This window comes from Chiloscyllium punctatum, unplaced genomic scaffold (genome assembly GCF_047496795.1).
Source record: "Chiloscyllium punctatum isolate Juve2018m unplaced genomic scaffold, sChiPun1.3 scaffold_173, whole genome shotgun sequence".
NCBI lineage: Eukaryota > Metazoa > Chordata > Chondrichthyes > Orectolobiformes > Hemiscylliidae > Chiloscyllium > Chiloscyllium punctatum.
This window is the reverse complement of record NW_027309907.1, coordinates 253,268-397,446: the sequence shown is the minus strand read 5'-3', so window position 1 is coordinate 397,446 and position 144,179 is coordinate 253,268. Positions and strand designations below refer to the sequence as shown.

General features: G+C 42.8%; 1 long non-coding RNA gene across 5 annotated transcripts; it reads right to left on the bottom strand.

Annotated features, from left to right (window-relative positions):
- Positions 1 to 84,861: 84,861 nt before the first annotated feature.
- Positions 84,862 to 141,635, bottom strand: LOC140471861 (uncharacterized). Of its 5 annotated transcripts, XR_011957228.1 has the most exons (10): positions 141,570 to 141,635; positions 140,870 to 140,976; positions 138,032 to 138,114; positions 135,415 to 135,522; positions 132,205 to 132,313; positions 127,038 to 127,144; positions 94,147 to 94,271; positions 92,251 to 92,299; positions 91,008 to 91,107; positions 84,862 to 87,574 (listed from the first exon to the last, which is right to left on the bottom strand). It is a non-coding gene; the product is annotated as an uncharacterized lncRNA (long non-coding RNA). The 5 variants fall into 5 exon arrangements; XR_011957230.1 differs by lacking the exons at positions 84,862 to 87,574; positions 91,008 to 91,107 and adding an exon at positions 91,117 to 91,775; XR_011957229.1 differs by lacking the exons at positions 84,862 to 87,574; positions 91,008 to 91,107; positions 92,251 to 92,299; positions 94,147 to 94,271 and adding exons at positions 113,261 to 123,724; positions 127,285 to 131,022.
- Positions 141,636 to 144,179: the final 2,544 nt, after the last annotated feature.

Sequence of the window (144,179 nt, the reverse complement as noted above, 5' to 3'; positions counted from 1 at the left end):
GTTTTGCACAACAGGGATGCGGTAAATCTCTCTCGTGTCACGGCTCCTGATGCGCCCATTAAGTTCAGGAAGCTTCCGTTCATCTTTATTTGTGTCGACTCTCTGAACTGCCTTGATTTATGAACTGAATATGTTGCCCTTGTATCTTCCAAAAAAGTAAAAGGTACACCTTGCACATATAACATATATGTAAGCATTGACTTATATGCATCATCGTTGTACTGAAAATATAGTTCACGCTTCGCAAACTCAGTGCTCAGTATAGAGGTGGGACATGTTTCAGTGCCCATAAGGTTAGTAGTAGAGATGAGCATAAGCGAGTATTCGTTGCCAAGCATAAAGCAAAGAGGCTTACCTGTAACTTTGGGGCTGCCCACCTCCACCTCAGCCTTCCTCCATTAGTCACACTGCTGCCCAGCCTCCAGGGCCGATTGAGGCTGTCTGGGCGTGCACTGCCTCACTCAGTCGTCCATTGCTCTGCAAACAAAGCACCCGCCAGATTTTCCTCTGCCAGCCCTTCTTTTCATGCAGCACCTCCTTCCAATGGCTGGGCGACCATTTGCATCATAGTAAGCTGAGCTTTAAGTGTTTGCTTTTCCATCTTTCATTTCCGTTTATCCTTCTCTTGGTCCAGAAAGTTTTCAGCATGTAGCGCGTGGAATTCCATCAAATTCAGGTTTCCCGTGTCCCAGTTAATACATTGGCAAGACGCCTCATGTAATGGGCGGCTGATAGCTTTGACATATTCTCTTTAAAGTTCAATTCGCTTCTTCTTATCAACACTTCAAGGTCAGTGGCCTGAAACATTCAAGTTCCTTTCCAGATATGGAGTTGTTTTTTCTAATCCCTTGGCTGTTGATATGGTAGTTTTCTGGCCTTGTAATTCTGCTATTAGTTCGGTTTAAATATACATAGATTTTCTTTCTGTCTGCAACAATTGCCCTCTGCAAAGTCAGGCCCTTACTTTTTTTATTTCCCTGTGCATTTATTGGTTTCTAAAGAAATGTTAATTTTCCATTGCAATGGACATTGCATTATTTTCACAGGTCGATGCAACATCGAGGGCCGAAGTGCCTGTACTGCACTGTAACGTTCTATGTTGTAAGATATATTTCCTGCTGGTTTCCGATGTCTCTCCTCACAGTGGAAACTTCCAGACACATCTTCCAGTGATTTGTCTGCACTTCATTCAATCCAGAAAACTGTAGTTCCTGCTGAGAATGTGATCTCTCTACAATGGAGAGAAGAAAACAGAGTCGGTGACAAAGCTGAGATCACTTAAGTTCTGTCCAGAATCAACAAAAATTACCCCAGTCTTCCAGTGTCCTGCCACTTTAAGATTGCATTGTGTACCCAAGCCATCATACCAGTCTCTGGTCTGCTGCAGTTCTTCTTCAAGGCACAGCGCAAGCTGGAAGATCGGGCAACTCATTTTCTACTGAAAGACCATGCAGATTTCAGGACCCAACATCGAGTTCAATCATTTTGGATCCTGTCCGCCCTCTTCCACATTTTTCACCCGCCCATACATCCCATCAGTTCCGAACACGAATCATTGGACTTGAAGCGTTCACTGTCCTTTCTCATCATAGATGGACAAGAGCTGCTGATTTTGTTCAGACATTTTGGCATTTCTTCAAAGTGCATTTCTTTTTCCGTTGTAATCGCAAGACTGCAGGAACCGTCTGATTGCAGGAGGAGAAGTTCACAGGAGATGAAAATAATGCTAAGGGCTGGACCATTCCCATTGTGAAGGTAGATGAGCTAAGCTGGGGCTGTGTAACTAAGCACAGAGAAGTCTGAGTGAGAAACTGATTAACATGCACATATTATGAAGAGGATAGATATGTATGACAGGAATAAGGCTTTTCGGGAAGGAATAATAACCAGTGACATAGATGAAAAGCAGGAGAAAAGCAGTTTAGAGGAGATTTAGCAAGAACGCTTTCACCCATCGAGTGTTGTTCATCTGGAATTTCTTATTTGAACGTGTGGTAATGCTAAGTGTTATGAGGACATTTCAGCAGTATGTAGCCGAACACTTAAAGATCCAGAGCACACGTGGATAAGGACCAGATACTGGAAAGTGTGACGAGGTCAGACAGACATGAGATGGATGTCCCAAACGAAATCGTTCTAAGGCAAACTGTTGTGCTGAAAACTGGGTGAGGCCGCGACTCTGTGGTGCAAGGGAAAGCGCGTTGAATTTCTACGCCTTTCTTCAGACTGCCATTCAAAAGTTGTTGATGCAAATCTCATCAGATTCGAGTTTTAGTTTATGGTTTGAAAGGTGTTCAGACCAGACTCGGCTGCTCATCTGCAAAACCTATAACATTCATGCAGAAACCCAACTGTCTCGAAATGCAACATTTTCCTCACAGCGATGAATAACTTCGATGTCTATTTATGGTAGAGATCGATAAATATGTGTTAGCCACTTGGCAACACGATGACATGGATACGCTGGAAAAAGACATAAAAGTGCTGTGTGAGCTATGATGGTACAGAATGGCGTGACGGGGCAGGAGCGGTGTTAACAATGGTCTACTTCTGCACCTTTCTGCTTGAGTCTTTTCTGCCCCAGGTTTTTAAACAATACAATGAGAACAATGTGAATCTACACCAATTAATATTTTCTGTCTCACCTCCACCTCGCTACCCTCCAAGCTGGAATAGATAGCTTCGGTTTCAGCTTTAGGTCAGACAGTGGAGGATACTCACAAGTTCTCTGTCAAGCTGAACATCCCTTCATATAGGTTTCCAAGTGGACACATGGAGCAAGCGATTACATGGATGCTGGGGATTGAAGGACAGATTTCCCTCTTGCTGGGCTAGAATTCTGGTCAAGGTAATGAATGTGAATTTCTGACATTTTGAAACTTACTCTGGATTCTTGCGACTTTACTAATTAAACTAAAATTCAATTTGCCCTTGCATAACATGATTAATTTTTCATTATTTAAAAAAAACTATGCCACGTGCCCTTGGATGTAGTAATGCAGAAGATTGTTGACATTATGTACAGTGTGTGTCATTGTGCCGTATGAACATTCCAAAGGATGCTGGTGAAGTACCAGTGAATCGAATTCTCTGACGAATTGATACCGATAGAAGGAAAATCCCAGCATAGTAGCGACATAACATTGCCTGTGATCAACGCAGGAAGCCACAGTAAACGAACACAGAATTCAATTCTGCCTATTTTCACCAGATTTTACTATTCATTTTCCTGAACCTGATGCTCCATAATCGATGATCCATCATCAGTATAACCTCCTCTGCGCTGTGTTTCATTTCAGATCTTCAGCAAAAAAGGAGTAATTGGTTTGAGGGTCCCAGTGGTAAGATCAGTAGCCATTGGTCATCAGTACACGGCAGTTCCAGTGGTGCAATTCGTCAGTTTGATGTAATTGCACGACAGACTGGAAGTGCGTAAGGTGCCAAAGTTGCACATTCGATTCTCGCCAGGTGTTGGTTTTACTGATAGTGACCAGAGATGATTGCAACTTCAAGCTGAAGAACAGTTCAAACACCGAATATTACACCCCAATAAATTTCATTTTGGCCCTAACGTTGCATCGACCTGTGATACCAATCTGACCAGTATTTTACCATCATAATCCGCAAGTTTATACAATGACCATTTCATTGCCCTGAAAGTTGTTGAGTCGACGAGTGTTGAAGGCAAGGCGTTCAGCACCCTTACTACTCACTGATAAAGGAACCTACCTCAGTATCTATCACCCTCAATTTACATCGATGTGCCCTTGTGCCAAAATTACCATTTGAAGAAAAATACCTTCACTGTCCACCTTATGGCAACCTCTGATCATCTTCTATGTCTCTCTAAATTCACCCCTCAAACTTCTTGTCGCTATCAAAAACCGCCTCAAGTCCCTCAACCTTTTCTCGTAAGACCATCTCTCCATAGAAGGCAACATCCCAGAAAATGTCCTCTGCACCCTTTCCAATGATTTCACATCCATCGTATAATGTGGCGACCAGAAATGCATGCAACTCTATGAGTGCGGCCACACCAGTTAATTTCTGCAGCTGCAAAGTGACAATTTCACTCTGAACCTGAATCACTCTCCCATGAAAAACTAACACACCGAAATCCTTGCAAACAAACCTGTCAGCGTGGGTGGTAACTTTCCGAATTTGAGGTACATGGGCACCGAGATCGCTCTGCACATCTACACTTCCAAGAATATAACAATTCGCCAAGAACTCTTTATTCTGATCGCCATGATGTCGATTCGAGCTGAGATCGCTGCAATCACAACGCAGAATATGAAGTACTAAACGGTTACAGCATTCCACAGGCCACACTTGTAAACTACAATCTATATGGTAGCAGAGGGAATGTCAGGAAGAATGTACAATATCAGGACTTGGCGACAGGCATGTGGGAACGCAGAATGAACCGAATCTTTACCTTTAGCGTCCCCAGAGACTGTGGAGGTTCCATGATTGAGAGTACTGGAGAATGGGATTAATCAAACTCTCCAAACTCTTGGGAGAGTGCAGAACATTGTTGAAACGTATACTTCAATAACATTATAGTTGACAATCGGCTACTCCATCGCTGTGCCCACAGAAGGCAGTACCAACTGCTGCAGGCAATCACACATCATCCCAGTTCCAGACCCGGAATCAGAGAAACTGTAGTTCATATTCTGCGTTGTGATTGCAGCGACCTCGGCTCGAATCAACATCATGGCGGTCAGTTCATTCAAAGTTTTACTTTTGGTGAAACACGGTCAGAAATTAATAATTTTTACATGATAATATTTTCTGAGGTGATGATCTGTTTTCCATCGAATTCTTTTCTCTGATGTTTCTGTGTTTCATGTATCAGGATTTAAACCCAAAAGTTCTCGAAGATGTCTCTCCCTCGCACTCTCCCTAACTCTCTTTTCCGTCCCTCATCCCATTTGCCTGAGGCATTGCACAATCAAACATGCACGTTTACGTTGAAGCATTCACGAAGATCCAATTGGAAACTGGGATGGAATGATGGGAGAGAGGCGCGTGTATTTCCGAGGTTGGGACATCTCCTGGTCAAAAGTGGGGCGGAAGGGAATACTTGCCCCCATTATATTATTGTGACCATAAACAGTACATGTTGCTGAGACAGCCGATTGGCGCATCTAAAGCGCGTGGAGACTTTAACTTTGAGGTGGCAAGGTTCGAAATTTCATTTTCCTGTTTGGAGCAGTGGTTTGGACATTGGCATCTGCTTTTGTTTGCATCAGTTCAGAATCAGCTTCTTATTCCCAATAAATACTGCAACCTGGAGAAGGTAGTGTTGTGGTTATATAATAAACGAGTCATCCTTGGGGACACACACACGGAACTGGTAATGTTAAAGTTTGACGAATAAAACCAGGAATGGAAGCCTGACCTCAGGAACAGAGAACATGCCTTTAATTTCCTGCAATCCCATTCATGCATGTCCCTTCTGCAGGGACTGTTACCATCTTTACCCAATCCTGCCTACTTGTGACTCCAGGACCTGAACGACATAGCTGACCCTTAATCCGAGAATAACGACCGTGTGGGAAAGCAGGCCATTCGGCCCTTCCAGTCGACACCATCCCTCCGACGCACATCCTTGCAGACCCACACTCCATATCTATTCCGTTCCCCTTCATTTCCCATGGCTGATCCCAGTAACCTGCACACCTTCAGACTGTGGGATGAAACTCACACAATCAAAGAGAGTATGTGCAAACTGCAAACAGTCGCACGAGACTGGGATCGAATTCATGTCTCGAGTGCAGCGAGACAGCAGCGAATCAGAAAGAACAACATATGTAGTCCTGACCAGCGACATCCACACCCTATGGGGAGATCAGTAAGCATAAAAACACGTTCACAACATGGACAACGGGACTTGCGTCTGCGTGGACTTTATTTGAACCAATCGTTCATCCTGGGAAGATACAAGGACACCGATATCACAGAGAAACCAGCGTAATGCGGAATTCAATTACCTGCTGAATTGGAAACTCATCTACTCAGTCAAACTGGGGACAGACTATTCAACAACCCCGTGTGTGGGACGGGCTCAATGAGCAGAAGAACCTCGAGATTTACCAGCAAGATTACATATCCCAGAAGGAGATCAACTAAACTGTCAACGCTGCTGTTAATCCAAACCAGCTGCCAGTTTCATAGCGTCAAAGTCATAGACTCACACAGCATGAAAATAGGTCTTTCAGTCCTACCAGCTCATACTGTACATAATGTCAAACTAAACGAGTCGCATCTGATGGCTCTTGTAACTGCTGATGGTTAATAATGCCCTTGTGATATTATTACTGCATTGTTAATATGAATGTCCAGATATAATTCTGTGGACACGGGTTCAATCCCTGGCAAGGCAGATGCTGGAATTTTATTTAAACAAATACCTAGAGTCTAATGATGATGTTGAATCAGTTGTTCTAGGTCTGATTCACTAATGCCTGACAGGGAAGGAAACTGCCATACCTATCTGGTCTGTCTGGTATGTGACTCCAGATCCATAATATCGTGGTTGATTCTGATCTTCCCTCTGGGCAAAAAATTATGTGCTAGGCATGAATGAATAGCTTTTGTTAATCCCACTGATACTTTCCAACTCATTTATCAATCCAAATATCCTGTAAATATTGTAAATGTACTTTCATTTATCACTGCCTCAGGAAGTGAATTGCACATATAAACCATCCTCTGTTTTAAAAAGCCTCTAATGTTTTATTTTAAATCCCTCTTTTCACTTCGAACATTTGCCCTCTCGTCCTGAGGTGCCCCTCCTTGGAGAAAAGACAGTTACAGACAACTCTAGTCGAACTCTCAATAATTTATACATTTCTATCAGGTTGCCTTTCAAACTCCAGTGCTCAAGTGAAAGTAGTCTCAGCCTATCCAGCCTTTCGTTATAACACAAACCTTCCCCAGTAGCCATACGCTGGTATCCCTGTTCTAAACCTACTCCAGCTGAATAATTTCCCTGCTATTACTGGGCGACAAGAACTCGACACAGTTTTCCAGAAGACGCATCACCCCATGTCCGATTCAACATAACGTACCAACTCCTTCGCTCAAAGGACTGAGCAACGAAGGCAAGATGACATTTATTTTAACCATTCTGTCTAGATATGAAGCAACTTAAAATGAATTATTTACTTGCATTCCTGGCCTCCATGTTCCACCACACGATGCAATGCCCGATCACGAATTGTTTCCGCCCTACTAAAATTTGATGTAGCAAAATGCAATACCTTCCATTTATCCAGATTGAACTTCATGTGACATTTTTCAGCCCAAAGACGCAATGGATTAAGATCCTTCTGGAACCTTACATCACCTTCTTTAGAGTTCCAATTCTGCTGTCCTTTGCCAGCTTATGAACCATGGCTTCGATGAGTTCTATTGTTTTCTCATACAGGTCAACGATTTTTAATTATTTGTCGTGGCCATCATTTAGCTGTTTGCAAATCAGGTAACAATTAGTTATGTCGTTAACCACGAGGAAGAAAGCCATAGACTGCAGGGAGATTGGAAACAATTGGCAAGAAAATGTGCTGAAAGGAATTCAGTTCAGTGAAGTGGGTGATAATGAATTTGGGGAAAATCAATGATAAAAATGTGAATACTGAGTTGTTTAAAGTAATAAAAGAGAAATTGGAGTAGACATTCACGAATGTTTGAAGGTGATTGGACAAGGGATCAAGTGGTCTCGAGGGGTTGGAGATACTTTCTGTTCTTGACCGCAGGTGGGAATATAAGAGCAGGGAAATTATGCTGGGACTTTAGCAACGGCCTTTTCAAGATCAATAGACAGGGGAATCAGATGGACGGAAGTGTGTACTGTAGGTGCTGGAAATCAGAATCAAGATTAGAGTGGTGCTGAAGAAGCACAGCAGGTCAGGCAGCATACGAGTTGCAGAAAAAAATAACGTTTCAGCAAACGCCCTTCATCAGGAAAAAAGCTGGGAGCCTCGTGGGTGGAGCGATAAACGGGAGGACTGGGTCTGGGAAGAATTTACCTGAGAGTGCAAGAGGTGGATAGAGATGGGGTTAAAGGCGATAGGTCGGAGAAGAGGGTGGAGCAGATAGGTGGAAAGGAAGATAGACAAGTGGGACAGGTCAGTAGAATGGTGGCAAGTTAGAAAGTTGGAACTCGGATAAGGTGGCCGTGGAGTGATGAGGAAACTGGTGAAGACCACGTTGATGTCCTGGGGTTGAGGGTCCCGAGGTGGAAGATCTAGCGTCTGGTGGTGAGGGAATGGCGGTGGAGGAGATCCAGGAACTGCATGTCCTTGGGAGAGTCGGGGGACGTGGTAATTGATGGTTTTGGTCATGGGACGTTGGAGTTGAATGTTGCGGGTTCCCTGGAAATGTTCTCAGAAGCGCTCTCCGAGAATGTGTCTGTTGGCGCCAATGTAGAGGAGACTGCATCGCGAGCAACAGATGCAACAAATAACATGTGTGGAAGTGCACACGGACATTTGATGGATTTGGAAGGCTCATTGGAGCCTTGGAAGGATGTGAGAGGGAAGGTGTGGGTGCAGGTTTTGCAATTCCTGTGGTGGCAGGGGAAGGTGCCGTGAGGGGAGGGTGAGTTTTTGGAGGGCGAGGGCTTGACTAGGTAGTCGTGGAGGAAAGAGTCTTTGTGAAAAGTGGATAGGGGTGGGGAGGGAAATATAAACTTCCCTGTCACTGCAGGAATTGCAAAACCTGCACCCACATCTACCTCCTCACCTCTGTCCAAGGCTCTAATGGAGGCTTCCACATCCATCAAAGTTTCTCCTGCACTTCCACACATGCCATTTCTTTTATACGTTCTGCCCGATGCGGTCTCCTCTAAGTTGGAGAGAGGAGATGTGTTCTCATGCAACACTTCAGAGAATATCTCCAGGATACCCGCACGAATCAACCCCAGTGCCCCATGGCCAAACATTTCAACTCCTCCTCCCATTCTCCCGAAGACATGACGGTCCTGGGCCTCCTGTATCCCCACTGCCTCATGACCCGATGCATGGAGGAAGAAAGCCTCATCATCTGGCTCGGGACCCTTCAACCTCATGGCATCAATTAGGACTTCACCCATTGCCTCATTTGCCCTCCCCCTACCTTACCCCAGTTCCCACCTTCCAGCTCAACACTGTCCGCCTGACTTGTCCCACCTGTGCATCTTCATTCCCACCTATCCACTCCACCTACTTCTCTGACATATCATGTTCACCCCCCGCCTGCATCCACTTACAGCACTCTCAGCTACCTTCTCCCCAGCCCCACCCCCTTCCCATTTATCTCTCCATCCCATGTGCTCCCAGTCTCATTCCTGATGAAGGGCTTTTGGCTGAAACGTCCATTTTTCCTGCTGCTCAGATGCTGCCGGACCTGTTGTGCTTCTCCAACACCACTCTAATCTTGAGGGGATTCAGTTGATTGAGGGGATTTTGAGATATTTTCTATTGTTGACCACAGGCTGTGGATGATAGCAGAACTTTAGCAACCACCAGTTTAGGGAACCGCTAAAGGACTGAGCACAAGTCTGGTCACGGCATAAATCAACATTTTTCTTAAAAGTGTAAGATAAAAGATGGAAGGCTGAAGTAAGCAACTTTGCCCATCAACGCCGTTTCACCAATGAGTTTCTCACGGATTCCTTTCCAAGTCAGGGTGCTATGGGCCTTGGAGGGGAACTTGAAAATGGTGGCGTTTCATTGCATCTTCCAACCTTGTCCTTATAGTCAGTACAGCTGTTGAGCTTTGAAGGCTGTCAAAAATGCCCGAATTACTTACTCCTGTGCATCTTTTAGTTGGTGCACTCTGCTGCAATTGTGCCTTAGCGGTGAAGGGAATGAATATTGCAGGTGTTGAAGAGGGTACACTCAAGTGACTGCATTGTCATGGACGGTGTCCAGTTCCTTAAGTGTTATTGAAGTTACACCCATCTAGGCAAATGGAGAGAGTTATATTCCACGTCTCATTTGTGCCTTGCAAACGTTGTAGGATTCACAGAACAATGAGTTGAGTTTATAATTAAAAAATGTCTCAAGAACATGTTATTGTTGTCAAAGTGTTTATGTAGCCAGTTTCTATAAGCTTTTTCCCCGAAATAATAGCTCTGTGGACGATTACACGGGGTAATTTGTTTACAGTAAAGTTATTGAATGTCAATGAGATATGATTAAATTCTCATTTGTCAGAGTTATCATTACTCTATTTCGTCCTTGTGTAGACCAATCTGATTCCAGTCGCTGTCTGATTTCAAATCCAATTGCCGTCTGTTCTTGAAATTTCAACCGTTTCTTCGCATAAATGTCTCCTCCTGCTGTAATAATATGTAAGGACGCTACAGGGGACAGCAGAGATTAATGAACATGTTGTCAACACTGGAGAAAATGAAGCTTCTTGGAATGATTGGTTAGGCTGGGATTATTCTCCTTGAAACAAAGGAGAGGGAGGGGAGCTCTATAATCACATAATAATATTTATAAACGTTCAATATTCATGGGATCTTGACAGGGGATAGTTATGGGCAGGTGGTTCACCCTCTGGTATGAGGAGAGCACCAGAGGACATGAACTCAGAATTAGATATTGCCGATTTAATTCAGAAATGAGGAGTAATTTCTTTGCTCAGGATCCAGTGAATCGGTGGAACTCCGTGCCAAAATTGTTGTTGGGGCTGAGTTGTTGTGCATTTTCAAACTGTGCCAGACAGATATTTAACCAGAACGTCGATGAAGCTTTGTCGAGGCAATGCTGGAGAATGGAGTTGAGGATTATCAGATCAGCCATTAGTTCGTTGAATGGTGGATCAGACTCGAGGGGCTGAATGGCCGACTTCCAAACCTACATCATTTGGTCTAACGCCTTATTGTATTGATATCTTTAGAATTGTGAAAAGATGGGATGAAGTGATAGAGAAGGTTTTCAAACTGATCATACAGATCAGGAACTAGGCTCATAAGTTCATAAACAAGAAATGTGCTGTGGCCTGGAGACAACCAATGGCACTGAGCACACCGCAGATGGGTATGTGCAGATGTTGTGATTGCTGAAGAAAATTGGTGGATCGAATATTGTTGCCAACTTGGTGATCACGCTGGATGATGGATGGCGGTATGATTCACACAGCAAAAGGTTGTGAAAGAATGAAAGATGCGTTTCATTGGAAAAGTTTCCTGCGGTTTCAATTCAATTGACTGTTTAAAATACTGATCAGAACTTTGTGTGGAGTATTACATTAAAATTCACAATCCCACTGGATAACCTATTGCACCCGATCTCTCCTTATTTGTTTCACTTTCATTCGATGTAAATTCATAGAAAGGCAAGATGGAATGAAAGGAGAATAGAAACGTTTGCCCTCCTTTTCATTATCCCAATGTAACTTACAACAGAACCAAATTGCTCTACTTCGACTTTGATGAGGTATCGATTTATCACAAATCTCTGGTGCAATGAAGGGCAAGAGCAAGATTCTCCAACAAAGTATCCTAAAGATGCGAGGCACAAAGGGAAACCACAGCTTCTTGTGATGAAAGTAACAGCCAGAGAAGGATTCAAATCCACACATGCCCAATGGAAGAGCAACCCATCGCCTTACCCTCTGGGCCACTTCAGCCCATTGCAAAGATCACATATGGTGTACCTCGGGGATGAGAAATTCCCTGACAGGAATCGAATTCACACCATTATGTTTCTGCTTTCAGCGGAATAATAATACCAGCAAAATCCAAGGGATTGACCTCGTCCTTGGAAGGAATACCTTGTCCTTGATTTATTTCGAGTCGGAACTGTCTCAGAATGACCCAGCAAGCATGAAATTCCCGTCACATTCACACACACATTTAGTCTGGAAGCATAATTTCTTCAGACAGTTTCTCTCTCACGTGAAGAAGTATATATGGAGAGAGAAGTGAAGGTGATGTTTTAGCTCGATGGTCTTTCTCATATGGCTGAACCTGAACTGGGTAAAATTCCCGGAAATGCAGTTTTGTTCGTTTCATTGTATTAATTTTGCTGCAACTTCACTCTGTTCATTCCAATGATCGGAAATGAATTGGATTTATATGATTTGAACGCTTAATGTTGTGTTCAATTTTGCTCCGAGTTTATTTCAGCTTAAATAAAATGCTGAAGAGAAAAACAGAAGGTTGAACTACAAAACAAGATGCCAGTTTTGATGCTCAGTTACGTTGACAGATTTCAATGGGTGTCAAATGAACTCAACATCATGGCGATTGTCCTCCCATCTTTAAGGCATGGGATTAAAGCAGGAAATCGATCTCTAAGAGACGGGTCACTTCCTATTCATTATGGAATAGTGTTACTTGACAATATGCCAAATCTGCTCAGTTCCATTTATAATGCTTCATGTTGAATATTAATATAAATCTTTAAAAACTCTGAATTTTTATTGCTGAATCTTACTCAGCTGCATTCGTTTCAGATATTTATTTGCATCTGAAGTCGTCCAAATTAGATATTATTTCCTCGCACCTTCGACCCCCTACCCCCTCCTTTACACTTTTACCTGGTCACACTCAGGTGAAACTCACTGCTTGCGTGTCTCTAAATATTCCTTTCCAAATATTTTGGAAACGGATTCTCTGAGTGACAGAAATTCTGCTCCCATTATTTCTTTGTCCGACATCGATGGTTTTGAAATCTTGACTTTCAGAAATATATGAACTTGAAAGAGTGAATTTACCACCTATTTACTCTCTCCAAACGTCAAATAATCTGTAAAACTTCCATTCGGTTTTCCTTGGTTTAGTTTCAAATTTTCCAAATCATAAATAAATAAAATTCCATCCCCATTAAACGCCGTCAGCATCGTCTCTAATGTCAGCCGCCCAGTAAACGCTTGCAGTGTCCTCTCTGATAGAATCACAGATTCCTTACAAGGCAGAAAGTACAGTTCAGCCAATCGGGTCTGTAGGGAGACTCTGAACTGCATCTCAACCAGACCTAGCTCTCGTCTCTATCCCCACAGGCCTCTGGCTTGTGATTTCAAATAAACCTTTTGGAATAAAACCTGGCATCGTATGACTGCTGACCTTATCATTGCGTTCCCCATGGCTAATTCACTTAACTTCGTGAATTCACTCCCTGGACACATCAGCGCAATTTAACATGGCTAATCCACCTAACCTACAGACCTAAGAGCAGTGCGAACCACTGAGCAAATGTACCATCACATTGAACACTATCTGTATCATGTGTTATGGCTAAACACACTGGTAACTCCGCCTAGTGAAAGCAAGCTGCGCCCACCAACCCGAATTCAATGCGTACAAACGCGGTTCTGCGCTGTACAACCTCAGTAGTTCTGCTGGAAATGTTTCTGCACTCAGATCTGAATGAGTTTACTCTGTTTTCTTCCTCAGATTCCTGCTTTAAATAAACACATCAATCAGAAACAACTCTATATAATGGTTTTCATTGCAACACAAACACAATGTGCAGTTTGCAGAAGTTACGTGTTTGCACTTTCACTGACACTTTGTCTCCCCAGGAGCTGCAGTCCTTCCCCAGCTGATTCAGACAGCACTGTCCTTCCTGTGACATGTCCCATTGAGAATGGAAGGCCAGACATGAAAAACCTTCACTGGGAACAGAGCGACAGGATTAAAACCGTGACGAACCCCCAGCGGAGAATTGAACTCTGTGACAGGCGGGGACACTAACCACGATACAGTGGAGGACAACAACATCGAAGGATGCCCTTCAGCCTGTTGTGGCCGCAATTGGCCAACACAACTGCTGAACGACCTGAATCAAGTTTTCCATCGTTTAGTCCATAATCATACATGTTTTGGCATCACAATCTAACATCTCAATTTTTTTTAAGGTTATAATAATTTCTGCCCCTCTGACCCTTTCTGCAAATATACTCAAACCTATCTGCCTTTTCCCGAAGTCTCTTGGCCCCAGTGTTCGACCTCTCCATCAATAAGAAATAATTCTTTCAGTCTATCCTATCCATATCCCTCAGTATTTCGTACATCTCAGTCATGTATTCTCTAATCTCCTCTGCTCGGCGACAAACAACCCCAGTCTGTCCAATCTCTCCTCACAACTGGAACTCTTCAGCCCAGACAAAATCCCAGTGAATCTCTACTGCAACGTTCCCAGTGCGATCACATCCATGCAGTAATCTGAATTGCAGAACTGCACACAGTAATCTAGCTAGAATCGAATGAACTTTTTTCTATTCTGTTACAGTATGAGGGCGTCGCTGGCTCGGCAGTATTGATTGCTATCCCTAATTGCACAGCGGGTAATTGAGACTCGACCGTATTGTAGTGAATCTGGAGTCACATGGAGGCCCGAGCACGTACGAATGGCAGTTTCATTCCTTAAATGAAGTCAGATGGTTTTGTTTTTTTTCAACAATTGAACATGGATATATATATGAGTTATTAGATTCATAATTCCAGATATTTATTGAATCCCAATTCTACCACCTGGAATGGTCGGAGTCAAACCCAGTCCCTGGTGTCTGAATTAACAGTTCAGTGTTCAGTGGTAAGAGCGCTCGGCCATTCCAGAAGAGCAGTGAAACTTATCTTATCCAATTAAGTCGCTTTTCCCCGATACTGTTCTATGCCATTTTCTGAGCTTGACCCCCCCAATAATATCTGGTCCATATCAGTAAAAGCTGCTACATGAGTATTGATCTCACAACAGTGGTAACCAAATGGATCAACAGTTCTGCAGGTCCCGATGGTGGGGTTGGGGCACATTCACGCAGCAACAGTGGCCCCAGCCACACAGACTGATCAGTATCAATGGGAGAGTCTGTATTAGATTCTGCAATGCCTTAGTGAAATTGGAAATGACTCCGCAAACACATGATGAAAGAGCTGCGCTCCTAAAGCTAGCAATTAAACCTGTAAGACCATAACCTGGTGTTGGTTTATTTTTAACTTTGTACTCCATAGTCCAACACCGGCATCTCCAAATTAATGAAATGGGGGTATGGGAAGGAAAGTTCGGTTAGTGATCGTAGGAGGGAAGAAATCTCTGAGAACGGGTGGATTTGAATTCTGACATATGAAACACAGAGATGTGAGCGAGCAGAGCTTGAAGGAAAAAAATCACCTTGGAGAAAATAAAAACTTTAAAACAACTGATTCCTTTGTGTTTCACACAAGACTGGGGCACATAAGAGCAATTATTACCATGACTCGGATTCGAACCGAGGTTGCTGCGGCCACAACGCAGCATACTAACCACTGTACGATCACGGCAATCACAGACAAACGCACTAAGCACATGAAATAAGTAGAGTATTATAAGGAATGTTAGGCAGAGCACCAAATGCACAATATCATTGCTGAGTGAACAATAGCAGATATGTGGGAACTCAGAATGGGCTGACCGTTTAACATCGGTTCCCCCAGTGGCTGTGTTGATTCCATCATTAATGTGTTGAGGGCTGAGATAAATAGATTTCTCCAAAACATCAAAGACTCCGGGGAGAGTGCAGCTTTTGTTACCTGCACATCCACCAATATCATTTATTGTATCCGTTGCTCCCGGTGCAGTCTCCTGTACATTGGGAAGACTGGGCGCCTCTGAGCAGAGCGCTTTAGGGAACATCTCTGGGACACCCGCATCAATCAACCACACAGGTCAATGGCCCAAAATTTCAACTGTCCCTCCAACTCTGCCGAAGACATGGAGGTCCTGGACATCCTTCACCGCCGCTCCCTCACCACCAGACACCTGGAGGAAGAACGCCTCATCTTCCGCCTCGGAACACTTCAACCCCAGGGCATCAATGTGAACTTCGACAGTTTCCTCTTTTCCTCTTCCCCACCTCACCCCAGTTCCAAACTTCCAGCTCAGCCCTGTCCCCATGACTTGTCCTGACTTGTCCTACCTGCCTATCTTCTATTCCACCTATCCATTCCACCCTCCCCCCGACGTATCACCTTCATCCCCTCCACCACTTAACTATTGTACTCTATGCTACTTTTTCCCCACCCCCACCCTCCTCTCACTTATCTCTCCACCTTTCAGGCTCTCTGCCTGTATTCCTGATGAAGGGCTTTTGCCCGAAACGTCGATTTTACTGCTCCTCGGATGCTACCTGAACTGCTGTGCTTTTCCAGCACCACTAATCCAGAATCTGCTTTCCAGCATCTCCAGTCATTGTTTTTTCCAAGCTTTTGTTGAAATGTATACTTCAATAGCAATGCAGTTTAACATCGGTTACTTCACGAGTTTCCCCACACAAGGCAGTAACCACTGCTGCCACATAGTCCCAGTTCCCAGCCCCAGAATCAGAGGAAATGAGTGGCGGAGTTGCGAATAACCAACTTGAAATCAAGATGGGAATGAGGTCGCAGAGATACTCGCTGGCTCAAGTGACTCATCCGGAGAATGCACGGTGTTTCTATGATGGTTTAGAGGCGCAAGCAATGCCGAGGTTGCGAGTGCTTCTGGTCAAAGGCGGGGCAGAATGGAAAATTTGTTCCCGTTTATAATAACAGCAATCTACAGTGCATCTGGCTGAGACAGCTGAGTGCCACGAACTGGAGCGTGAGCAGCTGGTTTGAAGTTTAATTTTGCTTCACTATCACCCACTTCCCTGGAATGAATTGCTTTCACCATTTTTATTTCCAATTGTTTGATATCTCCCTGCAGTCTGCGGCTTTCTTCCTCATGGTTAATTGCACGACTAACTGTTGTATGATTTGCACAATGCTCTAACACGGCAACTACAAGTAAATATGAATCATTGATCTATATGAGAAAACAGTGGAACTAACAGCAGGCATGCTTCGTAGGTTTGCAGGCGATACCAGAATTGTAGACAGTGGAGAAGATTATCTAAGTTTCAAAAGGGTCTTAATCCAATGAGTCGTTGTACTGAAAAATGTAACATGGAGTTCAATCTGGATAAATGGAAGGTATTGCATTTTGGTACAACAAAAAGTGTATGGCTTTGCGTATGTTGCAGAGTACGGAAGATCGGTGTGCAGGTACTTAATTCCTTGTAATTTGCATTACCAACAGACAAGATGGTTCAAAGGCATTTAACCTACTTCCCTTCATTGCTATGTCCTTTGTGTATAGCAGTTGGGACGTTATGTCGAAGTTTTGCAGGACATTGATGAGGCATCTTCTGGAATATTATGGCCAGTTCTGGTCGCCCAGTCTTAGGAATGATATTATTCAGCGGGAGTAGGTTCACAAAACGTATACACGCTTGTTGCCTGTGGACGGTTTGAGTTATAATGAAAGGCTAGATAGGCTGAGACTATTTTCAGATTCGAGATCGGGGTGCTGGAAAACCACAACAGGTAAGGCAGCATCCCAGGAGCAGGAGAATATATATTTTTTCACGCAAATGTCCTTCACCAGGCTCTTCCCAGAAACGTCGATTCTCCTGCTCCTCATATGCTGCCTGATCTGCTGTGCTTTCCCAGCACAACACTCTCGACTCTGATCTCTCATCTGCAGTTCTCACTTTCTTCTAGTTGAGACTGTTTTCACTCTAGGCTCGGGGTTTGAGCGGTGACCTAACAGAAGTTTATGAATTATTGAGAGGCAAGTTTAGAGTTAACGATGGGCGGCCTTTTCGCAGGAGGGGAATGTCAAGACGAGAGGGCATATGTTTAAGATGAAAAGAGAGAGATTTTTTTTAAAAAAAGACATGTGCGGCATTTTTTTGGGGACGGTGATTTATGTGTGTAATTAACTTGCTGAGGAAGTGATGGATGAGGGTATGGTTGCAACATTTAATGGACAATACATTCCAAACATGAATGGGAAAGTGGGATTTTTAAAATAAATTTATTCATGCCGAGTACGTCAGTTATTTCCCAGAGGGCATTTAAGAGTCAACCACGGTATTATCCATCTGGAGTCTCCTGTGGGACAGAGCAGATGAATATGGCCGGTTGCTTTCTGAACTGGCATGAGTGAATCAGATGGGATTTTCCACACAACTGATTCAGGGCATCACGAGACTCTTCAATTCCAGGTGCTTATTGAATTCAAACTCCACTATCTGTCATGCCAGGGCCTGAACTTTGTCCCCAAAATATTACCTTTTTTTGGATTTACAAAACAGTAATAAAACTACAAGGGCATTATAACCACTCAATGGGTGGAGGAGGCGGCGGATGGGACTAGATTGTTTTGGCAGTATGTTCAGCATGGATTGGTTGCACTGACGGGCCTATTTTCATGCTGTACGTCTCTATGATTGACGCTATGGAGCAAATAGCTGGTTGGGATTAACAGCCGCATTGACAGCATAATCGAACTCCTGATGGGATATGTAATCCTGCTGGAGTCTCCGGAGGTTGTTTTGCTCAGTGATCCCTTCCCACACACGGGACTGGTGAACGGTCTGTCCACAGTGTTACTGATTAAATTAGTTCCCATTTCTGTGGTTAATTGAATCCCTTCCAGCAGTTCCCGAATTGCCCTGCTTTCTCTGTGATATCAGTGTCCTTTTTTCTACACAGGGTGAACGATTCTTTCAACTTTTGTCCACACAGATACAAATCCTGTTTTCCATGTTGTGAATGTGTTTTCATTCTTCCTCATTCACCCACAGGACAACATTTATTCTTCGCCTCTCGTTCAATGCTGTCTGGCTACACCACACACCCGGGTGGGATCTCAGCCTCGGGTGTCTGTCTGTGGGCAGTCTACACATTCTCTGTGTGTTTGCATTTTTATTTCTCCCTCTGACCAAAGATGTGCGGGTTACAGGGATCAACAATGGGAAATACAGGCTTATGGGACAGGGAATACCCTGGGGGTCTGGTGGGATGCGCTTCGGATGTACCCTGTGGACTGGAAGGGCCGATTTGACTGCTTCCCCACGCGGTGCAGATTCTTGAATTAAGGGTCAGCTCATGCTTTTCTGGTCCTGGAGTCTCTCATAGGTAGGACTGGGTGAAGATAGTGGAATCCCCTGCATAGGGGACATGAATGAATGGGATTGCAGGAAATTCAAGTCATGATCTCTGTTCCTGAGGTCAGGCTTGTATTTCAAGTTTTATTTGTCGAATGTAAACATCACCGTTTCAATGACCCAACCACCAAGGATAACTAGTTTAAAATTTCACCCCAACACCACCCTCTCCAGGTTGAATTCTTGACTGTGTGGAAGAAACTGATACTGAGCTTATGCGAGCAAATGTAGCTGCCACGGCCAGTGTCGGAAACACAGATCCAAATAGCAAAATCATCTTTTAAACCCACCACTGCAAAGTTAAGGGCTCAACACGCTCCACTTGTGCCACTCAGCTATCTTAGAAAAATGCACCAGAAATCCCCATGATAGTATAAACGGGGAAAATCATTCCTTTGAGCATGAGCACATTCAACCGAGGAATTTCTTGAGCCTCTATACCATCACACGCTCATCTATTGCATCACTGTAAACTCTGCGCACTGATTCCCATCCCTATTTCCGGTTGGATCTGGGCAGCTGTGCCGATGTTAAGCTAAAATGCTATTGAAGCATACATTTCAACAATATCCTGTCCTGTCCCCCGAGTCTTTGATGTTTTGTCGAAATCGATCAATCTCGTCTTTCAACATTCTTATTCAAGTGATCTCTACAGCCTCTGAGGACATCGAACTGAAAGATTTAGCTCATTCTCAGTTCCCACAAATCTGTCACTGTTCGCTGAGTACTGATATTGTACATTTGCTGTTCTTCCGAACATTTCCTCTGCTAGTATACTTACTGCTGCTTGCAAGCATCCTGTACTGTGGTTACTGTGATCGTGGTTGTCGGTATTTTGCATTGTGACCACAGCAACCTCGATTTGAAACCAAATCACGGCACGAAGTGTTCTCTCCGTTGTCCTTTTTGTGACACATGCTAAGAAATTAGTTATTTTACCTTCAAATTCCGCTCTCTTACATCTCAGCGTGTCTTATATCAGGATTGAAACACACCCGTTGTCGGAGATTTCTCTCCTTCCCACGATCATTAAACCTCCTTTCCGTCCCTCCTCCCATTTCTCTGGGGCAATGCCCAATCTATCACTCTCTTTCACATTCATACTCTTCTGTCTGTGCTGCTGCTGCGGTCACTATTGTTGGGTGAACGTGCCCCAATTCCACCATCGGGACCTTCAAACAAATCGATCCATTTGGATACCGTGATTGTGAAATCAATCCCCATGTAGCAGCTTTTACTGACATAGGCCAGAGACAATTGTAGCGTCAGGCTCATGGAAAATACCCAGGGCAGTTTCGGTGAAAATACATTTTATTGGAAAAGATCAGCTTTTGTGGTTTTCTGTGTTGGTCTTGTGGTAATTTCATAGGACTGATAATCCAGAGACCGAGGTCATAGTCTGGGTATTCGGGCTTGAATCCCACCATGCCAGATTGTAAAATTTGGATTCAGTAAATGTCTGCAATGAAGAATCGAATGATTAGTATAGATCCATTGACAATTGTTGAATAAAAAAACCATTTGGTTCACTGATGTCATTTCAGGATGGAATCTGCTGTCCTTACTTGGTCTGGCCTGCATGTGACTTCAGACTCAGAACAATATGGTTGAGTCTCAATTGCCCTCTGAGCAATTCAGAATGGGTAATAAATTCGGCTTAGCCAGAATCGCCCTCATACTAATCCAGAAATTTTAAAACAAATGCTCATTAGGCTCAAGCAAGAGTGTTGATTGCAGTTTTGCAAGTCGCAGGGATGTGATCACACTGAGAAAATCGCAGGAGATATTTACCGGGACATTGTTTGGGATGAAGAGTTTCAGTTGTGAAGAAAGACAGGACAGAGTGGAATGTTTGTCGCAGTGTAAAGGAGATGTAGAGGAGACATGATTGGGTTAGGGTATGGACAGGGTTGACTGAACGAGTTTCCCATTAATGGAGGATTAGCAGGCGGCAGAGAATTAAGAAGAAAGTCAGAATGGTTTGAGAAGATGTGCAAAAGTGCTTTATAAGCCAGTGGATGGTTGGAATTTGGAATACACTGTCTGCATTGTTCAGAATGGCAGAAACCCTTAGAACCTGAATAAACATTCAGATGTGAACTTGTGATGCCATGACATATAAGGCTGTGGGATAAACATTGTGAAATGGGATTCAGTTCATTAGGCAGTTGTTTTTGACAAGTGTCGCCACAATTGGTTGAAGGGCCTCCTTTGAGACTCTTGGTCTCGGTAGTATAGTGGTTCGTGTCCCCGTCTGTCACAGGACTCAATTCTCCACTGGGGACAGTGTAAATATTTTTAAACTGTCACACCATTCCCAAATGCGGCTATTGATACCTGTCCTTCCATTCTCGATGGGGCATGTCACAGGAAGGACAGTGCTGCCTGAATCAAGGTGGGAAAGGGCTGCAGCTCTCAGGGAGGCAGAGTGTCAGTGAAAGTGCAAACATGTGACTTCTGCAAACTGCACCTTGTTACAGTGTTGGAAAGAAAAAAAACATTTGGCAGACTTGTTCCGGATTGAAGTGTTGAATTTGGGTTGATTTGCTTTGATGTGGCTGAGTTACCAGTGTATAAAACCATTAAAAATGATTCAGGTTTTGCTCACTATAATGGAACATTGGCTCAGTAATTCGCACTGCTGTTCGGTCTGAGGGCTATGTTGATTGGTCAAGTTAAATTGCCCTGTCGTATTCAGGGAATGATTTCAGTAAATTAAGTGAATTAAGTAAAGCGGGGACAAGGTCAGAAGTCACAGGACGCCAGGTTATAGCCCAACAGCTTTATTTGACATCATAATGGGGAGGGTTGCCCCTTCTTCTGGTGAAATATACAGGAATAGGGAGGAGAACTACGTCTTGGTGAGATGCTTTTCAGAGAGTCGACACTGGCTCGATTGACTGAAATGCCCTTTCTGCACTGTAGGATTCTGTGATTCTATCAGAGAGGGTAATGACGGTGTTTACTGGGGGTAAAGCCACTAGAGTCGATGCTGACGTGGTGTACTGAGGATGAGATTTTATTCACTTGTTGTCTTCGAAAATTTAGAACAGTTATCCCTGAACCAAGAAAGACCTAATCGGGGGTTTTCATATTATGAAAAGTTTGGACAGAGTAAATAGGTGGAAAATTCCCTATTTCAAGTGAGTAAACATCTAGAAGTCAGACATTCAAACCCTTTGATGAAACCTTTGAATGACAAAGAAATGATGAGAACAGAATCGCTGTCACTCAGAGAATCTGTTTTCCAAAATATTTGGAAAGGCACATTTGTTGACATACAAGGAATAAATTTCACAAGAGGGCGACAGCGTGTGTCTCGGTAAAGGTGTAGGGGTGGGGTGTAGTCGGTCGGAAGTTGCGGGGAAACAATGTCTAAGTGGGTTGACTTTAAATGTAAAGAAATTTTGTGAACGTGTGCAGCTGAATAAGATTCGGTTCCAAAAACTCTGGATTTTCAAAGATTTGGCATAATATTCTACCTGAAGCATTGTAAATGGAACTGAGTGGATTTTTCTTATTGTGAAGGGAAGATATTACATAATGAATAAGAAGTGACCAGTTGAGATCGACGTCCTGCTTTAATCACATGCGTTAAAGCTGTGAGGACAAACACCATGATGTTTGGTCCATTTAATACTCGGTGAAATCTGCCAAAGCAACGAGCAACAAAACTGGTGGGTTTTCTTTTGCATTTTAACACTCTGATTTTCGAAGTAGTATTTTCCTTAAGCTGAAATAAAGTCGGAGCAAGTTTGAATACAACATCAATCGTTCCAATGATATAAATCTAATTCCCTTCCGATTATTACAATGAACATTGTGAGGTTGCAGCAAAGTTAAAATGAAACGAACAAAACAGCGTTTCTAGCGATTGAATCCAATTCAGGTTCAGCCATATGAGAAAGGCCATTGAGCAACAACATCGCCTTTATTTCCCTCTCCATGGCTCCTTCTTCACGTGAGAGAGAAAATGATGTAAAGAAATTATGCGTCAAAGTAGGTGTGAATATGACGGAAAATTCTTGTTCTCAGATTCATCCTGACACAGTTCTGATCAGAATGTATCAATGACAGCTATTCATTGTGACGAACATGGCTATTTATTGGAATTTGCTGTTATTATAATTCTGATGCAAGCAGAAACACAATGGTGTGGATTTGATTCCGCTCTGCAAATTTCTCATCCTTTACTTTCACCACATGTACCCTGATGAGGTCACATGTCACCCCTTCACAAAATGTGCAGAGGAGACTGAACGATTATGGTGTTGTGTTATTATACCGCTGTGCTCCACATTCACAAGTTCGAGTCATACTCTGGTTGCTAACTTCACAAACCGCTCCAGCAGATTTTCTTTGCACCTCACACCTCTGGTATACACTGGATCGAGAATATTGTTCTTGCCCTTCACTGCACGGGAGATTCGGGAATAATCGACACCACATTAAAGTCGAAATGAAGAGTGAGAGCAGTCATTCTATTCAATTGTACATTAAATTCGTGTAATGAGAAGGAACACATTTTTCTTTCTGCCCCACATTCCATCTTGTCTTTCTATGAATTTGCATTGAATGAAAGAGAAACAAATAACAAGAGAACGGGAGCACAAGTTTATCCAGTGGGGTTGTTCATGAGTATTTTAACCTGACACTTCACACAAATATCTGATCAGTATTGCAAACAGTCACTCGGAATTGGAATCGCAGAAAACTTCTCCACTGAAACGAACCTTTCATTCTTTCACAAATTTCTGCTGTGTGTGAATCATACAACGATCCATCATCCAGCGTGATCACTGACTTGCCAACTGTCTAAGGTCTACCAACTTTCTTCAGCATTCACAGCTTCTGTAAACAGCCACCTGTGCTGTGCCCAGTGTCATTTGTTGTCCCCACGTCACAGCACATTTCGTCTTCCTGAGTTTATGAATCTTGTTCCTGATATGTCTAATCTGTTTAATAAACCTTTTCTATCACTTCATCCTATCCCCCCCACAATTCTGAACTTATGAATAAAATAAGGCGTTCGACCAAATGTTAAACAAATGGAAGTTTGCCATTCAGCCCATGGAGTCTGCCCCACCATTCAACGAACTCATGATTGATCTAGATTAGATTCTCTACAGCATGGAAACAGGCCCTTCGGCCCAACAAGTCCACATCAACCCTGTGAAGAGTAACCCACCCAGACCCATTCCCATCTGACTACGGGCAATTTAACACGGCCAATTCACATGAACGCGCATCTTTGGACTGTGGGAGGAAACCCACGGAAACGCGGGAATGATGTGCAAACTCCACAGTGACAGCTGCCCGAGGCTCGAGTTAAACCTGGGACCCTGGTGCTGTGAGGCAGCAGTGCTAACCATTGAACCACCGTGCCGCCCCAATAATCTGTAACTCCTTTCTGCTCACTTAACTCGACAAATTTTCATCATCTTTCTGATTAACTATCTAGCACAGTTTGGAAATACCGAACAGCTCAGATGGCACAGATTGTTTGGCCCCTGAGCAAAGAAATTACTCCTCAATTCTGAATTAAATGGGCAATATGTAATTCTGAGATTTTATCCTCTGGTGCTCTCCTCACAGCCTAAGGCAAACCACCCGCCCGTATCTACCCTGTCAAGATTCCACGAATATTGAACTTTTATAAATGTTATTATGTAATTATAGAGCTCCCCTCCACCTCCTTTGTTTCGAGGAGAATAATCCCAGCCTAACCAATCATTTCACGAAGCTCCATTTTATACAGAGTTGGCAACATCCTCGTAAATCTGTGCTGTCCTCTGCAGCGTCCTTACATTTAATGAAGGCATGTGGAAACATTTATGTGAGGAACGGGTTGAAATATCAGGTGCAGATGGGAATTGGAACTTGAAATCAGAAAGCGATTGTAATCGGATTGATCCACAGAAGGACCAAATACAGCAATGATTACTCTGACAAATGATAATCTTATCGTATTCGATTGACATTCAATGGCTTCATTGTAACTGAATTCCTATGTGTAATCGTCCTGAGAGCTAGTATTTAGGAGAATTGGAACCTGACCACCCATATTAAAAAAATTGATGACAAAAACATGTCTGTCGGTCGTTTTTGTTTGATTATTAACTCAACTCTTGTTTCCCTAAAGCCTACATCGTCCGCAACGCACACGTTAGATGTTTAACAGGACTCTCTGCATTTGCCTCGGTGGGTGCTGCTGCAATATCACTGAAGGACCAGGACACCCTCCACGACAATACAGTCACTTAACTGTACATTGTAAAACGCCTGAATATTTATTCCCTTAACTGCTGAGGCACAATTGCAGCAGAGTACGCCACCCAGAAGATTCACTGAAGTAAGTCAACCAGGCTTTGTTGACAGAACCTTCAAAGCTCAAAGACTGTACCAACTATAAGGACAAGGTTGAAGATGCACTGAAACGTCACCATTTATGAATTACCCTCCAAGGCACGTACCAGCATGACTTGGAGAGGAAGCAGTGGTAAATTCATTGAGTGGTGAAGCGGTCTTGATGGGCAAAGAGTTATACTTGAGCCCTCCGCCTTTTCTATTGCAATTTTAAAATATGTTGATTATTGCATTGACCAGACTTGTGCTCATTCCTTTTGGTGTTTCCTAAACTGGCATTTGCTAAAGATCGAATATCATTCTCAGACTGTGGTCAAGAAAGAACTTCTCGTACAATTGATCTCCCTGTCCAACAATCTTCAGAGATCAGTGAATATCTACTCCAAGATCTTTGTTCCTGTTCACCACTCAGAATCCTCACTGTTATTGTTTCCACTCCACAAATTCATTACCACTTACTGGTCTGGATTCAATTCCATTCTCCGTTTTTTCCTTTCCACCTGATTGATACATTCCTGCGACCCTGGTATTATTCATCACAGTCACCTACACGACCAATTGTTGCATCGTGTGTAAACTTCTAAACATGACTCCTACAACTAAGTTTGAATTATTGATCTACATCAGGAGACAGTGGTACTCCAGTGGAATCAGGCATCCAGTTCATTGCTGGATGGGATGAACACCTGCAATAACAGCAGAATCGTACTCTTGCTACCATTTTTAAACCTGATGGCAATTCTGCACGTTGGTCTCCTGAATGATTCTTTCTCATATGTGGGAGTGGTGAATGAACTGCCCACATTTCGACTGGGGAAGTGAGTTTCCATTTCAGCGGGTAATTGAATTCCTTCCTACAGACCCCGCCCCCATGGACCTGACTTCATGGAGGCGTGGGTATCCTTGTGTCTATTTAGTTTGGATAATCAGCTGAATTTGAGACCATGCTGAGACGACTCCCAATTTTCTCCGTCATCCATGTATCTTTTTTATCCTTCCTTGTTCTCCCCAGGAGTGTGGCCATCATAGTCTGAACAGAATTTGTTGTTCATCCTTAACTCTCCTTGAACTGAGTCAGAGGGAATTTAGGGGTGAACCGTACTATTGTGGGTCTGGAGTTATATTTTGGCAGGTCTCTTTAAGGAAGGCAGATTTCCCTTTTGAAGGGACATGAATGAATGGGTTTTCAGCAAGTTAAAACTTTTTGTCACTCTTCCTCTGAGCGGGTTTATATTCCAGATTTTATTCATCGATTTAATTACCAGCAGCTGCAATGTTCCATCTCCAAGGGTTGCTAGTCCAAATATCGCCATTACATTTGCAGATGACACGAAGATTGGTGGAGTAGCAGAAAGCATAGGGACTGTCAAAGACTGAAGGAGAATATAGATAGACAGGAGAGTTGAGTGGAGAAGTGGCAGATGGAGTTGAATCCAGGCAAATGTGAGGTGATGCATTTTGGGAAGTGTAAATCTAGAGACAAGCATACTGTAAACGGAAGAGCCTTGGGTAAAGTTGATGAGCAGAGAGATCTGGGAGTTCAGGTTCTTTGAACCCTGAAAGTGGCTGCACAGCTGGATCGAGTGGACAAGAAGGCAAATGGCATGCTTGCTTTCACCGGACGGGGCATTGATTGTAAGAGCTGACAGGTCATGCTAAAAAATACAAGATTTTGGTTCAACTGCATTTAGAATGCTTTGTACAGTTCTTGTCACCAAATTACCAAAACGATATCGACGTTTAGGAGAGGGTGCAGAGAAGTTTTATGAGGATGTTGCCTGGTATGGAAGATGCTAGCTCAGAAGAGAGGTTGAGTTGGTTACGTTTGTTTTCATTAAAAAAAAGAGATTGAGGGGGACCTGATCGACGTCTACAGAATCATGAAAGGTATAGTCAGGATGGATAGAGGTAAGCTTTTTCCCAAGGTGAGGGATTCAATACTGAGGGGTCACGCGTTCTAGGTGAAAGGTGAAAAGTTTAAGAGAGATAGACGTTGGAAGCATTTTACACCGAGGGTGATAGGTGCCTGGAACGTGTTGCCAGAAGAGGTCGTAGAGGCAATCACAGTAGATTCATTTCAGGTGCGTCTGCACAGATGCATGCGTAGGCGGGGTGCAGAAGGATACAGATGCTTAGCAATTGGGTGATAGGTTTAGACATTGGATTTGGATCAACTCAGCCTTCGACGTCCGAAGGGTCTGTTCCTGGGCTGTAAATTTTCTGTGTTCTTTGTTCTTCTTTGTTCACTAGTCTGCCAACTTCATCTCTCCCCCTCTGACTTATCACCTTCTCCCCAGCTCCATCCAGCATTTGCTTTCCCAGCTACCTTGCATCCAACCCCAACCCCCTCCCACTTATCTCTCAGTCCCCACCCACAAGACTCATTCCTGATTAAAGATTTATGCCAGAAACGTCGATTCTCCTGCTCCTCCTCCTGCTGCCTGACCTGCTATTCTTTTCTGGCACGACACTATCGCCATGGCGAAGATAGACGAGCTCTGCTCAGGCTGTTTATCTGGGAGCGGAGAAGGCTGAGTGAGGAAGTGATTAAGGGGCACATTAAGGGGACCGGTATGTGTGATAGGAACAAACTTCTTATGGGAAGAGTTAACAACCAGGGATCTCCGTTAAACGCAAGGGAGAGGGTGCTCAGAGGAGATATAGGAAGAACGTTTTCACTCTGAGAGTATTGTATAATTGGAACTCACTGTTTGAACGTGTGGTAAAGCTTTGAGTCATGAAAACATTTCATGAGTATTTAGCCAAATACTTGAGAAGCTAGAGCACACATGGATAAGGACCAGTACTGGAAAATGGGGTGAAGATAAACAGATGTCTGATGAAAGATCCGAACACCGTACAGAAAATACAGAGCATGAAAGCATGGGAAGGGTAAAGACACGGAAACTACATGCAATCTGCTACAAGGGGTCTGCGGAATGCTACACGCGTCAAAAGGTCACTGGGGCAGATGGGGCCGCTGTGGCAGGATGGGATAAGAATAGTGGAATGCTCCTACACCAATTAGCAGAGTCAGACCGAGGCTAAAAGGTTACAATGGCAGGCTGAGATAATAACAATTAGTCAATTCAGACTCCCTACAAAATATCATCATGGTCGGTTGGGACAAGTCGTGACAATAAATAGTAAATAGTAAATAATAAATAATAAATTGATAGTAGAGACAGCCTGCTTGAGACGCTTGTAGCAGGATATGACATTATATACATAATCAGCGGTTAGTCGAGTCAGCTTTGGATAGGAAATCATTGTGACAAATGGGGTAGCTGAATATCTTATGACAGGTTAGTCTGGGATGGAAGATCATTGTAGCACAGGTGGCAGTAGAATACCTAATAGTGACAGTAGAATAATATTAAGTAGAATTAGGTAAAATACATTGTGACAGAAGTAGAACAACAACGGGAACTAACACAATTGGTTTATTGTATAGCTGGAGTGAGGTAATTCTGACTAACACAGTTGGACATTCTGATAAGCTAACTAAACATGATTAAAGAAAAGTGATGGAGTTTAATTCAGATTAATGCGAGGTGCTGCATTTTGAGAAAGCAAACCTTAGCAGGACTTATACACTTAATGGTAAGGTCCAGGTTCTTAGCTCCTTGAAAGTGGAGTCGCAGGTGTCAAATCCCAGTCACATACTTGGCTGTTGTTCTTAAAGTAATTTCTTCTCTACGTGTGTAGAAGTAACACAGTGAGTGATCAATTACAATTGGCAGACGTACATAAGGGGGTGTGTGAAATGCTGAAGTTGTGAGATCAGAGCAGGTTGTATTGACATACATCATTCAATGTTCGAATCTGATACTCAGAAATGCGATTTTGAGCGAAATTTGAGCAGGAGAGCTTACCACATGATGTAACACCAGTTTGTGTGGTTACTCTGTTGTTTACCACATTTGTGTGTTTTGCCTCATTAAGGATTTTGAAGTTGTCCCCCTCTACAAAACTTTCGTGCTTTTGCACCATTATACAAAAGATGCAGTATAATAACACCCAAGGCTTATTCAGTCTACTTGTACAGATATTGACCCCTGGAAACATCACGATGCACTCTCCTCGAGTCTGGAAAATAATTTGCTACATTCCCGCTCTTATGGCTCTTTTCATTCCACCGGCTTCTGTTCTTCACCGAATCCAATTCAGCGGATCTTGTCACTGAGTCATTTATTTGTGTGTGTTCAGATCATGTGAGCAGAATATCACAGTGGAGGGCCCTGGGCCCATTACCCAAAACCAGACCATACTCAGGGAACCCTCCTCTGCTCTTGCTCATTTCATGAACACCAGGAAGAAATATCTAAGCTCTTCAAAATTTACTAACCGGTTTTTCAGAAGCAAGATAAACAATTCCAGGTTTCTGCTTTTGTTGTCACACGGACCAAGATTGTAAATGCTGGAACCAGTTGAGAATGTCCGCTCATCCACGTCCATGTTCTCCCCAGGAGGTGTTAAGATGATGGTCTCAATCGGATTCTTCGAAAAATAATAATCTTTTAATGCATTAATTTTTGGTTTATGGGTCCACCAGTTTCCCCTAGGCCTCTGTGTTAGCGCTGACCACAACAGTTTCCCGCAGTCTTCAGCTTTTTGTAGCATGTACCTTCGAGGATGACATCAAAAGATCTTCACTGTTAATGTGTGATAATTTACCAATGGAGACAGCTCAGTCCGCGGGGATGGGATAACCACCACCACCCCGCTACTGCTACTTAGTTCATGTGACCAATGCCTTTCCACTTGGTCACCGCGCCCTCCATCTGCATTGCATATAAATTGACAAATTTATGGTACTCTCTCGGATTGGTAATCAGGAGCGAGATTGTTTGAATTGTTGAAAAAGTAAGATAAACTGAGAAAATACAGGATATTAAATGGGGAACCGGAAGGGAAAGAGAGAACAGTGAATGATAGTGTTCTGACAAAATTTAAATATCATTGCTGAAGATTCAGAAAATGCTATCATTCACAAACATAGCACAATGTGGAATGTAAGTTTTAGTACAAGCAATGCAAGCAGATTGCAAAATCTTAGTCTGAAAATCTTAGTCTTTCTGCAACTGTTGTAGTTTTAATGAACGCACACATGGGATTCAGTGCTGTAATGATCTCCTAAACTGTAGAAGGAAATCCTTGCCTTCGAGGATACGGGGGAAAGTTCACTGATTCATCCCTGTAATGGCAGGACTGTCCTCTGCAAGCATATGAGTACAATTATTCAATGATCCATGGAGTTTCGAGTAAGAGGGGAAGGGAATGTCTCCATTCACAAATTAATCATTCAGTCGAACTCAATACAAGGACACATGTAGTGATGGACAAAATGGGCAAGAACACAGAAATACGATACACAATAGCTACGATAATTACTGTGTGAAAAGTATTGAATTCAGATCTATGGTGGCCTTTGGCAATGATATTTACTGTCCAGAACTAGTCCGCACTGGAATATCTATAGTCCTACTATGATGTATTTGAACTTCAGTTATCTTTAGAAATAGCTGAGACTCACTCAGGTCATGGAGATTTAGTGTAATCATATTTAAAAAGCAAAGAGTTCATCGCGTAACTGTGAAATCAGTCACCCTCAGTGTAATCCTTGACCTCGTTCTCCACCAAAGACATGTGAAGAGTTTATAAAGGGCACAAACGCTGCTTCCTGGATAGCAAGATATTAGGAATCCCAGGGACGGGGTTTACTGAGACATAAAATCATCAGCAAGGATATAAATGGTTTCATCGGTATGATAGAGAATGAAGGAGTTTATTCACGAGATGTAGAATTGCTGTACCAGAAACACGCAAGCTTAAACGGAAACAAAAGACTTTTTCACATAATGTGAGGTTTGCAGTGACTAAATCGGGGAAGGTCCCTCTTTCGAGTGAATTTACCAATTCAGTTAGGGCTTCAAAACCACTAGTGAATGATTAAGGAAAGATTGGATGAGAGTTTCTTCCATTCAATAAAGTTATTGAAATCCTGGATGACTTTCCAGAAATAAAACGTGGATTTCTGATTTCAGAGTGTTTTAAAAGACGCACGAACTAATATACAAGGAGGGAATTTATCATTGAAAGAAAGGAAAAGTGTGGGTGTGGATTAATTTCGAATTTGTTTTTTTTCAGACACAAAGGCATTTCACGAACACGCACAGCTGAATAAGATTGAGTATAAAAAGTTCATGGACTTGAAAGGTGCAGCGTATTATTCAAGGTGAAGCATTGGAAATGGGGCTGATGTCCTAAAATAACTGCAGACAGAAGTTACATCCAAATGAGTAGCAATTGAATCGTCACTTGGAGACGCAACACCTACTTTAAAGATTTGACCACATTCACATGATGTCAGGTGTATTTCATGCTTTCTTATCTCCACCAAAAACTTTTTGTGTTTTTCAACAGCACACCATTTCATCTGAAAGATGCTCAGACTAAAATTGAATACAATATTCAGACGGTCCTATGCGACCAATCTTTTTTTTTGATTATTACAGTGACCTTTGCGAGTTTGCAACAAACTGCATAACATGAAACCATCTCAAAGTCTATTTTCCCGGAATTTAACGCAGTGCACATGGGAAACGTCACCATCTGCTGAAAAATCACCTTCAGCTCTCTCTCCACACATGTCTCTTCACGTTTTAAATATTTGCAGTGTGTTTGTTGATCAAGAAGTCATTATCCAGAAAAGGTCGTTATTCAATCCACAAAAACTGGTAGTTTCCCATAAACTTGGCTTTGCTCAATATCACCTTCCATCCGTACCCCTCGACCCGACGACAAATTGAAGCTGCTCCATGTGAGGCTCAGACCTAAACCTTCGGCACAGCACAGCCCACTATACTGGCACAGAGATACCATGCATTGTTCATCTGCAGCACTTTGAGCAACACATTAATGCTTAACTCCACATTCCTGGTTGTACCTTAACGGTTGGGAAACCGAGTTTCTCTGATTCCATGGCTGATAACTGCGATTACGCGATCATCTTCACCAATGGTTTTGACCCCGAGTGAGGCAAGTGGTGAGCTTCTTATTGCAAAGATGGGTAGATTGTTAAAAATATACAACTTCAACATTTGCCTTCACGAACCCATGAGCTTTTTATTTTGTTTTTCAAATGTAGAAATCTTAAAATCTTCATCTTAAACACACTCAATGACAGGTCTCCATTGTGTCTCTGGCATCGAATTCCAAAGTTTAAACCCTTCTGAATTCTTCCACTGCAGTCCGCTGTTTGGGAAGTGTTCCTGTTGTGGGAAATACACTTCCCCGTGTGTCACGTGCTGCTCCCAGTATGCGCTCTGGCGCTGCACTCATTTTCCTTCTGACACTTGCTCACTGTGTTGCTGAGATCATACAGTGACTTGGTGTCGCACGGCCCAGGAAAATGATACAGCTCAAGGTTTTTGCATTGTTGAATTCAATTGTCAGTTTAGCCTTATTTCGGATTTTGAAATTGTCAGTTCTGTACACAAGTTCGTGTCAAATATATCTGAACGGAAGTAAGGTGTTCCGAATAATAACATTGAGCACTATGTGCTCACCTCCAGTCTGGAAAACAATTCCTCACAGACAATTTTACACCTTCTGCTGTCACGGGCTGTTCACCCTGTTGACTTCAAATCGCCACAGAATTCACAGAACTTGTTAAATAGTAATTTCTTCAATTTTGTTCAAATCATTGCGAGCAGAGTATCACAGTGAGAGTGCGCTTCCCCACAACCCAGAGGTCAGTCCATACACTTGGAACTGTACTGCGCTAATTTTCATTTCGCCAACACCACAGAAAAATATCTGCTGCGCTGCATAATTTAAGCAACTCAATTACTCATACGGTCACATGCCTCTAAGCATGTATGGCGATGTGGCAGCGAGGTTAAGGTGGTGGACTACTAACCCATTATGTTCTACACTAGGTGGTTCAAATCCCACTAACATTGGTGATTTTGTTGTTGCCATTTTTGGATGACCACAGCTGACTTTTTGAAATTGGAACTCCAATGGTCAGTTTCTATGCATTACGCCATTATAAAATCTCAAAGAATAATTTGAGCCTTTTGGCTAAACTGCATTGAAATGTGGATTTAATTGGGATAATAAAAAGGTGCGCGTTTCTCTTTTCCAAGTCAAGTTGCTGTGAAGTTTCATCGTATGAAAGAAATTCAGGAAAATGAAATAACGAGAGATGCGAAGTGCATGTTTATGCAATGCAATTCTTAATGAGTGTTTTGTCAGATGAAATCTGGAGCAGATTGGGTGGAAGTGAATCATCTTGGTGAGAAGAGCACAGTGAGACAGCACAAAATAATGGAGATATTTCAAAAAGGGCAGGGGATCTGTGTAGGGGCACAGAGAACTGGCTGCAAATGCACAGTCGAGAATTGCCGTTGTGGGTGCCGTGCATGGGCATAGACAGACTTAAACATTGGTCTCGCCCTTTCCCCTTGGTCGTGCCATTGATGAATGATGGACATAAGATACAGATAAAGGAAAGATGTGGTAAGCAAGGTCCCTCTCGTTATGCACACACTGGATGCATCACATTGAACTATGAACAACTGGAGAAGTCAGCATGTTAACTGCAGGGAATGGACCTAACCTGTGTATCAATAACTGCAGATTAATGCAGCATAAACTTAAAAATGATTTCAAGTGTCTTTATACGCATGTCATTAACAGATGTTTCATTCTAATACATGTGTGGTGGAAAAAACAAGACACCATATTTCAAGGTGGAGATTTTGTCTTGAAATTGACATCTATTTGATAATTTCACACAGTGAACAAGTTCAATTTAAATAATACAAGTCACATTCCCTCACCTGGAATAAAAGTGTGATTTCATTACAAACATTGTCCTTGTTAAGTAGCAGTTACTCAACATGAAAAATAGGATGCAATTTTTATTGCACATACGTCAATTAGCACCATTACCTTACTTCGGATTGACTGCAGTATGCACATGCTAACTAACGTTTAAGAAAGAAAGTCTTTTGGAGATAACGATTCGGTGGTGATTAAGAATAAGATTAGGTTCTCATGATGTGAATATTCCACCAATGGTTCCAGTAGTAGAAATATCAGTGGGCAGTATTTCTGCGATGGTGTGGAGGTGTGTGAGCTGCCAGAGATAAGAGCTCCCACCTCATCTGGAGCAGCGTCTGCTGACATAGACCAGGGAGCTTTGTGACATCAGTCTGGGAGTTCCAAGCACACCTGGACTAGTTTTTATTTCCATGAAGCAGCAGGGAGCATTGGGACATCAGACTGGTAGATCCAACCTCAACTGGACCGCTTCTATTGACATGGGGGTAGGGAGCATTGGGACATCAGACTGGGAGCTACAACGTCACCTAGAGCAGCTTCTATTGACATGGAGCAGCAAGGAGCAATGGAACGTCAGGTCAGGATCTCCAACCTAACCAGGAGCAGCTTGCATTTACATGGAAGAGGAGGGAATATTGGGAAATTAGGCTGGGGAAAGGATATTCAACTATTTTAATCTGAAGTAAAATAGGTTTCAACACCTCAGATGTTAATTGATTTATGAAGAATCTGTCCCGGGAAAATAATTAATTTTGTATATATAAAAGACAAGTCCTGCAAATGTTCAACTCAGAAAAATGCATTGCTACAGAGAGAAATGGGAATAATGTTTCAAGTCTTTGACTTCTTTTCTGGTCGACTCTGCATTGGATAACATCACTGGAATTACTTTTTCACTCATTTCATGTTATTCAGTTTTCTGCGAATACGGAAAGGTCATTAACGTAATATAAAGCTGAAAATTAATGGGAATATAAAATATTGTGATTAGGCTGGCGTTTACCTCTAATTATGGTGGAAACGCAGCAAAGTCAGTTGTAATTTCCTCGATCAGCAGTGACCTCACTAATTGGCTTATCAGATTGTGAATGGTAGTTTTTTATTAAGGACAATTTGAAGTGAATCAACGATGTTGATTTTCTTTGTTCTTTGTTCACCTTGTGAATGTTACTGCTATTGGCTCATGTCCTTGTTTACACCACAGCTCTGCAGCGTGTAAAATCTCAGCTGTGCAGCTGGCCAGTGATACAACCATTCGTATAGCTGGCGACTTATCAGTTGGTGTAGGTTCGACTTTTACTTGGCGCAGTCGCATTGTGGAGATTCATCACACATCCAAACTAATCTTTCTTGCTCCACTGAGATGGAGTATATTTGAAATTTTCATCTCTACGAACGAAAATGATTTCACTGTCTTCGATCAGTTAAACATTACCAAGAACAATCAGAGTTAAAGATTACACAGCACCAGATTGTTATCGAATAGGTGTATTTGGAAACACCAGTGTTCCATGCGCTGCTTCTTCATCAGGTGGTTGTCAACAGTGGGACTATAACCTGGCTTTGTGTGATTAATAAATTTGTCCACCCCAGTCCAACACCAACACCTCCAAGTCATGGGTAACATCGACACCACGAACGGTCAGTTTAAGTCCAGATGATCTTCCAAAAGATCGCGCATGTTGACACACACATCAATTTTCTGCAGAAAAACACCCAGTTGATGAAGGAGCGGCTCACCGAAAGCTAGTGTTTCCAAACAAACCTGCTGGACTATGCCCTGATGTTGTGTTTATTTTTACTTTGTCTACCCAACTCAAGCACTGGCAATTCCATATCATAGAGAACATCAGTCATGTCGCAGTACTGTCAGAGAAGGCAATCCTGGAAAAGCCCCACACATTGCTCATAGGTACGTTTCGTTTTCAGAAACCAACCCACTCAATAGCTGAGACTCAGTTTTGACAGTTTTTTGAAACTCTTTCGAAGTGGAATCAGATGAGAATGATGAACTGTCCCACTGTGCAGAGAGAGGGAAGACACTTTTCCATTCTTTCAAGGGCTGGGGTATTGACTAATCTAAGACATTAAACAGATTCCTGGTAGAGCTGCTTTCTCTGCCTCAGGAACAAGAAGTCCTGATTTAAGACGTCAAGAAGTTAAAAATCGCACAACACCAGGTCATAGTCCAACAGGTTTAATTGGAAGCATTAGCATTTGGAGGGCTGCTCCTTCATCAGGTGGTTGTGGACTACACAGTTGGAAGATACAGAATTTATTGCAAAAGGTTACAGTGTGACAGAACTGAAATTTTACATTGAAAAATAACTTGATTGTTTGTTAAATATTCCATCTGTTCGAATGACTACGTTAGGTTCACTTCTTTCTTATGTAAATCGCAAAACTTTCCTTTCATAGTTACATTCTCAGGTGAACTTTAACAATTAATGTCAACCCAGATAATATGCTGAAGGTGTTAGTCCCTGTGTGCTCTGTCCGTGCCATAATGTTTAGACTGACGCTAATCTAAAAAAAACAACACGCTGCAGGCAAGGATGCTTTGAGGCATGATACATTGGTGAAACCGAGCAGAGACTACAGAACGGATGAATGGCGAATGCAGATCAATCAACAGGCAGGTATGCCCCTTCGCAGTTGGGGAGCACTTCAGTGGTCCGGGACATTCGACCTCGGACCTTCGGGTGACCATCCTCCAAGGCGGACTTCGGAACAAGCAGCAGCTGAAAGTGCCTGAGCAGTGGCTGATAGCTCGGTTCGGTACCCATGGTGATGGCCTCAACCGGGACCTTGGGCTCATGTCAATGTACAGGTGATCCTATTACCCTATCTACACAAACAGACCCTCCTATACACACACACACACACACACTCTCTCACAAACACACACACCACAAACACATATACTTTTGTGGGGTGAATTTGTACTTGCAGAGTTACATTGTACTTTGCTCAAAAACTGCATGAATCCATGTAAGTCTCTGGTAACTCATTTTTAAAAATTAGAATCGGTCTAAACATTATGGAACAGACAGCACCACAGGGGGGCAGACACCAGTTGTTAAACTCCACCTGAGAATGAAACTTTAAAATAAAAAAGTTTTGCACTTTACATATGAAAGAAGTGAAGCTCACATGGTCATTCTAACAGATCGGAGACTAGCAAACAATCAAGGTATTTTTCAATGTATAATTTCAGTTACATCACACTGTAAACTTGTGCTATAAATTCTGTGTCTTACAACTGTGTACTCCACAACCACCTGATGAATGAACAGCAGTCCGAAAGCTAGTATTTCCAATTTAGCCTGTTGGAATATAACCTGGTGTTGTGTGATTTTCAAATCTGCACACCCCAGTGCAAAACCTGCATCTCCAAGTCTTTCAATCCGAGGCACTCTGGTCACAGATCCAAACTTTGTGCATTCAACTTATTAAATCCTTGAAAAAACCTGAATGTTTCAGTAATGATCATTTTTGTAGCACTGAGTCTGAGCAGGCAAAGGCAACTGCTTTCAACGTTTATTCCCATTTGAATTCTTCTCCAATATGAAATTCTCACTGACTCTGACAGCACTGATACCTTTGCTGTTTTGTAATGTCAGGAATTCATGTTCAATTTCCGACTTTCATAAGGAACAAAAAATATTTTTTCCCTGACTGGAAATCAACATTGGGAAATAGCAGTGAGAGATCTGATTTTTAACACTTTCGCAACAAGGAAGACAGGTGCAATGCTTGCAAATTTTCTTGATAACTTTGCTTTTACCTTATCGGTTCAGTTGCAAAATGACAGTCATTGAGTTTTTAAGAACATGGCGGGAGGCCTTTCAGCCTATTGCATTATCATCAGTCATCAAACATCTGGCTTGTAAACACAGTTTCCAGCACGTGACCCATTACCTGGTGTGTTCTAACATTTCAAGTCTTGGTTAAATTGTTATTCAATTTCTTAAGGGCTTAAGTGGAACAAAAACATCTCTGTGAACTAACAGTTGTGAAAGACACACTCTTTCTCGGAGCCATTTGTCAGTTTTCCTCACGGTGCTGCGGAAAATGTTTCTGCGCTCACATCTGAATTGGTGTACCCTGTTTCTTCCTCAGCTTCCTCCTTCTTTCTATTAAATGGTTTAGATTCCAGTACAGATACAAGGTGCAGGTTGCGGAAGTCACGTGTTTGTACTTTCACTGACACTCTGTCTCAGGGGAGCTGCAGACCTTCCCCACGCTGATTCAGAAAGCACTGTCCTTCCTGCGATATGTCCCATGGCGAATAGAAGGACAGGCATTAATAAACCGCACTTCGGAATGTTGCGACAGTTTTAAAACATTTGCGCTGCCCCAGCGAGGAATTGAGCTCCTATCTCCTGCATAACATGCAGCGACACTAACAACTATACTACCGAGGACAACAGTTTCAAAGGAGACCCTTCAGCCCGTTGTATCTCCATTTTTCAAAAACAACTGTTAAACGACTCGAATCGTTTCGCCCATAGCCTTATAGTTATTGGCAGAACATATTCATATCTGAATATTACTTCAGGTTAAAAGGGTCCCTGCCTCTCTGCCCCTTACCGACACAGTTTTGCAAATTTCAATACCCGCCGGCCTATAACGCCTTTTCACACATCTACTTAAACCTTTCTGCCTTTCTCATTAAATTTCTGGTACCCTGTGATCGATCTGTCCATCGATGGGAAACGTTACTTTCAGTCTACCTTATCCACACCCCTCATTATTTTGTATATCTGAACTATGCCTTCTCACAAATGCCCCTGCACCGTGACAAACAACTCCTGTCTTACCTGTCTCTCTTCCTGACTGAATCTCTTCAGCCCAGACACTATCCGAGTTAATCTCTCCTGCACCTTTCCCAGTGTGATCACATCCCTGGACTTAATGTGAATTGCAGTCAATTGTCTAGGTAGAGTCGAATGAACCTTTTTTTTACATTCTGCACCAGCATGCGGTGCGTCTCTGCAGCATATATTGCCAAGCGGTCTGGAGTCTCATGGAGTCCAGAGCAGTTAAGGACGGCAGATTCCTTCCCTCAAGGCCATCAGTGAAACAGATGGGATTTTCAGACAACGGATTAAGCGTATACTTAATCGGAAGTATTTCTTGCATTTATATTCTATCGTCGTCGTGGTGTGGTGAGAATCGAACCCGTCTCCCCAGAACATGACCTGGCCTTTTGTGTTAACAACTCAGCGATAATACCCGTAGGCTATCGCAGAAAACCATCATGGCTGATCTTTTCCAATAGAGTCTCTTAGCCCCAATTATTCTCTGTGTCCACTGATTGAGCCTCACGCTCCAATAATCTCTGGTCCATGTCAGTAAAAGCTGCTAAAAGAGAATTGATTGCACAGCCACAATATCCAAACGGATCGAATGATTTGAAGGTGCCAATGAAAATATTGAGGCATGGACACCCAGTAACAGTGAGTGCAACGGCACAGACTGGACGGTATCAACATGTAAGTGCATGTTCGATTGTGCAATGCCTCAGTCAAATAGGACGAGGGACAGGAAAGAGAGTTAGGGCGAGTGGGAGGAAGAGACATCTTCAAGAACTTTTGGGTATAAATGCTGATAAATGAAACGCAGAAATATCAGAGAACGAAATTCGATGGAAAACAAATCATCACCTCGGAGATTATTATCATGGAAAAACGAGTTATTTCTTACCGTATTTAAGCAAAAGTAAAACTTTGAGAGAACTGACCGCTATGAAGTGGATTTGGTACGAAGTCGCGGCAACCACAACGCAGAAAACAAAATACTAAATGGTTACAGCACTCCACAGACCACGCTTGTAAACTGCAGCCAGTATGGTAGCAGAGGAAATGTCAGGAAGAATACGCAATATCAGGACTTAATGACAGGCATGTGGGAACTCAGAATGGGCTGAATCTTTAACTTTAATGTCCCCAGAGTCTGTGGAGATTCCATGATTTATGAAACTCTCCAAACTCATGGGACAGTACAGGTTATGCTTCAATAGCATTATAGTTTAACATCGGCTACTTCATCACTTTGCCCATACAATCACACTTAATTCCAGTCCTCGACTGAAGCAGGCATGAAGATCCAATTGGAAGTTGGGATGGAATGACGGGAGAGTGGCGCGTGTATTTCCGAGGTTGGGACTGCTCCTGGTCCAAAACGAGGTGGAAGGGAATACTTGCCCCCATTTATAATATTATAGCCATAAGCAGTACATGTTGTTGACGCAACCAACTGGCGTATCTAAAGCGTGTTGAACCTTTAACTTTGGGGTGATAATGTTCGAAATTTCATTTTCCTATTTGGATCAGTATTCTTGACATTGGCAGTGGCAGCTCCTTATGATTGCATCAGCTCAGGATCAGTTTCTTCTTCCCAGTAAATACTGCAACATGGAGAAGGTTGTGTTGTGGTTATATAATAAATGAGTCATTCTTGGGGACTCAGACACGGATCTGGTAATGTTAACGTTCGACGAATAAAATCTGAAATGAAAGCCTGACCTCAGGAACAGAGAACATGCCTTTAATTTCCTGCAACCCCATTCATGCATGACCCTTATGCAGGGGATGCTACCAACTTTACCCAATCCTGCCTACTTGTGATTCCAGGTGCAGAACAACATAGCTGACCCTTAATCCAAGAATGCCGACACTGTAGGTAGGCTGGACATTCGGCCCATTCCAGTCAACACCATCCCTCCGAAGCACATCCTATCAGACCCACACTCCATACCGATTCCATTCCCCTTCATTTCCCATGGCTGATCCCAGTAACCTGCACACCTTCAGACTGTGGGAGGAAACTCACACAATCAAAGAGAGAATGTGCAAACTGCACACAGTCACACGAGACTGGGATCTAATCCATGTCTCTCGTGCAGCAAGGCAGCAGCAAATCAGGATGAACAACAAATGCTGTCCTGACCAGCGACATCCACACCCTATGGGTATATCAGGAAGAATAAAAACACGTACACAAATGGACAACGGGACTTAAGTCTGCGTGGGCATGATTTGAGCCAATCGTTCATCCTGGGTAGATACAAGGACACCGATATCACAGAGAAAGCAGGGCAATGCGGGATTCAATTACCTGCTGCAGTAAAAACTCATTTACTCAGTCAAACTCAGTCTGTTCAACAGTCCCGTGTGTGGGATGGTCTCTATGAGCAATAAAAACTCCAGAGTAACCAGCAAGATTACATATCCCAGAAGGAGATCAATTAAACTGTCAACGCTGCTGTTAATCCCAACCAGCTGCCAGTTTCATAGCGTCAAAGTCATAGACTCACACAGCATGAAAACAGGCCTTTCACTCCTACCAGCTCATACTGTACATAATGCCAAACTAAACGAGTCGCATCTGACGACTCCTGTAATTGCTGCGGGTTAATAATGCCCTTGTAATAATATTACTGCATTGTTAATATGAATGTCCAGATATACTTCTATGGACACCGGTTCAAATCCTGGCATGGCAGATGCTGGAATTTTATTTCAATAAATACCAAGAGTTGAAGAGTCTAATGATGATGTTGAATCAGTTGTTGTAGATCTGATTCACTAATGCCTGATAGGGAAGGAAACTGCCATACTTATCTGGTCTGGTATATGGCTCCAGATCCATAATATCGTGGTTGATCCTGAACTGCCCTCTGTGCAATAAATAATGGACTAGGCATAAATGATTGGCATTTTTCTAATCCCATGGAAACTTTCCAATGCATTTATCGATCCAAATATCCTGTAAATATTGTAAATGTACTTTCATTCATCACTGCCTCAGAAAGTGAATTGCACACATAAACCATCCTCTGTTAAAAACAACCTCTCATGTCTTATTTTAAATATCTCTCTTTTCACCTGAAATATTTACCCTCTCATCTTGAAGTCCCCCTCCTTGGAGAAAAGACAGTTAAAGTTAATTCTATTCGAACTCTCAATAATTTATAAATTTCTATCAGGTCGCCTTTCAAACTCCAGATCTCGTGTGAAAATATTCTCAGCCTATCCAGCCTTTCGTTGTAACTCAAACCTTCCCCACTACCAATATGCTGATACACGTCTTCTAAACCTACCCCAGCTGAATAATTTCCTTGCGATTACTGGGCGATAAGAACTGGACACAGTACTCCAGAAGAGGCCTCACACAATATCCTATTCCATTCAACATGACGTACCAACTCCTACGCTCAAAGGACTATGCAACGCAGGCAAGATGACAATTTTTTATTAACCATTCTGTCTATATGTGAAGCAAACTAAAAAGAAATATTTAACTGCATCCCTGGCCTCCGTTTTCCACAACATTATGCAATGCCCTAGCACTAATTGTATAAACCCTTCTCTTATTTGATGTAGCAAAACGCAATACCTTCCATTTATCCTGATTGAACGCCATGTAAAATATTTCAGCCCAAAGACGCATTGGATTAAGATCCTTCTGGAAACTTAGATCACCTTCTTTACAGTCTCCAATTCTGGTGTCCTCTACAAGCTTATGAACCATGGCTTCTATGAGTTCCATTGTTTTCTCATATAGGTCAATGATTTATACTTATTTGTCGTGGCCATCATTTCGCAATTTGAAAATCAGGTAACAATTAGTCAGGTCGTTAACCATGAGGAAGAAAGCCATAGACTGCAGGAGATTGTAAACAATTGGCAAGAAAATGTGCTGAATGGAATTCAATCCAGTGAAGTGGGTGATAATGAATTTGGGAAGGAACAATGATAAATGTGTGAATACTGAGTGGTTTGAAGTAATAAAAGAGAAATTGGAGGAGACATTCACGAATGTTTGAAGGTGATTGGGCAAGGGATCAAGTGGTCTCGAGGGGTTGGAGATACTTTCTGTTCTTGATCGCAGGTGGGAATATATGAGCAAGTAAACTTTAGCAACTGCCTATTCAATGGCCTATTCAAGATCAATGAACAAGGTAACCAGTTGGACGGAAGTGCGTACTGCAGGTGCTGGTAATCAGAATCAAGATTGGAGGGGTGCTGAAGAAGCACAACAGGTCAGGCAGCATCCGAGTTGCAGAAAAAAAAATAACGTTTCGGGAAAAAGCCCTTCATCAGGAATAAAGCTGGGAGCCTCGAGGGTGGAGAGATAAACGGGAGGATGGGTCTGGGACGAATTTAGCTGAGAGTGCAAGAGGTGGATGGAGATGGGGTGAAAGGTGATAGGTCGGAGAAGAGGGTGGAGCGGATAGTTATGATGGAAGACAGAGAGGTGGGACAGGTCAGTAGGATGGTGCCAAGTTAGAAAGTTGGAACTCGGATAAGGTGGGCGTGGGGAGATGAGGAAACTGGTGAAGACCAAGTTGATGCTCTGGTGTTGAAAGGTCCCGAGGTGGAAGATCTGGCGTCCAGTGGTGAGGGAATGGCGGTGGAGGAGACCCAGGAACTGCATGTCCTTGGGAGAGTCGGGGGGGGGTGGTTGATGTTTTTGGTCATGGGGCATTGGGGTGGAATGTTGTGGGTGCCCTGGAAATGTTCTCTGAAGCGCTCTGCGAGAAGATGTCTTTTGGCCCCAATGTAGAGGAGACCGCATCACGAGCAACTGATGCAATAAATGACACGTGTGGAAGTGCACATTTGATGGATGTGGAAGGCTCATTGGAGCCTTGGAAGGATGTGAGAGGGAAGATGTTGGTACATATTTTGCAATTCCTGTGGTGGCAGGGGAAGGTGCCACGAGGGGAGGATGGGTCATTGGAGGGCTTGGACTTGACTAGGTAGTCGTGGAGGAAACAGTTTTTGTGAAAAGTGGATAGGGGTGGGGCAGGAAATATATCCCTCGAGGTCAGTGTTGCTGACACTTTTTACAAACCCACTGATTCCCACAGCTATCTGGATTATGCCTCCTCCCACACCATCTCCTGAGCAAATGTTATCCTGTATTCCCAATTCCTCCACCTCAATCGCATCTGCTCCCAAAGGTCCAGCTTCACCACAGAACACACCAGATAGCCTCCTTTTTCAAAGACTGGAATTTCCCCTCCGATGTGGTTGAAGATGCCTTCAACGCATCTCATCCATATCCCGTACCTCCGCCCATGAACCCCACACCTCCAACCACAACAAGGACAGAACCACCCTGTTCCTCATCTTCTAGCCCTCCAACCTCTGCATAAATCACACCATCCACTGACAGTTTCGCCACCTCTAAACGGATTCCACCACCAGGTATATGTTCCCCTTCAAAGTTTGGGAGAAGATTTGTAGCTCGGGTGCTTGTTGTTGTGGTTCTGTTTGCCGAGCTGGGAATTTGTCTTGCAAACGTTTCGTCCCCTGTCTAGGTGACGACCTCAGTGCTTGGGAGCCTCCTATGAAGCGCTTCTGTGCTGTTTCCTCCGGCATTTATAGTGGCCTGTCTCTGCCGCTTCCCATTGTCAGTTCGAGCTGACCGCTGTAGTGACCGGTATATTGGGTCCAGGTCAATGAGTTTGTTGATAGAATCTGTGGATGAGTGCCATGCCTCTAGGAATTCCATGGCTGTTCTCTGTTTGGCTTGTCCTATAATGGTAGTGTTGTCCCAGTCGAATTTATGTTGCTTGTCGTCTGTGTGTGTTGCTAATAAGGATAGCTGGTCGTGTCGTTTCGTGGCTAGTTGGTGTTCATGTATACGGGTCGTTAACTGTCTTCCTGTTTGTCTGATGTAGTGTTTTGTGCAGTCCTTGCATGGGATTTTGTACACTACATTAGTTTTGATCATGTTGGGTATCGGGTCCTTCATTCTGGTGAGTTGTTGTCTGAGCGTGGCTGTTGGTTTGTGTGCTGTTATGAGTCCTAGTGGTCGTAGTAGTCTGGCCGTCAGTTCAGAAATGCTCCTGATGTATGGTAGTGTGGCTAGTCCTTTGGGTTGCGGCATGTCCTCGTTCCGTTGTCTCTCCCATTCCTAGACGTGATGGTACAGAGAACACCGAACGGAGAATTCACCACAAATGTATACAGGAAAGCCACACACACAGACCAAGTCCTAAACTATGAAAGCAACCACCCCAACACACACAAACGAAGTTGCATTAGGACACTATTCAAAAGGGCCACAACACACTGCAGCACACCAGAACTGCAAAAAGGGGAAGAGGAACACCTATACAAGGTATTCGCCAAAAACAGATACCGTCGCAATTTCATCAACAGATGCCTAAGGGAGAGACAACGGAACGAGGACATGCCGCAACCCAAAGGACTAGGCACACTACCATACATCAGGAGCATTTCTGAACTGACAGTCAGACTACTGCGACCACTAGGACTCATAACAGCACACAAACCAACAGCCACGCTCAGACAACAACTCACCAGAATGAAGGACCCGATACCCAACATGAGCAAAACTAATGTAGTGTACAAAATCCCATGCAAGGACTGCACAAAACACTACATCAGACAAACAGGAAGACAGTTAACGACCCGTATACATGAACACCAACTAGCCACGAAACGACACGACCAGCTATCCTTAGTAGCCACACAGATGACAAGCAACATGAATTCGACTGGGACAACACTACCATTATAGGGCAAGCCAAACAGAGAACAGCAAGGGAATTCCTAGAGGCATGGCACTCGTCCACAGACTCTATCAACAAACACATCGACCTGGACCCAATATACCGCCACTACAGCGGAGAACTTGAACTGACAACCAGAAGTGGCAGAGACAGGCCAGAAGAAATGCTGGAGGAAACATCACAGAAGCGCTTCACAGGAGGCTCCCAAGCACTGAGGATGTCACCTAGATAGAGGACGAAACGTTTGCAAGACAAATTCCCAGCTTGGCGAACAGAACCACAACATATGTTCCCCACCCCCACCCCTATCCACTTTCCGCCAAGACCATTCGCTCTGTGACTACCTAGTCAAGTCCACGCCCTCCAATGACCCACCCTTCCCGCTTGGCAACTTCCCCTGTCACTGCAGCAATTGCAAAACCTGCACCCACATCTACCTCCCCACCTCTGTCCAAGGCTCAAATGGAGGCTTCCACATCCATCAAGCTTTCTCCTGCACTTCCACACATGTCAGTTCTTGCATACGTTCCTCCCGGTGTGGTCTCCTCTTAGTTGGAGAGAGGAGATGTGTTCTCACAGAGCACTTCAGCGAAAATTTACAGGATACCCGCAAGAATCAACCCCAGTGCCCCATGGCCAAACAATTCAATTCCCCCTCCCACTCTCCCGAGGACATGCAGGTCCTGGCCTCCTGTATCGCCACTGCCTCATGACCCGATGCATGGAGGAAGAAAGCCTCATCATCCACCTCGGGACCCTTCAAACCTATGACATCAATTTGGACTTCACCTATTGCCTCATTTCCCCTCTCCCTACCTTACCCTAGTTGCCACCTTCCAGCTCAACACCGTCCGCCTGACTTGCCCCACCTGTGCATCTTTATTCCAACCTATCCACTCCACCTACTTCTCTGACATATCATGTTCACCCCCTGCCTGCATCCACTTACAGTACTCTCCGCTACCTTCTCCCCAATCCCACCCCCTTCCATTTATCTCTCCATCCCATGTGCTCCCAGTCTCATTCCTGATGAAGGGCTTTTGCCTGAAACGTCCATTTTTCCTGCTCCTCAGATGCTGCCGGACTTGCTGTGCCTCTCCAACACCACTCTATTCTGGAGGAGAGTCAGTTGATTGAGAGGGTTTTCGGATATTTTCTATTGTTGACCAGAGGCTGTGGACGATAGCAGAACTTTAGCAACTACCAGGTTAGGGAATAGTGAAAGGACTGAGCACAAGTCTGGTCACCGCATAAATCAACATTTTTCTTAAAATTGTAACATAAAAGATGGAAGGATGAAGTATGCAACTTTACCCATCAAGGCCGTTTCACCAATGAGTTTATCACTGATTCCTTTCCAAGTCAGAGTGCTATGGGCCTTGGAGGGAACTTGCAAATGGTGGCATTTAATTGCATCATCCAAACTTGTCCTCGTCGTCAGTACAGCTGTTGAGCTTTGAAGGTTCTGTCAAACATGCCCGAATGACTTCCTGCAGTGCATCTTGTAGTTGGTGCACTCTGCTGCAATTGTGCCTTAACGGTGAAGGGAATGAATATTGCAGGTGTTGAAGAGGGTACACACAAGTGACTGCATTGTCCTGGACGGTATCCAGTTCCTTAAATGTTATTGAAGTTACACCCATCTAGGCAAATGGAGAGAGTTATGCTCCTCTTCTCATTTGTGCCCTGCCAACGATGTAGGATTCACGGAGAAATGAGTTGAGTTTATAATCAAAAGAATGTCTCAAGAACATGTTGTTGTTGTCAAAGTGTTTATGTAGACAGATTCTATACGTTTCCCCCCGAAATAACAGCTCTGTGGACGATTACACTGCGTAATTTGTTTACAGTAAAGTTATTGAATGTCAATGAGATATGATTAGTTTCTCATTTGTGAGAGTGATCATTACACTATTTCGTCCTTGTGTGGACCAATCTGATTCCAGTCCCTGTCTGATTTCAAGATCCAATTCCCGTCTGTGCTTGAAATTTCAACCGTTTCTTCACATAAATGTCTCCACCTGCCTCAATAATATGTAAGGTCGCTAGAGGGGACAGCAGAGATTTACGGACATGTTGCCAACACTGGAGAAAATGTAGCTTCTTGGAATGATTGGTTAGGGTGTGATTATTCTCGTTGAAACAAAGGAGAGGGAGGGGAGCTCTATAATCACATAATAACATTTATAAACGTTCAATATTCATTGACAGGGTAGTTACGGGCTGGTGGTTCACCCTCTGGTCTGACGAGAGCACCAGAGGACATGAACTCAGATTTATGTATTGCCGATTTAATTCAAAAATGATGGGTAATTTCTTTGCTCAGGGGCCAAGGAATTGGTAGAACTCCTTGCAGAAATTGTTGTTGAGGCTGAGTTGTTGTGTATTTTCAAACTGTGCCAGACAGATATTTAATCAGAAAGATGATGAAGCTTTGTCCAGGCAATGCTGGAGAATGGAGTTGAGGATTATCAGATCAGCCATTAGTTCGTTGAATGGTGTAGCAGACTCGATGGGCTGAATGGCCGACTTCCAATCCTACATCATTTGGTCTAACGCCTTATTTTATTGATATCTTTAGAATTCTGAAAGAATGGGATGAAGTGACAGGAAAGGTTTTCAAACTGATCAGACAGATCAGGAACTAGGCTCATAAGTTCATAAACAAGAAATGTGCTGTGGCCTGGATACAACAAATGGCACTGGGCACACCGCAGATGGGTATGTGCAGATGTTGTGATTGCTGAAGAAAATTGGTGGATCGAATATTGTTGCCAACTTGGTGATCACGCTGGATGATGGATCGCGGTATGATTCACACAGCAAAAGGTTGTGAAAGAATGAAAGATTCGTTTCATTGGAAAAGTTTTCTGCGGTTCCAATTCAATTGACTGTTTAAAATACTGATCAGAACTTTGTGTGGAGTATTACATTAAAATTCACACGCCCACTGGACAACTATTGCACCCAATCTCTCCTTATTTGTTCCCCTTTCATTCGATATAAATTCATAGAAAGTCAAGATGGAATGAAAGGAGAATAGAATCGTTTGCCCTCCTTTTCATTATCCCAATGTAACTTACAACAGAACCAAATTGCTCTACTTCGACTTTGATGAGGTATCGATTTATCACAATTCTCCAGTGCAATAAAGGGCAAGAGGAAGATTCTCCATCCAAAGTATCCTAAAGATGCGAGGCACAAAGTGAAACCACAGCTGCGTTTCACAGAAGTAACAGCCAGAGTAGGATTCAAATCCACACCAGCACAATGGAAGAGCAAATCGTCGCCTGAATCCATGGGAGACTTCAGCCCATTGCAAAGGGGCTCAAATGTGACCCCGTCAAGATCACATGTGGTGCACCGAGGGGATAAGAAATTCCCTGAGCGGAATCGAATCCACACCATTGTGTTTCTGCTTTCAGCGGAGTAATAATACCAGCAAAATCCAAGGGATTGACCTCGTCCTTGGAAAGAATACCTTGTCCTTGATTTATTTCGAGTTGGAACTGTCTCAGAATGACCCAGCAAGCATGAAATCTCCGTCACATTCACACGCACATTTCGTCTTGACGCATAATTTCTTCAGACAGTTTCTCTCTCACGTGAAGAAGTATATATGGAGAGAGAAGTGAAGGTGATGTTTTAGCTCGATGGTCTTTCTCATATGGCTGAACATGAAATGGGTAAAATTCCCGGAAATGCAGTGTTGTTCGTTTCATTTTATTAATTTTGCTTCAACATCACTCTGTTCATTCCAATGATCGGAATTGAATTGAATTTATGTGATTGGAACGTTAAATGTTGCATTCAATTTTCTCCGAATTTATTTAAGCTTAAAGAAAATACTGATGAGATAAACAGATGGTTGAACTACAAAACAAGATGCCAGTTTTGATGCTCAGTTACTTTGGCAGATTTTAGTGGGTGTCAAATGAACCCAACATCATGGCGATTGCCCTCCCAACTTTAAGCCATGGGACTAAAGCAGGAAATCGATCTCTAAGAGACGGGTCACTTCCTATTCATTATGGAATACCTTTCCTTGACAATATACCAAATCTGCTCAGTTCCATTTATAATGCTTCATGTGGAAAATTAATAGAAATCTTTCAAAACTCTGTGGGTTTTTTTTGCTGAATCTTACTCAGCTGCAGACGTTTCCGATATGTATTTGCATCTGAAGTCGTCCAAATTAGATATTGTTTCCTCGCACCTTCTACCCCCCCCCACCCCCCACCCCACTTTTACACTTTTACCTGGCCACAGGCTGTCTCTCTCCTGGTGAAACTCAATGCTTGTGTGTCTCTAAATGTGCCTTTCCAAATATTTTGGAAACGGATTCTCTGAGTGACAGAAATTCTGCTCCCATCATTTATTTGTCCTACATCCATGGTTTTGAAAGCCTGACGTTCAGAAATGTACGAACTTGAAAGAGTGAATTTACCACCTATTTACTCTCTCCAAACCTCAAATACTCTGGAAATCTTCCATTCGTTTTGCCTTGGTTCAGTGTCAAATTTTACAAAAAAATAAGTAAAATTCCATCCCCACTAAACGCCGTCAGCATCGTCTCTAATGTCTTAACGGGCCAGTAAACGCTGGCAGTGTCCTCTCTGATAGAATCACAGATTCCCCTGCAATGCAGAAAGTGCAGTTCAGCCAATCGAGTCTGTAGGGAGACTCTGAACAGAATCTCAACCAGACCTAGCAACCGTCTCTATCCCCGCAGGCCTCTGGCTTGTGATTTCAAATAAACCTGTTGGAATAAAACCTGGCATCGTGTGACTCTTGACCTTATCACTGCGTTCCCCATGGCTAATTCACTTAACTTACTGAATTCACTCCCTGGACACATCAGCGCAATTTAACATGACCAATCTACCAAATCTACAGACTTAACAGCAGTTCAAACCACTGTGCAAATGTACCATCACATTGAACACTATCTGTATCATTTACACACTGGTAACTCAGCCGAGTGAAAGCAAGCTGCGCCCATCAACCTGAATTCAATGCATACAAACGCGGTTCTGCGCTGGACAACCTCAGTAGCTCTGCTAGAAACGTTTCTGCACTCAGGTCTGAATGGGTTTGCTCTTTTCTTCCTCAGATTCCTGCTTTAAATAAACATGTCAGTCAGGAACAACTCTATGTAATGGTTTTCTTTGCAACACAAACACAATGTGCAGTTGGCTGAAGTTACGAGTTTGCACTGTTACTGATTCTCTCTCCCCAGGAGCTGCAGACCTTCACCAAGCTGATTCAGACAGCACTGTCCTTCCTGTGACATGTCCCATCGAGAATGGAAGGCCAAGCATTAATACCTTTCACTGGGAACAGAGCGACAGATTTAAAACCTTTACGATGTCCCCAGCGGAGAATTGAGCCCTGTGACAGGAGGGGACACAAGCCACGATACTGTGGAGGACAACAACATCGAAGGATGCCCTTCAGCCTGTTGTGGCCGCACTTGTCCAACACAACTGCTTAACGACCTGAATCAAGTATTCCATCGTTTAGCCCATAATCTTACATGTTTTGGCATCACAAATTAACATCTTAAGTTTTTTTAAGGTTAGAATGATTTCCGCCTCTCTGACCCTTTCCGCAAATCTACTCAAACTTTTCTGCCTTTTCCCGAAATCTTCTGGCCCCAGTGTTCGATCTCTCCATCAATAAGAAATGCTTCTTTCAGTCTATCCTATCCATATCCCTCAGTATTTAGTACATCTCAGTCATGTCTTCTCCAATCTCCTCTGCTCCACGATAAACAACCCCAGTCTGTCCAATCTCTCCTCAAAACTGAAACTCTTCAGCCCAAACAATATCCCAGTGAATCTCTCCTGCAACGTTCCCAGTGCGATCACATCCATGCAGTACTCTGAATTGCAGAACTGCACACAGTAATCTAGCTAGTGCCAAATGAACTTTTTTTCTATTCTGTTCCAGTATGAGGGCGTCGCTGGCTCGGCAGTATTGATTGGTATCCCTAATTGCACAGCGGGCAGTTGAAACTCAGCCATATTGTAGTGAATCTGGAGTCACATGGAGCCCCGAACAGGTAAGAATAGCAGTTACATTCCTTAAATGACATCAGATGGTTTTGTTTTTTTCAACATTTGGCCGTGGGTTTATAGGAGTTATTAGATTTGTAATTCCAGATATTTATTGAATCCCAATTCTAGCACCTAGCATGGTCGGAGTCAAACCCCAGTCCGTGGTGTCTGAATACACAGACCAGTATTCCGTGGTAATCGTGCTCGGGCATGGCAGAAAAGCAGTGAATCTGATCTTATCCAATGAAGTCGCTTTTTCCCCGAGACTGTCCTGTGCCATTTTCCTGACCCTGATCCCACCCCCACCCCCCCACCCCCCGCCAATAATATCTGGTCCATATCAGTAAAAGCTACTACATGAGTTTTGATCGGTCAACAGTGGTAACCAAATGGATCAAATGGTCTGCAGGTCCCGATGGTGGGGTTGGGCACGTTCACCCAGCAACAGTGCTCCCAGCCACACAGACTCATCGGTATCAATGAGAGAGTCTGTATTAGATTCTGCAATGCCTTAGTGAAATTGGAAATGACTCCGCAAACACATGATGAAAGGGCTGCGCTCCAAAAGCTAGCAATTAAACCTGTAAGACCATAAACTGGTGTTGGGTCATTTTTAACTTTGTACTCCATAGTCCAACACCGGCATCTCCAAATTAATGAAATGGGGGTATGGGATGGAAAGTTTGGTTAGTGATCGTAGGTGGGAAGAAATCTCTGAGAACGGGTGGATTTGAATTCTGACATATGAAACACAGAGATGTGAGCGAGCAGAGCTTGAAGGAAAAAAAAATCACCTTGGAGAAAATCAAAACTTTAAAACAACTGATTCCTTTATGTTTCACAGAAGACTGGGGCACATAGAGCAATTACTGCCGTGACTCGGATGCGAACCGTGGTTGCTGCGGCCACAATGCAGAGTACTAACCACTATACGGTCACGGCATTACACAGACGAACACACTAAACTCACGCAATAAGTACAGTATCATAAGAAATGTTAGGCAGCGCATCAAATGCACAATATCAGTGCTTAGCAAACAGTGGCAGATATGTGGGAACTCAGAATGGGCTGACCGTTTAATATCGGTTCCCCCAGTGGCTGTGGTAATTCCATCATTCATGTGTTGAGGGCTGAGATAAATAGATTTCTCCAAAACATCAAAGACTGCGGGGACAGTGCAGCTTTTGTTACATGCATATCCACCAATATCATTTATTGTATCCGTTGCTCCCGGTTCAGTCTCCTGTACATTGGGGAGACTGGGCGCCTCCTGGCAGAGCGCTTTAGGGAACATCTCTGGGACACCCGCACCAATCAACCACACAGCCCTATGTTCCAACATTTCAACTCTCCCTCCCATTCTGCCGAAGACATGGAGGTCCTGGGCCTCCTTCACCGCCGCTCCCTTACCACCAGACACCTGGAGGAAGAACGCCTCATCTTCCGCCTCGGAACACTTTAACCCCAGGGCATCAATGTGGAATTCAACGGTTTCGTCATTTCCCCTTCCCCCTCCTCACCCCATTTCCAAACTTCCAGCTCAGCCCTGTCCCCTTGACTTGTCCTGACTTGTCCTACCTGCCTATCATCCATTCCACCTATCCATTCCATCCTCCCCCCCGACCTATCACCTTCATCCCATCCCCACTTAACTATTGTACTCTATGCTACTTTCTCCCCACCCCCACCCTCCACTCACTTAGCTCCCCACCCTTCAGGCTCTCTGCCTGAATTCTTGATGAAAAGCTTTTGCCCGAAACTTCGAATTTACTGCTCCTCGGTGCTGCCTGAACTGCTGTGCTCTTCCAGCACCACTAATCCAGAATCTGTTTTCCAGCATCTGCAGTCATTGTTTTTACCAAATTTTTGTTGAAATGTATACTTCAATAGCAATGCAGTTTAACATCGGTTACTTCACGAGTTTCCCCACACAAGGCAGTAACCACTGCTGCCACATAGTCTCAGTTCCCAGCCCCAGAATCAGTGGAACTGAGTGGCGCAGTCGCAAATAACCAACTTGAAATCAAGATGGGAATGAGGTCGCAGAGATACTCGATGGCTCAAGTGATTCAACCGGAGAATGCACGGTGCTTCTATGATGGTTTAGCGGTGCAAGCAATTCCGAGGTTGGGAGTGCTCCTGGTCAAAGGCGGGGCAGAAGGGAAAATCTGTTCCCGTTTATAATAACAGCAATCTACAGTGCATCTTGCTGAGACAGCTGAGTGCCACAACTGGAGCGGGGGCAGCTGGTTTGAAGTTTAATTTTGCTTCACTATCACCCAGGTCCCTGGAATGAATTGCTTTCACCATTTTTATTTCCAATTGTTTGATATCTCCCTGCAGTCTGCGACTTTCTTCCTCATGGTTCATTGCATGACTAACTGTTGTATGATCTGCACACTGCTAAATCACGGCCACTCCAAGTAAATATGAATCATTGATCTGTATGAGAAAACAGTGGAACTCACTGCAGGCATGCTTCGTAGGTTTGCAGACTACACCAGAATTGGAGACAGTGAGGAAGATTATCTCAGTTTCAAAGGATCTTAATCCAATGAGTCGTTGGACTGAAAAATATAACATGGAGTTCAATCTGGATAAATGGAAGATATTGCATTTGGTACAACAAAAAGAGTACGGCTTTGCGTATGTTGGAGAGCATGGGAGATTAGATTACTTACAGTGTGGAAACAGGCCCTTCGGCCCAACAAATCCACACCACCCCGCCGAAGCGCAACCCACCCATACCCCTACATCTACCCCTTAACTAACGCTCCGGGCAGTTTAGCATGGCCAATTCCCCTGACCTGCACATCTTTGGACTGTGGGAGAAAACCGGAGCACCCGGAGGAAACCCACGCAGACACGGGGAGAATGTGCAAACTCCACACAGTCAGTCGCCTGAGGCGGGAATTGAACCTTCCCTTCATTGCTCAGTCCTTTGTGTATCGGAGTTGGGACGTTACGTTGAAGCTTTGCAGGACATTCATGCGGCCTCTTCTGGAATATTATGTCCAGTTCTGGTCGCCCAGTTGTGGGAATGATAGTATTCTGCTGGAATAGGTTCACAAAAGGTATACACGCTTGTTGCCAGTGGAAGGTTTGAGTTATAATGAAAGGCTGGATAGGCTGAGACTATTTTCAGATTCGAGATTGGGGTGCTGGAAAACCACATCAGGTAAGGCAACATCTGAGGAGCAGGAGAATAATTTTTTTTCGCGCAAGTGTCGCTCATCAGGCTCTTGCCTGAAACGTTGATTCTCCTTCTCCTCAAATGAATCCTGACCTGCTGTGCTTTCCCAGCACAACACTCTCAACTCTGATCCCTCATCTGCAGTTCTCACTTTTTCCTAGTTGAGACTGTTTTCACTTTAGGTTAGGGGTTTGAACAGCGATCTGACAGAAGTTTATGAATTATTGAGAGGCAAGTTTAGAGTTAACGATAGCGGTCTTTTCCCAGGTGGGGGATTTCAAGACGAGAGAGCATATGTTTAAGATGAAAAGAGAGAGATTTTTTTTAAAAAACATGTGCGGTATTTTTTTAGGGACGGTGTTTTACGTGTGTAATTAACTTGCTGAGGAAGTGATGGATGAGGGTATCGTTGCAACATTTAATGGACAATTGATTCCAAACATGAATGGGAAAGTGGGATTTTCAAAATAAATTTATTCATGCCTAGTACGTCAGTTATTTCCAATTGGGCATTTAAAATTCAACCACGATATTATCCATCTGGAGTCTCATGTGGGACAGAGCAGATGAATATGACAGTTTGCTTCCCGAACTGGCATGAGTGAATCAGATGGGATTTTCCACACAACTGATTCAGGGCATCACGAGACTCTTCAATTCCAGGTGCTTATTGAATTCAAACTCCACTATCTGTCATGCAAGGACCAAAAATATGTCCCCAAAATATTACCTGGGTTTTGGATTAACAACACAGTAATAAAACTACAAGGGCATTATCACCACTCAGCGGGTACAGGAGGAGGCAGACGGGAATGGGTTAGTTTGGCAGTATGTTCAGCATGGATCATGTTGTATGACTCTGACTGACGCGATGGAGCAGGCAGCTGGTTGGGATTAACAGCCGCATTGACATCATAACCGAACACCTGATGGGATATGTAATCCTGCTGGAGTCTCCGGAGGTTGTTTTGCTCAGTGATCCCTTCCCACACACGGGACTGGTGAACGGTATCTCTCTAATGTTACTGATTACATGAGATTCCATTTCTGTGGTTAATTGAATCGCTTCCAGCAGTTCCCACATTGCCCTGCTTTCTCTGTGGTATCAGTGTCCTATTTTCTACACAGGGTTATTGATCTTTTCAAATTGTGTCCACACAGATACAGATCCTGTTTTCCATGTTGTTAATGTGTTTTCATTCTTCCTCATTCACCCACAGGGTGTGAGTATCACTGGTGAGGACAACATTTATTATTCGCCCTCGTTCGTTTCTGTCTGGATACACCACAAACCCGGGTGTGATCCCAGCCTCGGGTGTCTGTCTGTGGGCAGTCTACACATTCTCTGTGTGTTTGCGTTTTTATTTCTCCCTCTGACCAAAGATGTGCCATTTATAGGGATCAACAATGGGAAATGCAGTCTTATGAGATGGGGAATACCGTGGGGTCTGGTGGGATGCGCTTCGGATGTACGGTGTGGACTGGAAGGTCCGATTAGACTGCTTTCCCACGCGGTGGAGATTCTTGAATTCAGGGTCAGCTCATGTTTTTTCTGGTCCTGGAGTCTCTCGTAGGCAGGACTGGGTGAAGATGGTTGAATCCCCTGCATAAGGGACATGAATGAATGGGATTGCAGGAAATTAAAGTCATGATCTCTGTTTCTGAGATCAGGCTTGGATTTCAGGTTTTATTCGTCGAACATAAACATCGCCGTTTCCGTTTCCCAACCCCCAAGGATGAATGGTTTAAAATATCACCCCAACACCATCTTCTCCAGGTTGAAGTCTTGACTGTGTGGGAGAAACTGATACTGAGCTGATGCGAGCAAATGTAGCTGTCACCGCCAGTGTCGGAAACACAGATCCAAATAGTAAAATCATCTTTTAAACCCACCACTGCAAAGTTAAGAGCACAACACGCTCCACTTGTACCACTCAGCTGCCTTAGAAAGATGCTGCGGAAATGACTATGATAGTATAAACGGGGAAAATCATTCCCTTGAGCAGGAGCACATTCAACCGAGGAATTTCGTGCTCCTCTACACAGAAGCATCCTGTTCTGTGGTTACTGTGATCGTGGTTGTCGGTATTTTGCATTGTGACCACAGCAACCTCGATTTGAAACCAAATCACGGCACTAAGTGTTCTCTCCGTTGTCCTTTTTGTGAGACATGCTCAGAAATTAATTGTTTTACCTTCAAATTCCGCTCTCTTACATCTCTGCGTTTCATGTATCAGGATTCAAACACACCCGTTGTCGGAGATTTCCTTTCTACCCACGATCATTAAACCTCCTTTCCGTCCCTCCTCCCATTTCTCTCAGGCAATGCCCAATCTATCACTCTCTTTCACATTCATACTCTTCTGTCTGTGCTGCTGCTGCGGTCACTGTTGTTGGGTGAACGTGCCCCAATCCCACCATCGGGACCTTCAAACAAATCGATCCATTTGGATCCCGCGGTTGTGAAATCAATCCCCATGTAGCAGCTTTTACTGACATAGGCCAGAGACAATTGGAGCGTCAGGCTCATGGAAAATACCCAGGGCAGTTCTGGTGAAAAGACATTTTATTGTTAAAGATCAGCTTTTATGGCTTTCTGCCTTGCTCTTGTGATAATTTCATAGGACTGATAATCCAGAGACCGAGGTAATAGGCTGGGTACTCGGGATTGAATCCCACCATGTCATGATTGTCAAATTTGGATTCAAAAAAATATCTGCGAGGAAGAATCTAATGACTATTATACATCCATCGAGAATTGTTGAAAAAAAACTCTGTTTCACTGATGTCATTTCGGGATGGAATTTGCTATCCTTACTTGGTCTGGGCTGCATGTGACTTCAGACTCATAGCAATATGGTTGTGTCTCAACTGCCCTCTGAGCAATTAGGAATGGGTAATAAATTCTGCCTAGCCAGAATCGCCCTCATACTAATCCAGAAATTTTAAAAGAAATGCTCATTAGGCTCTAGCAAGAGTGTTGTGTGCAGTTTTGCAAGTCATATTATCGCATGGATGTGATCGCACTAAGAAAATTGCAGGAGTTATTTACCGGGATACTGTTTGGGCTGAAGAGTTTCAGTTGTGAAGAAAGACAGGACAGAGTGGAGTGTTTGTCGCAGTGCAAAGGAGATGTAGACAAGACATGATTGAGTTGGGGTATGGATAGGGTTGAGTGAACGAGTTTCCCATTGATGGAGGGATCGATCAGCAGGGGCCAGAGACTTAAGGAGAAAGGCAGAATGGTTTGAGAAGATGTGCGAAAAAGCATTATCAGCCAGTGGGTGTTTGGAATTTGGAATACACTGTCTGCATTTTTCAGAGCGGCAGAAACCTTTATAACTTAAATAAATATTCAGATGTGAACTTTTGATGCCAAGACATATAAGGCTGTGGGAAAAACATTGTGAAATGGAATTCAGTTTATTAGGCAGTTGCTTTTGACAAGTGCGCCACAATTGGTTGAAGGGCCTCCTTTGACACTCTTGTTCTCGGTAGTATGGTTAGTGTCCCCGCCTGTCACAGGGCTCAATTCTCCACTGGGGACAGTGTAAATATTTTAAAACTGTAGCTCCATTCCCAAGTGCGGGTATTGATACCTGTCCTTCCTATCACGATGGGGCATGTCACAGGAAGGACAGTGCTGCCTGAATCACGGTGGGGAATAACTGCAACACTCAGGGAGACAGAGTGTCAGTGAAAGCGCAAGCACGTGACTTCTGAAAACTGCACCTTGTTACTGTGTTGGAATGAAAAACATTCGGCAGACTTGTTCCCGAATTGAAGTGTCTATTGGATGCAGGAAAGTGAGGAAGAAACAGCGTAAAAGTATTCAAATATGAGTGCAGAAACATTTCCCGCAGCACGAATCAGATTGTAAAGCACAGAGTAGCGTTTCGATACATTGCATTTTGGGTTGATTTGCTTTGATGAGGCTGAGTTACCAGGGTATAAAGCCATTAAAAATTATTCAGGTTTTGCTCACTATGATGGAACACTGGCTCAGTAATTCGCATTGCTGTTCGGTCTGAGGGTTATGTTGATTGGCCAAGTTAAATTGCCCTCTCGTGTGCAGGGATGGAATTAAGTAAATTAAGTGAATTAGCCATCGGTAACGCGGGGACAATGTCAGAAGTCACAGGACGCCAGGTTATAGCCCAACAGCTTTATTTGACATCATAATGGGGAGCGTTGCCCCTTCTTCTGGTGAAATATAAGGGAATGGGGAGGAGAGATAGGTCTTGCTGAGATGCTCTTCAGAGAGTCGACACCGGCTCGATTGACTTAAATGCCCTTTCTGCACTGTAGGATTCTGTGATTCTATCGGAGAGGGTAATGACGGTGTTTACTGGGGTGTAAAGCCTTTAGAAACTATGCTGACGTGGTGTACTGAGGATGAGATTTTATTCACTTGTTGTCTTCGAAAATTGAGAACAGGTATCCCTGAACCAAGAAAGACTTAATTGGGGGTTTTTCAGGTTATGAAATGTTTGGACAGAGTAAATAGGTGGATAATTCCCTCTTTCAAGTAAGTAAACATCGAGACGCTAGACGTTCAAAACCTTTGATAAACCCTTTGAAGGACAAAGAAATGATGACAACGGAATCGCTGTCACTCCTAAAATCTATTTTTCAAAATATTTGTAAAGGCACATTTGGTGACATACAAGGAATAAATTTCACAAGGAGAGAGACAGCGTGCGGCTCGGTAAAAGTGTAGGGGTAGGGTGTAGTCGGTCGGAAGTTGCGGGGAAACAATGTCTAAGTTGGTTGACTTTAAATGTAAAGAAATCTCGTGAACGTGTGCAGATGAATAAGATTCGATTTCAAAAACTCTGGATTTTGAAAGATATGGCATAATATTCTACCTGAAGTGTTGTAAATGGAACTAAGTCGATTTTTATTTATTGTGAAGGGAAGATATTACATAATGAATAGGAACAAAACTGGTGGGTTTTCTTTTGCATTTTAACCCTCTGATTTTCTAAGCAATATTTTCCTTAAGCTGAAATAAAGTCGGAGCAAATTTGAATACAACATTTATCATTCCAATGAGATAAATCTAATTCACTTCCGATTATTACAATGAACATTGTGAGGTTGCAGCAAAATTAAAATGTAACAAACAAATCAGCATTTCTTGCGGTTTAATCCATTTGAGGTTCAGCCATGTCAGAAAGGCCATTGATCCACAACATCGCCTTTATTTCACTCACCATGGCTGCTTCTTCACGTGAGAGAAAAAGTGACTGAAAAATTATGAGTCAAATGTAGGTGTGAATATGACGGGAAATTCTTGTTCTCTGTTTCATTCTGACACAGTTCTGACTCAGAATGTATCAATGACAGCTATTCATTCTATCGAGCATGGCTATTTATTGGAATTTGCTGTTATTATAATTCTGGTGCATACAGAAACACAATGGCGTGGATTCGATTCCACTGCAAATTTCTCATCCTTTACTTTCACCACAAGTAACCTGATGACGTGACATGTCACCGCTCTACAAAATGTGCTGCGAAGACTGAACGATTATGGTGTTGGGTTATTATACCGCTGTGCTCCACATTCACGAGTTCGAGTCACACTCTGGTTGCTAACTTCACAAACCGCTCCAGAAGTTTTTCTTTGCACCTCACACTCTGGTATACACTGGATAAAGAATCTTATTCTTGCCCTTCAGTGCACGGGAGATTCACAAAGAATCGACACCACATTAAAGTTGAAATGAAGAGTGAGAGCAGTCATTCTATTCAATTGTACATTAACTTGCTGTAATGAGAAAGAACGCATTTTTCTTTCCACCCCACATTCTATCTTGTCTTTCTATTAATTTGCATCGAAAGAATGAGAAGCACAAGTTTATCCAGTGGGTTGCACATGAGTATCTTAACCTAACACTTCACACAATGATCTGATCAGTAATTCAAACAGTGACTCGGAATTGGAACGCAGTAAACTTCTCCAGTGAAACTAACCTTTCATTCTTTCACAAATTTCTGCTGTGTGTGAATCATACAACGATCCATCATCCAGCGTGATCACTGACTTGCCAATTGTATAAGATCTACCAACTTTCTTCAGTAATCACAGCTTCTGTACACAGCCACCTGTGCTGTGCCCAGTGTCATTTGTTGTCCTCAGGTCACAGTACATTTCGGCTTCCTGAGTTTATGAACCTTTTTCCTGATCTGTCTGATTTGTTTAATAAACCTTTTCTATCACTTCATCCCATCCCCCACAATTCTGAGCTTATGAATAAAATGAGACGTTAGACAAAATGTTAAACAAAAGGGAGTTTGCCATTCAGCCAATGGATCTGCTCCACCATTCAACGAACTCATGGTTGATCTGATAATCTTTAACTCCTTTCTGCTCACTTACCTCGACAAATTTTCATCATCTTTCTGATTAACTATCTGGCACAGTTTGAAAACACTCAACAACACTAATGGCACAGATTGTTTGGCCCCTGAGCAAAGAGATGACTCCTCATTTCTGAATTAATTGGGCAATACCTAATTCTGAGATTACGTCCTCTAGTGCTCCCCTCACAGCATAGGGCAAACCACCTGCCCGTATCTACCCTGTCAAGATTCCACGAATATTGAACGTGTATGATTGGTGTTATATGATTATAGAGCACCCCTCCACCTCCTTTGTTTCGAGGAGAATAATCTCAGCCTAACCAATTATTCCACGAAGGTCCATTTTATACAGAGTTGGCAACATCCTCGTAATCTCTGCTGTCCCCTAAAGCGTCCTTACATATTATTAGGACAGGTGGAGAAATTTTGGTGATGAAATGGGTTGTATTTTCAGGCGCTAACGTGGATTGGAACTTGAAATCAGAAAGCGATTGGAATCGGACTGATCCACAGAAGGACCAAATACAGTAATGATAACTCTGACAAATCAGAATCTAATCATATTCGATTGACATTCGATGGCTTCATTGTAACTGAATTCCTCCCTGTAATCGTTCTGACGGCTAGTATTTAGGAGAAATGGAACCTGATTGTGCATAAAAGAAGTTGACGACAAAAACATGCCCGTCGGTCGACATTGTTTGATTATTAACTCAACCCTTGTCTCCGTGAAGCCTTCATCGTCCGCAACGCACAAATTAGATGTTGAATCGAACTCTCTCCATTTGCCTAGGTGAGTGCAGCTTCAATATCACTGAAGGAACTGGACACCCTCCACGACAATGCAGTCACTTAACTGTACATTGTTCAACACCTGAATATGTATTCCAATAACTGCTGAGGCACAATTGCAGCAGAGTGCACCACATAGAATATTGACTGAAGTAAGTCATCCAGGCTTTGTTGACAGAACCTTCAAAGCTCAAAGACTGTACCGACTATAACAACAAGGTTGAAGATGCACTGAAACGTCACCATTTAAGAATTACCCTCCAAGTCACATACCAGCATGACTTGGAGAGGACGCAGTGGTAAATTCATTGAGTGGTGAAGCGGTCTTGCTGGGCAAAGAGTTATACTCGAGCTCTCTACATTTTATTTTACAATTTTGAAAAATTTTGATTATTGCATTGACCAGACTTGTGCTCATTCCTTTAGTTGTTTCCGAAACTGGCGTTTGCTAAAGATCGAATATCATTCTCAGACTGTGGTCAACAAAGAGCCTCTCGTGCAACTGATCTCCCTGTCCAACAATCTTCAGAGATCTGTGAATATCTACTCCAAAATCTCTTTGTTCCTGTACACCATTCAGAATTCTCACTGTTATTGTTTCAACTCTCCAAATTCATTATCACTTATTGGTTTGGATTCAATCGCCGTTTTTCCTTTCCACCTGATTGATCCCTGCGATCTCTGATATTATTCATACAGTCACCGACACGACAAATTGTTGCATCGTCTGTAAACATCTAAACGTGACTTCTACAACTAAGTTTGAATTATTGATCTACATCAGGAAACAGTGGTACTCCACTGGAAACAGGCATCCAAGCATTGTTCATTGCTGGATGGGATGAATACCTGCAATAGCAACAGAATCGGACCCTTGCTATCATTTGTAAACCTGATGGCAACTCTGCAGGTTGGTCTCCTGACTGATTCCTTCTCACATAGGGGAGTGGTGAATGACCTGCCCACATTGTGACTGAGTAGGTGAGTTTACATATCAGCGGGTAATTGAATCCCTTCCTACAGACCCCGCCCCCATGGACCTGACTTCATAGAAGCGTGGGTATCCTTATGTCTATTTAGTTTGGACAATCACTGAATTTGAGACCACGCTGAGATGATTCCCAATTTTCCCCGTCATCCACGCACCTTTTTTATCCTTCGTTATTCTCCCACGGAGTGTGGCCATCATGGTCTGAAAAACATTTGTTGTTCATCGTTAAATCTCCTGGAACTGCGTCAGAGGGAATTTATGGGTGAACCGTACTATTGTTAGTCTGGAGTTATATGTTGGTAGGTCTCTTTAAGGACGGCAGATTTCCCTTTTGAAGGGACATGAATGAATGGGTTTTCAGCAAAATAAAACATTATGTCACTCTTCCTCTGAGCGGGTTTATATTCCAGATTTTATTCATCAAATCTAATTACCAGCAGCTGCCATGCTCCAGTCTCCAAGGGTTGCTAACCCAAATATCGTCATTACATTTGCAGATGACACGAAGGTTGGTGGAGTAGCAGAAAGCATAGGGGACTGTCAAAGAAGGAAGGAGAATATAGATAGGGCCGTTGAGCGAAGAAGTGGCAGATGGAGTTGAATCCAGGCAAGTGTGAGTTGATGCATTTTGGGAAGTCTAATTCTAGAGCCAAGTTTACGGTAAACGGAAGAGCCGAGGGTAAAATTGCTGAGCAGAGAGATGTGTGAGTTCAGGTTCTTTGTACCCTGAAGGTGGCTGTACAGGTGGATCGAGTGGGCAAGAAGGCATATGCCATGCTTTCATCGGACCAGGCATTGATTATAAGAGCTGGAAGGTCATGCTAAAATTGTACAAGATTTTGGTTCAACCGCATTTAGAATGCTGTGTACAGTTCCAGTTGCCAAATTACCAAAATGATGTGGACGTTTAGGAGAGGGTGCAGAGAAGTATTATGTGGATGTTGCCTGGTATGGAAGATGCTAGCTCTGAAGAGATGTTGAGTAGGTTACGTTTGTTTTCATCAGAAAAAATGAGATTGAGGGGGACCTGATTGACGTCTACAAAATCACGAAGGGTATAGCCAGGATGGATAGAGATAAGCTTTTTCCCAAGGTGAGGGATTCGATAATGAGAGGTTACGCGTTCAAGGTGAAAGTTGAAAAGTTTAAGAGAGATAGTCATTGGGAGTATTTTACACCGAGGGTGATAGGTGCCTGGAACGTGTTGCCAGCAGAGGTATTAGACGCAGGCACGGTAGATTCATTTCAGGTGTGCCTGGACAGATGCTTGTGTAGGAAGAGTGCAGAGGGATACAGATGCTTTGGAATTGGGTGATAGGTTTGAACAATGGATTTGGATCAACTCAGGCTTCGACATCCAAAGGGCGTGTTCCTGGGCTGTAAATTTTCTCTGTTCTTTGTTCTTCTTTGTTCACTGCTCTGTCAACTTCATGCTATATTGCTGCATCTCAGAGAATGATATTGTCAATTCTAATTTTCACAGAGGGAATGAGAATATGACATGTGGCTGTGCCAGAATGAAAGTGATGTACGCTCGTCTGGAGTGTTTACTGGGAACAAGAGGCTGATGTGGAGACGATGTGATCAAAAACAGCTCTTACTGTCAACGTAACAAAACAGCGCATTGTTAAGGAAAATTTCAGAGAATGCTTTCAATTAATTAAATCCTCTCGCTGAAGGCTCCAGCACGCTTCAGCTGAGCCAATCTGTAATGCGGGTTAATTCTGGTGTTGTATCATAATACAACAATTATGCTCTTCGTCCCCGCCTTTGACCAGGAGTACTCCCAGCTTTTTTTCTTGCGCCTCTGTGCCGACATAGAAGAACCACGTGCTCACCTTCAAGCCAATCAATCCATTTCAATACCATGTTTGAGAGATCAATTCTCATGTAGCAGCTTTTACCACATGGACCAGAGATTATTAGAACATCAGGCTCTGGAAAAGGACACAGGGCAGCACTGAGGAAAAGAAAATTTATTCGAAAATACCTCTGTCTGTGGACTTCTACATCATTTATTTCACTTGCTCATTTATCTCTGTCTTGTCTACTGTGTGCAGTTCTGCAATTCGCATTATACCACGGATATGATAGCACTGGAAATGATGCAGGAGAGATTTACCAGGATATTATCGGGGTAGAAGAGTTTCTGTTATGAAGAGAAATTGGACAGACTGAGAGTCGAAGAGATTGAGAGGAAACATGATTGAAATGTATAAAATAATCAGGAATATGGATGGCGTACACTGAAATCAATGTTTCCCTTTGATGGTGAGATCGATCACGGTGGGAGGGGTAGGGTGGCATAGATTTAAGGATAGAAGAGGAAAGATTTGAGTGAATGTGCAGACAAATGTTTTGAAACAGCGGTTGGTTGAAATCTGGAACTCAGTTCATGCAAAGGTTGCACAGGCTGAAATCCTCAGAACTTTCAGAAGTTTTCAGATGTGAATTTGTGATGCCAAGACATACAAAGCTATAGGTGAAGTAATTTAAAAAAGTGTTTGAATAGTTGAGCGAATGTTAATTTCCAGATTAACAAATACGCTTCTTTTTGCATAGAATTCCTGGGTAGTACCACCGCCTGTCACTGCGTGAGATCGGGTTCAATTCGCTTCCAGGATGGACGCTTGCATATTGGGAGGGCTCAGTGGGTAGAACTGCACCTTTCAGCGCCAGAAACCCGCCTTCGACTCATATCTTCTTTGACTGACTGTGTGGAATTTTCACACTCCTTTCTCTCTCTCCCGTGTGAGTTTCCTCTGGCTGCTCCGATTCCTTCCCACAATGCAAAGGTGTGCAATTCTGGTCAATGGCAAACAAAATCTGAATGGACTGTAAGTGTAAATCAGAGACAAAATTCAGTATTGCAGCTCGGGGAAAACAGAATGACCATTTCGGATCAACAGACCCTTCTGTGGAACTGATTTTAATTCGCAATGTTAACTCTGATTTTTCTCCACTGATGCTGACTGACTCGCTGAGCTTTTGGAGTAATTTCTATTTTTGTAGGTGGATCACAAATGCGAGTTTAGAAAGATAGAGTGGGGGAGTGTGAATCTCTTCCATGGCACAGTGCAGATTCAACTGGCCAAATGGTTTCTGTCCGCATTGTGTCTAATTCCATTAACTCTGAATCTATAAGTTTTTGTCCTTCTTTTAGTCTTTGGTTTTCACATCTCTCCTGTCATGTGAATTGCAGAGCAGGACAATCGACGTTTCTGGCATAAGCCACCACCAAACCGTTACCACCTGACGCCTGGAAGATGAACGCCTCATATTCTGCCTTGGGACCATGCAAGCACACGGGATACATGTGGATTTCAGCGGCTTCCTCATTTCCCCTCCACCCACATTATTACAGTCTGAAACATCCAACTCAGCACCACTCTCCGGACCTATTCATCTCTACCCCTCTGACTTATCACCTTCTCCCCGCCTCCATCCACCATTTGCTTTCCCAGCTACCTTGCACCCAACCCCAACCCCCTCCCAATTATCTCTCAGTCCCCACCCTCAAGCCTCATTCCTGATGAAAGATTTATGCCAGAAACATCGATTCTCCCGCTCCATGGATGCTTCCTGACCTGCTGTACTTTTCCAGCACGACACTATCGCCATGGCGAAGATAGACAAGCTCAGTTCAGGCTCTTTATCTGGGAGTGGGGAAGGCTAAGTGAGGAAGTGATTAAGGTGCACAGTAAGGGGATCGGTATGTGTGATAGGAATGAGCTTCTTATGGGAAGAGTTAACATCCAGTGTTCTCTATTAAACGCAAGGGAGAGGATGTTCAGAGGAGATATAGGAAGAACGTTTTCACTTTGAGTGTATTGTATAATTGCAACTCATTGTTTGAACGTGTGGTAAAGCTATGAGTCATCAAAACATTTCAAGAGTATTTAGCCGAATACTTGAGAAGTGAGAGCACACTTGGATAAGGACCAGTTACTGGAAAGTGGGGTGAAGATGTCTGATGAAAGATCGCAACACTGCACAGAAAATACAGAGCATGAAAGCATGGGAAGGTTAAAGGCATGGAAACGACTGGCAATCTGTTACAAGGGGTCTCCGGAATGCTACATTCATCAAAAGGTCACTGGGGCAGGATGGGGCCACTGTGGCAGGATGGGATAAGTATAGTGGAATGCTCCTACACCAATTAGCAGAGTCAGACTGAGGCTGAAAGGTTACTATGGCAGGCTGAGATAATAACAATTAGTAAAGTCAGCCTCGCCTACTAAATATCATCTTGGCAGTTTGGGAAACGTCGTGACAGTACATACTTAGGACATGACTTTAAATAATTAATTGATAATAGAGTCGGCCTGCTCGAGACACTTGTAGCAGGATATGGCATTAAATATCTAATTAGTAGTTAGTCGAGTCAGCTTGGGACAGGAAAACATTGTGGTAGATAGGGTAGCTAAATATCTAATCATGACAGGTTAGTCTGGGATGGAGGTTCATTGTAGCACAGGTGGCAGTAGAATACTTAATAGTTACAGTAGAATAAATTAGGAAAAACAATAGTGGCAGAAGTAGAACGATAATGGGAATTAGCACCATTGGTTTATTGTATAGCTGGAGTGAGGTAATTCTGACTAACGCAGTTGGCATTCTGATAAGCTAACAAGACATGATTAAAGAAAAAGGTATAAAGTGATGGAGTTTAATTCGGATACATGTGAGGTGCTGAATTTTGGGAAAGGAAATCTTAGCAGGACTTATACACTTAATGGTAAGACCCTAGGGAGTGTTGCTGAACAAAGAGGCCTTGGAGTGGAGGTTCATAGCTCCTTGAAAGTGGAGTCGCAGGTAGATAAGATAGTGAAGAAGGCATCTGGTATGCTTTCCTTTTTTGATCAGAGTGTTGAGTACAGGAGTTGGGAGGGCATGTTGCGGCTGTACAGGACATTGGTTAGGCCACTGTTGCAATATTGTGTGCAATTCTGGTATCCTTCCTATCAGAAAGATGTTGTGAAACTTGTAAGGGTTCAGAAAAGATTCACAAGGATGCTGTCAGGGTTGGAGGATTTGAGCTATAGGGAGAGGCTGAACAGGCTGGGGCTGTTTTCCCTGGAGCTTCGGAAGCTGAGGAGTGACCTCATAGAGATTTACAAAATTATGAGGTGCATGGAAAGGATAAATAGACAAAATATTTTCCCTGGGGTTCGGGCAGTCCAGAACTAGAGGGCATAGGTTTAGTGTGAGAGGGTTAAGATATGAAAGAGACCTAAGGGGCAAACTTTTCACACAGAGGGTGGTACGTGAATGGAATGAGCTGCCAGAGGATGTGGTGGAGGCTTGTACAATTGTAACATTTGAGAGGCATGTGTATAGGAAGGGTTTGGAGGGATATGGTCTGGGTGATTGCAGGTGGGACTAGACTGAGTTGGGATATCTGGTCGGCATGGACAAGTTGGACAGCAGTGTCTGTTTTGATGCTGCACATCTCAATGACTCTATGACTCTATGCCATGGACCCTGAGGTTCGTGCGAGTCAAAAATTTGTTTTCTGAATGTCACTGTTTTTGTTTGCAAATAAAAGATCTACTCCTTGAAAAACTCCGCAACTCCTGGTGATTGTCGACATTTTTTCTACAACAACCGCAACCTTGGGTGCAGTAAAATTGTGGCGAGTGCAGCTCTGTAGCGCAATGAAAAGCACGTTAGATTTCTACAAATTTGGTAACTTTGCAATTCAATGTTTGTGGGTTTGAACCGCACTAGAATTGGAGTTTAGTTCAGTTTTCAGCTGAATCATTGAGTGTTGTGCTGATTCATCGCCAATTCCTGTTGTCTGGAGTTCTCGTCCCTGCTACTGACCAGAGGAAATTCATTACCTTCTTGGTTGTGAGTTTTTACAGAATCATATCGTTTGAAACATGATCAGACCAGAATCAGATGATCATCCGCAAAACCTGCAAATTTCGTGCAGTTACCCACTGTGCAACGTGTCCTTGGATGTCAGAATGGTGAAGAATATTGACGATTGCAATATGTTTCATGTTACCTGTATGAACAGAAATTTTCGATTGCTTAAATGTCATTATCCCATTGTATGACAGGTTGTTGTCGATGAGCTGGGCAAAGACATTGACGTGTTTGGTCGGCCATGATCATATCAAACGGCGGGTAGACAGTGAGAGAATTAATCCCACGCTGTTGGTCTCACTTTTCTCACAAACCAGTTAGTCAGCGAACTGAGCTAACCGACTTCCATTCAATGCAGAGCTAACCCAAACAGATCAGTGCATTTGAATTATATAATATTTCATGTAGAATGAGCTGCTGCACCTTCCAACCCCATTAGCTCTTCTTACACTTAACATTTCCAATTGCAGGTGTTATGCAATTTCTTCCCTATGAATATTAACCACTTCCAGAGTGCTTCCCTTTGGGCACCCCCATCCAGGCAGCCCAGAATCACTGTCGCTGTTTAATGTACTCCTTGCGTGCCTGCACGCGCTTTTCGAATATTCTGGAATCAGCTCCTAAAATGTTTTTATTTCTGAAAATTCATCTCCGAATGCAATAACTCTCAGAATATAAAATGCCAGACCAAAATTATTTATCGTGCCCTTCTGGGTTTGAAGTTCTAACGTCTAGTTTCCACTCACTGAAACGAGGAAATTTCCCTCATATTTACCTTAAGATCTTCACATCAGCTGGATAACCTCTAATAGGACACAACTAAGTCTTTCCTGATTTATCCCACATTATTCTTTATCTATGCCATCATCCCATTAAACCGCCTCTTTTCTTTTCTGGTGGCTTTATCTCCCACTAAACCTCATTTCCTTCATTTCGAACAACATGGTATCATGGGCGTGTCATTCCTAACGTCTTTGTGTTTCAGTAAACGGTGCCCGTGTCATTATTCATGTCCTTATATCCCTGCAAATTTCAACCTGAGAAAGAATGCTGGGTCTAATTCAACGCATGAAAACTCACCACTAAGCTGTGCAATCTTATTACCGAAACAGGAAAGGTGGAAGTAATTTCAATTGCAGCTGCAACAGAATCGGGTCAAATCGCAGTCACATACTTGACTGTTGTTCTTATAGATATTTCTTCTCTACGTGTGCTGAAGTTACACAGCGAGGGATCAATTACTATTACCAGACATACATAAGGGGGCGTATGAAATGCTGAAGTTGTGAGACCAGAGCAGTTTTTTTATTGACATAGACCATTCACTGTTCGAATATCAGTCTTAGGAATTAGACAGAGAGCGATTTTGAGCAAAATTTGAGCAGGGACGTTTACGCCATGACGTAATACCAAATTGTGTGGTTACTTTGTTGTTTACCTCATTTGTGTGTTTTGCCTCATTGAGGATTTTGAAGTTATCCTCTCTCTCCAAAAGTTTCGTGCTTTTGCACCATTATACAAAAGATGCAGTACAATAACACCCAACGCTGTTTCAGTCTACTTGTACAGATATTGACCCCTGGAAACAGCACTATGCACTCGCCTCGAGTCTGGAAAATAATTTGTTACATTCCCATTCTTATTGCCCTTTTCATTACATCAGCTTCTGTTCTTCACAGAATCCGATTCAGCAGATCTTGTCACTGAGTCATTACTTTGTATGTGTTCAGATCATGTGAGCAGAATATCACAGTCCATAACTCAGAAGTCAGACATTACTCAGAGAACCGTACTCTTCTCTAGATCATTACATGAACACCAGGAAGAAATATCTATGATCTTCAAAATTTACTCACCTGTTTTTCAGAAGCAAGATAAACAATCCCAGGTTTCTGCTTTTGTTGTCACACCGACAAGGTTATAATTGCTGGAACCAGTTGAGACTGTCCGCTCTTCCACATCAATTTTCTCCCCAGGAAGTGTTAAGATGATGGTCTGAATGGGATTCTTCTAAAAAGAAGAATCTTTTTATCGATTGATTTCTGGTTTAGGGCCGACCAGGCTCCCGCCGGGCCTCCACGCTAGCGCTGATCACAGCAGTTTCCCGCAGTCTTCAGCGTTTTTGTAGCAAGTACCTTCGAGGATGACATCAAAAGGTATTTGCTGTTACTCTATGATACTCTACCAATGGAGACAGCTCTATCAATGGAGGCAGCTCAGTCCGCTGGGATGGGATAATTTCTGCAGTGCATCCTGCGGATCAGATACAATGCACTTTATCATTTGGATCATACAGAGTGAGAGTGCTCGAAAAGGCCAAGCGAGATTTCCCCACAGGAGTTTATTGTAGGTGGAACAATACCAGTGGCACTACCCTAACCCAGGAAAGAACCGTCTCAGAAGTCCATTTGGCAAGTTTACTTTTCAGACTCTGGTCACCATGCTCCACGAGCCCTGCAGCCTGTGGGCAATAAGCACAATGAAGTTAGTGGTGGATCCCAAAATGAAAGTATAATTCTTCATTAATATGTCCAATAAAATGGGGGCGAGGGGATGGGCATTGTCAGAATGTAGACAATATCAAATACCAAAGCAGGTTATAATCTCCTTGAGTAAAATATTTACAACAGTTTTAGCAGTAGTGTTGGAAGTGGGGTAAGCTTCAACCCATCAAGGAAAAGCAAATCAACAATGACCAAAGCATAATTATAATGCTCACACCTTTGCAACTCACTGAAGTCTTTAAACATCTTTTGCAGTTGGCATTAGGTGGTCAGAGGTCGACTCACACTTGTCAGAGAACATAGAACATAGAAACTACAGCACAAAACAGGCCCTTTCATCCACGATGTTCTGCCGAGATTTGATCCTAATGTAAAATATAATAACAATCTACACACCCCTCAACTCACTGCTATCCATGTGCAAGTCTAGAAGTTGCTTAAATGTCCCCAATAACTCTGCTTCCACCACTACCACTGGTAACGTATTCCATGCATTCACAGCTCTCTGTGTTAAAACAAAAACTACTTCTGACATCTCCTTTATACCTTCCTCCTAATATCTTCAAACTACGAGTTCTCATACCAGTCCATCTTGTCCTGGAGAAAATACTCTAGCTATTGACTCTATCTATTCCTCTCATTATTTTGTACACCTCTATCAGGTCTCCTCTCTTCCTCCTTCTCTTCAGAGAGATATCCGAGCCTATTCAACATTTTTTTCATAAGCCAAGCCCCCCAGTTCAAGCAGAATCCTGGTCAACCTTCTTTGCACCCTCTCCCAAGCCTCTGTATCTTTCTTACAGTAGGGCCACCAGAACTGGACACAAAACTTCAAGTATTGCTTCACCAGGGACTTGTAGAGCTGCAGCAAAACCTCACGGCTCTTCAACTCTATCCCCCCGTTGATGAAAGCCAAAACTCCATATGCTTTCATAACAACCTTATCCACTTGTATTGCAACTTTGAGGGATCTATGTACTTTCACATCCAAATCCCTCTGTTCCTCCATACTGCCTTAAATCCTATCTTTAGTCCTATATTCAGCATTCGAGCTCCACCTTCGAACATGCATCATTTCGAATTTATCCAGGTTGAACACAATCTGCCATTTCTCAGCCCAGCTCTGCATTCTCTCTATGTCGCGCTGCAGCCTACAGTAGCCATTTATACTATCGCTGACACCTCCAAACTTTATGTCATCTGCAAATTTACTAACCCTCCCCTCAACCTACTCATCCAAGTCATTTAAAAAAAACTACAAAAAGCAGAGGCCCAAGTACAGAACCCTGGGAGACCACACTCAACACTGTCGTCTAGGCAGAATACTTTCTATCTACAGCCACTCTCTGCCTTCGGTCAGCCAGTCAATTCTGTGTATATCTGTTTAATGCCTGGAAACAGAGTGTTGATGGAGGGTTGTCTGTTTATGTCTGATTATTGGTCGGTGATAGTGGGTGGTGCAGGGTTGTGTGTGTTTTTCTGTATATATCTGCTTAATGACAGGAGACAGACTGGTGGTGGTCGAATGCTGTGTGTGTGTATTTATGTGCATATCTGCTCAATGGAAGGATAACAGGGCAGTGGTGGAGGGTTGTGTGTGTGTGTTTCTGTGTGTTTCTGTGTATATCTGTTTAATGGCACGAGATAGGGTTGTCCTGGAGGGGTGTGCCTGTGATTCTGTGTATGTCTATTTAAGGGCTGGAGACAGGGTGGTGGTGTGTGTGTTTCTGTGTATATCTGTTCAGTGGCAGGAGACAAGGTGGTCATGAAGGGTTGTGTGTGTGATCCTGCATAGACCTGCTCAATGGCAGGTGGCACGTTGTTCATGGAATGTTGTGCTTGTATGTGTGTTTCTGCGTGTATCTATTTAATTGCAGGAGATAGGGTGGTGGTGGAGGATTGTGTTTGCATGTGCGTGTTTGTGTATATCTGTTTAAGGGCAGTAGGCAGGGTGTTCGTAGAAGTTTGTGTGTGTATATTTCCGTGTATAACTGTTTGATGAGAGGAGACATGGTGGTCAAGGAGGTTTGACTGAGTGTGCGTGTGTGTTTCTGTGCATATGTGCTTAATGGCACGAGACAATTTGGTGTGTGTATGTTATTGTGTATATCTGTCCAATGGCAGGAGGCAGGGTGTTCATGGAGTGTTGTGCATGTGGGTTTTTCTGCGTATATCCTCTATAATAGCAGGAGACAGGGTGGAGGTGGAGGATATATGTATGTGTTTCTGTGTCTAAGTGCTTATTGGTAGGAGACACGTTGGTGGTGGAGGTTTGTGTGCCTGTGTTTCTCTGCATATCTGTAAAATGGCAGGAGACAGGGTGGTGGTGGTGGAGGGGTATGTGTGTGTTTCTGTGTATATCTGTTTAATACCAGGAGACAGAGTGTTGGTGGAGGGTTGTCTGTTTGTTTGTTTTTTCTGTGTCTGTCTGTTTAATGCTGGTGTTAGGGTGGTGGTGCAGGGATGTGTATGTTTTTCTGTAAGTATCTGCTTAATGACGGGAGACCGACTGGTGTTGGTGGAGGGTTGTGTGTGTCTGTTTCTTTGTATATCTGATTAATTGCAGGAAACAGTGTGGTGGTGGAGCGTTCTGTATGTATGCGTGTTTCTGTGTATATCTGTTTTATGGGCTGGAGAGAGTGTGGTGGTGGAGGGGTGTGCGTGTGTGTTTCTGTGTATATCTGATGAACGGCAGGAAACGGGGTGGTGGTCAAGAGATGTGTATATGTGTGTGTTTGTGTATATACCTGCTTAAAGGCAGGAGACAGGTGGTAGTGGAGAGTATAGTGTCTGTATTCCTGTATCTATGTGCTTACTGGCAGGAGACAGAGTGTTGGTGGACGGTTGTGTATGCTTGTGCGTTTTTGCGTATATCCATTTAAGGTCAGTAAGCAGGGTGTTCATAGAACATAGAATATAGATCATTATGGCGCAGTACAGGCCCTTCGGCCCTCAATGTTGCGCCGACCTGTCATTCCAATCTGAAGCCTATCTAACCTACACTATTCCATGTACGTCCACATGCTTATCCAATGACGACTTAAATTTACTTAAAGTTGGCGAATCTACCACCATTGCAGGCAAAGCATTCCATACCCTTACTACTCTCTGAGTAAAGACACTACCTCTGACATCTGTCCTATATCTGTCACCTCTCAATTTAAAGCTATGCCCCTCGTGCTCGCCGTCACCATACTTGGAAAAATGCTCTCCCTGTCCACCCTATCTAATTCTCTGATTATCTTATATGTCTCTATTGAGTCACGTCTCAAACTTCTCTCCAACGAAAACAGCCTCAAGTCCCTCAGACTTTCCTCAGACGACCTTCTCTCCATACCAGGCAACATCCTAGTAAATCTCTTCTGCACTCTTTCCAAAGCATACTTCTTATACTTCTTATATTGCGGTGACCAGAACTGTACACAATACTCCAAGTGCGACCGCACCAGAGTTTTGTACAGATGTAGCATAACCTCATGGTTTCAGAACTCGATCCCTCTATTAATGCCTTCTTAGCAACACAGTCAACCTGGGTGGCAACTTTCAAGGATCTGTGTACCTGGACACCGAGATCTCTCTGCTCATCTACACGACCAAGAATCTTATCATAAGCCCAGTACTTTGAATTGCTGTTCCTCCGACCAAAGTGCATCACCTCTCACTTGTCCACATTAAACTCCATTTGCCACCTCTTAGCCCAGCTCTGCAGCTTATCTATGTCTCTCTGTAACCTCTTTCGTCACTATCCACAACTCCACCGACCTTAGTGTTGTCTGCAAATTTACTAACCCACCCTTCTACTCCCTTATCCAGGTCGTTTATAAAAATGATGAACAGCAGTGGACCCAACACCGACCCTTGCGGCACATCTCTAGTAACTGAACTCCAGATGAACATTTCCCATCAACCACCACCCTCTGTCTTCTTTCAGCCAGCCAATTACTGATCCAACCTGCTATATCTCCTACAATCCCATTCCTCCGCATTTTGAACGATAGCCTACTGTGGAGAATCTTATCAAATGCGTTGCTGATATCCATATACACCACATCATCCAGTTTACTCTCATCTACCTGTTTAGTCACTTTCTCAAAGAACTCAATACGGTTTGTGAGGCACGACATAACCTTCACAAAACCGTGCTGACTCTCGATTATCAAATTATTCTTTTCTAGATGATTGTAAATCCTATCTGTTATAAACTTTTCCAACACTTTACCAATAACTGAAGTAAGGCTCACTGGTCTATAATTACCAGGGTTGTCTCTACTCCCCTGCTTGAAAAGGGGAACCACATTTGCTATCCTCCAGTCTTCTAGCACTATTCCTGTAGACAATGACGATTTAAAGATCAATGCCAAAGGCTCAGCAACCTCCTCCCTGGCTTCCCAGAGGATCCCAGGCTAAATCCTATCCGGCCCAGTGGACTTATCTATTTTCACACTCTGCAGGATTTCTAATACCTCTTCATTGTGAACCTCAATCCAACCTAGTCTAATAGTCTGTATCTCAGTATTCTTCTCGACAACATTGTCGTTTTCTAGAGTGAATACTGTCGAAAAATATTCATTTAGTGCTTTCTCCAGCTCCTCCGACTCTTCACACAACTTCCCATTAATATTCTTGATTGCCCCTAATTTTACTCTTGTCATTCTTTTATTCCTTAAATACCTATAGAAAGCTTTATGGTTTACCCTGATCCTATCGGCCAACAACTTCTCATGTCTCCTTCTGGCTCTTCTGAGCTCTCTCTTCAGGTCTTTCCTGGCTACCGTGTAACCCTCAAGTGCCCTAACTGAGCATTTACATCTCATCCGACCGTCAGCCTCCCTCTTCCTCTTGACCAGAGATTCCACCTCCTTCGTAAACCACGGCTCCTGCGCTCTACAGCTTCCTCCCTGCCTGACAGGTACATATTTATCTAGGACTCTCAGGAGCGTTTCCTTGAATAAGCTTCACATTTCTAATGTGCCCATTCCCTGCAGGTTCCTTCCCCATCCTATACTTCCTAAATCTTGCCTAATCGCATCGTAACTGCCGTTCCCTCAGCTGTAAATTTCGTGGAAGTTGAGTGTGTGTGTATTTCCGTGTATAACTGTTTGATGACAGGAGACAGGGTGGCCGAGGAGATTTGAGTGAGTGAGTGTGTGTTTCCGTGTATATGTGCTTACTGGCACGAGACAGTTTGGTGTGTGTGTTTTTTGTGTATATCTGTCCAATGGCAGGAGGCAGGGTGTTCATGGAGTTTTGTGTGTGCTTGTGTGTGCGTGTGCGTGTGTGTGTGTGTGTGTGTGTGTCTGTATGTGTGTGTGAGTTTCTGCATATATCTTTTTCATGGCAGGAAACAGGGTGGTGGTTGAGGGATGTGTGTGAGTTTGTGTGTATATCTGCTTAAAGGCAGGAAACAGGGTGGTGGTGGAGGGTTGTGCATTGGGTTCAGTGTCTACCTGTTTAATGTCAGGAGGCAGGATGGTCATATTGGGTTGTGTGCATGTGTGTCAATGTGTATATCTATTTAAGGGCTAGAGACAGGGTGGGAGTGGAGTGTGCTGTGTGTGTGTTTCTGTGTATAACTGTTTAATGGCAGGTGGCATGTTGGTGTGGAGGGTTGTGTGTGTGCTTCTGCGTATATATGCTAAATGGCAGGTGACATGATTGTGTGTGAGTGTTTCTCTGTATACCTGCTCAATGGCAGGAGACAGGATGGTCAGGGAGGGTTGTGTGTGTTTCTGCGTATCTCTATTCAATGTCAGGAGACAGTGGTGTTGAAGGGTAGAGTGTCTGTGTTTCTGTGTCTGTGTGCTTAGTGGGAGGGGACAGGGTGGTGGAGGATTGTGTATGTTTCTGTGTATACCTGTTTAAGGTCAATAGACAGGGTGTTCGTAGAAGGTTGTATGTGTGTTTCTGTGTATATCTGTTTAATGGCAGGTGACAGGGTGGTGGTCGAGGTTGGTGTGTGTGTGTTTCTGTGTATATATGTTTAATTGCAGGAGACGTGGTGGTGCTTGAGGGTTGTGCGTGCGTTTCTGTGTATATCTGCTTATGGCAGGCAACAAGATGTTGGTCGGGGGTATTGTGTGTGTTTGTGTGTGGGTGTTTCTGTGTATATCTGTTTAATGGCATAAAACAATGTGGTGGTTAACAATTGTGTGTTTGTGCATTTCTACGTATATCTGTTTAATCGCAGGGGACAGGGTTGTGGTGGAGGGTTGTGTGTGTGTGTTTCTGTGCATGTCTGTTTAATGGCAGGAGACAGGGTGATGGTGTCGAGATTAGTTTGTGTTTCTGTTTGTATCGGTTTAATCGCCAGAGACAGTGTGATGGTGGAGGGTTGTGTCTGTATGTGTTTATGTGTATATCTGATTAACGGCAGCAAACAGGGTGGTGGTGAAGGGTTCTGTATATGTGTGTGTTTCTGTGTATATCTGTTTCAGGGCAGGACACATGATGGTGGTCAAGGGTTGTGTGTGTGTACTTTTGAATATCTCTGCTAAATGGCAGCAGAACAGGGTTGTGGTGGACGGACGTGTGTGTGTTTGTGGGTATATCTGTTTAATGTCAGCAGACAGGGTGGCAGTCGAGGATTGTGTGTGTATGTGTTTTTCTATGTATATCTGTTTAGTGGCAGGAGAAATGGTTGTGGTTCAATTGTAGTGTGCGTGTTTGTGTGTATATCCACTTAGTAGCAGGAATGGGCGGCATGGTGGCACAGTGGTTAGCACTGCTGCCTCACAGCGCCAGAGACCCGGGTTCAATTCCCGCCTCAGGCGACTGACTGTGTGGAGTTTGCACGTTCTCCCCGTGTCTGCGTGGGTTTCCTCCGGGTGCTCCGGTTTCCTCCCACAGTCCAAAGATGTGCAGGTCAGGTGAATTGGCCATGCTAAATTGCACGTAGTGTTAGGTATGGGGTAGATGTAGATGTAGGGGTATGGGTGGGTTACGCTTCGGCGGGGCGGTGTGGACTTGTTGGGCCGAAGGGCCTGTTTCCACACTGTAAGTAATCTAATCTAAAAAAAAAGAAATAAGGTTGTGGTGGAGGACTGTGTGTGTGTTTCTGCATGTATCTATTTAATGGCTGCTGACAGGGAGGTAGTGGGGGGTTTGTGTGTTTCTGTATATATATATATTGAATTGCAAGAGACAGGCTGGCAATGGAGGGTTGTGTATGTGCTTCTGTGTATATCTGTTTTAGGGCAGGAGACAGGGTGATGGTTGAGGGTTGTGTGTGTGTATTTCTGTGTATATCTGCTCAATGGCATGAGAACAGTGTGGTGGTGGAGGGTTGTGTGTGTGTGTGTGTGTGTGTCTGTGTGTGTTCCTGTGTATATCAGTTTAATGCTAGGAGACAGAGTGTTGGTGTAGGGTTGTCTGTGCGGTTTTTTTTGTGCCAGTCTCTTTAATGGTCGTTGATAAGGTGGTGGTGCAGGGTTGTGTGCGTTTTTCTGTATATATCTGCTTAATAATAGGAGAACAAGGTGGTGTTGGAGGATTGTGTGTGTGTGTTTCTGTGTATAACTGTTTAATAGCCGGAGACAGGGTGGTGCTGGAGTTTTGTGTGTGTATTTCTGTACATATCTGTTTAATTAGAGGAGACAGGTGGAGGGTTGCGTGTGTGTTTCTGTGTATACCTGCTCAATGACAGGAGACAAATTGGGTGTCAAGGATTGTGTGTGCGTGTGTGTGTGTGTGTGTGTGTGTGTGTATGTGTGTGTTCCTGTGTATATCTGTTTAATGGCAGAAAACAATGTGGTGGTGAAGGGGTTTGTGTGTGTTTCTGTGGATATCTGTTTAATTGCAGGAGACAGCGTGGTGGTGAAGGGTTGTGTGTGTGTGTTTCTGTGTATGTCTATTTAATGACAAGAGACGGGGGATGGTGTCGAGATGTGTGTGTGTTTCTTTTTATACCTGTTTAATTGCCGGTGAGTGTGTGATGGTAGACCATTGTGTGTGTGAGTGTGTGTGCGTGTGTTTCTGTGTAGATCTGTGTAATGGCAGGAGACAGTGTGGTCGTGAATGATTGTGTGTGTGTTTCTGGGTATATTTGTTTAATGGCAGAAAACAATGTGGTAGTGAAGGGTTGTGTGTGTGTGTTTCTGTTATATTTGTTTAATGGCAGGAGACAGGAAGGTGTTTTAGAGATTTGTGTGTGTTTCTGTGTATATCTGCTTATTGTTCAGAGGGAAGGTGTTGGTGCAGGGTTGTGTGTGTATGTGCTTCTGTATATATCTGCTTGATAGTGTGAGACAACGTGGCGGTGGAGGCTTGTGTTTTGTGTTTTAGTGTATATCTGATTATTGGCAAGAAACAGGGTTTTGGTGGAGAGTTGTGTGTGTTTCTGTGTATATCTACTTAATGGAAGGAGACAGTGTGATGATGGAGGGTTGTGTGTGTTTCTGCATATATCTGCTTATTGGCAGGAGACAGGGTAGTGGTGGAAGGTTGTGTGCTGGTGTTTCTGTCAATAACAGTTTAATAACAGGAGACAGGCATTGGTGCAGGTTGATGTGCATGTTTTTCTGCATTTTACGTGAACCATGCAATTTGCTGCAGAGACATTCACACCTGGACACGAGCCACATTGATAATAAGTGAGTTGGAAACGTGTTGGAACTGAGTTGGAAGAGTGTCTTTTTTTTAACGTTTTCAAGATGTCAATTACAGCAACGCGCTGTTGGAAACAGAAAGGTGAAAGGTACAATGGCTTCAACTTTCAGTGCTGAATGCCACTGAGCCGCAGGAGGGGCGACTGTGGCTTGTTTCTGTAGTGTAGCAGTCATCACGTTCGCCTGACGCGCGAAACGTCCCCAGTTCGAAATTGGGCACAAACTGCTTTGTTCTACAACTGCAGCCTTTGACATAGACAAGAACCGAGCTTTCTTGCTTGCTTTCCCATCTGCAAACCTGCCTTCGAATTTGCTTGAACAAATCTGCTCTCGCATCCATTTGGTTTTCTTTAAATCACTGACGAGCAGGAAAATGTAAACGGGGAGGGCGAGTGGGGAAGTGAGGCAGTTGCAGCTCTGGCGAAACTCCTTCTTTGTGACTCACTCAGCAACCAGAGACGTGAAGGTGACTCAGGCGTGAGAGCTCTTCACATCGTGAACAAAAAGCAATCAAGGGCAGTTAGCACCTCTTCCGGCGTGGGGATGGGGTGAGGTAATTACCTTTTGACTTCTGTTACTATGTTCAGAAACTGCCTTTTGGATTGAGGTGAACAGAAACTGCATTTCTAAAAAGAACCGTGGAACTTGTTAAACTTTATTGAGTCGCTTTTTCTCATCGATTCCCGCACAGGTTTCCAACTCAGTTGGTATCCATGAGGCTCATGTCCAGGTGTGATAATCTCTGCAGCAAATTACACGGTTAAGGTAAAAGGCAAGGAAAGTGGCATCTCGAACCGGCCCCGAGGTCAGAGCATCCTCACGATGTAATCTGTCGTTCTCGGATTGTAATGCTACCTCCGGTTTTAGGGTGTCACATTCTTTGGGAACCTTACTCTGCAAAACAGACACAGTGACTGAAACTATGCTGCACGGTATGATGTGGAACACGGCCTGCTCAGCTTTGTGCATTTTCCCTGTAGTCCGGTGTGTTTCATGTTCCGTGTAAACGTGAAAGTTGTCCTGTTTCGAGCAATGGGTGAAATCATTTAGCAAAGCAAGAATCGAAATTGCAGTAATGTCAAGTAATTTGACCCAATCATAACCGATCGAATATTCTGACGCACTCACAGATACATTTGTAGCTGAATCCAGTCTGAGAAGATAGACTCAGTTTACCAGTGATTTTTGTCTGGATTGATGGGCTATCGTTAACTGCTGAGAAAGTGAACAATACGAAAAAAAAATTTCAAATGAACACTCTCCGACATTGTCAAAGCATGTCAATCTTACATTCAATAAGAATAGGTGTATGGAAAACAATAAAAAACAAAATCCCGGCAATTCATGAATAAAGTATAATTAAAAATTTAATTTGATCAAAGGTCATAACAATATTTAGACGAATTGCAATTTTTCATGACAAATGTAGGTAATTAGCTGACTAATGTATAATTGGAAGTGGCATATATTTACTTAATGCCGAAGAAAGCGACTTGTTTTTCCTCTTGTTACACAGCAGAATAACAGTGTGTGTGTGTGTGTGTGTATTCGAAATGTTTGAATCAAGCTCTTTCTAACAAAATAAATGATGACTTACGATCACTTCGCCTTGTCACCTTTAAAATCATAACATTCTCAAAAATTTTCCAGGAATTTACAACCAGAAGAACTAGTTAATTTCTTTTCATAGGAACCCAAAGAGAATAAGTAGCGGACACTGTGAAGTAGTGAGTCAATGCAAGAATTCAACTGAAGACAACATCCCTTCTTTCCAAAATGTTCAAAATTTTAAAAATCAAATTTTATTGCCATTGTTGAAAGAAAGAATAGAGATGCTAATTCTTTTTCATTTGATTTTGTTGCGTGAAACATCCGTAAGTCGTATTATGATTACAAACACAATAAATGTAGCATTGAAGTCAAATATAATTAATTGAATTCAACTATGTTTCAACAGGTAAAATAAAAATTGATATTTACAATGATTGAGAGATTGTGCACTGCAATATCTTTACAGTGGTTCATGTACTGTGCCGTAAATCCACATTTGCGCAATCTACGAGATTGAATAATAATTATTTTTTATTAAATAAATCAGCAACACTTGAATTATCAAAGTCTGTCAATGCATTCAAGAATAATGAAAAATCTCTTTTTGCAAGTGATTGAGCAATGTCTGGAAATGAACTGGAATTAATTCAGTGAAAAGTAATCCTATTTTCCTGAATTTTAAGGCTGACATTACCGTGATCATTCAAATGAGCAAACATCAGATATTTGCAATGACTTTGGATGGGAATTCATTGGTTCCTTTGTGGGGTAGGTGACCAGAAAAATAAAGGCAGTTTCATACTGTACTATTAGTACTCAGAAATAATGGATTAAACGTAAATGTGAATCTCACTATGCTTGTTCAAAAGACTTTTTTTATAAATAATTGTGCCATTATTATAATGACAATGACTTGATAATGAATGCTCTTTTGAAGAATTAACATGATTCAATATTTCAAAAGCACTTTGCTGTGATGTTGATTGGATATTTATTAAGATCAGTAAACTGAGGAATAAAACATAGTACCTAGCTTTATGGATTGAAGAAAAATGAGCCATTCTGTGATTATTGAGTGAAATCCTTCTTTTTTAAAGTAAAAAATGTACGTAATACAAGAATTGTGAATTTCCATACATCGGATTCCTTGAAGAGATATGTTTCATCAACTTATATGATCAATATTATGATCAATGTTTAAAGATTTGTGTCAGAATTAAGAAGAAAATTCGTAAGTCATGAAAGTGAGCTTGAAACTGAACAATGTAGTCAATGACATGTGGCCTATATGCGATTTTAATAATATTGTCATTTTTGGACAATGATGAAAAATGTTGGAATAGAAATGACAAAAAAATCAACATTGTCAAAGCAGTTCTTTTCTCACAATGAAATGAAAACAATAATCATTTTGTAGCACGCATGATTTGAAATAGCAGTTGTTTTTAATGTGACATATACTGTGAAGACTAACCCTTTTGCAAAAATGTCGGAACTTCACAAATTTAAATGCAGTATTTGTTCAATTTGTAATAAAAATGGTTATAATTTGAATTGTCTCTTGTACACACACAATAAAAAAGGAGCTTAAAGATTGTTAGATTGACAAAAATTTGCTTCCCAACGTTATTGTAGTATAATCAATATCTGTGATAAAGTAGAATTATTGGTTTAAACAATATAAATCAACATTAACGACTGAACTGAAATATAACACATCAATTGCATTAACTACATAGAATAGTAAATAAATGCTTACTGTTGTCATTTGTCCCACGAACAATAAGATACTTACTCAGGTTATTCCACTGAATAGTAATCAGCTGAATATCTTTGTGTCGCTTTATGTGCACTGTTTTGTGTGAACATTGATTTCAATAAACTTAGATATTTACATGAATTAGTAACTGACTGATAACTGGGTGTGAAAGATCATATTTAAGATTAGACAATTTTTAGGATTCACCAGGTTTGCTGAACAAAACACTTAAGTCATCATGCAATAAAATGGATTAGAGAGAAATATGAAAATTCAATTTCAAATGGATGCACTCGGATATTTTCACAACATTTCAATCTTACATTCAATATAAATAGATGAATGGAAAACTAAAAACAAATTTCAGATAGCTCATAAACAGATCAATAACTAAAAATTGATATATGTAGGAAGTGGCATTTGTTTATTTAACTGAAGAAGAACTTGATTTTTTCCTCATATTTATACCTCTGAAGCATCAAGTTCTATGTGCAGTCTGAATTCAGCTCTTCAGAACAAAAGAAAATCAAGGAATATCTATACTTTGCATATTTCAGCTTTGTGAGCGCAACATTATCAAATATTTTGCAAAGAATATTGATTGAGTGGAATTAGATACATTCTGTTATTCGCAGACTGAAGAAAATATATAGCAGATACTGTGATTATTGGAATGAACAACAAATGAAAACATATCTAATGTTGAATTGAAAGGCAGTTCATTCGATTCTTAGATATTTTCTTATCAACATTCAGAGCTGCTCTGGCACAGCTCTGTGCAAGGTGGGAATTGAACTTGTATCCTCTGGTCTGGTAACAGAGACACGATCAGAGTTGCACAAGATTCCTTCATAACATTCCCAACCAGGCTGGGCAGGGCTGAAAACTAATCAGATGTTTATTGTGATAATTGGATTGGAATTAAATGGTTGGATACTGTGTGTAATCTACTTAAAATTCAGTAGCAATTTACAATAATGATGAGAGTTAACAAATGTCTTAATTAAACATGAGTTTTATGATCACTTGGGGAACGACAGCTTGACAGGATGGTGTAATTAGTGTGCATTATATATAAAAAAATGAATTTAATTATTCTATATGGTCAGAAGTTTCTCATTTTCTGAAATGCAGATTAAAATGTTTTTGTTTGACACGTAAATTGGAACAAAATAATGAGTTGGTCAGTCAATGTGCCTATTCAGCTGAAGACAACTTTCATTCTTTCTGAAAATGTACGATTTCTAAGAAGTCACTATTTCCTGTGATTGTTTAATGAAATAAGATAGATACCAACCCTTTTTTGTATGCTTCAAAAAATTCATGGGGATTTGAATGATTTTGCACATGAAAAATATTCAATTGTTACTGTGATTAAAAACACAATAAATGTTAACATTAAAGTGATTTCCAATCAAATCAATTCAAAAGTGTTTCCAAGTTTAAACTGAAAAGCAATATTCAGAATGATTGAGTGATTGTACATTGCAATGTCCTTGCATTAGTTATTGTATGGAAACATAGTTCCACATGTCCACCCCTTACCGAATTGAACAATTATTAGGTATTGGCAACAAATCGATTTGAAAACTTTTATTAATGAATTTAAGAATAATGAGGCATCTCCTCTTCCTATTCCACTGAGTAATGTTCAGAAACGAAGAGAAATATTCCAGTGTAAAATAACTGGTGTTCTCTGAATTCCAATGGCTGAGAAGACTGTGATCTTCCAACTGAGCAAAAGTCATATATTTACAAATGATGTTGCAATGGCAATTATTGGTCTTTTGTGGGTATATTGGCCTGATCAAACAGGTTTTAATATTGTAGCACTCACACTAAGAAATATGGAAGGTATTAAAAGCACATTGTTCTTGTTATAAAGCCGAAGTTAAAGTATTGCGTAATTATTGTAATTGATCATTGTTTCTAAAATCCTGGTAAATAAATTGACTTAATATTTTGAATGCACTTTGCTCTGATGTCGATTGTATAATCATTAAGATTAATAAACTGAAAATTAAAATATAAAGTTTGGCTTTAATAATTAAAAAATCTGAGCAACAATTGAACATCGTTCAACTTTTTTTTGGTCGGTTCATGTCTATTTTATTAATGTAACTTTTATCATGATAAATGTTTAGATAAATGTCAGAACTAGGAAGAAAATAATGAGGATAGGAAAGTCAGTATTATTATGAACTAAACATCGAGTTAATGACATTTGGTACAGGAAGTCATTTTGTCGCAAAAAACTAATAATTCTGTGATTATTGATCATTGACAACTACTGTTAGAAGAAAATAAAACGATCTCAAAATGAAACCAAAAAATAAATATCATTTTGGAGGTCACATGATTTGAAAAACGGACATTGTCACTTAATGTGACATTTGAACTGAAGAATCGTTCTTCCCCCCTCTCCCCGCCACCCCCATGTGTAGTCCTTTCAATAATTTAAAATTTAGCTCAAGTTGAACTAAATAACAAATGGATATTCCTCCATTATTTTCTTGCACACAAAAATAAAAAAAACATGGAAATGATATAGCTCTGCAAGGAATAGTTTCACAGATAATAAGTGTTTATATTGAATTAAAATGTCACCATAGCTGTAGGAGTGATTTCCCCTGACAAGGAATGAAGACTGAGGAGATAGGCCGAACTCAGGCAAGTGGAAGATGTTTACTCATGCTGCAATCAGTTAATGCAGGGATCATCCCCCGAGGCAAATCTAGGAAGGGAGGTCCATGACACACTGTAACGTGTACAGTAAAAAACAGTATTTTTACACACCTTCTGTATTATAATGTCCACATGCAATGTAGTTACAGTCCTTCCCTCATTATACAGACACCCGATCCTGTAGAACAACTAATCTTGGATGAACATCGCGATGGATAGCCCGAGCTTCCTATTGCTTCATGGTGTTTTACAGGTGCTATAATCTCCAGGCCTTGGGATCTCTCTGTGCATTTTATTTCCTCAGATTACAAAATTAATTGTTGCAGTCCTTTGGGCCTCTCACTCTGCCTTATTTACGATTCTCAAGAATATGTAATTAGAAACTTTTTAAATGTTCTGAGCAACGTTAGTGGGCAGCATGGTGGCACAGTATTTAGCACTGCTGCATCACAACGCCAGAGACCCGGGTTCAATATCCCGCCTCAGGCGACTGACTGTGTGGAGTTTGCACATTCTCCCCGTGTCTGCGTGGGTCTCCTCCAGGTGCTCCGGTTTCCTCCCACATTCCAAAGATGTGCAGGCCAGGTGAATTGGCCATACTAAATTGCCCATAGTGTTACCTAAGGGATAGATGCAGGGGTATGGGTGGGTTGTGCTTCAGCGGGGCGGTGTGGGCTTGTTGGGCCGAAGGGCCTGTTTCCACACTGAAAGTTATCTATCTATTCTCCAAAAAAATAGTAACTATTTCTGGCAATCAAACCCTGTCTGTTTCCCTGATAGCCGCTGTGGAAGTTAGCTGGGCTCTATCCTGCAGCTGGTGTTTATTCATTCACTGGGAAAATTATTCTTTCATTAATGAAAGTCAGGGTTGGTCATTTTTCTGTGTGCCTGCATTCTCTTATCACTAACTGGTATATGACTGTCTGGAATGGCATACTTATGGACTTGGAGTAGGATTGTACAAAATGTTCTTTTTTAACTTAAGACTGAAACAGATTGTTCGTCTCATTTATCTCCCCTCCACCATTTTGTGTTTTAATTCCAAGGCAGGCTGCTCGGGGCTTCCCTACAGCAGCAAATCTACAAGGATTTCAGCACTAAAATAAAAATTAGCATTCGCTACCATTAGGAAACAGTACCATGCAAAATGCCTACGTCACTGAGACTTAATTCCACACTTAAAGCCGACTATACTGGATTTGATCAATGATTACATATTAGATATAAGTAACATTTAGTGTTAAAACTAGTCACGGTAAACTTAAAATGATTATAAATGTCATATTACAATCCGTCACATGTAGAATTGAACATTAATTATTGGAGTCTAAAACAATCAGACGTATCTTCATTTGTAAGGCGAATATGAATCCAATGATTTCTGTGAACATTCAAATGAGAAGGTATCAGATATTTCCTGTCAGTGTTGGATGAGGAATCATTGCTTGGTTTGTGGTTGTGTTGACCTGGAATAAAAGATAATTTTTTCTTTGTAAAATTGGCACTACAAAATAATGATTAAATTGAAATGTGAATCTCACGATATTTGTTACAAAACTTAAACTGAATTACTGTGTGATTGTTGGACTAACAATGAATTGGTAATCTATTTTAGAACACTGACACATTAAGTGATTCAATATTTCCAAACGGGTTTGCTGTGATATTGATTACATAATAATTAGTATCAGTGAACTGAGAGTTAGAATGCTGGCATGATGTTTTGGAAAATATTTTCGATATGCAGTGATTATTGATCATTCAACATTCTCAGATAAAACTGCAATCTGTAATTGCTGTCTCAGCTTTTCTTCTGTAGAAATACAATATATAATCCATGCAACTTTTCATGTCGTCAATATTCAGACATTTGTGTCGGCATTACAAAGAAAATAAATCGACAAGGAACATGGGTATCATAGCAAAAAACAGTCAACAGCATTTATAGAGGAAATTTTTAAACATTGTCTCTGAGTGAATACATAAAAAGGTTTAATGGGGATCTGTTACAATGTATTGAGCCGCATTTACATTTTTAGCACGATGATTGGGGGAACCTATCAGAAAACTCGCCTATATTTAGGAATTCCTTGATCTCAAAACATGTTACTATCAGCATCCTTAGTCGTAAGTGAAGTCTATTTAATGGTGTGGGAAAGATGTGTGTATATGATAAGAAGGAATCTCTTGCATATATTTGGGATGGTGTGAAAGCGTGATGTTTGTTGTGGTTATTCATCTTGAGAACAATACAATACTGACAAAAGGTTTTGCACTGAACAGTAATTAGGTGGCCTTGAATACCATCGTGTGGCTTTATATGCAGTGATTACTTTATTTCAAGAGCTTTTCAAGAGCAATCATATTTTCCATGATTTGTAAAATGATTAATAATTTTGTGACAAACATCCACATGTGGTCATGAGCTGGATTCAAAGAATCCAATGTGTTGGTGTGAAAACCCTTCATTATTGACATTTCCAAGCGAGGTGTATTATGCTCAGGCACTGACTGGAAGTCAAGATGTAAGAAAATCTGATTCACCCTGGAGCTGATTGATTCTAACTGCTTTTTGATTGAGGTTGATTGATTTTGTATTTGACCCGATTTCTCTGCCTGTAGGTGAATTTACAACGTCCAATTTCTGTCCAAGGGTCACTTCACATCACTGGAGAGTTAAAATATAATTCACATATTGTGATAACAATGACTTTTCAATTAAAGTTTGTGTGTTAACAAACAAAACGATTTGTTGTTTTCCGGGAATTTACACTGACATTGATTAGATATTTATTAAGGTAGATAAACTGAGAATTATAATCTAGTTGCAGGATTGTTGAATTGTTCAACCACAGACTTAAGGGTTTTATTTTTGGAATGATTTGGAGGCGCCAGTGTTGGACTGGGCTGTAGAAAGTTAAAAATCAAACACCAGCAGTTTATTAACCAATATGTTTATTTTGAAGAACTAGCTTTCAGAAGAACCAGCGTTCATCAGCTGTTTGAAGGAGCAGCGCTTCGAAAGCCAGTGCTTCCAAATAAACATGTTGGACTATAGCCTGGTGTTGCGCGATTTTTAACTTTGTTTTTTGGAAGGAATGTTTTCTTTATTCAAATATACAGGCTGTTCAAGAACTCTATCGCGCCTTTCGTGATTTTCTTTTAGATTTTCTCATGTATAATTCACACAATTTTCACTGTAATCAGTATTTCAAATTTCCATCAGATCTAAGATGAAACGAGGACCAATTAATGAGTACTTCCATGAATGGAAAGCACAATAAATTCACTTTACAGAGGCAAGATTCAAATTTGATCTGAATAAGCAAATAAACATTTTGAATGGAAAATATCTGAAAATGTTTACATTCAAATTTGAATGAAGTCAAATTACTTCTTTTTGAAATACATGGCCTGAAAACCTGTTTGAAAACATGAACAAATCAAGACTATCAACATGTCTTGCTGTCAGTGTCCTCGGCCAATTTTCATAAAGAATAAACACCACTTTCAGCAGCAAGTATCATGTGTAATTACTGAATTGAAAAATAAGGTGATAGCTCTTGTATTTATTGGCAAGAATGTTTACTGTGGTTATTGCATTCAGTAAAAATAAGATCAAGACCAATGGCTGTTAGAATAATTGTCCACTCGTAATGAAGAATAAACACTGCTTTGAGCAATAAGTATCATGGATAATTACTGAACAGAAATTTCAAAGGACACCCATTGTATTTATTGGCTGGAATAATGACAAGATGCTTACTGTGGTGATTAATCTCAGGAACAATAAGACAATTACTCAGATTATTTCCTGAACAGTAATTAGATGGTCATGAAGACCATTGTGTGGCTTCATGTATCGTGCTTTGTGTGAGCATTGATTTCAATAACATTGTGATATTATACAGTGTGCAGCTAAGGTTAGTTGGTCATGCTAAATTGCCAATAATGTTCATGGATGTTTCAGGTTAGGTGCATTAGATCTTGTTAGAGTGGTGCTGGAAAAGCACAGCAGTTCAGGCAGCATCCAAGGAGCAGTGAAATCGACATTTCGGGCAAAAGCCCTTCATTAGGAATACAGCCTGTATCCCGGATGAAGGGCTTTTTGCCCGAAACATTTATTTTCCTGCTCCTCAGATGCTGCCTGAACTGCTGGGCTTTTCCAGCACCACTCTAATCTAAACTCTGATTTCCAGTATCTGCAGTCATTGTTTTTACCGAGGTTAGGTGCACTAGTCAGGGGAAATGTCGAGTAATAGAGTAAGGGAGTGTCTGGGTGGGTTACTCTTTGGATGGGCAGTGTGGACTGTTGGGCCAAATGGCCTGTTTCAACACTGTAGGGATTCTATGAATCTATGATTCTATGATTTTGGATTAAATTGATATGAGTGCTGAAGATACTACTTAAAGTCAACAAAATATTTTAAGTTTAGCAAGGTACACTGAAGCCATCATGCATGAAGTGAGATAAGTGTGTGTGTGTGTGTGTGTGTGTGTGTGTGTGTGTGTGTGTGTGTGTGTGTGTGTGAGAGAGAGAGAGAGAAATTAAATGTTCAAATGAAAACACGCCAATAATTTCACAGCATATCAATCTGACATTCAATATGAATAGGTGAATGGAAAATAAAAATAAATTTCTGACAATTCATGAATAAGTAATAATTAGAAAATAAATTTGATCAAAGCACATACCGGTATTTAGATGAATTGCAATGTTTAGTTACAAATGTAGGTGATCAGCTGTCCAATGAATAACATGAAGTTGCATTTGGTATTTTGCTGAAGAGGAATTTCGACTGTTAATATTTTCATCTTTATACTACCGGAGAATAAGGATTTATGTGCTTGAAATGTTTGAACTAGGTTCCTTTAAACAGTAAAACAAATCATGATTACCATGTCTTAGACTCTTCCATCTTTAAGGTTGCAACATCGTCAACTATTTTTCCAAGGAATGTAGAACCAGCAGAGTTAGATGCATCATTTTATTAGTGAACTGAAGAAAATAAATAGGAAATATGGTGATGATTGAAATGAAAAACAGATTGAAGAATATCTAATGTTGTTTTGAAAAGCAGTTCAATCTATACTCAGATATGTTCTAATGAAATTTCCAAGCTGCTCTGACACATCTCCGCTGAATGTGGAAATTGAAATCATTCCTCCTGATCTTGACGTAATACACTGTCAGAGCTCCACAAGGACCGGTCATAATGTTACCATCCCGGAAGGGGAGATGTATAGTCACATGCTTACGGTGGCAACTCAAATGAAAATTAATCAGATGTTTCTTGTAATTATTTGAATGGGAATTAATTGCGTATTTCCTGTGTGTAATGAACTGACAAAGCGAATTAGTAATTTACAGTAATGATGTAACAAACCAATAAAGACTTTAATTATATATGAATCTCGTGATTATTCATTATAAGAAAAAAACTAATCATTTGATCAGTGTACACTGATGAACGAAACTCAATCAATCCAAAAGTTCCATATGTTCAATGCAGTTTGTCACAGAATGAAAAGAAAATTAATATGCAATTGCAACATAAATGATTAGGAAAATAAATTAATTGGTCACTCAATGCGGTTGCTCATCTGAAGACAACTTCCCTTCTTTCCAGAAATGTTCAACTTCCCAAAGTTCAAAATGTCCTGTGACTATTTCATGAAATAATAAAGAGATGTTAGTTCATTCTGTTGTACTTTAAACAGTTACAAAAATTTTAAATGATTTTGTTCCATGAAAAGTGATTAACTTGTATTGTGTTTATAAATACAGTAAATGTTAACATTGAAGTTAAACATAATTAAATCAATTCAACTGTTTCCACGGTAAAAATAAAAATTGGTATCCGCAATGCCCACTGCAAAATCTTTACATTATTTAATTTATGAGCCATAATTTCGTAGTCATACCGTGAACTATATTGAGCAACGATTAGATAATAGCAGCAATTGAATTGTCAAAATTATATCATTTCATTTAAGAATACTGAGAAATCTCAGTTAATTATTTCACTGAGCAATGTGGAGAAACAACCAGGAATTATTCTGATGAAAATAATTGCATTTCTCTGAACGCTTCAGCTGAGATTACTGTGATCATTCAAATGAGCAAGTATCAGATATTTACAATGAGGCATCGAATGGGAAGTCATTGGTTCCATTATGGGATCGTTCACCTGAAAAATAAATTGATTTATGCATTGTAGCGTTCGTACTAAGAAACAATTGATGCAATTAAAATGCGAATCGCACTATATGTGTTAGAAAGAATAACTCCAATAATTGTGCAATTATTGTCATGGCAGTGACTGGAAAATTACGTTGTAATCTAAAAAAAAAGATTCAATATTTTAAAAGCACTTTGTTGTGATGATGATTGGATATTCATTAAGATCGGTAAACTGAGAAAAAGAATATGGTAGCTAGCTTTATGGATTCACAAAAATGAACCATTCAGTGATTATTCAGCAGAATTGCTTTTGGTTCAAAAATGCAGGATTACAAGAATTACATGTTTCCATCCATTGGTTTGCTTATTGAGATGTAGCTTTAATTTACAACTTTTTGTTCATGACCAATGTTTAGACATTCATGTCAGACGTAGGAAGTAAATAAGTAGATACTGAAAGTACATATTGCAGTGAACATAAGATACAGGGATCTTCCATAATTCTGTGATTATTGTACATCGATAAATAACTCGGGAGTAAAAAATAATTAGAAATCAACATGTTCAAAGCATTTTTTTTCTTGTAACAAATTGAAAGAAATCCTTATGCATTGCACATGGTTTGAAAACACATCAGTCACCAAAACCCCAGTCAGAAATAAAATCAAGGTCATAATAAGCATCGGTTTAAGATAATAAGACCCTTATGAAGAGTATTCTGCTCAACAGTAATTAGAGGACCTTGAACATCTTCATGTCATTCTTGCAGAGAAAACTCTTTCATTATTCATAAAGAGTTAATATTGTAAATATTTTGACATTTGTATCAGAACTAGGAAGAAATTGAGAAGCAATTCACATGATTATTTTCGTGAAAGAAACTCAAAATAAATTAAATTTAGTGCCACCTTTCAGTATTTTCTCTCAATAAGCAGATAAAGGTTTTTAATGCGCAAAATCAACAGGTTTTCACCTACAGTTGTACTAAGCCGAAATAAAATAATTTTATTTTGCGAGACTTTAACTGGAACCCTGATTGACCAGCTGCTCCGTATGTTGATGTTACCATCCTCGGTCATTTGTAATAAAGCATGGTTATTGGTTTTAGCTAAATAATTTGTGTGCAATTACTGAACCGAAATGTAAGAAATCAAATGCATTTATTGGATGGAACTGGTCACCAAATGTTTATTGTGGCTCTTGTTCTCAGGAACGATAAGAGACTTACTCCGGTTTTTCTCCTGAGCAGTAATTAGATGACCAGGAAGACATTTGTGTGGCTGTATGTGCCCTATTGTGTGAGCATTGATTTCACTTCCATTGAGATATTTTACTAATATCGGAAGGGTTTAACAATCGCGTTTTAAAGTTCTTAATTAAAGTCATATTTTCTTTTTAAAAATTATGGGAATTCCTTTGCGAAACAATGATTTAGAGATGCTGGAGTTGGACTGGGGCGAGCAAAGTTAAAAATCACATGACACTGTTATAGTCCAACAGGTTTATTGGGAAGCCCTAACTTTCAAGGTACTGCCTCTTCATCAGGCGATCTTCATCTCTTCATCTGCTCGGACTAGAGAATAAGGATTGGTGTACGGGAGGAGTTGAAATGCACAAGAATGATGTGTTAAGTGTTTATTGAATCTCTTCTGCAGCATTAAGTTCACAGAATAAACAATATTTGAGTGCGAGCAGCAGCTAAGGTAAGACTGTTTGTTTTAAAAGTACTTACCGGTAGCGGGCAGCGGTGTTTTTTTTCACTCTCTCTTCACAGAAAGAGCGGGAGCAGCAGGGGAAAGTGACGACGACCAGACAGGCAGCCGAGACCCGGAAGCAGGTAGAGCGTAAGCTTACCTGGGTAGGTTTGTTTCCCCTTTAAAAGCGCGCAGCTGAAGCGCGCACCTGGCCGGAATGCTAAGTTGGGCTGAATGGTCTGTTTCTGTGCTGTGTCAGTCTAGCATTCTATAATTCAAACTTCACTATGATTGGTAAAGGAAAGAACAAACGGGTGTTAATTGTATTTTGTGTCCATAAAAAAGTGACATGAATTTTAAATAATTTTGTCACATGAAATATTTCGCTCTTATTGTGATTAGAAGTACAATGAACTATAATTAAATCAATTCAACTGGTTCCATGGCTAAGATAAAAATTGATATTCACAATCATTGTGAGTTTGTACATTGCAATATCTTCACATTACTTCATGTACTGAGCCATTATTACACATATATACCCCCGACTGAATTGAACAATACTTAGATATTAGCAATACTTAGATTTTCTAAAATCTATCAGTACACTTAGAAGGAGAAATCTAATTTTGCTGCATGACTGTGCAATGCGCAGACATGAACAGGAAGTATTGCAGAGAAAAGTAGTTACAGTTCTCTGAACTCATAAGGCTGAGATTCCTGTGATTATTCAAATGAGCAAAAGTCAGTTTTCGAAGCGTGTTGGATGCAAAATGATTGATTCCATTGTGGGATAGTTAACCTGAAAACAATAACATTGTTGCAATGGATTAAATTAAAATATGAAATAAAATAATATAGGGATCTGACGATACACGTTAGAAAGCCAAATAACTTATTCAGCAATTATTATAAGGATAATGAATTCCTAATAAATGTTGTATTCTGAACAATTAAATTGACTCAATATTTTAAAAACACTTTGCTCTAGTGTTGATTAGACGCCCATTAAGATCGGTAAACTGAAGACTGAAATATAAAATCTAGATTGATGGATTGAGGACAATAAATCAGCCATTCATTAGTTTTTGAAAAGAATTTATTTTTTTGTCAAAATGCAGACAATACAGAAGTAATGTATTTCATTCAATTAGTTTACTTGTAGAAACATGCGTTTCTTAATTTATGTAATTTTATTCTGATCGATGTTCAAACATTTGTGTCTGAATTAGGAAGCAAATAAAAACATAATGAAAGTGAATATGATAGTGACCACAAGATACAGTCCATGACATTTGATAGAAAAAGGAATTTTCATAATCTCATGACTATTTAATGTTCATAAATAATTAACTCCTCAGGTACTGAAGCAGTCCAAGGCCAACTACAACAAGATCTGGACAATATCCAGGCTTGGGCTGACAAGGGGTAAGTAACATACATGCCACCCAAATGCAGGCTATGACCATCACGTATAAGAAATAACCTAACCACCATCCCTTGACATTCGATGGTGTTACCATCACTGAACACCCACTATCAACACTATCCTGGGGATAATCGTTGATCAGGAACTGAATTGGTCTCACCACATAAACACAGTGGCTACAAGAGTAATCCAAATCCTGGCTCCTGAAATCCTGTCCAAACGCTACCAGGCACAAGTCAGGAGTATGATGGAATACTCCTCACTTGCCTGGTTGAGTGCAGCCCTTACAACACTCAAGAAACTTGATACCACCCGGAATAAAGCAGCCCGCTTGATTGGCACTGCGGCTACTGAGCATCAGTGGTGCAATCTCTACCTCTTCCTATAACAAGGATAAAAGAATTTTACATTGTTCAACTTTCTCATCAAAACTGAGTGCAGTATTCACCGCAGCGCTCTTTTATACTAACCAGCAGCATTTCCATCACCAATAGCAGCTCCTCTTAAAATATTTTCTCAGTAACTTGTAATTAACTGATTGCTACAATTACAACTGAAAAAGGGGTTGCTGGAAAAGCGCAGCAGGTCAGGCAGTATCTAAGGAGGAGGAGAATCGACGTTTCGGGCATGAGCCCTTCTTCACGAAGGTCTTGAAGAAGCAGTGAACCAAATTTTGAAATGATCTTTCTGAACATAATATAGATCAGGTTAAAACTGAAGTAGGTGTCTTACACAACCTGCTGCAAGGACACAGACAATAGAATCTGAGGTGATCATGAGTATGTGGAGGTGAATGTGGGAGACAAGCTGGGACTGTATTGGAGTAGTCACAGTGAGAGGGAACAAATGCTGGATGGAGGGTTTCAGCAGCTGATGGACTGACGCTCAGGTGAGCCATCGGAAACTGAGCAAGTGACCACCATCTAATAGGACAGAGAAACTGATCCATCAGTCTGAAACTGACTGACCACGTGGCTGTCAGTGACTCCAACACAAGTGAATGGAAACATTGCTCAGAGCCTGTTTCTGTAACATTCAACACAACCAGGAAATGGAAAGTGAATAATGAGCTGAAACCAAGGCCACTGCTCTGTTAGAGTCTAAACATTTCAATGTTCAGTTATTGAACATTATTGACTCTCAGAATATTCTAATCTGCAGAATCACAGTAAAAGGGGAAAGTAAACAACATTCTTGGCAAAGACATAATGAACCAACTGCTTATATAAAAACAACTCAGCAAAAAGGGCTGAATCCTCCACAAACTGACAAACACAGTTACTATCAGATTTATAGATAGACAATGAAATTCTTCAGAAAATCACTTCCCTACTTATGGTGTGTGGGAGAAACCATTCTCAGTGAGAACTGCCACTTATTTCCTTTGAAAAGAGTCTCATGTTCCCCTCAGAAAAGCAGGTGTGTTGCGCACTTACAGACTGACTTACAGACAAAGGAAACCTGATCAGGGACTCGCAGGTTAATTAAGCTATTAATGATAGTCCATTGCACACAACAAGAGCTTAGACCACAACAGATTCGAGTGAAACCAACAATGCAATGAAAAAGGTTTATTAGTCTTTATAATCATGCAGCCTCTCTCAATCAAATAATCCCAACTTCTCAACATTTTAAAACTATTAATACCAATGTATACATATTTATTTCCTTTCCTAATTTCCTCCAAAAAATATATCTGATTATTCTCTTCAAAGTATATTTTAAATGGTTAATTCATAATCACAATTCATTTCCAATTATTCTTAGAGCAAAACAACTTGCAAACTAAAATAGTTTTCACGTCAATAATGACACTGGAAACTTTGTTATGTAGTTTACCCATATTTCCAAATATTGTTTTGGTTCATTATTGCAGTGAAGCTAAAATTAAAGTCTATTTATTTTCTCTGATATCCTTCCATTACTTTATTCCCTAATAACAATGCCCATGGTGTAATGGGTGACAAACATTAAATAAAATTGAATTTTCAATGCAAGAACTGGTACAAATAATCACATGTTGTCGTTGATTATCATTTATTTTCATTGTATGATCACATTAAATTCACTTAAATAATCACAGTACAATTCTCACCTCGATAGATATGTCGAGTGAATGTCAAATTATTCTTATTTCAAGTAAAACCAAATTACATTTTGCTCTGTTTTATTCCAGGAATGATGGAATATGTTGCATTATTATGATAAACAGGAACAGGTGAAGGTGGTGGCTCTCAGACGTGAGGCCTTAAAGCCAAAGAACCAGGTGGTAGTTACAGTGGGGGAGGTATTTAGTGCCCCGCTCTCCTCAGAAGGCAGTGAGGATGGTGACACTGACTGGAACGGGTTAGATGACAAAGCGTCCACGTATGGACAGAGAGACGGCAATGAGTGGGATCACCCATTGCCCTATAAGGTCCAAAAGGCCCTCTCTATGGCACCACTGGGCATCTAAGCTCAACTTGGACAGACAGTAGGGAGCAACAAACGGAACTGACAGAAACCAAACCTGAACCGTTCACCTGCTGAATGACAGAAGTTGGTGAATGAACACCCAGCCTGATAGAGAAATGGTAATAATGGGCCTTATTGGGACAATATCGATGAATTAATTGAGGTACAGTCTCACCGATGATGGTGTCAGGCCAAAACCTTTCAGGCCAAGATTCCCCGACATGTACATCAGAACCTGTCTCTGCAATGAGAGGGTGCAGGTGCGAGCCGATTCCCCCCAGTGGACAGCTGATCAGTGGCTCCAGGCATTTACAGATATTACAGGGACACACTGGGGAGGGGACAGGCTGAATGGGCTAAAATAACCTTGGTGACTCAGGGGCCCAAGGTTAATATCGAGGATCATACAGAGAGGAAGCCTGAGGTGTGTAAGGGCCACGGGGGATTACCAAATCCCAATCTGTGATGATGATATCATTATGTTGTTTTTAAACTGGGACCCCATTTAACTATAATTATAAACATGTGACTCCCAGTGGGTGATCATTCTAACCACCTTCTGAATTGGACCATGAGTGCTGAGACAAGCTCAGAAACACAGGGGAATAGCTGCAGTACAGGGAGGGTAACCAGACTGGCAATTTTACAAGTGAAGCAGTAAAGGACATATTGCCAAGGAACGTAGGCAGAGAGAGGGAGATAGATATTCACATTGTGTGTGTGCATGTGTTCACCTAGGCACATGAATATTCTTTGATGCTGTGTTTGGGAACCAGCAGAGCATAATATTAATACAGGAGCATCTATATCAATAACCAATATGGATTTGCCCCATATCACCTCAATTGCTAAAATGAGAGCAGTCGGAGAGGGAATCGAGGAAGCTGGATGAAATAAACCTCTCCCGACGCAGATCACGGATGTGGCAAAATATATTCAGATATGGGAGTGGGAAACTGAGGAAGGGACCATTCTGGGAGTTGCCAGTTTAGAACAGTTAGGACCAACTATAGATGTAGAGACACAAACTGTAATATGGGAACAACCTGAACAGGCCTGGGACAGGAAGCAAAGGAAAGGCGACATCTGCAGAGTAGTTACCTTGCAGGGAGACTGGAACAGTCAGGGAATCTGGGGAGTTATAGCTGGGACCCAAACAGCAGTGTGGATAACTTAAACAGGAATGTGGGTTATTACCTGTAGATACTGTAAAGATCGAGGGCCCTCTCACACCCCACACAAACAGGATCTCATTAAAGCTGAGGAGGCAGTAATTGTGACAGTAACAGATTGACAGAAGCAGGGAATAGTCAGACGGACAGTATCCCAGACTAACTCACAGAAGCCGGACAGCTCATCCCACCTCACTATTTAGTATACCTCACTCAGTAAATCCGCCACTAAAGAGTTTCCTACATGAGCGAACCACACCACTGTATTTAATGGACTGAAATCGCAACAGTATATAGTCTCAGCCCTTGATATTGTGAATGGGTTCTGGTTCATACCTGTGGACCTGGAATCCCAGAATAAGCTGGTGTTTACTGGCTGAGGAAAACAGTACACCTGGATCCAGTTACCTCAGGGATCCCACAATATTCCACTATATCCCATGGCTGATGGAGTTAGTCACATTGATCTTACCAACACGTCATTACCTCAGTTGGTGAGAAAGAATATATCCAGATATTAAACAGAATATAGGGTCAGGTCAGGCAGGCTGGGCTTAAAATTAACCCACAGAGAGTGGGAAGGTAGGGAGAGATGTACCTGGGACATCACATCAGGGAGATCAAATCAGGAAGGGAGAGGGGACAATCCCAGCGGAACGACAGACCATGATTTTAAAACTATCCACCCCCACAGCGTGAAGGGGGTAAGGCAAACATTAGGATTGTTTAATTACTGTGGGAATTTTGTGGAGAATTCTCCAGAATTGGCAGAATCATCACAAACCCTGACAGAAGCACGGACATGAGCCAGGGGTCAGGGAGTCAACATCTACACACACAGTCAGCATGCCTTTGGTATTGTTCATGACCATGTGCTGGCCTGTGCTCAGTGAGGGTACATCACCCTGTCTGGGGGCCACATAGAGCACGAAGCACAGGTCAGAGAGTTTGTGGGAGCAGTTAACTATCCCAGTGAAGCAGCAATAATGAAGATTAGAGCTCACAGGGAAGTAGAAACCTCACACCAACGGGGCAGTAAGTATGTGGGGAATGCGAGTGAAATACTGACTGAAACAGGGCAGACATTTGGGGAAGTGGCAGTGGCAGTAACTGCAGAAGTGAGTAAAGAAAGTTTAAAGACCTTCGCAGATACAGCCCCACAACAGGAGAATGAGGAATGGGAAAAGGGTGGGGCAGTAATAGGACACGTCAGAGTCTGGATGATCCAGCAGTGCCACTACACTGCATAAGACAAACATTATTAAAAACATATCATGGGCTGGCCCATATTGGGGAGGATAAAATGCAATATCAGATGATCCACTACAATCCTTGCCTGGAACAGGGAGAAATACAGCAAGGTTTTGTCGAAGGTGTGTAGTCTGTTCACAGTGTGAGCCAGGGAAAGCAATCAGGATAAAATGGAGGCAGCAGCAGGGACCCAGGGGCCCATGGGAACAAGTACAGATGGGTTTTACACACACACCCATCCCAATCCCAGGGAAGGAGGTCTTGCTGGGTTTTAATAAATAGGTTTACTCAGTGGGTGGAATCATTCCCCTGCAGATTCTGACCAAGGGACACATGTTACAGGGAACATAGCTAAAGAGCTATGTGCCCTGTTTGATACTGAACAGAAATCCCATCACCATACCACCCCCAGAGCTCTGGGACAGTCGAAGGAATGACGCAGACACTTAAAGCTCGTCTGACTAAGGCTATCTCAGAGACAGTACAGCGATGGGTTAGAGTACTCCCCACCAGCCTAATGAAACTGAGGACAAGCCCAGAAAAGGGGATGGGGCTGTCCCCCTTTGACTTAATAACTGGATGGATGATGCAGATGGCACAGGGTATAGTAGTGGGAGAACCGGAGATGTGTGGTAGTGGGAGGGCTGGAGATGTGCAATGATAAGGTTAGGGTTAAACCATTTGTGAAAGAGCGAATAAAGCAGCTGCATGAGCTGAGAGAATCAGACTGTGAAAGGGAACGCGGAAATATCAGAGCTGACATTCCAAACCCTGGAGTTCAGGTCAGGGGGAATATATTACTGGAACGTATGAAGTAAACACATCAAAATGCTGGACTTATCTGGGGGAGCCAGAGAGGGACCTCTCCCAGCATGTATTAGTAAGGAGCTCTGAATAAACGTTGGTCGTGCTGTTCAACACAGAACCCAAGGCTCCTCTTTGATATTTCTCCCAGCAATAGTTGTGCAGGGGTATGTTGCTGGCTGGAGGCCTATGGCTAGTGCTGTTCCACAAGGATCAGAACTGGGACATCTGTTGTTTGTAATGTATATAAATGAAAAGTTTGAAAATGTAAATGATTTAATTAGCATGATTCGGAGATGCCGGTGTTGGACTGGGGTTTAATTCGCAAGTTTGGAGATGGCGCAAACTGTTGAAGTTGTGAATTGTGAAGAATGATGTCAAAGGATACAGCAAGAAAAAGATGAGTTGGAAAGTTTTGTGGAGAAATTGCAGATATATTTTAATTCAGACAAGTGTGAGGTGATGTGTTTTGGAAGACACAAAGCAAGAGGAATGTAGACAATAAACGGAAGGGCCCTGAGCAGCCCTGATATACAGAGGGATCTTCAGATGCAAGCTGAAAAATCCCTGAAAGTGGTGAAGGTGGTGAATGGCAGGCTTGCTTTCTTCTGTCAGGGGAGTGAATATAAAACTATAATCAGGCCACCTTTGGGGGATTGTGTGCCGTTTTGATCACCACATTATAGGTAAAATGTGAAGGCATTTGGGAAGGTGGAAGCAAGTTTTCCAGGAGGTTTCCTGGATTGGGAGAGGTTGGAAAATCTTGGATTGTTGTCTTTGGAAAGTCAATGGCTGTGGGGTGACACAACTGGCACAGACAGAGTTTGTAAACCATGGTTTACTACAGAAATTGCATCCCTTGTTAAGAAGAAGAAAGAGGCTTATGTGTTGATGAGGCAAAATGGTACAGATGAAGCAATAGAGATTACAGATCAGCTAGGAAGGATTTAAGGAGAGAGTTAAGGAAAGCAAAGGGAGGACACAAGCAGTCTTCAGCAAATAGAACAAAGGATAACCCTGAAATTTCCAATAGGTATGTGAAGAATAAAAGGATGTTTAGGGTAGGAATAGGGCTAATCAAAGACAGAAGTGGGAAGTTTTTATGCTTTTTATGTATTGTTATTTTTATGGGCGGCACGGTGGCACAGTGGTTCGCACTGTTGCCTCACAGCACCAGAGACCCGGGTTCAATTCCCCCCTCAGGCGACTGACTGTGTGGAGTTTGCACATTCTCCCCGTGTCTGCGTGGGTTTCCTACAGGTGCTCCGGTTTCCTCCCACAGTCCAAAAATGTGCAGGTTAGGTGAATTGGCTCTGCTAAATTGCCCGTCGTGGTCGGTGAAGGGGTGAAATGTAGGGGAATGAGTCTGGGTGAGTTGCACTTCAGCGGGGTCGGTGTGGGCTTGTTGGGACGAAGGGCCTGTTTCCACACTGTAAGCAATCTAATCTCAAAGTTGAGTGTGGACACTGCAGAGATCAGAAAAGTGCTAAATGAACATTTCTCATTGGTGCTTACACAGGAAAAGGAGAATATTGTAGAGGACAAAAATGAGGTACGCGATACTAGACTAGAAAGGATTGAGGTTAGTTATGCACAGGTGCTATCAATTCTAGAAGGAGTGAAAGTAGACAAGTCCCCAGGCCGGATGGGGTTTATCTGTGGATTCTCTGCAAAGCTAGGGAAGAGATAGCAGAGCCTTTGGCTTTGGTATTTGAGTCATCATTGTCAATGGGTTTTCGTACCCGAGGACAGGAGGATTGCAAGTGTTGTGTCCTTGTTCAAGAAGGGCAGCAGAGATGACCCAGGTAATTATAGACCAGTGAGCCTTACTTCCATTGTAGGAAATGTTTTGGGAAGGATTATAAGAGATAACAGTTATAATCATCTAACAAGCAACAATTTGATTTCAGATAGTCAACATAGTTTTGTCAAGGGTAGGTCATGTCTCACAAACCTCGTTGAGTTTTTTGAGAAGGTGACCAAGCATTTAGATGAGACTAGGACAGTTGACGTGGTATACATGGACTTCAGTAAAGCTTTTGATAAGGTTCCACATGGTAGGTTGTTAGAGAAAATGCACAGGTATGGAGTTGAGGGTGATTTAGCAGTTTGGATTAGAAACTGTCTTTCTGAAAGAAGGCAGCGAGTGGTGGTTGATGGAAAATATTCAGTCTGGAGCCCAGTTACTTGTGGTGTTCCACAAGGATCTGTTTTGGGACCACTGCTGTTTGTCATTTTTATAAATGACTTAGACGCAGGCATAGGTGGATGGATTAGTAAATTTGCAGACGACACTAAAGTCTGTGAAGTAGTAGACAGTTTGGAAGAATGTTACAGGTTGCGGGGGATTTAGATAAACTGCAGAATTGGGCTGAGAGGTGCAAGTGGAGTTCAATGCAGCTAAATGTGAGGTGATGCACTTTGGGAGGAATAACAGGAAGGCAGAGTACTGGGTCATTGGAAAAATTCTTGGTAGTGTGGGTGTGCAGAGGGATCTTGGTGTCCATGTACATAGATCCCTGAAAGTTGCCACCTAGATTGATAGTACTGTTAAGGCGGCATACGGCGTGTTAGGTTTCATTGGGAGAGGGATTGAGTTCTGGAACCACAATATCATGCTGCAACTATACAAAATGCTGGTGCGGCCACAGTTTTAATATTGTGTACAGTTCTGGTCGCCCCATTACAAAAAGGATGTGGAAGCATTGGAAAAGGTGCAGAGGAGATTTATCAGGATGGTACCTGGTGTGGAGGGAATGTCTTAAGAGGAAAGGCTGAGAGACATGGATCTGTTCTCATTGGAAAGAAGGCGGCTAACGGGGGATTTGGTAGAGACATGCAAGATGATCAGAGGATTAGATATGGTAGACAGTGAAAGTCTTTTTCTTAGGATGATGACGACAGCTTGTATGAGAGGGCATAACTACAAATTGAGGGGTGATAGATTTAAGTCAGAGACAAATTCTTTACACAAAGAGAATAGTAAGTGTGTGGAATGCCCTACCTGCTAAGGTAGTCAACTCAACCACATTAGGGAGATTTAAACAATCCTCAGATAAGCTCATGGATGATTTTAGGATAGTGTAGGGGGACGAGTTGAGAAAATTCCACAGGTCGGCGCAACATTGAGGGCCGAAGGGACTGTTCTGCACTGTATTGTTCTATGTTCTATGTTGTATAATCTGAATCTTTTTCCAAGGTAGAAATGACAAATTCTAGAGGCCATAGATTTCAGGGGACAGGGGGAAATTTAAAGAAAATAAAAACCGGGAGAACAGCAGATGCTGTAAATCAGAAACAAAAACAGAAGTGTCTGGAAATGCTCAACAAGTCTGGAAGCATCTGTAAAGAGAAATCAGAGGTCACATTTCTGAAGAAGGACCCGAAACATTAACGGATTTTTATTTTCACAGATGCTGCAAGACCTGCTGAGCATTTCCAACAACATGTGAAAGTTTAAAGGGAGTTATATCAGGCAAGTCTCGTATGCAAAAGGTGATAGATGACTGGAAATGTACTTTCCTGGGAGGTGGTAAATGCAGAAACAATCACAATGCTTAAGAGGCATTTGGGCAGGCACATAAGCGGACAGGGGTTGGCAGGGATATGGATCATGTCCAGGCCGGTGGAATTAGTTTTGAATGGCATCATGGTCTGCACAGACATAATGAGCTAATTATTCAGATGCTGTACTTTTCTGTTTTCCAGGGGGTACTGTGCATGGAGCGAGAGGTAATATTTTTTTCTAACACACAGTGAGTTGATACATTTTGAGAGAAGCAATGTAGAAAGGAAATATATATTTGGATAGCACAGACACGAAGAGTAGAGACTGAGGGAAGCGGGGGAATGTGTACAATTCTTTAAATGAGAGAAAACATAATCAGAGTGTTTTGATCAAAATATATGGGAACCTGGGTTTCATTAATAAAGGGAATGAGAACAAATTCATGGAAACAATTTCATTGACTGATTAGGTCACAATCAATCATTGTATCCAATTCAGGTCAACAAATTCCTGCTCAGGAAGGATCTGAGTGATCTTCAGAGTGTGCAGTACAGACTTACTGGTGTGGTGCACTGATGAAGAAAATGCAGTCACTGGATTGATTTGGAAAAAAGATTGTTATTTTCTTTGAAGAAATCAAGTTGAATATATCTTGATAGATTAAAATGGATAAGATTATAACACACCTAGATAGAGCAGACAATAAAATAAATTGCACTCAATAGGTGATGGCTCAAAATTTAAGATCAAATATAACGTTTTGAGAAAGTGGAAGATTGCAATGTTCCGCTGCCTGTATTGGCTGGAAATATGCAGAACGTGCTGCCTATTATGGTGTTGAAAGTGGAGATGATCAAAGATTAACAAATACGATTATATCAGATCTGAGGGAAATAAACTTTCAGGGTTTTGAGGACAGTTGGAGAATGAGAATAAGGGATTCTGCTGCAGAGAACCAGCTTGAATTTGATGGGCCCCTTTCTGTGCCATAACACTTTTTTTTTGTACTTGCTTACCTTGTTCTGATTATTTGTCTTCAGGGGTTAAATTATCATTAAGGTAAATTTGCTCTGTGTTCATGGTCAGACCAATACAGGTTGTCCCTCCACAGCAGGAGATAATGTTTACTGCTTTATAATTGGTTCTGGGGGAGTCCCCAGGTAGGGTAGCCAGAACCGAAAATCTGCTCCAGGGTGTTTTAACCAGGATTGTGAATATCTTGGAACATCTCTGAACATATAGTGGGCGGCACGGTGGCACAGTGGTTAGCACTGCTGCCCCACAGCGCCAGAGACCCGGGTTCAATTCCCACCTCAGGCGACTGACTGTGTGGAGTTTGCACGTTCTCCCCGTGTCTGCATGGGTTTCCTCCGGGTGCTCCAGTTTCCTCCCACACTCCAAAGATGTGCAGGTCAGGTGAATTGGCCATGCTAAATTGCCCGTAGTGTTAGGTAAGGTGTAGATGTAGGGGTATGGGTGGGTTGCGCTTCGGCGGGGCGGTGTGCACTTGTTGGGCCGAAGGGCCTGTTTCCACACTATAAGTAATCTATTCTATTCTATTCTACAATCTAATCTATTCTAATCTATTCACACCAACACCTGAAATACTTTCCGACTGACTGACTAAATGAAATATGTTCCTTCCACAACATGTTGCTGGCTGGAGTTCTATGGTCAGTGTTGTTCCACAAGGATCAGAATTGGAACATCAATTGTCTGCAACATACATCAATGCTTAGCATGGAAATGTAAACGATTTGATTAGCAGGTTTATAGATGGAAGAAATTGATGAAGTTGTGAATCGTGAAGAATGTTGTCAAAGGATACAGCAAGAAAGAGATCGGTTGGAAAACCTGTACGGAGATAGATTTTAATCCAGACAAGTGTGAGGTGATGTATTTTGTGAGGCTCATTGCAAGAGGAATGTATTCACTAAACTGAAGGGCTCTCAGCAGCATTGATGTACACAGGGATCTCCAGGGGCAAGTTCACAGCTCCCTGAAAGTGGTGAAGGAGGTGGATGGCATACTTGCCTTCTTGTGTCAGGGACTGAATATAAAACTGTCATTAGGCAACCTTTGGAGTATTGTGTGCTGTTTTGATCACCACATAAAAAGGAGGATGTTGAGGCTTTGGACAGCGTGAAAACAGGTTTACCAGGATGTTGCCTGGATTGGGAGAGGTTGGAAAGACTTGGATTTTTGCGTTGGGAAAGTCAGTGGCTATGGGTGATCCGAAAGGCTCAGACAGAGTGAATCATCTGAATCTTTTCCCAAGGTGAAAACGGCAAATTCTACAGGCCAGAGTTTTAAGGGGAGTGGGGGCAAGTTTAAAGGAAATGAAAACTGAACCAACTGCAGATGCTGTAAACCAGAAACAAAAACATTTTTCTGGAAAAGTTCAGCAGGTCTAGCAGCTTCTATGAAGATAAATTAAAGTCAACGTTTCTGAGGAGGGGTGACCAGACCCGAAATATTAACTGATTTTTCTTCACAGATGCTGCATGATCTGCTGAGCATTTCCAACAACAGCTGAGCAAGCTTAAAGGGAGTTGTGTCAGACAAGTTTCTTATGCAGAAGCTGGTAAGTGACAAGAATGTACTTTCCTGAGAGATGGGAAAAGCAGAAACAATCAGAATATTTAAGAGGCATTTGGACAGACAGATAAGCAGGCATGGATTTGCAGGGATATGGACAGGCAGATGGAATTAGTTTGGAATGGCATAATGGACCGCACAGACACGGTGGGCCAATTATTCCGGTGCTGTCCTGTTCTGTTTTCTAGCGGGTAGAATGTGTGGAGCGAGAGATAATATTTTGAGTGGAATATGTCTCTTCTTTAGAACACACAGTAAGTTGATACATTTTGAGAGAAGCAATGTAGAAAGGGAATATATATTTGAATGGCACAGACACAGAGAGCAGGACAGCAGGAATGGGGGACAATGTGTACCAATCCTTAAAGGAGAGAAAACATTATGTATTTTGGGTAAAACAAATGGGATGCTGGGCTTCATTAATGGAGGAATGATAACAAACTCACGGAAAAGATTCTGACCCTTGACAAAGCTTGAGTTAGGTCACAGTCAATCATTGCATTCAATTCTGGTCAACAGATTCCTGGTCAGAATAAGGAAGTTAAAATACCATAGAGGGACCAGTTCCATACCTTTTGCTTCTCTTTCAGGACACCGTGGGGTCTCAAGGGTTAAACATTACCTTGCAAAAGGCCTTATTTGATCAACTGAAGGCCTGTACTCTTAGAATAGATTAGATTAGATTACTTACAGTGTGGAAACAGGCCCTCCGGCCCAACAAGTCCACACCGCCCCGCCGAAGCGTAACCCACCCATACCCCTACATCTACATCTACATCTACATCTACATGTACCCCTTACCTAACACTATGGGCAATTTAGCATGGCCAATTCACCTGGCCTGCACATCTTTGGACTGTGGGAGGAAACCGGAGCACCCGGAGGAAACCCACGCAGACACGGGGAGAACGTGCAAACTCCACACAGTCAGTCGCCTGAGGCGGGAAATGAACCCGGGTCTCCAGCGCTGCGAGGCAGCAGTGCTAACCACTGTGCCACCGTGCCGCCCACTAATACAGACAGAACACCACAGAATGGTGGAGGCTGACAGTATCTCAAAATAGAACCTCTTGCAGCCAGACATGTGGATTGCCCCATAATCCCAGACAGAGGAATTTGCCCTTTCCAGACGAGACTGGTAGCCCTGGGCACAACTCTGTTAAACTGCCTCCCACTCCCATTGTCTTACCTCCCCTCCATATTAGCATAGGTAAGTGATTCCCTTATTTACTGAAGGAAGACCCATTCTGCCTTAATCTCCTCCCATCAACACATAATCATGAACAATACGATCATCAGTTTCTGTAATCCATCACACGTTATCACAGGACATCGCCATTCATCAAGTTTTGTAAGGTCATAATTACCTACTTTAAACTATGTAATGACAATCGTCCATGTGACTGATATGCCTTTGTCTAATTCCTATTAAATATACTGTCTCTGTGGGTAAGGCAGAGATTTGTGAAGAAGAGTGTCTACAAGTAGACACGACACTCAGCTACTTTAGAGACATTTTGAAACTCTCGCCGGCTGTCCAATAATAAAGTTACTGCTGTTGTGCAGAAAACTTGCATCGTCTGGATTTGTGGAACAAAATAGGCATCAACAATGAAGGATATGAGTGATCTTCAGAGTGTGGAGTACAGACTTACTGGAGTGGCTCACTGATGAAGAAAATGCAGTCACTGGATTGATTTGAAAAAATTGCGATTTTCTTTGAAGTGAAAAAGTTGGATATATTTTTGATAAAGCTGTATAAGATTATAACAGACCTAGATACAACAGACAAAAATATCTGCATTCGATAGGTGATGACACAAGAGTTAAGGTCAGATGTAAGGTTTTGAGACAGTGGGAGATGAGCAAGTGTTTCTGCTGACTGTATTGGCTGGAAATATGCAGAACATGTTGCCTATTATGGTGGTGCAAGTAGAGAAGATCAATGATTGATAAAAACAATTAGATCAGTTCTGAGGGAAATAAACTTGCAGAGTTTGGGGTACATATGGGGAATGAGAATATGGGATTCTGCTACAGAGAGCCAGCTTGGATTTGATGGGCCTCTTTCTGTGCTATAATGCATTTTATTTGGACTTACTTAACTTGTTCTGGTCACCGATTAAATTGTCATTTAGGTAAATCTGCTCAGTGTTCCTACTCAGACCAATACAGGCTGTCCCTCCACAGCAGGAGATAATGTTTACTGCTTTATACTGGGTCTTTGGGGGGGGGGGGGGGGGGTGGTGGTGGGGGTCATCTAACGGTGTGTGTGACCGTCTGTCAGCATTTATCTGAAATGGCACAACCCCAGTGCAGCCACACTAGGGACAGACCCTGGAAATGTGGGGAATGCCAGAAGGGAATTCTTTACCCATCCCACCTGGAAACTGGCCAAACCAGTCAGACTGGGGAGAAGCTGTTCACCTGCTCTGTGTGTGTGGGGGAAGGGATTCACTCAGGCATCCTAACCTGCTGAGACACCAGTCAATTTACTGATATCCACAGTTGAAGGATTTTTTTCTCTTTTTCACGCCAAGTAATGAACAATGGTTTTGGCAGCTCATAAAGTTGTGCACATTGAGATCTTAGCTTTGGAAATGTTAACATTGTTGAACATGTACAGATTCACACTGGGTACAGATTTTTATTTTCCTTTATTCATTTTTTTTTATTTCAAAAATATACTTTATTCATAAAAAGATTTGATGGTCTGTACATTGGATCATGCCATACATATGTCCATATTTACAAACACAGATTCGACTTTATCCTTGTCCTTTACAATCCTGTGGATTTTTCAATCTTGTACATATATTTGGCTGAGGCATCAGCAGAGCCCAAAAAAAAAACCATCTGTATGGGCCCCCTGTTCTTCTTTAGGCAGGCCGATCTTACACGGTGGTCTTTCCCCACCGCGCCTTGGCGGCAGCTGCCCCAAGCTTCAGCGCGTCCCTCAACACGTAGTCTTGGACCTTGGAATGTGCCAGTCTGCAACACTCGGTCGGGGTCAACTCCTTCAGCTGGAAGATCAACAGGTTTCGGACCGCCCAGAGAGCGTCCTTCACCGAGTTGATGATCCTCCAGGCGCAGTTAATGTTCGTCTCGGTGTGAGTCCCGGGGAACAGGCCGTAGAGCACGGAGTCCCGCGTCACGGCGCTGCTCGGGACGAACCTCGACAAGCACCACTGCATTCCTCTCCAGACTTCCTCTGCATAGGCACATTCCAGAAGGAGGTGTGTGACAGTCTCGTCCCCCCCGCAGCCACTTCGAGGGCAGCGTGCGGTGCGGCAGAGAGTCCGGGCGTGCATAAAGGATCTCACAGGCAGAGCCCTTCTCACCACCAGCCAAGCCACTTTTTTTTATTCATTCACAGGATGAGGGTGTCGCTGGACCGGCAGCATTTACTGCCCATCCCTAATTGTCCAGAGGGCAGGTAAGAGTCAACCACATTACTGTGAGTCAGAGGTCACAATGTTGGCCAGACCAGGTAAGGATGGCAGCTTCCTTCCTGAAAGGGCATTACTGAACCAGATGGGTTTTTCTGACAATCGATTAATGGTCATCATTAGACTCTAATTTCACAAGTTTTTTTTATGGAATTCAAATTCCCCCATCTGCTGCAATAGGCTTTGAACCCAGGTCTCCAGAACACTATCTGGGGTTTTAGATTAACTGTCTCACGACAATACCATGAGACCAATACTTCCCCACATCGCTGTCCATCTGCACAGAGTGAACAGTGATTTTCTGGTTCATCAGAACTGGGTAATCACATATATGTTTGCTCAATGATTGCAGGAGTTGGATGTTGATTGGCTATTGACATCCATCTCTGAACCATGTATTCTGGGGTTTGTTTCTGGGGATGATTGGAAGCATCATCAGTCTTCTTATCTTTTGGGGATAAAAATAGTTTCAATTAGCTTTCTGCTAAATGCATGGCAATCAATTCTATCTCACAACTCTCAGGCGGATTAGTTTCTTTTGAAGGGCTCTCCATCTCCCCAACCTCCTTCATCCTCACCTCCAACAATAAAATAATCTCACAGTCTCTTTGTGACTATGAATGAGACAATCTGATCAGCTGCTTCTTCCACAACTCCTATGTCAAGTTGGATCTTAAACTCCCCTTGCTGCAGTTGTGGTCCTGCATCATTGTACAGTGTTTCTTGTATTTCATGTCTTGGCCTATCAGGGTTCATGATACTGCATGTATTATATGGGGCCAACAGTGTAAGAGCTTAGCTCATTCCTTCCAAGAACTGCAGTAGAATTGTACTCCAACAAATCTGATTTAATCAGGGCCCCGCATATTCCCCAACTTGCCTCTTACCATCAAACCAGAGTATCAGTCCTCATTCAACTGAGAGAATTCAGGAAGGCATGTCGGTAAAAGCAGCATGAATACCTAAAAATGAGGTGTTAACCTGATGAAGTTCCCAAAGAGGACTACTTGTGTGCCTAACAGCATAAGCAGCAAGTGATAGACAGAGTGAAGCAATCCGGGAAACAACAGAACAGATCTAAGATTTGCAGTCCAACCAATTCCAGTTGTGAATGAAGTCAGAGCACAGCTGGAGTTCTGAGGACAGTTCTCTTCAAGATATTAATCAACAAGAATGTCAGACTGGATTAATTATCATAAAACTCAAGTCCGTTTGATATTCATATATTTACAATCAGTGTTCAATTCACCAAATGTAGCTGAAGGTAAAGATAATCTTCAAGTAATTGTCACAGTGGAGACATCTGAATACTTGGTCAGCAACTTAAAGCCTGTTGTGTTTAGATAGTAATAATTTTAAAGAGATTTTAAAAAGTAACGTGACTTGAGTATAATGGAAGAAGGTGACTGGTGGGTGGCTGATAATGTTGTTTTAATCTGAAGTTAATTTAGGATTAGTTAACAAATAAACACATGGTAGGGAATCCCAGCCCCATGGAGTGCACATCCAGTTCCAAGTGGGAAAACCAGGACACGTCTTGTGTGAGCGACAACCACAAGAACACGGAGGTGACATGGGAAATATCAGCAACACTCATTTGACTGCAGTTAATGTACTGCACACACTTCTGATCCCCTTATTCCAGGGTTACTGTGATCACACCAGAGAGGATACAGAGGAAATTGATCAGAATGTTTCTACAATTGGAGAATTTCTGCTCTGAGGAAAGGTTGGATAGGCTGGGGATGATTTCCGAGGAGGATGACTTGAGATTTAATTGAAGTGATAAAATGCGGAGGAATCCAGATCGAGTGGATAGGAAGGAGCTATTCATTAACTGAGAGGTCAGAAACTGGAAGATTTAGATTGAAACAAATTCCCAGAAAGAAGGGGAGGGAAGAATTCATTTCACTCGGAGATGGTGGGGAGCAGGAACTCATTGATGGGGTGGCAGAGGCAGTAACCAGCATTACATTAGAATAAAAGGTCATGGATATAACTGAGATGCTGGAACATGCAGGGCCGTGGATTAAAGTCTGCAGAATGGGATCATTGTGATTTATTTAACATTTCTCCAGAATATTAAACTCAAGTCCAATTTGAGAATTTATGAACATCATCCGACCTGAATTCCAAATGTCAGAATAAATTTATCAGAAAGTTACAGCACAGATCAAGGCCACTTGGCCTATCCTGCATGTGTTGGCTGTAATAGAATGACCCAGGCTTTACAGCGTTCTGTACTCACCAATGAGAGCAACAATTTCAGACTGCATACTCTGCCCTCTATGTTGTTATAATCTGCTTTTTCAATGTATTTCTTTGACAGCTGCTCACCTTGTTTCCTGGTTTCTTTCCAAGCCCTAACTCCGTTCCCCATGGCCTTGAGGGACTACCATTTCTGTAATTTAGTCTCTCCTGTCTTCTCCCGTGTGAAAGACTGTCTTTTTGTCTTTGTCTCCCTCCCACCTTGCTCACAACTTGTTTCAGTTCTGATGGTTCCCAGACCTCTGTGACTTCACTGCGCCCCCTGGGTCAGTGGCACGAGTTTTGAATTCTCTTCCTCATGAGATAATCGGAAATTTTTCTGGCTGCAGTTTCCCCTAGATTTTATTTTGAAAAAAAAGAGGATTTGCGTCAGAGTCAAGTATTTCTGAGCCTTCATCCACAATCCTGAGCAATCCTTAGACATAATATGTGACCCTCCCACAGATGTGCAGGTTTGATGGATTGGCCGTGCTAACATGGCCAGTAGTGTGTAGGTTAGGTGGGTTGAGTTAGCCATGCTAAATGTGGGGTTATGGAGGTAGGGTAGGACAGCAAGTCATTGCAGACTCGATGGACCAAATAGTCTCTTTGTGCGCCTAAGGGATTCTGTAATTCTAACTAGTTGTGATTGTTGTCACATTTTCCTAAGTCCAGGTTCATTCAACTCAGGTACACATGCTGCCTTTTGTGTTTCTGTGGGTGCTCACTCAATCCTTTCCTTCAGTTTTACATCAATTTCATACTGTATGTGAGGGTGGGAATGAATGTGTAAATATAAATACTCCAACCTAAACCCCTCACAAGTCAGGAACTGTTTCTGGTACTAGTATCACGCACAACAGGAAAATAAAGGTTCAGTCACAAATCTGACAGAAACACAGAGGTTATAATCACCAGGAAAGACTTAACAGTTTAAAACTCTTTTCTTATGAAAAGAGGAGGCTGAGAGACAACCTGGGACAAGTAGGAAGCTTTGTGTCTGTGTTTTCAGAGATTTGAGGTTGAAATCATTGGGTTGGAAGCATGTTTCATTGCCCCGGGTCATCAAAGGTGCTATCTAAATGTGCTATCTAAATGTGCATCTTTCTTTCTGCCTATCTGTCTGAGTCAACAATCAGATGAATATGTCATTGTCTGAGTGTTTTCCCAAATCCCTGATTGAATCTGCCTCCCCCCACAATCTCAGGTGCCAGCTGCCTCTAGTCCACCCACATGGGCATGTTGAAGAGCATGACAGGAGAATGGATTGAAACAGAGAGTTCAATGCCAGAATTAAATAGGAAGAAGGAAATAAACGGGAATTTTGGATCCCACGGGATACAGACTCCAGGATTAGTCCTTGTGGGCATTCCCACAGTAACACGAGACAGCACTCCATGATGAGAGTGAAATCAGAATGGCAGTGGAGGGAGCCACTGAACATGAGCAGGTTTCGTTCAAACACAGGAGGTTTGTTCAGTCAGTAACAGTGTGTTAGACATGGAGGTGAAGTGAGCAGTGAGGGGAAATGTTACCACAAGCTGCAGATGGATAACTTTCATTGGAACAGGAGGCGGCTATTCAGCCCTTCAACCCTGCTCTGCCATTCAATAGATCATGGCTGATTTGTGGCTTAAGTTGCAATGTTCAAAACTCTCCAAACTCATCAATAAACTCCTCTGCAACAGACAAGATCAATATTCAAACACGAAACATCTGCAAATGCTGGGAAATCAGGAACAAAAACAGAAATTGCTGGAAAAAGTCAGCAGATCTGGCGGCATCTGTGGAAAGTGAAACTTTGGGTCCAGTGACCGGTCAGGTGACAACCTGCAGCTGACCATTCTGCCTTTTCTGTAACACTCTCTGGGACAGGTTCTGGTGCGAGGGGAATGAGACTGTCAATAACAACGGAGAAAACAGGAGGACGTGCTCAATCAGAATAAAACACATTTTGGTCTTTCACTTTTAATTCAACTGCAAACATTATTCATTATCATTTCGGAAATAAGATAATAGGCCAGAAATCATCTCTTCATGTCATTGGGTCTGAGAAACTGTTAATTCTGACCTGATCCAGCCTACATGTGAATCTAGACACTGAATAACATGGTTGAATCTGAACCATCTCCTGGGCAGTTAAAATGGATGACAAATGATGCCGTGATCCCATGAACAAACAAAACAAACCCAATCGCTGTGGTTACTTGTGAACTCACTGGTGTTATTAGAATAGGACGAATGGGAAGGTTTATGGGGTAAAGGGAGAAGAATGGCATTCAGTGAGGTGATCCTTTGGAGAGCTGATGAGCCAATCAGCCTCCTTTTGCACAGTAACAATCCAGTGAATATTTCATTCTGAGCCCTCTAAGGAAATACAGAGCAGGGTTTGTAAAGAAGTCAGATTGAATGAGTGTCTCTGTGAGCACAGTGGTTAGCACTGTTGCCTCACAGCTCCAGAGACCCGGGTTCAATTCCTGCCTCAGGCGACTGTCTGTGTGGAGTTTGCACGTTCTCCCCGTGTCTGCGTGGGTTTCCTCCGGGTGCTCCGGTTTCCTCCCACAGTCCAAAGATGTGCAGGTCAGGTGAATAGGCTATGCTGAATTGCCCGTAGTGTTAGGTAAGGGGTAGATGTAGATGTAGATGTAGATGTAGGGGTATGGGTGGGTTACGCTTCGGCGGGGCGGTGTGGACTTGTTGGGCCGAAGGGCCTGTTTCCACACTGTAAGTAATCTAATAATCTAAAAACAAGTGAGACACAGGTACAGAGAGGTTTTGGGATGGATTAAATTATATTTTAAACATTTGCATAGTCATCAACTTTACAGCAGTTAAAACTGGGAGTGTAATTAGAGCAGCAAATAAATCTTATACATTTATGCAGCTAAAGGGGATGCTGGGTAAAGATACCGTAGTTAGTGCTTATTTTATTTCAGACACACCAGCCAGAGAGCACATCCTTCCTGTATCTATCCTCTTGAAGAGCTCTTGAAGATTTTTGTTCCGTTGAAGTGTTTCATGTTTAGATACTCCAGAGAAGACAGCTTCAAGCTCCTCAATCTCTCCTGCCAGGGAAATGCTGCTGTTAGAATTCAATTCACTGGTGCATGTTACTGGCTGCTTCATGGACTGGAACTGGAACTGACAATTGAGACTGAAAGGTTACTGTATAAAATATCTTCAATGGTATTGCCAGAAGTGAGTGGTTTTTGGAAAATGACCTTGGCTTACAGGCATTGAGTGTCAGAGCACTTCCTGTTGTGGGGCATCCTGTTTAGACTCAATCTATTGATAACTATTAGAACTGACTTGCACTGGCTCCGTCAAAGTGGTCAGAGCATTATGGCTGTCATCGAAGCTGGTAACAAACTTCTCATGGGTTAAAAATCGTAAATGATAGAGTAGGTACGAGGTCTGATGGCACTGTTGGAGTATTGATGTTGTTGTTAATCACATTAACTCGGCTGGAGTTGACTGAATTTATATTGTCTCTTTCTGAATCTCAGGATGTCTCTCTGGGCAAGAAGTCTCCAATAAACAGCAATGTGACAATGCACAGGGATCATCTGTTTTGATTTAGATTGGGTTTATAGCACTGCTGCTTCACAGCACCAGGTACAAAGTTGGAGTCCAGCCTTGGTCAACAGTCTGTGTGGAGTTCCCACATTCTCCCAGGATAGTGTGGGCCCCTCCAGGTGCTCTGGTTTCCTCCCACAGTTCAAAGATTTGTAGGTTAGGTGGATCAGTTGTGTGAAATTGTTCACAGTGTCCATGATTGTGCAGACTCAGTGGATCAGTCATGGGAAATGCAGTGTTACAAGGATGGAGTGCTCCAGGTGGGATGCTCTTTGGATGGTTGGTGGGGTTTGATGGGCCAATTCTCTCCTGCCACACTGTTGGGATTCTATTCTATGATTGAGGATAAAGCAGGGTGTCCTTGGAGAATGCATACAAATTGCCAAAGAACAAGGAGATTAGAAAAACTTTAAAGATCAACAGAAAGCGAGATGGGATTGGGGGAGAAAAGTGATGAGTAGCTATCCCCAGGGCCAGAATAGCAGTTTACACTGCTAGAGGGGAACCTATTGTGTGGGAACATCCGGCCTCTGTAATTGTTGAAGCACTTAACTGTTATCATAGAGATAATCCTGATCAAGTTAAAAATCACAGCACACTCCAAAAGCTTGTACTTCCAAATAAACCTGTTGGATTATACCCTGGTGTTGTGGGGTTTTTAACTTTGTCCATCCCACCCCCACCACCGGCTCCTCCACATCAGAATCCTGACAGACAGCCCCACTGAAACTGAAGCACCTGTCAGATACTTGAGGGAGTCACAGGGGTGTGGGGGAGGGGTGTGTGGTTTAACCACAAAGTGCTGAACTGAACTCGACTTTCTAACTGCCGTTGCCATGGAGATAATACTGAGAGACAGTCTCTATTCTGTATGATGTGGGAGCTGGCTGATCCCATTGTGAATGGCAGTGACCACATCTGCAGCAAGTGTTGGCTGCTGGAAGAACTCCGGCTCAGAGTTGATGATCTGGAATCTGAGCTTCAAACACTGCGGCACATCCGGGATGGGGAAGAGTTACCTGGACGCTTTGTTTCAGGAGGCAGTCACACCTGGGAGATTAAGTAATTCACATTCAGCTCGTGATCAGGCTCATCAGAGTGTGACTGTAAGTGAGGCAGGTAGGGGGAACCTGAGTTCAGGAGTGCAGGAGCCTCAGCCCTTGACCTTCTCCAACAGGTACAAAATTCTTGCTCCCTGTTCGGATGAGCCAACTGACCAAAGCATCATGGTGCAGAAGGCCATTCAAGAGGGGGGAGTTAATAGACAAGTAGTGGTTATAGGGGATTCTATAATTAGGGGGACAGATAGGATCCTTTGCAAGCCAAATCAGGAGTCTCGCATGGTGTGTTGCCTGCCCTGTCCCCGACCGGCTTGAAAGGATATTGCAGCGGGAGGGGGAGGATCCAGTTGTTGTGGTCCACGTTGGTACTAACAACATAGGCAAGACTAGGGTGGAGGACCTGTTTGGGGATTACGAGGCACTAGGCAGGAAATTGAAGCGCAGGTCCTCAAGGGTCATAATCTCCGGATTACTGCCCGAGCCACGTGCCAATTGGCATAGGGACAAGAAAATTAGGCAAGTACACACGTGGCTAAGGGATTGGTGTGGGAAAGAGGGATTCCACTTCATGGGGCATTGGCATCAGTTTTGGAACAGTGGGGATCTGTACCGTTGGGACGGTGTCCACCTGAACCGATCAGGTACCAACGTTCTAGCGAAGAGGATAAATAGGGTGGTCAGTAGGACTTTAAACTTCTGAGTTGGGGGGAGGAGGGAAAGGAAAGTGAAAGCAACAGGGAGTATGGCGTTAAATGGAAAGACAAGCAGCAGGATAGCATGTGTCCAGGCGGATTTAAAATTGAGGCAGACTGGGAATGCAGAAAAAAGCAAGGATAACTTAGGACATCATATGACTTCCAATATCTCTAATGATCAGAAAGTTAGCATTAAGGCGCTTTACCCGAATGCGCGTAGCATTCATAACAAAGCAAATGAACTAATGGCACAGATCATAGTGAATGATTATGATGTGGTAGGCATCACAGAGACTTGGTTACAGGGGGGTCAGGACTGGCAGTTAAACCTCCAAGGATTTTCAACTTATCAAAAAGACAGGGAGGTCGGCAGAGGGGGTGGTAGTTGCCTTGTTAGTTAAGAACAATATTAAATCTATGGCACTGAATGACATAGCGTCAGATGATGTGGAGTCTGTGTGGGTGGAATTGAGGAACCACAAAGGCAAAAAAACCATAATTGGAGTTGTGTACAGACCTCCTAACAGTGGTCAGGAGCAGGCACGCAACATGTACCGGGAAATAGAGAAGGCATGTCAGAAAGGCAAGGTCACAGTGATCATGGGAGACTTCAATATGCAGGTGGACTGGGTAAATAATGTTGCCAGTGGATCCAAAGAAAGGGAATTAATGGAATGCTTACAGGATGGCTTTTTGGAACAGCTTGTCATGGAGCCCACAAGGGAGCAGGCTATTCTGGACCTAGTGCTTTGCAATGAACCAGACTTTATAAAAGATCATAAAGTAAGGGAACCCTGAGGAAGCAGCGATCATAATATGGTAGAGTTCAGTCTGGAGTTTGAAAGAAAGAAGGCAAAATTGGATGTAATGGTGTTACAGTTAAATAAAGGTAATTATGAGGGCATGAGAGAGGAACTGACAAAAATAGACTGGAAGCAGAGGCTTGCGGGGAAGTCAGTAGAGCAAAAATGGCAGGAGTTTGTGGGTATAATTAAGGACACTGTACAGAGGTTCATCACCAAGAAAAGAAAGATTATCCAGGGAGGGATGAGACAGCCATGGCTGACAAAGGAAGTCAGGAAATGTATTAAAGAAAAAGAGAGATCCTATAAAGTGGCCAAGAGCAGTGGGAAATCAGAAGATTGGGAAGGCTACAAAAACAAACAGAGGATAACAAAGAGCGTAATAAGAAATGAGAGGATCAAATATGAAGGTAGGCTAGCCAGTAATATTAGAAACGACAGTAAAAGTTTCTTTCAATACATAAGAAACAAACGACAGACAAAAGTAGACATTGGGCTACTTCAAACTGATGCTGGAAGCCTAGTGATGGAGATAAGGAAATAGCAGGAGAACGTAACAAGTACTTTGCGTCAGTTTTCACAGTGGAAGACAGGAGTAAAATCCCAACAATTAAAGGGAGTCAGGAGGCGGAGTTGAGTAGGTTGTCATTACAAAAGAGATAGTGCTAGAAAAGCTAAAAAGTCTTAAAATTGATAAATCTCCTGGCCCCGATGGGATACATCCTAGAGTTCTGAGAGAGGTGGCTGAGGAAATAGCGGAGGCATTGGTTGAGATCTTTCAAGAGTCACTGGAGTCACGGAAAGTCCCGGATGATTGGAAGATCGCGGTTGTAACCCCATTGTTCAAGAAAGGATCAAGAAAAAAGATGGAAAATTATAGGCCAATTAGCCTAACCTCGGTTGTTGGTAAAATTCTAGAATCCATCATTAAGGATGAGGTTTCTAAATTCTTAGAAGAGCAGAGTCTGATTAAAACAAGTCAACATGGATTTACTAAGGGGAGGTCATGCCTGACAAACCTGTTGGTATTCTTTGAAGAGGTGACAAGCAGGTTAGACCAGGGAAACCCAGTGGATGTGGTCTATCTAGACTTCCAAAAGGCCTTTGATCAGGTGCCACACGGGAGGCTGCTGAGCAAGGTGAGGGCCCATGGTGTTCGAGGTGAGCGACTGGGATGGATTGAGGATTGGCTGTCTGACAGAAGGCAGAGAGTTGGGATAAAAGGTTCTTTTTCAGAATGGCAGCCGGTGACGAGCGGTGTCCCGCAGGGTTCAGTGTTGGGGCCACAGCTGTTTGCATTATATATTAATGATCTGGATGAAGGGACTGGGGGCATTCTAGCGAAGTTTGCCGATGATACGAAGATAGGTGGACAGGCAGGTAGTACTGAGGAAGTGGGGAGGCTGCAAAAGGATCGAGACAGTTTGGGAGAGTGGTCCAGGAAATGGCTGATGGAATTCAACGTGAACAAATGCGAGATCTTGCACTTTGGCAAAAAGAATAAAAGCACAGACTACTTTCTAAACGGTGAGAAAATTCGTAAAGCCAAAGTACAAAGGGATCTGGGAGTGCTAGTCGAGGATTCTCTAAAGGTCAACATGCAGGTTGAGTCCGTGATTAAGAAAGCGAATGCAATGTTGTCACTTATCTCAAGACGGTTGGAATATAAAAGCACCGTTGTGCTACTGAGACTTTATAAAGCTCTGGTTAGGCCCCATTTGGAGTACTGTGTCCAGTTTTGGTCCCCACACCTCAGGAAGGACAAACTGGCACTGGAACGTGTCCAGCAGAGATTCACACGGATGATCCCTGGAGTGGTAGGTCTAACATATGAGGAACGGCTGAGGATCTTGGGATTGTATTCATTGGTGTTTAGAAGATTAATGGGAGACTTAATAGAGACGTACAAAATAATACATGGCTTGGAAAGGGTGGATGCTAGGAAATTGTTTCCGTTAGGTGAGGAGACTAGGACCCGTGGACACAGCCTTAGAATTAGAGGGGGTAACTTCAGAACAGAAATGTGGAGACATTTCTTCAGCTTCAGAGTGGTGGGCCTGTGGAATTCATTGCCACAGAGTGCAGTGGAGGCTGGGACGCTAAATGTCTTCAAGGCCGAGATTGATCGATTCTTGTTGTCTTGGGGAATTAAGGGCTACGGGTAGAATGCGGGTAAGTGGAGTTGAAGTGCCCAGCAGCCATGATTGAATGGCGGAGTGGACTCGATGGGCCGAATGGCCTTACTTCCACTCCTATGTCTTATGGTCTCAGTACTTTTGCAGTCACACTGAGATTTGAAATATTCACCCACGGACAGAATACACACCTTTCCTTCCAGATGAAAAGGCCAATGATATTCAGATCGGCACGGATCAAGTAACTATCAGATCTGAACATGAAGTTCCATTTGAATTTCTCATCCGCAAATCCACCCTTTCAGTACCATACAACAGAGCACACAAGTTACCACTGTTAATACAGGATGGAAATTCATAAGACAATTGTAGTATTAAACTGTAGTTTCCTTGTTCCCCCAAAGCTTTAAACCTCAGTCTCACAATTTCTCTCTTCTGTGAACTGAAATCCAAACCAATCCCCCCACTCCTTTCCTCCATACCCAGTTCTCACACTCTCTCTTCGAATTCAGTTTCCTAGCTCCTGATGAGAACCATCCTGCATACACTGCTTCCTGCACACTCTGGCCAAGACCCATCTGACTAAAATGAGCCAAATTAGAATTCTAATTGCAGGCCCATCCTTGTCCCTTTCCATAACAACCCTGAATCTTCACAAAAGAGTTCTGATAACTCTCTGCAAAACACTGCACCACTGACAGTCTGATCACATGTCAGGGTAGCAAGAGAAGGGTCATTCCTCTGGGTCCTGCTCCCAGAGGGATGAAGCTGCTAATGATAGATTAATCCCTCACACCCACAGCCTCCTTCCCAGGCACTGACCTATACTGCACATAGTCCCATAATTGGCCAGCACTGCACCCATGTACTTGTCTCCCCTCCTACAGCACGTGCTCCAGATCGTACAGGAGTCTGGGTGATTGACAGCAGCTGCTGCCCAATACATCAGAATCCCTACAGTATGGAAACAGGCCCTTCGGCCAAACAAGACCATACCGACCCTGCAAATAGTAACTTACACAGACCCATTCCCCCTAACTAATGTAACTAATACTATGGGCAATTTAGCATGGCCAATTCACCTGCCCTGCACATCTTCGGATTGTGGGAGGAAACCCGCTCAGACATGGGGAGAATGCACAAACTGCACACAGACAGTCGCCCATGGCCGGAATTGAACCCGGGTACCTGGTGCTGTGAGGCAGCAGTGCTAACCACTGAGCCGTCTCTGTCGACGGGAGGGGGCGGGGCGGGAGGACTGGGTGAATGGGATTGTGAACAGTGAATGAATGTGGTGAACACTGGGGGATGGACAGGTCAGTGAGGGACAGGATCAGTGCAGCAGCAGGAGGGGATCCTGGACAAACTGAGCAATGGGAGAGTCTGACAGGAGAGAAACTACAGGAAGGTTCTGTTTGGAGGCTCAGGCAGGGACAGCTGGGAGACAGTATGGCCTGGCGGCTTGGACAGGTTTTCCAATCAGCCTCTTCAAAGATGCTGTTACTCAACTCTGAGCCTGATCCTCCTAGTCCAGAGGTAAGGACACTTACACGATTTCCTGGTGGGCAAGGGATACAGAGACTGCCTTTCAAAAGGAATTAATCTGTGTTGGTGACATTAACAAGACTCAATACAGACTCACTGACAAAATGCTGGTGTACTTGAACTTCATCCAGAATATTAACACCTTTAACTGGGCAACGCAGACCCCAATGTACAGAGTTAAATCCTGGATACTAATAACAGCTTTGTGCATGGGTAATCATATCTCATGAATTTGACTCAGTTTTTTTGAAGAAGTAACAAAGAGGATTGCTGAGTCAGAGCATGGACATGATCTACATGGACTTCAGTAACGTGTTTGACAAGGTTCCTCATGGGAGACTGGTCAGCAAGGTTAGATCGCATGGAGTACAGAACTGGCTCGAAGGTAGAAGGCAGAGGGGGCTTTTCAGGCTGGAGGCCTGTGACCACTGGAGTCTCACAAGGATCGGTGCTGGATCCACTACTTTTCGTCATTTATATCCATGATTTCGATGTGAACATAAGAGGTATTGTAAGTAAGTTTGCAGATGACACCAAAATGGGAGGTGTAGCATACAGGGAAAAAGATTACCTCAGAGTACAAGAGGATCTGGATCAGATGGGTGAATGGGCTGAGGAATTCAGTTTAGAAAAATGCGAGCTGCTGCATTTTGGAAAAGCAAACTTTAGCAGGACTTATACAGCTCCTGGAGAGTGCTGCTAAACAAAGAGTTCTTGGAGTGCAGGCTCTTGGAGTTCCTTGACAGGAGAGTAGCAAGTAGATAGGATAGTGAAGTCCACAGTTGGTCTGCTTGTCTTTACTGGTCAGACCATTGAGTATAGGGGTTGGGAGATCATATTGCAGCTGTACAGGACATTGCAAAAGTTGCTGAATCAATATTCCATAAAAATATGTTCTCCTTCCGATCAGATGGATATTCTTAAACTTTAAATAGATCAGAAAAGAATTGTAACATGTTGCCAGGGTTGGATAGGCTGTTTTCCCTGGAGCGTCAGAGGCTGAGTGGTGACCTGAAAGAGATTTTTAAAATCAGGCTGGGCATGGAGAGGGTAAATAGACAAGATATTTGCCCTGCAGTGGGGGAGTACAGAACTAGGGGACTGGGAGGGAGGATAGGCAGATCGAGAGGGGTGGGACTGAAATGGGTGAAGAAAGAGAGGGGGGGCAGAGAGGGGTGGCACAGAGATGGGTGGGGACAGAAAGTGGGATTAGAGAGGAGGGGAACAGACAGGGGGAACTGGGAGGCGGGGCGACTGACAGGTGGAACAGACCCAGGGGGGTGGGGCGGGGGGGGGGAGGGGGGGGGGAGGGGAGGGAAGCAGACAGAGCGGGTGGAGATGGGGGGAACAGAGGGGGAAGATGGAGAGTTATTTTATAGATCTAAAACTCAACCCTGTTCCTGTTTTCTCCTCCTCACCTTAATTCCCTCTGAAGGGCTCAGAACAACTGCATAGTTCTTGGAAAGTAGAGTTTCAGGGAGATCAGGTGCTGAATGTGGCATTTGGGGCACGAACATTGAATGGAAGGTGTTGATTCGATTCGACTCCACTGTCTGTGTGGTGTTTGCACATTCTCCCTGTGTGTCTGCGTGGGCTTCCTCTGGGTGCTCTTAATTTCCTCCCACAAATCCAAAGACATGCAGGTTAGCTGGATTAGCTTTGGGTAATGGTAGGTTACAGAGTTAGGGTGGAATGCTGTTCCGATGGTTGGTATGGATTCATGGGCCGAAAGGCCTGCTTCCACACTGTAGGGATTCTGTCACTGAGTATAGGGGTTAGGAGGGCACGTTGTGGCTGAGTAGGGCATTGGTGAGGCCAGTTTTAGAATACAGTATTCAATTGTGCTCTCCCTGATTTCAGAAAGATTTTACGAGAAAAGGACTCAACCTCTTAATGACAAGTTCCTGGGAAGTGTTGACAGACAAACAGACCGTGCAGTGCGGGTTGATAGTTCCTTGAAAGTGTGGTTGAAGGTAGACAGGTCGGTGAAGGTGGTGTGCAGTATGCTCGCTGTTATTGGGCAGTGCATTGAGGATAGGAGTTGGGAGATCATGTTTCGGTTGTACAGTCTATTGGCTCGGCCACTTTTGGAATCCCCAGCCTGCTTTCAATTCCAGTCTCCCTGCTATAGGAAAGATGTTGGGAAACTTGCAAGAGTTCAGAAAGGTTTTATTAGGGTGTTGCCAGTATTGGAACATTTGAACCATAGGGAGAGGCTGAATAGGCTGAGGCTATTTCCCTGCAGCACTGGACACTTTAGGTGGCTTTATCGAACTTTATAACATTATGAGGAGCAATGATAGGGTGACTAGTCATGGTTTCTTTTTTTCCCCCCCAGAGTAGGGGAGTCCAAACAAATGTGAATCTTTTTTCCAAGGTGGAAATGACAAATTCTAGAAGAGAGATGGCAAGTTTAAAGGATATGAAAACCAAACCAACTGAAGATGCTGTAAACCAGGAAGAGAAACAGAAGTTTCAGGAAAAGCTCAGCAGGTCTAGCAGCATCTGTGAAAAGAAATTAGAGTTAACGTATCTGAGGAAGGGTGACCAGACCCGAAACTTTGACTGATTTTTCTTCACAGATGTTGCATGACCTGCTGAGCATTTCCAACAACATCTGTGCAAGTTTAAAGGGAGTTGTTTGGCGTATATACCTGAGAGGAACTTTATAAAGTGCGAGTGAGACCACATCTGGAGTAATGTCAGAAGTTTTGGCCCCTTTATTTAAGGAAATACATCATTCCATCAGAGGCATTTCACAGAAAATTGACTGGAATGATCCCTGGTTTGCAGGGATTATCTTTTAAGAAAAGGCTGAAGAAGTTGGGACTTTACTCACTGGATTTGGGAAGAATGAGAAGTGATCTCATTGCAACATGTAGGATTCTTAAGGAGTTTTACAGGGTAAATACTGAGAGGACGTTTCTCATCATGAGGGAGTCTGAAACCAGATTCTGGGATAGTCGCGGAATCACGGGTTCTGTTTTTGATTCGTCAAGTTTAAGGCAACACCGACACAGGTCAGGGTTTCATTAGCAATGGAGCTGGGGTGAGGTGGAGACAAGCAACATTTAAAAGATTGGAATTCCTGGTGTTTGTGATTGTGTAAATGTCTGATCAGAAGGTCACCTTGGGGTCAGAAATGACAGCAATATTGTGAAGAGTGTGGTTCTGTCTCAGACAGTTCCCAGGGAGAGGGAGGGGCTCAGCAGTAAGGGAAAGTAATTTGTAATAGCAACTGAAGACAATGGGTTTAACCATTGCAACGTTCCGTTGCAGGAAATTGCAGCCAATCCCGTAGTGGGAGTGTGATGAGCAGTTTGATAACTGAGTAATGGAGAGGGATGATGGGGAGGGAGAGCTGGGCATTGTCAGTGTACATGTGAAACCTAACACGGTGCTTTTGGACGATGTCACCTCCTGGCAGTATGTAGGTGAGAAACAGGAGGGACCAGGGAGAGATCCTTAAGGGACACCAAATACAAGGAATTCAGAAAGGAAAGGGAGAGTCGGGATGGAGTAGGTTTTTGCATAAACGACGTGGTCAAATATTAGTTTGTAGCAGAATGGGAGAGAAGGACATAACCAGAAAAGACAGACAGGTAGAACAAGGAACAATATCTGTGATTTGGGGAGGGGGAGTGATGAGGAGGAGGAGCAGCCCAACTCCAAAAGCACTATTCCTACATCAGTGACATCACCCAACTCCACCCTAGTCTCAGCTCATTTACTGAAATACTCGTCCATCCCTGTGTTATCTCCAGACTTCATTATCCAAACACACTCCTGGCCAGCCTCCCACATTCAACTTACATGCACTCTCAAGAGTATCTAAAACCCTACTGCCTAAGTGCTCACTTGTACCAAAACTTGTTGATTCATCAAAAGGCTCCTATTAACAAGCAACAATTTAAAATTCTCTCCCTTGATGTAATTCCTGGCTGTGAACATCCCTGTCTCCCTGCACCACACAACCTGTGAGATCCCGACAACTCATTTTCTTTCAGACTCCCAACAATGTGTTTATTCATTGCTTCACAGTCTGGCTGTTTCTACTGTTGCCAAGGCAACACGGTCTGGAATTCCCACCCTAACCCCCTCAGACCTGCTTTCCTCCTTTAAAGGTAATACTGAAAACCTGTTTATTTGGCAATTCTTTTGATCACCTGACCTAATATCCCCATCTGTGGCCTTATATCAGAAGTTCTCAATAGTATTTCTGTGGAATTATAAACATGATAAAATAAAACAAACTGTTGTTGATTTGCACACATATTGTCAACTCTTCACTGTCGCTGAGTGAACAATCTATAACAGCTCTTACCCAAACACATTGTGGGAGCACCTTCACCACACGAACTGCAGCTGTACAAGGAAGTCAAACATCACCTTCTCTATAGGCAATGGGGCTTTGGCACTGATCACTAGTGTCTGTGGAGGGAGAAACACACAGTTGATATTTCAGGGAGTGCAAAATGCATTATAGGGAGGGAAAATGGTGCGGAATTTGGGATTTTCAAATTTGTGTTTTACAATGTGCACAAAGTTCTGTTAAACCTCTCATCACATACCATGAAAATTTCCTCCTCTTCCTGGTGAATATGTCTTTCCTTTCCCCGGCCCTTCACCTTCACACATTTCCAATGCCTTGCTCACTACACTGTGCTGTCCGTGAAGTTTATCACGTGGTTGAGTATTGTCCCGCCCCTCATTCACTCCAATTGGTTGAAGGACCAACCAGCACCTCTCGCCCCGTTCCCCCACTCTTATTGGTCCTGCGCTGACATCAATAATCCGAGGCCCATTGTGGGCTGGAGCATGCTCAGTGCTTCCTGATTTTGCTGCTGTTCATCAGGGATAAGAGAGAGAGAGAGAGAGAGAGAGAGGGCTCATCCCTATTTCTCCTGATGTCAGACAATAACAACAACTACCTGCATTATATGGAGCCTTTCACATTGACAAATCTCCGAAAATGCTTCATGAATGATGGAAATGTTGATTAAAGGGAACGATTTTTAGATACATCTTTAAGGCGGAGTGAGGGAGTTAGGGAGGATATTCCAAAGGTTTGTGTCCTCGGCAGCTCCAATCGTGGAGTGATACAGGCGGGCAACAGCTTACAATGGAGACAGTTAGTGGCTAACCATAGTTTAACAACCTCATGTCATAGCCCCCTACCCCACACACCAGGCCTCGTTCTTACAGCCTGCCATTACACGCTACCTATGGTTCGCCACTAACAGCTAAGCACCCTCCCCCAGCCAGATTGTTATCCACTCCTTTACCCAACCGTTCTTCTCACTCTATCCCCACCTATCCTTTACTCCTTTTATCCTCCCCCCACACTTTCGTCTGCACATAAACTGACTTTTTTTCTCAGTAACATCTGTCCTGAGGAAGGGACACTGGGTCTGAAACTTTAACTCTGATTTCTCATCACAGATGCTGCCAGACCTGCTGAGCTTTTCCAGAACTTTCTGGTTGTTGTTTCTGATTTACAGCATCTGCAATTCTTTTGGTTCTAATTTCCCGGGAGTTTGTAATTCAGGTCAAACAGCCTCTGTCCCAGTCTCTGCTGTCTCTCCCACCCCCAAACAGTGACACTGCACCTGCACAGCTCATGGACAGGTGCTGTCTTGCTGGCCACACGCCTCATTCACTCCCATTGGTTGCAGGACCACACAGCCTCTCCTCCCATTGGTCTGGAGCTGCCGTCAATCAGCCGGGCCCCATTGTGATGAGAGTGGAAGGCTCCTCCCTCTCTCTGCCCTGAGATGTGCATCATTCACAGTGAATGGGGCAGTACCACAGAGCACAGGGCCTGGGGGCTATTCAGCCCATTGGGGCTGTACTCACTCCCTCTGGAGATGTTGCAAATCTGTCCCAAGTCCCCTCCCATGTGCCCACGGCCCCCCAAATCTTACCTTAAAAAGTAAAAATTCCAAGTCTGTTTCAGAAGACCTGCTGAATCTGTGACATTCAGACTGTTCCAGATGCTCAGAACTTACTGAATAAAATAGTGTTCACATTTTCACCTTGTATTATTTGCCAAATACTTGAAAGTAGTTACTAAAAATTGTGACAGTGTTAACAATTCCTCTCTCCGCAAATTCAAGACCTTGGAACCAAATCTGCACCAGGTTGAAATCACTGCTTCACCTTCTCAGCTCCAAGGATAATTATCTGTGCTTCAGTTAGCTCTCCACAAAAGACAGGAATGCATCTTAATTTATTAGGATCAAAGAAACAGACCTTCGGTCCAATTCGTCCGTGCCAACGAGGAATCCTAAACGAATGGATTCCTATTTACCATCTATTGGCCTGCATCCATCAAAACCCTTCCTATTCATGTACCCAATTGGAAGCCTTTTAAATGTTGTGATTTTTCAGCCTCCACTACTTCATCTGGTAGCCCCTCCCATACACACACCACACTCAGCTTGAAAACGTTGCCACTTAGATCCCTTTTAAATCTTTGCCCTCTCAACTTAAACCCAGGTGCTCTAGTTTTGGACCCACCTAACCTGAGGAAATAGGACCCCGGTTGCTCACCTTATTCACGCCCCTCGTGATTTTAGAAATCTCCATGAAGTCACCTCTCAGTCTTTGACTCTCCAGAGAAAATAGCCCCAGCCCATTCAGCCTCTCCCTGTAGCCCAAATCCTCCAATCCTGGCAACGTTTTTGTAAATCTTGTCCAAACCTTTTCAAGTTTCACAACATCCTTCCCAGAACAGAGTAATTCAAACTGAAAACAGAATTCCAGAAGTGGCTTAATCAATGTCCTCTCCAGACACAATATGGCGTCCCATCTTCTGTATTCAATGCATTGACCAATAACGGAGAGCATTAATGGAGTCCCATTTGCCAGCGGTTCACCCTTATCCCTCTAAATCCTTCCTCTTCATGTGCCCAATCAGATGCCTTTTAAATGCTGCAATTGTTCTAGCCTCCACCCCTTCCCTCTGGCCGTTCATTCAATACTTGCAATGCCCTCAACATGAACAAGATGCCCCTTCGATCCCTTTTAAATCTTTTCCCTTTCACATTAAGCCTGTACCCTCTAGTTCTGGACCCACCGAACTTGGGAAAAAGTCCCTGACTGCTCACCTTATCCATGCCCTTCATGATTTTATAAGATCACCTCTCAGTCTCCAACCCTCCAGGGAAAATATTCTCAGCCTATTCAGCCTTTCCCAATAGCTCAAACCGTCCAATCCTGGCAAAGTCCCTGCAAATGTTTTCTGAACCCTTTCAAGTTTCTCAACATTATTCCAAGAACAGGGAGATTGGAACTGAAAACAGAATTCCAGAAGAGCTGTAATCAGCGCCCTGTACAGCCACAATATGACGTTACAACAGCTGCATTCAATGCATTGACCAATAACGGGGAGCGTACAGAATGCTGCATTTACTACCCCGCCTACCTGTGACTCTACTTTCAAGGAACTATGAACTTGCACTCCAAGGTCCCTTTGTTCAGCAACGTTCCCCAGGACTTTACCATTAAGTGTATAAGTCCTGCCCTGATTTGCCTTTCCAAAATACAACAGCTCGCATTTATCTAAATTGAACTCCGTCTGCCATTCCTTACTCCAATGGCCCATCTGATCAAGATCCTGTTGTAATCTGAACTAACCTTCTTCACTGTCCACTACACCTCCAATTTTGGTGTCTTCTGTAAACCTACTGACCATACCTCACATATTCACATCCAAGTCATTTATTTAAGGGCCCAATATCCATCCTTGCAGCACACTTCTGCTCACAGGCCTCCAGTCTGCAAAGCAACCCTCCATCATCATCCTCTGTCTCCTACCTTCAAGACAGTTTTGTAATGGCTTGCTCTCCCTGCATTCCATGTTATCTAACCCTGCGAACCAGTCTGCTTTGTGGAACCTTGTTGAATGTCCATAAAACAACATTCACCGCCTGGCTTAATCAATTTTCTTTGTCACTTCAAAACACTCACTCAAGTTAGTGAGATACAATTGTGCATGTACAAAGCCACATTGACTCTCCCTGTCATTCCTTACCTTTCCAAATAGATGGATATCCTGTCCCTCAGAATCCCTTCCAACAACTTGCCTGCCACTGACTTCAGGCTCACTGTTTTCTTGTTCCATGGCCTCTCCTTACCACTTTTTAGAAAATAATGGCACCTCACCTGTCGCTATCAACGATACAAATACCTCAGGAGAGGCCCAACAATCAGTTCCCTAGATTTCCAGAAAGTTCCAGGATACACCTGATCAGGTTCCAGGGCTTTATCCACCTTGATGCGATTTAAGACATCCAGTACCACCTCCTCTGTAACATGGACACTTTTCAAGTTATCACTGTTTATTTCTCCAAACTCTCAAGCTTTCATATACTTGTCCAGCAAAAAATGACATGAAATATTTGCATTTCGTTCGCACCCGCTGTGGTTGCATAGACAGCCTTGTTGACCTTTAAGGGGTCCTATTCTCTGGTCCAGTTAATCTTTTATCTGTGATATATTTGTTTAATCTCTTTGGATCCTATTCCAGGACATCCCAGAAAGGCCGACTTCAAGGACCGTAATTTTCCTCTGACTTGATCAACAATGCCCTCCAACACATACCCTCCACTTCCTGCACCTCCGCCTTTACCCCACCCCTCCAGACACAATAAAGAATATAACCCTGCGGTCTTCACCTTCCACCCCACTAATCTCCAGATACAGCGCACTAACCTCTGTTATTTCTGCTACCTAAAGTCAGACCCCACCACCAGAGACATATTTCCCTCCCCCCTCTATCTGTGTTCTGCAGAGACCATTCCCGCTGCACCTCCCATGTTCGGTCCACACCCTCCCACCAACCCACGCTCCACACCCTTGACCCTCCCTTACCGCCACGGGAGATTTAAAACATGCGGCCACACCTCCCTCTGACCTCTGTCCGAGAACCCAAAAGGATCTTTTCACATCAGGCAGAGATTTGCCTGCACATCCCAAAACCTCATATACTGCATCTGGACACTATGGGAAATTTAACGTGGTTTAACTAACCTACACATCTTTGGACTGTGGGAGGAAACTGGAACACCCGAAGGAAACCCTCACAGATACTGGGGAGAATGTGCCAACTTGAACACAGGCAGTCACCTGAGGCTGGAATCAAACCCAGGTCCCTGGTGCTGAGGCAGCAGCACTAACCACTGAGCCACAATACTGTGGGATCTTTGGTGCTGATGTGCTGCCCCACTGATACCTCAGTCACTCACCCTGCCTCATTTCCTAAGAGGCAGTGATGACGGAGTGAAATTATCACTAGACAGTTAATCCAGAGACCCAGATAACATTCTGGGGACCCGGGTTTGAATCCCATCACGGCAGATTTTAGAATGTGAATTCAATAAATGTCTGGAAAAAAATAATCTAGTGACGACAAGGAATCCATTGTCAATTGTTGGAAAAACCAATGTGGTTCACTCACGACCTTTAGGGAAGGAAAGTGCCATCCTTACCTGGTCTGGTCTGCATGTGACTCCAGATCTATAGCAACGTGGTTGACTCTTAACTGCCCTCTGGGTAAACGCAGCAATAAATGCTGGCCGAGCCAGTGACAGCCTCATCCTGTGAATGAAGAAAGAAAACAGGTCAGGTTTTGTTCCTTCTCTAGTAGGTACATCCTACAAACTGAATCTGATATGTTCTCGTACACACTGAACAAATACCTTTCCATCCAAGCCCTTAACACTACAGCACTCATAGGCCATGTTGGTAAAGTTAAAGCCACTTGTCATTGCATCCATATTATTCTTACAGATAATGGAGGTCTCCTGGTAAAATTGTGTCTCAATTCCCCGCTGACTATTGGGAGAGAATCTATAATACAATCCCAGTAAGATGGTCATCCTTTTCTTATTTCTCAGTACCAACCAAATAACTTGCCTGGAGGTACTCCCAGGAATATCCTCCCGAAGCCCAGCCATAATGTTATCCCTAAGCAAAAACACCTCTCTCCCTGTTCTGTTGGCTCCTTTCTATCCTTGCTATAGCATCTATATCCTGGAACATTAAGCTGCTAGTCCTATCCATCCCTGAGTGATGCCTCTGTAATTGCTGTAATATTGCTGCCATGTTCAAAACCATACCCTGAGCCCACCTGCCTGACCTGTCAGGTCTCTTGCACTGAAATAAATGCAGTGCAACTGGTCCGTCCCACCTCATTCTGTGACTTGCTCTTGCCTGCCTTGACAGTCTGACTGGTGAACAGTACCAGCCTCAGACTCACCTCTTTTCTCACTATCTCTTTAGGATTACCCCGACTCCCTCACTGGTTTAATGCCTCCCCAGTAGCACGAGCAAATCTCCCTGCTCGTCAGAACCCCATGCTTTCCCCTTCCTATGCCATTGGTACCGATGTACAATGTCTTCCCACTGGTTATTTTCCCTTTTGAGAATATTCTGCTCCCTTTGAGAGACATCCTTGACCCTGGCACCAGGGCCGCACCACCCCATTCTGATGTCTCACTGTCAGCTGCAGAAACGGCAGACTGTGCCCCTGACTAGAGAGTCCCCTATCACCATCGATCGTGTGGAACTGGATATACCTCACATTACAGTAGAGCCAGTCTCAGTACCAGTAACTTGGCTGTCAGTGTTACATTCCCCTGAAAGTCTGTTACCACCTACATTTTCCAAAACAGTATACTTTTTTGAGAGGGGGGATAGCCATAGAAGACTGCTGTACTACCTGCCTACCCCTCCTAGCTTTCCAGGAGGTAACCCACCTACCTGACTGTATCTGCAGTATCCTGCAATCCTGAGACTGCGACCTAACACACCCCCAGGCTCCTGTCAATTCCTCACTGCCTTTAATCACTCCTCCACCAATCCATGCATTCCAATAGGATTTGCAATCACACTTCCTGCAAACAATCATCAGGATCATTGAAACTCTCCCTAATCTCCCACATCCGACAGGAACAGCACGCCACTCTACAACAGGCCATCTCTCCGCCTTAACAATCTACAGACCAAGACAAAGGCACAGTCTTACTGCTCGAAAAATACTGCCCGAGAATAACTTAATGCTTACGGTTCATATCTTAAACATTTAATCAAGAGACCGTAAGACATTAAAAAGAAATCCTCACCTTACTCACTATTGTAGATTTAATAAAATTAAACCGACTAAGATTGATATTTGAAGAGACTGAAACTCACTGAGCTGATTCCCGGCTCTGAGTACTTCCAAGGGTGAGGTCTCTCTGAGGACAGCTATGAAATGTCTCTGTTTCTCTTCTCTGCCCACTCCATTTCCAGAGAGGTTTTTAACTTCACAGCAAGTCAGCTCAGAGAGGTCACTGCTTGGTTTTATTCACTGGGGGTTGCCTTTGCTGCCCAGACCAGTATTTATTGGCCACCTTTACTTGTCTTGGAGAAAGTGGTGGTTAACCGCCTCCCTGAAATGCTGCAGTCCATGTACACCACAGTGATGTTTGGACAACAGTCCCCCTCTGGCCCCACAACCCTCCCTGTCTCTGTAATCCCCCTCCGAAATTACATGTGCGTGGCGTACGATTTTTATCTGGATTCATTTTTGTTTAATAAACCCCGCCCCCTCAAAAAAGTGAAATATTTCGCCCCCAAACAAACTTCTGTTAATTGACCTTTTGGAGAGGCTGACACATGGACGTTGTAGTATTTTATCTCACATTGTACACATAGAATGATGGAACTTTCTTTTAAACATTGCTAAAAAGGGAGGTAATGGCTTAATGGTATTCCTGCCAGATGAGTGCTATGTACAGTGTTCCGAGGATTAGGGTTAGAATCCCAACATGACTGATGGCAGTATCAGAATTCAATACTATCTAGAATGAAAAGGCGAATGACGACCATGAAACTATTGTTGATGGTTAGAAAACCCATCTGGTTCACTAATGTCCTGTAGGGAAGGAAACGGTCATCCTCACCTGGTCTGACCTTCATGGGACTCCAGACCCACAGCAATGTGGTTAACTCTCAACTGCCCTCAGGAAAAGTACTTTAAAAACTGTTAACAAATACTCCGCAGGTATCACTTAAAAACTGGCTATTCCCATTGGGACTGTGAATTTCTGAACGGCCTGAACTAAAACGGAGTTTCAGCTTCACCTTCTCCCTGTCTCACCTCACTCTGTTTACACCCAACTCCAGAACACTCTCATTGAGCCAAGCAGCCCTCACAGTGCAGCCCTGTCATTTTCATTGTCTGCTCACACCTACACTGCCCTCAGCCTCCTGTCCTGTTCCAATGCATCTCAATGGGAGCTCAGGGAAAGCACCTCATCTTTCAATTCAGCCCTTTGTAACCCCAGAGTCAACATGGACCTCAGCAGTTTCTGGATGAATGGACAGTTGTCAGAAGCTGGAACATTCCACCTGAAAAGGTGCTGGAATTTGAGTCCAAAAGGACTTTTAATGGGAAGTTTGCAAGTAATTGAAAATATGAAGTTTACAGATTAACATCATGAAGTGGGTGATTGGGTCTAAATCTGAGTGTTCTTAGAAAGAGACGAGGTGTAATTTGGATAAATCTGTGCTCCCTCTCAGGCCAATATCTCCTTCCTCAGCTGCAGGGCCCAGAACACAGCACACACCCAAAGGGTGATCAAACCACGAATTTGTACATCTTTCTGCTTAACAAAAATATTGGAGATATCTTCCCACAAACAGAACAGACAAACCTTTCTCCTTCCACAGTTAAATGCCAATGGTATTCAGATCCTGATGACTCCATTGACTGTAAAAACTTGCTTTTGAGATCCCAGCCTCAATCATTCTGATTTAATATCCTATGAAATGAATTCACAAAACAAAACTCACAGTCAGTGCAGGAAGAATATAAAGACATACTTTTTTCTTGGTATGTGCTTGATGTGTAAATGCTTCTCATCAAGTTGCACAGCGCACCCCCACCCCCCCCCCCCCCCCCCCCATCCTATGAAGGGGACTTGCACATGTGCCTCACTGTACCTTACCCCCAGTAAAGATGGCGGCCATTTCCCAGGACCTTTCACCGCCTGAGGGCCGCAGCCATTTTCCCATCTGCCGCAAACGCGGGATTAAGCGTTTCAAATTCAGACTTACGAATCGCACAGAGTGTAATTAAAATTTCCCAGTCTAAAGTGACTCATTATCCCTCCCTGTCTCTGAGGCCACTCTCCCCTTCCGTGTTTGTGTCTCCCACATTCACCAACAGCCGTGTCACGTGGCACTGCATCGGTTGAGTTACTGGTGACGTGTCATCCCACTGGCCACGCCCCTCATTCACTCCCATTGTTTGGATGACCAGCTGGTTCCACTTGGTCCACCAGTCCCACCACCTTTTCCTATTGGTCCGAAGCTGCCATCAATCAGCTGGACCCCATTGTGAGGTCAGTGGTGGGATCCTCCCCCTGTCTGAATCAAATCCAGAAGGTGTATGGATGGTGTCAATCAGGAACAACAAGCAGAAGGTGCTGGGAAAGCTCAGCAGGTCTGGCAGCATCTGGGAACAGAAATCTGTCCAGTGGCTCTTCCTCAGAACCGATGGGAGCTGGGAAAATTAGAATCCTGACAGTGTGGAAACAGGCCATTCAGCCCAAAAGTTCCACAGCGTCCCTCCCACCCAGACCCATTCCCCAACCCTATTACTGTATATTTATCACAAATAATGCACCTAACCTACACATCCCTGAGCATTATGGGAAATTTAGCTTGGCCAATTCAACTAATCTGCAGATCTTTGTACTGCAGGAGATAGGGGTTAAAGAGTAAATAATAGGCAGGGACAGAACCCAAAGAGAGACCAGAACATTTGGAAAGACAAAGGAGTGGATTACCATCTGGCTGGGGGGGAGGGGGGGGTGCATAGCTGTTAATGGAGGGGACAGGAACCTGTGTCTGGCAGCATCTCAGTGGAGGGGCTGGAAATGGAAGCTGATGATCTACGTTCTGCTGCAAAAACAGACCCTGAGCTTCCAGCTGCCTGCCACTTTAACACACGAGTCTGTTCCCTGGCCAACATCTCTGTCTCATGCTTACTGCAGTGTTCCAGTGAGGCCAGAACATACCAAATGGCCCCGTATTTCAAGGACTGCAATTTCCCCTCCCATGTGGTCAATACAATCCACTATATCTCCTCCACTTCCCGCACCTCTGCCTTTGAAACCCACACCTCCAACTGCAACAAGGATAGAACACACCCCTAAGTCCTTATCTTCCACCCAGATACAACACATCATCTTCTGTCATTTCCACTAGCTACAATCAGACCGCACCACCAGATTCTTAAGGGGTTTGACAGAATAAATATTGATGTGTCTGAAGGTAAGTACTGAGGGGGGAGTTTGAAACCAGATTCGGAGTCAGTCACAGAATCAAGGGTTCTGTTTCGGATTCGTCAAGTTTAAGGCAACACAGACACGGGTAAGGGGTTTCAGTAGCAATGGAGCTGGGGTGAGGAGGAGACAAGCAACGTTTAAGAGATTGGAATTCCTGGTGTTTGGGATTGTGTAGATGTCTGATCAGAAGGTCAGCTTCGCGTCAGATATAACTGCAATACTGTGAAGAGTGTAGTTCTGCTGCACAGTTCCCAGTGAGAGGGAGAGGCTCAGCTGTTAGGGAAAGGAATTTGTGAGGCAATGGGTTTACCCACTACAATGATTCATTGGAGGAAACTGCACCTCATCGAGTAGTGGGAATATGGTAAGCAGTTTGATAACTGAGTAACAGTGGAGTAATGGAGAGGGATGATGGGAAGGGAGAGCTGGGCATCGTCAGTGTACATGTGAATCCCAACATGGTGCTTTTGTACAATGTCACCTCCTGGCAGTACGTACGTGAGATACAGGAGGGACCAAGGACACCAAATGCAAGGAATTCAGAAAGGAAAGGGAGAGTGGAGATGGAGCAGGATTTTGGGAGAGAAGGACATAACCAGAAAAGACAGAACAAGGAACAATATCTGTGAATCGGTGAGGGGGACTGATGAGGAGGAGGAGGAAAGAGAGTTGGAAAGTCTGTAGTTTAGTGAGATTAGGGTAAAGGGTGAAGGTGAGCTCTGATAAGGCTTGACATGAGACTGGAGGAAGATGTAAGTTTAGGACAAAACCAGGAACACCACTTGAGGCAGTTTGGCTTGGCGGGCGAGTGGGAGGGAGGGAAGCTACAGATTGGATTATCTCAGTCTTAGTGACAAAGAAACTCCATGTGCTCCAAACTCTTGTTGTTGGAGAGAAGGATGGAGGAGACAGGATGATGAACAGTGTTTCACAAAGAAACAAAACCTGGGTAAGTGATATTAAAAGCGAGTGAACAAACCTAATGTATTTAACTTTTATCCAGAATATTAAAACAAACGACTGAAGTCCTGGTTCGAATCCCATCTTGGCAGATGGCGGAATCTGAATTCAAGAAAAAATAACTGGAATTAGGAATCTCCTGGTCTCCATGAAACCATTGTCAATGGCGGAAAAAATCCTGCCAACCTGACAGTGGCCCAGCCAGCTACTCACTGTATTAATCACTGCAAAATTTCAACAAAGGAATGAAACTGGATGGACCACTCGGCATCTAAGAAGGTACCATTTAATACAACCACAGAATCAGCCCTCTCGATGGTGCAATGTCCTCCAGACTAACATCTGGATTTTGGGGCCAAAATGTGCAGAGCTGTCTCACAGACCAATCAAGGAACAGCCTGACATAGTCATACTCATGAAATCAACCCTTACAGACAATGACCAGACACCACCACCACCATCACCATCATCATCCCTAGATATTGAGATTGTGGTGATGGAAAAGCACAACAGGTTAGTCAGCATCCGAGGAGAAGGAGAATCGATGTTTCGAGACTAAGCCCTTCATCAGCCTGACCTGCTGTGCTTTTCCAGCACCAAACTCTTGACTCTGACCTCCAGAATCTGCAATCTTCACTTTCTCCTGAAATCTCTGGATATGTCCTGCCCCACCAGCAGGACAGACCAGGCAGAGGTTGTGGCACAAGACAGGGAGGATTTGCCCTGGGAGTACTCAGCATTGACTCCGGACACCAGGAAATCTCATGGCTCCTGCTGATTACCACGTACTGTCCTCCCTTGGTTGATGGATCAGTTCTTCTTCATGTTGAACAACATTTGGAGGAAGCACTGTGGAAGTAAAATTTTGTAAAACGTACTCTGGTACAGGATTTCAATGTCCACAATCGAGACTAACTCTGCAACAGAATTACTGACTGAGCTGGTCAGGTCCTAAAGGATATAGCTGCTCAACTGAGTCTGCAGCGGGTGGTGAGGGAACCAACAAGAGTGTAAAACATACTTGATCTCATTGTTATGAATTGACCAGCTGCAGAGACATCTGTCCATGACAGTATCGGTACGAGCGACCATCACACATTCCTTTTGGAAACACAAGTCTTGGCTTAAAGTTGAGAAAAACCTCCATTGTGTTGAGTGACACTATCACCGTTCTAAATGGGACAGACTTTGAAGAGATGTAGGATCTCAAACTGGGTATCTCTGAGGCACTGTGGGACATCAACAGCAGAACTGTACTCCAGCACAATCTGTAATCTCATGGGTTTGTAAATCCCGCTCTCACCCATCACAATGTACAGTAAAGGAGGGCATGCCAAGAGCAGCACCAGGCATACCTAAAAATGAAGTGCCAACCTGGTGAATCTACCAAACAGGACCATCTGCATGTCAAACAGCATCAGCAGCAAGCCACAGAGCGAAGTGATCCTACATCCAATGGAACAGATCGGAGCTCTGCAGTTCTGCCACACCCAGTTGTGAACAGTGATGGACAATTAAACAACTCACTGGAGGAAGCATCACAGATATCCCCACCCTTACTGATGGAGGGGCCTCACACATCCATGCACCAGATAAGATGACAGCATTTGCAGCAATCTTCAGCCAGAAGTGCAAAGTGGGATGATCCATCTCAGCCTTCTCCAGTGGTTTCCAACATCACAGATGTGAGTTTTAAGCCAGTTCGATTCAGTTTGAATAACATCAAGAAATGGTTAAGTAGTGCAAAGGCTACATGCCCTGCCAATATTCTGGCAATAATACTGATGGTTTGAGCTCCAGAACATGCCACCCACCAAGCCAAGTACCGCTCCAGCACTGGCATCTACCGACAATGTGGAACATTGCCCAGGGATGTTCAACACAAAAACACAGGGCAATCCAACCCAGGCAAGTTCCATCTATCAATCCACACTCGATCAGCAGGAAAGTGATGGAAAATGTCATCAATAGGGCGACCAAGCAGCAACTGCTCAGCAACAGCCAGCTGAGTGACACTCATTTTAGGCTCCACCAGGGCCACTCAGCTCCCGATTGTGTTACCGCCCTGATTCACAATCTGGCAACCAGCTGAATCCCAGAGGTGAGGTGAGTGTGACAACTCAGTCCCACTCCAAGATCACGAATTCTAGCTGATCTCATCTCAGCTCATATACTGAAACTCTCATCCATTGTGTGTTATCTCCACACTTCATTTTCCAAACACACTCAGGGCCAGCTTCCCACATTCAACCTCCCTGTAATCTCAAGAAAGTCTAAATCTCTGCTTGTTGATTCATCAAAAGGCTCCTAATTAGAATAAACAGCATACAGCCATAGAGATGTACAGCAAGAAAACAGACCCTTCGGTCCAACCCGTCCATGCCGATCAGATACCCCAACCCAATCTAGTCTCACCTGCCAGCACCTGGCCAATATCCCTCAATTTAAAATTCTCACACTTGATTTAATTTCTGGCTGTGATAATCCCTAGCTCCCTACACCACACACACTTTGAGACTTCGACAACCCATTTTCTTCGAGACTCCCAACCATTTGTTAATTCATTACTTCACCTGTGTGGCTGTTTCTACAGTTGCTGAAGCAGCATGGTCTGAAATTCGCAGCCAAAACCTCACAGGTCTGCTTTCCACCTTTAAGACATCCCTCAAAACCTGCTTTTTGGCAATGCTTTTGGTCACCTGACCTAATATCTCCATCTCTGGCCTTATGTCTAAAGTTGTCAATAGTATTTTTGTGAAATTATTAGCATGATAATAAAAATACAAACTGTTGTTGATTTGGACATTAAATTCAGATCTTTACTGTTGCTGAATGAATACTCTGTAATGTCTCTTACCCAACCACATTGTGGGAGCACCGTCACCACACAAACTGCAGCTGTACAAGAAAGTCAAACATCACCCTCTCCACAGGCAACAGAGTTTTGGCATTAATCACTGGTATCTGTGGAAGGAGAAACACAGTTGATGTTTCAGGGAGTGCAAAATAAATCACAAGGAATGAAAATGGTGCAGAATTTGATAGTCAGAAATGGAAGGAAAATACACTTGCTTTTTGAAAAAAAGAATTCTTGACTGTCAAAAATATTCAAGAAAATAATAATCTGATAATAGAGCAGCACATGATCAGGGGCTGGGCCGCAGTGAAAAACCCTTTGACTATAAATTACCTTCGAGACTGACGAAGCTATATATTGACAAAGTGGTTATGAGGGAGCCCAGAGGTGAATCAGAGCAGTATTGACTGCTATGATCCCAATGACTCTATACTAGAGAAAGGCTGCACATGCGCCTTGCTGCACCTTGACCCCTACAAAGATGGCGGCCGCGCACTTGTCCAGTGAATCCTTGTCCCGATTAAAGATGGCGGCGCTCACTCAGGCCCGCAGCCGCGCTGAGGCAATTCCCCATTTACTGCAAACACGGGAATGGGACGTTCAAATTTGTGTTTTCCGACGTGCACAATTTGTTTGTAAAACCTCTCCGCTCATAGCAACACAGTTTTTCTCCCGTTTCCCTATTTATTTATTTCCTTACCGGATCCTTTCTCTCCATAACTTCCAGAGCATTCATTACGGCGACTCTGCGCCGCACGAGGGGGATCACATGGTTTAGTTTAGCTCCGCCCTTCATTTACTTTGATTGGTTGGAGGACCAACATCCCGCTAGGTCCTCCAGCTCCGCCCACCGTGCTTTCATTGGTCCGGTGCTGACATCAATCACCCGCGGGTCACTTTGTTAGCGAGAGCATGCGCAGTGCAGCCTGCTTTTGCTGATATGTTGGGTAATGTGATGGGAGAGTTTCCTTTGTGTGAGCTCTGCAGTAGATTTCCTGTATTCATGGAGGGAATTGCCTTTCTACTCATGACTGTATAGGTGTGATTGATGAACCAATGCCATCTGAACCAGTACATAAACACCCCATTTTCACAACATCTGAGATCTTTAGCACATTGTATCACACTCTTCTTTGGAGACAACAAAAAAACATGAAACGGCGCCTCAAGGAATCGGAGCAGGAGTAGGGCATTCATCGCCTTCAGCTTGTTCCCCCATTCTATCAGATCATGGCTTGGCCAACCCAGACCTCAACACCTCTTTTTTGCTTGATCCGCATAGCCCTCAACTGCTCAATCTTTCAAAAATCTATCTGCCCTCTTTTAAAATAATTTGAGTCAGAATCACAGATACCCTACTATGTGGAAACAGGCCCTTCAACCCAACAAGCCAGAACAACCCCCAAAGAGTAACCCAACTATTCCCCTCCCACATTTAACTTTCGCAATTGTTTGGGCGAGAAAATTCTAGCCATTCACTGAGAGAAAAAAATTCTTTACTTTTTCTAAAATGAATATTCCCTTATGTAATGTCCCCTGGTTTGAGACTTCACTGGTGCTCGAAGATCTAGTCAACATCTACCCTGTCAAGCTCCTCAGAATCTTGTTTCCATTAGATCACCCCTGCTTATCAATTCCTGATCGGTCAACCCTTTTGTCCTCAAAGCAGCTAAGTGAATCTTTTTTGAATGGTCTCCAATGTTAGTTTATCCTTTATTAAATATGGGAGCTAACACTGTATACAGTACTCCAAGTGAGGACTCAGCAACAGCCAGTGTGGTTAACCAATCCTCAGTCCATACTAATACATTACCCCGATACCATGAGCTCCTAAATTGTGCAATTAACTTTTATGTAGCACCTTATCATTTGCATTTTTAAAATCCAAATACAGAACATCATTGGATTGCCCTTTATCAGCCCTGCTTGTTATCTCCTCAATGAACTGTCGCAAATTTGTCAAATATAGTTTCGCTTTCACAAAACCCAGTCTACCATGTTTAATAATAAGCTTTTCTAAATATCCTGCAATTTCTTACTTTAATATTCGACTCTGTAGATTCTTTCAGTAGATTTGCTAAGTATGATTCCCCTCTCTTAAATCCATGTGGACTCTGTCCAATCCTGTCACTGTTCAGTAAGAAACTTGACTGTACTCCAATATACTTAGTAAATGTATCTGTATTTATTTTAAAAAATTGATTACTTATAAATGCTGGACCCATGCAATATCAATGAATTAGTGACTCTGAATTTGGGTTATAATGTTTTTTCTATTAATTCCTTTTCATACTGTGTTATGCAGACAGCACCAAGTGATCACTCTTAATTGTGAGTAACTTTGAAAATAATATATTTTAAAAATGACATCCCAAAATGCTGCCTCATTATTGTGCAAGGAGGATTTTGCATTCAATAGTTTGCAGATAAAATTGAACAGATTTTTGCTGCAATTTGGCCAGACTGCAGGTTACACCAAAGTGGCAACTCTGCTCTCAAATTCTTACTTGACACTGCCCAAGGCGATACTGATGGGACTTCACTTTGCCATTCTGGGTCACCAGCTTTATTTCCAGGTTTAATCCTATAATCATCCTACAGCTTGTAATTTTAGACAACTTCTCTTTTAGGTACATATGTAAATATCATACTGAAATGTTGCACTGAATGGTACCAAATCTGAAATTAGTCTCTAATCTGACCCTTCTACATATGTATTGGCATAAGTCTATGCCAGTTATTTTTCTGAAGCCTGTGATTCCAGATGAAGGGCTTATGCCTGAAACATCAACTCTCCTGCTTCTCGCATGCTGCCTGACTTGCTGTGCTTTTCCAGCATGACACTTTTCGATTCTGATATCCAGCTTCTTTGGTCGTCACTTTCTCTTTTGAGAAGTTTAAACCAAGAATAATTTTTGTTGATCAAAGTGCAATAGGAACCAATTCATGAAATTCAGATATCTCACATTTACCTTAACTATGGGAAGACTAAGACATTACTAAATTATTGTCAGTAATTGAAACCATGCTGACAAACTTGTGCAGTATCAGTGCCTCACCTTTACAGTGTTCCCAGATATCGCACAGCTGCAGTATTTTGTTTTGCACTGAGCTATATGTTGTTTTCACTTTTTTCTTTGTGCAAGATTACAAAATTAACTTGGATGAATAAACTTATAATTTCTTTAACCAATGTTGGGAGAAAAAAATGTCAGTATTTCAAGTGCTGATAAAGTAAAATAAACTGAATCAGTAGAAAGGGTTTAAGATGGATATGGAACAAATGCTGGCAAATGGGTCTAGATTAATT